This window comes from Cervus elaphus, chromosome 23 (genome assembly GCF_910594005.1).
Source record: "Cervus elaphus chromosome 23, mCerEla1.1, whole genome shotgun sequence".
NCBI lineage: Eukaryota > Metazoa > Chordata > Mammalia > Artiodactyla > Cervidae > Cervus > Cervus elaphus.
Genome location: NC_057837.1, coordinates 23,878,755 through 24,022,933, shown reverse-complemented (window position 1 = coordinate 24,022,933; position 144,179 = coordinate 23,878,755). Strand labels below are relative to the sequence as shown.

The window sequence follows — 144,179 nt, the reverse complement described above, 5'->3', positions numbered from 1 at the left end:
GAATTCTAATTCTGTTTTATCGCACATGACATAAAAGTGTTTGTAATGACTTTGTTTCACCAGACTCCCCACCAGTTGGGAATGTTGTCAGTCTCCTATTCCACGGTTTATAGATGGAGATAACAAAGCATGTGAATGTTAAGCTGCTCTTGTTCACATTATGATAACAGTGATGGGATTAAATCACAGACATTATCTGTAAAGGAAAAATTTGCCTCGATATATGAAACCTGGAGCCCTCCAGTGTTTGGACAGAGAAGAGCTGTAGAAAGGATATCTCCAACCTACAGAGAGTCCACACATAGGTCTCTATTTTATCCCATTGGTTGCATCTTACCCCTTTGTCTTGCTCTGCTGTAAATAACAACAACAAAAGAGTGTGTTGGGTTCCCCTGAGCACAGCGCAGGTGGGAGGGCAATTTCTAAAGAGTGTGAGAAAATGCAAAAGGAAAATCAGAAGGAAACAAATGATTTTCCATTCACCCATGTCTCCCACAGTCCAGTTTCACTGTACCCAGGTTCTCCCTTCTTCCCCCGGATTCCCTTCTACATAGGTTCTTCTGATGTGCCCTCTGGAACTCTTTCTACCACAAACAAACCCCTGCTTTGAGGCTCTCAGGTTGCCTATGCCTACAATGCCTGGGACCTGGTCCTCTGTCCTGCCATCTGTCAACCTTTAGGTCACTCTCCCATATTAACTGAGGACATCTTCACCTGGCCCTTTTTCCATCTCTCCAGCCTCACTGTGGGGCAACCTGAGTTCACACAGGGGGATTGTTCAACACTCTAATTGTGGGTCTGTTTGGCTACAAAGTTTAACATCTTCCTCTGCCTCCTTCAGGAGGCCAAAACATCACAATCACTAAGCCTGGCAGCTTAAATAAAAGATAATACCCAAAGCTTTTTGTCTCAAGCAGCCATTGGAACACCCAAACATAGAATCAGAAATACCTCAATGATGGGGGAAATTGTTCTTAGTCCTAAAATGTATTGTCTGAGGTAAATCCCTTACGATTATACAGTAGAAGTGACAAACAGATTCAAGGGATTATATCTGATAGAGTGCCTGAAGAACTGTGGATGGAAGTTCATGACATTGTACAGGAGGCAGTGATCAAGACCATTCCCAAGAAAAAGAAATGCAAAAAGGAAAAATGGTTGTCTGAGGAGGCCTTAAAAATAGCTGAGAAAAGAAGAGAAGCTAAAGGCAAAGGAGAAAAGAAAAGATATACCCATCTGAATGCAGAGTTTCAAAGAATAGCAAGGAGAGCCATGAAAATCTTCCTAAGTGATCAATGATTAATGCAAAGAAATAGAGGGAAACAATAGAATGGGAAAGACTAGAGATCTCTTCAAGAAAATTAGGGATACCAAGGGAATGTTTCATGCAAAAATGGGCACAATAAAGGACAGAAATGGTATGGACCTGACAGAAGCAGAGGATATTAAGAAGAGGGGGCAAGAATACATAGAAGAACTATAAAAAAAGATCTTCACGACCCAGATAATCATGATAGTGTGATCATTCACCTAAAGCCAGGCATCCTGGAGTCTGAAGTCAAGTGGGCCTTAGGAAGCATCACTATGAACAAAACTAGTGGAAGTGATGGAATTCCAGTTGAGCTGTTTCAAGTCCTAAAAGATGATGCTGTGAAAGTACTGTGCTCAATATGCCAGAAAATTTGGAAAACTCAGCAGTGACCACAGGACTGGAAAAGGTCAATTTTCTTTCCAGTCCAAAAGAAAGGCAATGCCAAAGAATGCTCAGACTACCACACAATTGCACTCATCTCACATGCCAGCAAAGTAATGCTCAAAATTCTCCAAGCGAGGCTTCAACAGTACGTGAACCAAGAACTTCCAGATGTTCAAGCTGGATTTAGAAAAGGCAGAGGAACCAGACAAAATGTGGTCCACTGGAGAAGGGAATGGCAAACCACTTCACTATTCTTGCCTTGAGAACCCCATTAATGGTATGAAAAGGCAAAAAGATAGGACATTGAAGGATGAACTCCCCATGTTGGTAGGTACCCAATATACCACTGGAGATCAGTGGAGAAATAACTACAGAAAGAATTAACAGACGGAGCCAAAGCAAAAACAACACCCTGCTGTGGATATGACAGGTGATGGAAGTAGTCTGTTGCTGTAAAGAGCAATATTGCATAGGAACCTGGAATGTTAGGTCCATGAATCAACGTAAATTGGAAGTGGTCAAACAGGAGAGGCAAGAGTAAATGTCAACATTTTATGAATCAGCAAACTAAAATGGACTGGAATGGGTGAATTTAACTCAGATGACCATTATATCTACTACTGTGGGCAAGAATCACTTAGAAGAAATGGAGTAGCCATCATGGTCAAGAAAAAAGTCCGAAATGCAGTACTTGCATGCAATGTCAAAAACGACAGAATGATCTCTATTCGTTTCCTAGGCAAGCCATTCAATATCACAGTAATTCAAGTCTATGCCTCTATCAGTAATGCTGAAGAAGCTGAAGTTGAACGGTTCTATGAAGACCTACAAGACCTTCTAGAACTAACACCTAAAACCCAAAAAAGATATCCTTTTCATTATATGGGACTGGAATGCAAAGGTGGGAAGTCAACAAACACCTGGAGTAACAGGCAAATTTGGCCTTGGAGTACAGAATGAAGCAGGGCAAAGGATAAAGAGCTCTGCCAAGAGAATGCACTGGTCTTAGCAAACACTATCTTCCAACAACACAAGAGAAGACTCTACACATAGACATCACCAGATGGTCAATACCAAAATCAGATTGATTTTATTCTTTGCAGCCAAAGAAGGAGAAGCTGTATACAGTTAGCAAAAACAAGACTGGAGCTGACTGTGGCTCAGATCATGAACTCCTTATTGGCAAATTCAGACTTAAATTGAAGAAAGTGGGGAAAATCACTAGACCATTCATGTATGACTTAAATCAAATCCCTTACGATTATACAGTGGAAGTGACGTATAGATTCAAGGGATTACGTATGATAGAGAGCCTGATGAACTATGGACGGAGCTTCGTGATATTGTACAGGAGACAGGGATCAAGACCATCCCCAAGAAGAAGAAATGCAAAGGCAAAATGGCTGTCTGAGGAGGCCTTACAAATAGCTGTGAAAAGAAGAGAAGCGAAAAGCAAAGGAGAAAAGGAAAGCTATTCCCATTTGAGTGCAGAGTTCCAAAGAATAGCCAGGAGAGATAAGAAAGCCTTCCTCAGTGGTCAATGCAAAGAAATAGAGGAAAACAATAGAATGGGAAAAACTACAGATCTCTTCAAGAAAATTAGAGATACCAAGGGAACACTTCATGCAAAGATGGGCACAATAAAGGACAGAAATGGTATGGACCTAACAGAAGCAGATGATATTAAGAAGAGGTGGCAAGAATACACAGAAGAATTATACAAAAAAGATCTTCATGACCCAGAGAATCACGAGGGTATGATCACTCACCTAGAGCCAGACATCCTGGAATGCGAAGTCAAATGGGCCTCAGGAAGCATCACTATGAAGAAAAATAGTGGAGGTGATGGAATTCCAGTTGAGCTATTTCAAATCCTAAAAGATGATGCTGTGAAAGTGCTGTGCTCAATATGCCAACAAATTTGGAAAACTCAGCAGTGGCCACAGGACTGGAAAGGTCAGTTTTCATTCCAATCCCAAAGAAAGGCAATGCCAAAGAATGCTCAGACTACCACACAATTGAACTCATCTCACACGCTAGCAAAGTAATGCTCAAAATTCTCCCAGCGAGGCTTCAACAGTACATGAACTGTGAACTTCCAGATGTTCAAGCTGATTTTAGAAAAAGCAGAGGAACCAGAGATCAAATTGCCAACATCTGTTGGGTCATTGAAAAAGCAAGAGAGTTCCAGAAAAACATCTAGTTCTGCTGTATTGACTATGCCAAAGCCTTTGACTGTGTGGATCACAACAAACTCTAGAAAATTCTGAAAGAGATGGGAATACCAGACCACCTGACCTGCCTCTTGAGAAATCTGTATGCAGGTCAGGAAGCAACAGTTAGAACTGGACATGGAACAACAGACTGGTTCCAAATTGGGAAAGGAGTACATCAAGGCTATATATTGAACCCTGCTTGTTTAACTTATATGCAGAGTACAGCATGAGATACACTAGGCTGGAAGAAGCACAAACTGGACTCAAGATTTCTGGGAGAAATATCAATAACCTCAGATATGCAGATAATACCACCCTCATGGCAGAAAGGGAAGAAGAGCTAAAGAGGCTCTTGATGAAAGTGAAAGAGGAGAGTGAAAAAGTTGGCTTAAAACTCAACCTTCAGAAAACTAAGATCATGGCATCTGGTCCCATCACTTCATGGCAAATAGATGGGGAAACAGCAAAAACAACGATAGACTTTATTTTGGGGGGCTCCAAAATCACTGCAGATGGTGATGGCAGCCATGAATTTAAAAGACGCTTGTTCCTTGAAGCAAAGTTATGACCAACCTAGACAGCATATTAAAAAGCAGAGACATTACTTTGCCAGCAAAGGTCCATCTAGTCAAGGGTATGGTTTTTCCAGTAGTCATGTGTGGATGTGAGAGTTGGACTATAAAGAAAACTGAACACCGAAGAATTGATGCTTTTGAACTGGGATGTTGGAGAAGACTGAGTCCCTTGGACAGCAAGGAGATCCAACCAGTCCATCCTAAGGGTAATCAGTCCTGAATATTTATTGGAAGGACTGATGCTGAAGCTGAAACTCCAATACTTTGGCCACCTGATGCGAAGAACTGATTCATTTGAAAAGACCCTGATGCTGGGAAAGATTGAAGATGGGAGGAGAAGGGGATGACAGAAGATGAGATGGTTGGATGGCATCATTGACTCAATGAACATGAGCTTGAGTAAGCTCCTGGGGTTGGTGATGGACAGGGAGGCCTGGCGTGCTGCAGTCCATGGGGTCGCAAAGAGTCAGACATGACTGAGTGACTGAACTGAACTGAACTGAACTGAGGCAAGGCAGATTTTCAAGCTTTTTGTTTGAAGTGCTAGGAAAGAAGGTCCTAAAAATTTATCTTGAGTGCAACATAGTCAATGGGACTTACTAAGAACCTATTCATACTAATTTAATATGTTAACTTAATAAAGTTAATAAGTTAGCGCAGTTAGCATGGTCTTCCCCTGTGGCTTGGCAATAAAGAAATCACCGCAGTGCAGGAGATGTGGGTTAGAGCCCTAGATCAGGAACATCCCCAGATCAGGAAGATCCCCTAGAGAAGGAAATGGCAAACCACTCCAGTATTCTTGCCTGGGGTATCCCATGAACCTAGAAGCCTGTTGGGCTACAGTCCATGAGGTCACAAAGAATCGGATGAGACTTAGTGACTAAAACTAAAGTTTGCATAGACATCACTGTTGATTTTGTGTGCCACTATGCTAACATGATTTAGTGAATATAACGATATTTGTAAGATCTTTTTCCACAAGAAGTGAACTACTCCCGGGCACTATTACACTTGGCCTGGGCATTATTTGCCTTTGTTTTCTAATTGCTCCATCTGTTTTTTGTTTCTTTTTAAATCTCATTTCTTGAATTTTTTTTGGATTGAGATTTTTGGTATTCCACTTCCCCCCTTCTGTTGGCTTTTTTAAGTTTTTTTTTTTCTTTTTTTTTTTTGTTAAAAGCTGTGGTAATTTCATTATGTTAGCTCATGCTTTAAACAATATTTAGATTTAGATATTTTACCTTTTAAGTTATATCTCTTTATTTTTTTTAATGGTCGCCCTGGGGATTACCATATACATCCTTAACTTATCACAGTTCATTATACCATTTTCCAGATAAAAATCTTAAACCATATGCATCCACTTACTACCATCTCACTTTGTGCTGTTGTGTTTATGAATCTTCAGCATACACTATAAACTCCACAGCACATTGTTTTATTTTTGCTTTAAACAATTAACCTGTAAAGAAAATTTTTAAAAACAGCCAAAAAAGATTTTTTTAAGTTGGTCATTTCTGGTTTTCTTCATTCCTTCATGCAGATTTGAGTTTCCAACTGATATTAGTTCCCCCTTTAGCTTGAAGAAAGCAATGGCACCTCACTCCAGTACTCTTGCCTGGAAAATCCCATGGATGGAAGAGCCTGGTAGGCTGCGGTCCATGGGGTCGCTAAGAGTCGGACACGACTGAGCTTTCACTTTAGCTTGAAGAATATCCTTTAGTATTTTTTGTGAAACAGACCTGCTAGCAACAAAGTCTCTGTTTTTAATTTCTTTTTCTCACCTTCATTTTTTTTGAAGAATTAGATTTTTTTATAACAATTTAAAGAATTACTCTATAGTTAATTTTAATGTTTTTTAAGTTTTTTAAGTTTCTGGTGAACAGCAGAGTGATTCAGTTTATATATATATATATGTGTGTGTGTGTGTGTATACACATATATATGTATAGCCTTTTCATATTCTTTTCCATTATAGTTTTTATAAGACGTTGAATATAGCTGCCTGTGCTATATAGTAGGGCCTTATTGTTTATCTCTTTTATATATAGTAATTTGTATCTGCTAGTCCCAAATGTCTAATTGTCCCTGCCCCATTCATCTTCACTTTTAATATATATGTATATATTTATAAGTATATAAAGATAAATAGATATATTTACTTTTGGCTTTGCTGGGTCTTCATTGTTGGGTGCGGGCATTCTCTAGGTGGGTGTGCGGGCTTCTCATTGGGGTGGCTTCTCTTGTTGCAGCGCGCAGGCTCAAGAGTAGCTGTGTCGCACCAGATTAGTTGACCCTGGGCAAGTAGAATCTTCTTGGACCAGGGATCCAACCCATGTCCCCTGCATTGACAGGTGGATTCTTAGCCACTGGACCACCAGGGAGGTCCTCACCTTCAGTTTTGAAAAATATTTCTGCTAGTTAGAGAATTCTAGGTTGACAGACCCTCCCCGTCCCCCAACTAAACACCAGCACATTAAAAATGTCACTCCATGGACTTCTGGCACCACTGTGTCTTAGAAGTCGATGGGGATTTTCAGTCTCCTTCCTCTAATGTGGTTTCCCTGTGCCACAATTTGGAAAGTGCCCTGAGGGAGATTGCAGGGTGGATGTGCCATTTCCTTTCTTTCAGAGATCACAGCCTCGAGCTGCCTTTTTGTTTACTGCCTGAGAACAGTTTTGTAGTTTTTGTTCAGTTTTGTAGTTTTTATGTTGGGAGGGTGAATCTGATTCTTGTTACTTCTTCATGACCAGACCCAAAAGTCAGATCAAGGATTTTTAGAAATATAAACCTTCATGTATTGGGAGAAGGAACACCATATTTTCATTTGTCCATTCGTTTTCCTAAAGTAGTACTGAAAATATATCTGCTGATCTTTAAATTTCTCTTCTTTCCTTTTCTCTATATCCAGTTCTTTCTTTTTTTCGGATTCTCTATAATAGGAGTGCCACAAGGTTTGCTTATATGCAAACTGGAATTTTGGCAGCTACAGAAAAATTTTATATAACAGTAAGTCTGTATATACTAGAGTTTTACCTAAAAAGGAATTGGGGAGGAATTTAGGTATATGCAGCTTATAAACAGCTAGTTTTAGAAAGACCAGGAACACACAGCTGGCAGAAAACTAGTTTGCCTGCTCTTCCTCCCATTCTCCTGTGCAAATGAACACATTCTTATTTCTCACTATTCAAGAGTGGTCTCAAAACCCTGTCTTTTCTTCAGACAAAGCCATGGGAACCCAGTTCAAGCTTCCTAACTTCCCTGAGCCTTTTGATTCATTTTCTAGTCTAGGAAAGTGCCTTGATCCTAAGAGAATAGCAGGACTTTAATACTCTGAGTTTGGTCATGGTTAAAGTGAAGCTCCACCCCAGAAAATCTATCCACACCACCACCAAGCTAGAGAGCAGTCAACCCATTACAGTTCATGAAAAATGTTTTAAAAGGTGCAGTAATCTTAGCATTTACAATTAGGAACTTGAGTATAATACATAGCATAGTAGGAGTTTATCTGCCCAAGATAATGCAAGAATTGTGCATTATATCAGAGTTATGCAAAAATTGTGTTGAATATCAGAGTAGAAGGGTGCTTAGGAGTCATCAGATTCAACCTTTTCATTTGCATTTTAGTCAAATGGGGTCCAGAGAGGATGACGTTTTCCCCAATCTCACACACCTAAAGGATCAGAGGCAGATTGACAGCATGTGTTATCTGACCTACAGTGTAGATTATGTTTTACTGTGCAAATGGAAGATTCATCTCTTCTGGTTCCCTTATCAGAGGTAGATCTGATTTTCAGTAAGTTCTGTTCACTGGTGAACTCTGTAGGCAGCCATGGTGAGACAGAAATGATTAATGATCGTATCTATTTTGCCTTGACTATCTTGATGCATTCTAACCGCCTTAATTCTTGGTTTTACTGCTCTAAAGGCCTATGTTTTAATGAACATATTCATTTCTGTTATAGTGAGTGCATACATTTTATTTAAAGTATCCACTTTACAGCTGAATAAGCAGGCCATTGCAGGTTATTTTCACTATATTTTACCTCGCTTTACTTTCCCAGATCTGTCTGGGCTTTTGAATGACTGAATAACTGAAAAGCAGAACTTCACACACCTTTTCTCTGAAAGCTAAGTTCACACAAATTTGATAATTATCCACACAGGGTGTCATCTATTTTTATGCCTTTGTAAATAATCTTCACTTGAATAAAAATCATTTACTTCTTGATTCTGTAGTATTTATAATTTTCTAGAACTTTATATGTTCACAGTGGAGAAGGAAATGGCAACCCACTCCAGTACTCTTGCCTGGAGAATCCCAGGGATGGAGGAGCCTGGTGGGCTGCCGTCTGTGGGGTCGCGCAGAGTCGGACACGACTGAAGCGACTTAGCAGCAGCAGCAGCATATGTTCACATTATGATACAAGAGACATCGTCTGTAGACACTCAGCACTGTAACTGCTACCTCATTGAAGGACTAAGTCAACAAGTCTTTAGTAAGCACTGATGAAAATTCATAAAATAAAGGACATGATAGTATTTCTGTCTTCATAATGTCTCTAACCAAACTGGGTGGTCAAGATGCACAGCTGCAAGAGCAGAAGCATCCCTGTGGAGAAGCTGGGCAAGTCAGGGATGGTTTTTAAAGTGAGAGTGAAGTAAGTATGGAGAGAAACCCTTGAAATTGGAAGGAAATTATTCAAAGCAAAAGGAGCGCAGCAAACAGACGCAGAGCAAAGAGGAGGCAGGCTGTCTGTGAGAACTGCATTGGTTGAGAACATCAAGAAGAACCAATGCCATCTAGCCTTCCTTGAAATCCAGGTACTCTACCCATTCCAGTACATGCTAATCTTGTTTAACTTCCCGAAGAATGTGGCTTCTATCAGAAATAGATACTATCCCTGCCACTCTTTCGTAGATGAAGAAATTGAAGTTCACAAACGGAAGTGATGTGTCCTAGGCTTCACAGCCAGTGGTAGCGGGGAGGGGTATGGGAATTGGATGGTCCAGTTGCCTGGCTCTACTTTCCGTTCTCTCAACCATCATGCTCTCATGTGGCTTCCACAAGGGGGATCAGATATAACAGGAGTGAAATATCTATTCTTATTAACTGTGGGAGACTATGGGACTGATTCTGATTTAGGATTTTGCAGATAGCACCAACACTAACCCTAAATGCTTTTGCCTGCCTTGCAAACCAGAAGGCTGAGAAGATTTACACCCATTTAATATTATATTTTAGATTCCATTCAATGGGAAGTGACTTAAATTCAGCTTCACCCCATTTTTCAGCCTCAGGTCTGCCCTCTGCCTGACACTATTTTAAGATCACAATTTAGTTGTGGATAAAGTTTTATCATAACTGTGACTATTATAGCTTCCAATTTTGAATTTCTAACTTCCATTTCATAGAAGAGGTGAGACTTGGAAAAGGTCTTGAAGAGGTCAAGTTGAAGAAGTGATTGATAAGCATTAACAGGCATGAAGGAAAATTCTCACCAAATCCAACTGGTTGCAAAAATATTGAATTACTATGTTGTACACCTGAAACTAATATAATACTGTAAATCAATTGTACTTCAATTTTAGAAAGCTTTGGTTGGACCTGCTGCATGAAAAATCTTTTTGCTGGTATTAAATTTTTGTTTTGCTGTACAAATTTACATCCAGGTTAATATATGTTGGAAATCATTCCTTCTGATTAGGTGGTCAGAACTACTTGCAGCCAAAGTTTAATGTGACTTTAGTAGGATTCTACTGTCCTGCTTTACTCTGTTATGATAAAGAATAAAACCTGAGATGTGACCACATCTGAATTTCTACCTATATTTTGCAGATGTGTCACATTATATACCAACAAAGAACACTGAACTCTCAGATCGGGTATCTAAGGATAATAAGATTGCCAACAAATATAATATCATCATACTAGCCAGTATTTAATTAGTCTCCAAAAGACAATGCATTGTTGAATACTTTAATCTACCAAAACTGTGGATATTTACTCATGGATGTAAGATTATCCTAGCACTTAGGAAACAAGTGCATGCAAGAGTAAGAAGACTTTTTCTATAAGGAAGTATAAGGTATGAGTATCCATGTGGACTAATAATGAATCAGCAGCATTTTTGAGGGTACAACACTATGCTGGGAGGTATCTATATATTTCATAGTTGATATGAAATTCTTATATAAACTCTGGTTTGTTAGGCCATCTCTTCAATCGAAAGTTCTGTTCCTTAGTTTTCTAATTAGACTTGAGTCATTGGCCAAACTGTATACGTCAAAGTATTTAACCCACCACCATACACACACACACACACACACACACACAACTAATGAAAAGTTTTAGGCACGTATGCATATTAATTAATTTTGTCCTGAGGAACACTCCTATCAATCCTGACATACTAATGCCAGACAAGTCAAGGTAGTTGAAGGCTGTCTTTTGGCCATGAGGCAATATTTCCCTGTGTCATATGACATGATGCATAAGGAACTTTCTTCTCTAGGTTTAAGAGACAGTGAAAAAGAAAACCATAGCACGTACCTCGTTGATCACTAGTGGAAATCTGAAGATCACATATGTCTCTTTTTCTTCTGTATAGTGAACTTTTTAGGAGTTACTCTTTCTAAGAGAAGTGAAACAGTATTCTAGTTCTTTCCCTGAGGACTTTGATTCTATTCCTTTTTGATCAAGTCAAATATATTCCAGAAGAGGACTTAAGCAAACTCTGCCTTCTTTGTCTGTTTTTTAATTTAACTCTCTCTTTTTCCTCAAGATAATTATTTATAGAACTTGCAGTGCTTGCAATAGACTTGATTCTGATCCCCTCACTGGAGGCTTAACAAGTTAGAGCAAAGGATGCCGAGAGAATACATAAGAATACTTAGCGTGCATTCTCTGGAGTTTGGGGTGTACAAGCACAAGAGAGCTGTTGTCAGTTTTAGGTCAGGGGTGCCCAGTAGAGTACTCTGTACTAGCAAGTCTTGAACCATGATGGTGGCCTGGAAGAAGTAGGGTGCAGCCTCACCCCAACCAACTTCTCTGTGCTTCCTGAGAGAAGGGGGAAAGTAGTCTAGTTATTCCCATGGCTCCACATGAAGGAATATGGAACCTGGAGGAAGGGTAAGAGCTGTGAGGCTTCCCAGGAGGTCCTCAAGCCAAATGATGGGGTGGTCCATTCTGAGAAGGGGTCAGACATGAGGACTGCTAGAGAGGCGGAGAGGGAGCTTAGCTGTTGCTCTGAGGGATCTGCTGTAACAGAGGGGCTGAGATGGAGCTGAACACCATCCATCTAAAGGGGAGAAGCCCCCTGTGAGGAGTTTATCCCATCAGCCCAAGTCACCAACTATCAGACTAAACCAAAGGCAAGTCAGAGAGCTGCCTTTCTGAGTTCTATAAAACAACATGTCAAACCCATCTGTTCATTTGCAACTGGGTGAATATCCAGCTATATATGGGCTTCCTTGATGGCTCAGGTGGTTAAGAATCTGCCTGCATTGTGGGAGACCTCAGTTTGATCCCTGGGCTTGGAAGATCCCCTGGAGGAGGGCATGGCAACCCACTGCAGTATTCTTGCCTGGAGAATCCCCATGGACAGAAGAACACTTGGCAGGCTATAGTTCATGGGGTTGCAAAGAGTCGGACACAACTGAGCGATTGAGCACACAGCACAGCCCCAGCTATCTATAAGGTTATTGCAAGGCATTGAAACTTCAGTCCCTAAAAAACATTTAATTATCACAACAACTGCTGCTTATTAAGTGCTGTGAGCACAGTGCTGCAGTGGTACTTTCCTTATCTTTCCTCCCCTTCCTGCCGGGAAGCAGCTGGACCCAGGAGTGGAGCCACTACTCAAATCCAACTTGCTAGGGTAGGAGAAGGAAAGAATAAGCAAACCATGGTCCAGACCCCACTCCTAGCTCTTGGCCCCCAAACATCTAGCCTGTGTTAGGTACAGGGAGGAGCTTTGAATTTAGCTCTGTTCTAATGACTGAAAGTAACCAACGATGACAGATTCTGCCGAAGGGCATCATTAGAGGGGAAAAGCTCAGTGGATGTAGCACCACTGAAATTGGTGGTTGAGGGGAAAATACTATCCTTATATTAACAAAGAATTGAAATTTCTTTGGTAAATCATTTACACATATACTTCATTTTAGAAAGATTGCCATCCAAGGTGGCAGATTTTTTTTTCTCTAAGTTTGGGATTTTAAAGCAGCAAGATTACTGTATCTAGAAAGTTAATTTATAAGTTATCAATCTTTTTTTTCAGATAAAGTATCAATACAGTTCCTACTTCATCACTTGTCGTAAAAAATAAAATACAGAGAAATTACCGGGATCTGGGATGGATAGTGTCCTATTAATAAGTGAAGTAGATTCTTCAAATAGAAAACATCTTATCTCTTTAAGTATGAAGAAAGTACCACTTACATTCATTCACCTATGGTCAGCGTCTTGAAATGGCAGTTTTCCGTATGGTGATCTCATGGGTGAAATGCACTCATGTATCTTATCAGCTTTGAGCATTGAGCCCCCTCTCACCTGGGGACCTGTCCTCATGTGTCATGAAAAATACAAAGTAGAGCTGATGAAAAATTACAGAACAAGAAATGGATAGCCCCTTCTTCCTTTCTTTTGTGTGAATTCCTTTGCTTTGAGTAAAGAGATTTTATCATCTTAAGTGGTCCAGTCACCACCAACAATGTCAAAGTAAATATAGACAAATTCCCATAATGTTAGCATATTACTTACAAGTTGGAGCCTCTGTTTTTGATGGTCTTTTGGTAAAATTTTCACCTTGGCTTTGTAGCACTTTTCTTATAGTTTGTATTTTATCTCTGGTGTTTGAAAATTTGGGATTAAAAACAATCTTTCATTATATCGAACATTTCACATTAAGCAACTGATGTCACTTCTACATAGCTTTAGGAACAAAGTGTAATGGCTTTTAAAGAATTGAATATACAAAATAAAATTGAATTCCTTGCCAGTGTTCTGTCCTCAATTGTGGATACATGCAGGGGTTTTCTGGGATGTGTCAGGTTCTACTGTGAAGAAAGGATGGTGAGAAAGGATGATGGGGTGAGCTGGGCAAAAAGTAGAAATTGTGACAAATGAACACAGACTGGGTTTCTCAGATTAATCTCTGGCTTGCTGGTGAAGAGATTGAATTTGAGAAGGGCTGTAATATATCAGGCGCTGTTCACAGTTACTGATTACTGAGAGCAAGCCCCCAAAGTAAATCAGCTCTCCAGGATGTAGGCTGGTTTTGAATCCAGAGATGCACCTGTAGATCTCAGGGACCCAGGAGGATGCATGGGAAGGCATGCTTGATCTCATGGCAAGGAAAGCTAAAAGAGTAATAAAACATGATTTTAAAATGCTTTCCCCTTGAACAGCACTAGTGATTTTTGTTTATCCCACCTTAATTCTCATGCCAGCTGTGGAGTGTTTTCCTGCTTTATAAGAGGCAAGTGACTAACCCTAAATCAATTGGAACCACCACTCAGATGCACATCTTATGACATCAGTTCCATTTGTTATTTTCCCTGACAGGCTTGACTGGAAGGGTGAGGTTATTAACCCACCATGACCAGGCCATCTCCCATAGATATGTACTTTCAACCCCCAAATTGGGAAAAAGCCTTCCTTCTGGTGAATTGGTATGCTTTTGTTTGATAGACAATATGAATTTTCCATTAATATTATGGCTGCTGAAAAACTCAGGGCCCAATTTCTGGTCTAGTCTCCAATTTTGGAAATTGCATAAGGCCTTTTGATCATGTCTTTCCATTCTTTCCACGTTGTTCCTCATTCTTTTCATTCACATTTTCTTATTTTAAGGTGGCATGCATATTATAAGCCTCTTCAAATTATTTGTGGAACAAAGTAGGATATAAAATACCAATTAAAAAAGGCAAATTTGTGGCATTTGACAGCTTTAGGTTTCCGGAGGCAGAGCTATTGTTCTGACTCTTAGAAAACAAAATCTACATCTGTCATTTCACCTGTGCTTAGATGAATGTCCAGCTATGTTTAGTGATGTTGCAAAGCACTGGAGTGTCAGTTCCTGGCAAAATTTCATTTTAACAACTGCTTTTTATTGAGTGCTGCTGGGGGTGCCGAGAGATGGGCTCATAGTCTTTGGGTACAGATGGAGAGCATCTTTCCCTTCAGTGTTGAGGAAATTTCTGCTGGGAACAGGTGTAAGTCTGGATTTTGCATGTAATCACCTTATGTGTGGCAGGAACACCAGAGTTGTTTCCTCTGTGGATTTCCATGCTCTTTCATCTCCTGCCCAGTCTGCACCCACGAGAACCCCCAGCTTGGAGCTCCACGCTCTTCCTGAAATCTGACGATTTCCTCTTTCCTCTTCTTCCTTTCAGTTCTGAAGAGCAGGACTCCAGACTTCATGATCTCACTAGACCATGACATACACAGTCTCGAGATTCAAGGAAAACATGGCCATTCCTCTCTAAAAACCCAGTCTCACCATATGAATCAATATAATTGAATATGTAGAACAGTATAATGTGTTTTCCTGTGAAGTAGTTTTTACAGAATTTTTAACAGAGACTGGAACTTACACCTCCACCTGACTTTGGATGTGTTCATTCTGTCATTTTTTTAAAAAAAATGATCCAATCACGAAGTCCCACATAGACATTTATAGGGGTGGCCTTTGGTGTATTGTCACCATCATTAACTGTGACAATGGAAATTATCAATGAATGAACACAGATATGGGCTAAGCTCTTTGCTGAGGTTGGGGGCATCTTCCTGGTGCAAAGGGCTCAGCTAAAGCTGCACCCTGAGCATACAGTTACTCATCACTTACACATATAATTAAGCAATAGCCCCTTTGAATCATCATTCTACAGATCTGCAGGGCTGAAGCCCAGGGAGTGAATGGAGAGTCCTTGTGATGCAGTTATAGGTAGAATTTGCTATCTCTTTTCCAATTTAAAACTCTTGTGCTACAACAGGCAATTTTTTCTCAATGTTTATTTTTTTATTGACATTTATGACAAAGTCTTCAAAAAAGAGTGTGATAACGCTTTAAGTTTTTTTAAAACATTTTATTGAAGTAGAGTTGCTTTACAATGCTGTGTTAGTTTCTGCTGTAGAGCAAAGTGAGTCAGTTATATGAACATATCGCCCCTCTTTTTTGGATTTCCTTCCCGTTTAGGTGACCGCAGCACCGAGTAGAGTTCCCTGAGATAATCAGCAGGAAAATGGGCAACTGAGAATAATAAAGCTAACGAGTGCCTCTGCATCTCTTCCCTTACTTTTGAACTGTTGCATTTAGATCTTAACTCCTTACTTTTCATTCTCAGTCCCAGACATCTGAGAGATTCTGCTGACTTTGAATATATTCAGTGTAAAGAATAGGGGAAAAAATAGTTGAACGTACCTTTTTTTAAAACCTTTTTATTATTTATAATTGGCCTTTGGGGTATAGCGAACTAGCAATGTTGTGATAGTTTCAGGTGAACAGCAGAGGAACTCAGCCATACGTATACATGTATTCACTCTCCCCCAAACTCCCCTCCCATCCAGCCTGCCACATAACATTGAGCTGAGTCCCAGTAGGTTCTTGTTGGTTATCTATTTCAAATACAACAGTGTTGAATGTACCTTTTTTTTTTTTTTTAATTTTTTTGGCCAGGCAGCATATGGGATCTTAGTTCCCCAGCCCGTGATTGAACCCTCTCCCCTGCATTGGCAGTACAAAGTTTTAACCACTGGACCACCAGGGAAATCCCAGTTGAGCTTACTTTTATTCAGCTCAAATGCCCTCAATGTGGTGGGAGCTGTGGCCCATTTCTGAATGTAGTATTTTCCTTGTTTCTAATGACAGTCTTTCCAGGGCATGAAGAAGGCTAAAATGTAGGTCCCTATGGGTTATTAGCAAAGAGACTTTAGAAATTCTCAAAACTGCCTGTATCCTTCAGGTATGAGTCAAAACGGTAGTTAATGTTTCAGAACTGAGTAGTATCTGCTGTTACCATATGCTGGGAAAGAAAGAGCTTAGCTTAAGTGGGAGATATCTTTTAGTTTTAGGTCACTGGTTTCCAAAGGGTAGCTCCAGACCAGCAGAAACAGTTTCTTGTTGCAACCACAGATCCTCTGGTTTTACCCCAAACCTACTAAATGAGGAACTCTGAGAGTGAGGCCCCGTAATCACAAGAGGATATGTGATTCTGATGCTGCTAATGTTTGAGACCACTGCTCTGAGTCTAGTATGAGAACAAGTGCCCAGGATTGAATCCTGGTATGAGAGCAGTGAACTCACTTCCCCTTCTGGTACTGGAGTATGTCCAGGTTTAGTGAATGCAAAGTAGTAGTTAATGAATAGAACATAAAGATTACTTTTCTTTTAAAGTGCCTTGTGGTTTTGGGGCCACAACTCCTTGGCCTAAGTTAATGGCATCTGTAATTACTTAACTGTTTATAGTTAGACAATGATGTCAACAAATTGAGTGATTAGCAGCCAATATTCTGGAGACACGCCTGAACCTGGGCATAGCCCACAGCTGATTCCTCAATCATGACCAAGGGCACGTCAGAGAAAAGTGACCAGATCTTTTTTTTAAGATTGAAGTATAATTGCTGTATAATATTTTATAAATTATAGGTATACTATATAATGATTCATAATATTTTAAGTTTATAGTCCACTTATAATTATTATAAAATATTGGCTATATTCCTTGTACAATATCTATTTGTAGCTTATTTTATACCTAATAGCTTGTACCTCTTAATCCCCTACCCCTATATTGCCCTTCTCCTCTCCCCTCACTTCTCTCCCCACTGGTAATCACTAATTTGTTCTCTGTATCTGTGAGTAAGCTTTTTTTTTTTGTTATATTCTCTAGCTTGTTATTTTTTAGATGCCCCATATAAGTGATAACATATAGTATTTGTCTTTCTTTGTCTGACTTATTTCATTAGCATAATGCCCTCCAAGTCCATCCTTGTTACTACAAATAGTAACATTTCCTTCTTTTTTACTGCTGTGTAGTATTCCTGTGTGTGTGTGTGTGTGTGTGTGTGTGTGTGTTTGTGTTTATCCATTCATTTTTTCTGTTGATGAACACTTAGGTTACTTCCACCTTGGCTGTTGTAAATAGTGCTACTGAAAACACTGGGATGCAGATTTTTTTGAAACGGTGGTTTTGTATCTTTCAGATTTGTACCTGGAAATGGAATTGCTGAGTCTTATGGTAGATCTAGTTTTAATTTTTAAAAAAGCTTCCATACTGTTTTTCACAGTAGTTGCACCAATTTATATTCCCATCAGCAGTGTTGGAGGGTTCTCTTTTCTCCACATCCTTTCCAACACTTCTTTTTGATGACAGGTACTTTGACAGGTAACAAACAACCAGATCTTATAGGGTAAATTCTTTCTTTCTTTCTTTTTAAAAAAAGTATGCATTTTTTTTCCTTGAAAAATTTCTTGAACTGCAGTAAACTCGACACTTCAGACAGTAGTAGTTTAGCACTTGAATCACCCAGTCTCTGACTCCTATCTGTTCTTTCTGACACAGACTCCCTGACCCTCATTTTAAACATGTGTCCATTCCTGCATTTTACAATGGTTCCTATAACATTTTGACAAGATCTTTACATCAAATGTGCAATTGAAAGATAAGTGCTGGCATCAGCATACTTAACAGATCTTCCTGGGCCTTCACCTTTAGGAATAGTCAGAAGAATGTCTAGGGACGTCCCTGGTGGTCCAGTGGTTAAGACTTCTCCTTTCGATATGGAGGGTGCCATTTCAATCCCTGATCAGGGAACTAGAGTCCACATGCTTTGTGGCTCAAAAAAAACCGACAACAAAAAACAGAATGTAAACAACAGAAGCAATATTGCAGCAAATGCAATAAAGACTTTAAAAATGGTCCACATCAAAAAAATCTTAAAGAAAAAATTGTCTATACCCAGTAGAGGGTCTTTCCCGCTCCATGAGCTTTCTCCTATTAATGAAATGGGCAATTGCCAAGGAGAAGGTTGGGGCCAGGATATTCCAGCCCCTGACCACCTGCCCTAGGTTTCTCCCTGTTTCTGCAACAGAGCTGCCACCACCTGGCCCCAATAGCAGCCTCTTCATGTGAGAATTGTTATTCTTTCGCAGGAAATGTCATCTTTCCTCTTAGTTTCCCTGTTGTCACTAAGAGACCCAGGGACCTCAAATCAAATCAATTTGGAAAAGGTAGAAATTAGCATACATCAAGTAAGACTGAGGAGAAATGACTACCTGCATGAATGGGTTAAAAACAATCACACTGGGTCACATATTTATGTCCTGCCATTTGTCAGACACTTTCAAGCCTCTACTAATGTTACTTTAAAAATGTCTAAGTGGAAATACTATTCCCAGCCTGCCCGGAACTTGAGCCTGTAGCTGAGACGAGGTCTTCCCATTCTCCCAGAACAAGCAGACAGTTATTAATGGACAAGCTCACCCAGCTCATGTACATACTAACAGCTGTTAAAATTGCATTTGTACGGGATTGCAGGAATGATTGATATAAGAACATACCCCACTTTGGCTAAACACAGGCTCTTACGATTTCATGACGATGCTTCCCAGAGTTCTAGGTTATGACAACCTGACTTTGAAAGCAGTCTACTCTTATCCTGAGCTGACTGTACAGAAGAGGTTTTCCGTCAAAACACTCTGACATTTAAAGAGAGTGGGGGGTCTCTGGCAGTGGAAGGAGTCAACATTTGTGGCTGGGATTTCTTTGGTGCCTCCTGAGGCAGCTGTAGCCTGAAACACAGGGTATTATACTCAGAAACATTTTCTCTTCTAGTCTGGAAGTGGTTAGTTTTACTGCCTTAGGAGGGCAACTACAGAAAAGCAGGGTATAGAGCAAACCCTGATTGTCCTGCTTGTGCATCTCCCCAAAGAGTACTCTTAATGCTCTTGAACGTCCATTCACCTATCTTGAACTCATGTTCAAATACATAGCAGCAGCTCAAAGTGCCAGAACTGGTTCAAGCATCTGCTATTGTTGAATCTATAGCTCTCCTGCCTTTGCTTTTTCCGGTACCATCTCTGCATCCCTGTTTACTCTATAGTCTGTTTCACTCTGTCTTTTTGTTAGGGAATCTTACTAGGAACTCTCTACAAATTGGGGGGCTTCCCGGGTGGTGCTAGTGGTGAAGAACCTGCCTGTCAATGCAGGAGACACAAGAAATGCAAGTTCAGTCCCTGGGTTGGGAAGATCCCCTGGAGAAGAAAATGGCAACCCACTCCAGTATCCTTGCCTGGAAAATTCCATGGACAGAGGAGCCTGGCGGGCTACAGCTCATGGGGTCGCAGAGAGTTGGACGTGACTGAGGGACTGAGCACACTGGACAAATTGAACACTGTTGTAGAGTGAGGTGACTCTTAACAACTTTCCCTTCTTCTTATCTAGTTAGAAAAATATTTTGGAGAGGGAACAGAGGTTTCCAGAGCTTTGTTGTATTATTGAGACAGAATTATTATTTTGTAAACTTCTTGCTCGTAATCTTCGCTGGTGAGTAAAGGATTATGTCTGTGGAACTTGGTACAAGGAAGAGCCCACTAGAGGGCGCTGAGAGCTTCAGGATACTTCGTCTCTGTGCAGAGAGAAGGCCGGTTGCCAGCCCTGGTGCTGGGAGGCTTAACTCCAGAGGCTCTGGAGCTGCTCCTGGAAGGCCTTCCTTCATCTGTCTGTTAATGGGTTTGACAGAGAAGAGCGCTGCCAGCCCCGAGATGGGAGGGTGAGGACGGTTATTCAGAGAAGGGAAGGGAGGATGGGCAGGAAGGATGATTTTTGTAGCACTGGGCACTCCAGAGACCTTGGGATATGGTATTTTGGTGGACCATATTGGGAAGCGGGGAGGAGATAGGGAAGGAACCAGGTATGAGCTGAATTAGGAGACCAGGATGTGTGTCCCAGATGCAGGAGGTCTCAGGCATTCTATGGGCCTGGCTGTCCAGATCTCTCTAGGGTCCTTTCAGGCCCTTGTGTCAACCTGCAACTTCCCTGATTTTTCTGTTGTTTTAGAGTCACAACTTGCCTTGCTCACCTCCTTCTCCTGGAAAATAACAATGACCATTTTGACTTCCATGCGTGCCCGACAGAAGCAGGACATGAAGATGGAGAAGGGCATTCTTACTGCTTCCAGACCTTGAGAATCACACGTAGTTGTTAATATGATGGACAGTTTTGAGCCACAAGATGAAGAACAAGGAAGGAATTTTATTTTCCTATTTTAAAATGCTTGAAGGACTTCCTTCTTGGTCCAGTGGTTAAGACTCCATGCTTTCATTGCAGGGGGCGTGGGCTAAAAAAAAAAAAAAAAGTTTGAGATTCATAACAATTGCTCTTTCTCTGCTGCAGGAACAGTTGTTAGCATCTATAAAGGATAATACCAGTTAATCCTGGCAGCAACCAGATGAAGGTGTATCGTAGTCATTCGTATTTACAAAAGTAAAATGACTCACCTGGAGTCACACGATTAGCAGGCAGTGGAGCCAAAATTATGACCCCAGATACTTTGACTTTGGAGCCTGCCCTTATGTAAGTTACCAAAAATCAAAGTCAGTTTGGTGATGGAATTTGAATTTGAATTTAGAACTTCTATCTTCAAATCCTGTTGTATCCTATCCACCACCATTCCACAGAAGTTTTTGCCTCAGAACCTCTTTGCACTCTTAATTACTGAAGGTTTTAAATAGTAATTGTTTCTGTAGGTTATATTAGTCACCATTTACTGTGCCAGAAATTACAACTGAAATTCAATTATTTATTGGTTCATTCAAAATAATAGTAACAAACCCATTCATGTGTACAAATGACACATTTTTACCAAAAATATCTAGTTTCTGAAATAATTTTAAATATTAATGATAAATTTCTAACTATGTGAGGTGATGAATGTTAACAAACTTATTGTAGTGATCATTATATATATATGTCTATATTACATTGTACATCTAAAACTAATACAAAATTCCATGCCAGTTATATCTATTTAAAAGTTAGGAGGAAATTTCAATTTTCTATTCAATATAAAGGTAATATTATTGATACAGAAAACTTTTTGATAATAGAAAAGCACAAAGAAAAGAAGAAAAGCAAAAATCCCTTGAAACTCCATTACCTAAAAGTGAACCATGGTGAATATTTTTTGTATATTGTTCCAGTCTCCCTTAAAGACTATAAATTCCAGACATTGTGTCTTCCAGAAACTAAAACAGTAACTTCAGTTCAGTTCAGTTCAGTCGCTCAGTCATGTCCAACTCTGCGACCCCATGAACTGCAGCTCGCCAGGCCTCCCTGTCCATCACCAACTCCCGGAGTCCACCCAAACCCATGTCCATCGAGTCGGTGATGCCATCCAACCATCTCATCCTCTGTTGTTCCCTTCTCCTCCTGCCCTCAATCTTTCCCAGCATCAGGGTCTTTTCCAATGAATCAGCTCTTCGCATCAGGTGGCCAAAGTATTGGAGTTTCAACATCAGTCCTTCCAGTGAACACCCAGGACTGGTCTCCTTTAGGATGGACTGGATCTCTTTGCAGTTCAAGGGACTCTTTAGAGTCTTCTCTAACACCACAGTTAAAAAGCATCAATTCTTTGGCGCTCAGCTTTCTTTATAGTCCAATTGTCACATCCATACATGACCACTGGAAAAACCATAGCCTTGACTAGACGGACCTTTGTTGGCAAAGTAATGTCTCTGCTTTTTAATATGCTGCCTAGGTTGGTCATAACTTTCCTTAAATTGCACCAATTAATAAATTCATACAAAATCACAGTGGGATATCTCATGGCTAAGCTAAGACCTATAGGGGAAAGTGAATGACTTTTGACCACATATTTCTCCATTAAACAGGTCAGAATCACAGACCCATCCTTTACAGTCTAAGTGACCCTGAATTGGACAGGTTATCTAAATTTCCAGCCTCAGGTTTCATTTCTACAGGGAAGATAATAATAGTGCCCTCAAAGAATTGTAACTATAATTAAATGAGGAATGTATACAAATGCCTAGAACAGTATCTGGAATGTAAGTATTCAAAATGTTAGTATTATCACCATGTTAAATGATTCTGACACCCTATATATTCCCTATTAAATCATATGCTCCTTTTGGCTTTAATATCTGCTGTATGTAGGTATTGTTGTTGTTGTTTCTTAGTTGCTAAGTCATGTCCAACTCTTTTTGCAACCCCATGGACTGTAGCCTGCCAGTTTCCTCTTTCCACGAGGTTTCCCAGGCAAGAATGCTGGAGTGAGTTGTCATTTCCTCCTCCAGGGGATCTTCCTGACCTAGGGAATCAAATCCACATCTCCTGTACACATCTCCTGCATCTCAGGCAGTTTCTTTTACCACTGAGCCATGAGGGAAGTATATTGGTATGTTTATTGGTATGCTTAATCTTAAATAATCAGGCAATTCTGGAGACAGAGATAACACCCATCTTGGCATAATATTTAACTCCACAAGATCATGTCTGTTCTAAGCATTATCATTTGCAGTTTTCTTCCCATACCAGAGTCTCTGATGAAGACATAGGTGTTGTGGATCCTCAGGTTGGGCAGAAAAAGATCTGCATTCCTCCTATCATTAACCTGTTATATGGAGGTAAGGACAGAATATGTGATCTGTGTGTGAGGAAGGGACTGACACTTGTTATTACTGCTTGTCCATTAAACATACAGGTCAGGGGAGCACAGTCTAGCTTTTGAAGCAGCCTCCTTCATAGTCTGGACACTGGAAATCCTCCAAGGGTGGACGACCAGAGCAGAGGCCAGGAGGACAGCCCTGTATAGAAGTGGTCTTCTCTTTGTAAGGTATTCACTTAGCAGGGACAGTGCTGGGAGAGTGAGCCACCTTTCATAAACAATTGTACACCTTGGCAGTCCGGTGAAGATTCCCGCTTGTAGCCTGCCAGCAAGATGAAAAAAGCAGAAATGTTTCCCAAAGATCAATTAATCTACCTAGTGGGTCAAGTAACCATGAATTGTTGGCACCAGGGTACAGACAAAAATAATGAATCTAGTATTTAAAATTTTTTTAAAATGTATTTTTAATTGGAGGATAGTTGCTTTACAATGTGGTATTGATTCACCACGTCAATCAGCCATGATGTACATATATCCCCTCCTTCTGGAACTCCCTCCCACTGCCCCCATCCTACCCCTCTAGGTCGTCACAGAGTAGCAGGCTGAGCTCCTGGCGTCACACAGCAACTTTTCACCGGCTGTTTACAAGTGGTACTCTGTCTGTGTCAGTGCTACTCTTTTACCACCCTCTTCTTCCCCCCACTGCATCCACAATTCCATTCTCTACGTCTGCATCTCTATTCCTGCCCCACAAGTAGGTTCATCAGTACCATTTTCTAGATTCCATATATATGTGTTAATGTATGATATTTTTCTGACTTTCTCTTTCTGACTTGTTTTTTCTCTTTCTCTTGTGGATCTAATATTTTTGAAAGAATTCCCAAATTATATTCCATTGTTAGCAAGCCAGTTTCTCCCTTTCCTGCACCATGATAGAGTCTGTCATTGCCCCCAGATCTTTCCCCCTCTCTGTATTCATTCCTTTTGCCCTGTGACTTTGCAGTTTCTCCCACCAATGCGGCAGAGTGTATTTCCCAAACCTATGACCTTGTGTTTAGCCATGTGACTTGCCTTAGCCAAAAGAATAAGGTACAAGTAAGAGGATGCACCTAGGTCTTAAGAAGACTTGTGTTTTCACTTGCTCTCTTGTAATTCAGCCATTTCCATGAGAACATGGCTCAGGCACGCCTTCTGGTCTGAGAAGGGGAGTGAGAGACACATCGATCAGTCAGCTAACTTCCTGCCTGCCCACAAACATGTGAGCTAAATAAATGTTCCCAAGTTTGATGCCCCTAAGATATACAGTTGTTTGCTACACAACAAGAGCTGATGCACTGATCCATCATGAGGCTGCAGTAAGGAAGCAGGCAGATATGATGACAAAAGAAAAGCCTGTTCCCTTCACTGGTTGAACGTGGGGAGTCAGAGAAGTAAGATGGGAAGGTCAATGTCAAGCTACTTACTTTCTCCTTGTTCTTGAGTATGAGGGCTTGGAAGGGTGAGATTTTGGAAAACCTGAGAACGTCAGGACCCAGAGGTCTGTTTTCCTGGGTATGGTACAGAGGAATCTGTCATAGTGGACACCAGGGAGTTGTCATCTGGCTTTGGCAGAGGGAGATGTCTGGGCCACTGGCTGTAGCATGTGGTGCTCCTGGCTCTCCCAGTCTTCATAAGTGTTTGATGAGGGTCTCGAACTTACTGCACACCCCAGCAAGGGGCTGAAGAAGTCCGTGGGCTGACTGAAGACAGAACAGAGAAACCAGAGAGCACAAGAAATTTGTGACCAGAGACAAATAGCTGGGATCATGGTGCCGCCATAATATTCTCTCCCTCCTTAAAGCCAGATGCCAGCAGCTCCCCAGCTGTGGTCCCCTGCAGACCTGTGATCACCCAGGTGTCATCCTGGGGAGAAATGGGGTGGGAGGCAGTGCAGGGGCGAAATTTGCCACCTTGGGCATTTACCTGAAAGATGCTGGATCATCCTAAAAGAAATATCCAACCACAAGTGGCAAACCTTAAATTTTCTCCTTACTACTCTGGATATCATGGGGAATGCACTTAAGAAGAAGTTTAAGCCAGGGAATTCCCTGGCGGTCCAGTGGTTATGGCTCCATGCTTTCACTGCTAAGGGCCCAGGTTCTATCCCATAACTGCAGCATGACAAAGAAAAAAAAAAAGTTTAAGCCATACATCAACTATGTGCATGTTAGTCACTCGGTTATATCCAACTCTGCAACCCCAATGAACTGTAGCCTGCCAGGATTCTCTGTCCATGGAGTTCTTCAGGCAAGAAAACTAAAGTAGATAGGCATTCCCTTCTCCAGGGGATCTTCCTGTCCCAGGGACTATTCAGTCCGGGTCTCCCGCATTGCAGGCAGATTCTTTGCCTTCTGAACCATAGGTGGCTCTCACGTCAACTATATTTCAATGTAAAAACTAAAAAGAAAAATAGTTTAAACCAATTCCTGAGCACAGTTTATTTTTTCTTAGAACTCCCTTCTTGATAATTCTCTGTTTTCTCCAAATGGTAACACATGGAGGGTTTTAGTTTACAAAGCAAGCCTAAAATGCCATAACCCATCCAAGACTTCAGCATACAAACATTTGCTCACCGCTACTAGTTAAAACGTCTTCCTTCAGCTGTTGGCTGTCAGCAGCTCTTTGCAGGCTGGTTTAAGTTGGACAGGACCGATTGTAAGGGAGGGCCGTGTGGTATTACCCATATGCTGTGTAACCGAAATTGCATTTTCACGGTGGAGGGAACAGGAGCGGGATCCCAAGTGGATTTCAGGTCAGTTCCTGATTCTCAGGCCAATGTCCTATATCCAGTTTCCCCTCCCTCGTTTTACATTTCAACAAAAGGCAACAGCGCCTTGCGATACCAGAGTTTATTTGGCCAATGTCATCTGAGTATGCGACAGGGTGATTTGTGGTGGGAGAGATGTGTTAACTGGGCCCAAACTGCTACCCAATACCCCAGACGTAAACCGCTTCCTGTGGGGTTGAAAAAGAGACTGAGGCTTTCAGAAAGTTTACCTTTCATTCTCTGAGGCCTTCCAATTTCTTGGTTGCAGCTGGATGTGCTCTCAGGTCAGAGGAGATACCCTGGGAAAGAACAGGGAAGACCAGCCCAGCTGGGGGCAGTGGGAGCAGGGGCCTGCCTGGCTCCCAGCTCTGGGGCAGGTCATGGGGTGCAGGAGCTCAGCCCTGGATGGGGAGGAATCCTTCCTTCAGGAAGAGCCTTGAACAGCAAAAGGACCTTCCAGTTCCTGTATATTTTATCTCCCCAGCAAGCATCCTTTCACTAGTAGTTATCGCAGACCGCCCATGTGGCAGCCACCAAGTCACACAAGACACTCAGGAGCCTTTTGCATTATTTCCTTGGAATTCATTTTCTAGGCAAAACAGGTTTACATACAGCAGAGTTGCTCTGCTGTGTACCTGAAATTATCACAGCTTTGTTAATCAGCTATACTCCAATGTCAAATAAGAAGTTAAAAAATAAAAAAAAAAAATTAAAAGTCTCCTATAATTAAAAAACAAAGTAAAAGACATCAGCAATATTAATAATTATACCAAATAAAATGAGAAGAAAAAAAAGATCAGACATTGGAGATGAGCAGACTTCCTTCCCCTGTCAGCTCTTATTCTAAAATGCTTAGCTCTGTGACTTTCAAACCAGTGTCCTAGGTTTACTTGTGACGGGTAGAGTCCTTGTGACTTGTTCTGAATCCAGTTGAGAGCTGAAGGGATTTGTGAGAAATGCAGATTCTGCTTTGAAGGATTCCCCTCAGGGATTGGGAAGGTGCCCTCATTGGCAGACAGGACTCCCCCTGATGGGGAGAGCTGCTGGGGGCGGGGGTGTGAGGGAGTTGCACTGGGAAGCATTGGGGTGACTTGCAGGGAGGAAATCCTGATGCCTGCACATTTATCTCTCTGAACTACGGCCTCCCCATCTGTTCCAGCCTCTAATTACAAATGCAAGAAATAGCTAATTTGCAATGGCATCATAAAAAGGGGAAATATAAGTGATTTAAGAGCTGCTCTATGCTATGTTGCTCATGTTTTACACACTCTAGGCAAAGAGAAATTGTGCTCTCCCCATGTTAAGAGAGTTCCCTCACATCAGCCAGTTTCTTATTTGGCTGAACTGTGGGAGAATTTCTATGAAGGTCTCAGGGCAGAGGACCTGGCCCCCACGGCAGGACACGCCCAATGTGATTCTGCCTAGGAGAGGAGGCTGGCCACTGTGGTTACTGTTTAAGGCCAGTCATCTGCCATGATTTCTGGATTATTTGAGCTCCCTGGGGAAATATATAATGTAGACATAGTGCTGTGAGTCTATCCAGGATCACTATAAATTATTTTCTTTTCAACTGTGCCAGTGATGATATAAGGAGGGTTTCTCATGAATCATCTCAGTAAGGAGATGTGGAAAGGTAGACGAAATTCCTTTTTCTTTCCTCCTCCCTCCCCTCCCCCTCATTCCCCTCTATCTTCTGTCTCTGATGTTAGAAGACCTTGGAAGTCACCTAGAGTGGCATCCATGTGGGAAAGAGGGAAGAGCGCATGGTTTGGAGTCAGGGGTTGTTGTGCTCCTGGCTCCCAGTGGTTATGGAAAAAGGGGGCCAGTGACAACCTTGCTGAACCTCACCTTCTCTTAGGTGTGGATGGAATGAGCAGCATCTGCTGTGCTTCCCAGGTCTCTGCAACCATCAGGTGACTCGCTAGGTGACAGAGCTTGATAAACCAGGAAGTACATGCAGGGGTGTGCCCACTGAGCCAGCCCTTTTATTAGGGAAGTGAGGAACTCAGTCTCCTGCAGTGCTCAGATGAGGGTCTCACTCTTGCACTTGGTCCTGATACTCACCCCTCACCCAGAATGCAAAACGCCCAGAATGATGCTGACTCCTGGGGGAGGAGGCTGGGTGTGAGGGCAACAGGCTGTGGTGAAGCCCACCAACAAGAAGGTGCTGCTTCTGAATACAGCATTACTGACACCTGTGTTCAGAGTCAGCATTGCCAAGGACTTAGAAACTGAACAAATCAGTTTGCTTTACTGGTTCTCAGTTGTTCTCTGCTGTCAAATGAGAAGCTTGTACAAGATGCTTTCTAGGAATTCTTCAAGCTTTAAAATTCTATCTTTGTGTTGATACCATATCAATATTATTGAATGCCGTGCACTAGTCTTTGATTTACTAACTGTGAATCTGAAACACACATTTGATCTGGGATCCTTTGATTTCTCTAAGCATATTATGAATGTCATCTCCATCTTTATTGGTGGTATATCTGTAATGAGGAAAATATTGTGAAAAAACTCTTTCTGAAGAAGTGAAAAACAAAATATCCAGTGGATAATTCATATAGTATGTGTCAGTTGCTCAGTCATGTCCTACTCTTTGCGACCCTGTGGACTGTAGCTCACCAGGCTCCTCTGTCCATGGGATTTTCCAGGCAAGAATACTGGAGTGGGTTGCTATTTCCTTCTCCAGGGGATCATCTCAACTCAGGGATCGAACCCAGGTCTCCTGCATTGCAGGCAGACTCTTTACCATCTGAACCACCAGGGACACTAGTTCATATAGGTGTGCTCTAAATAAGAATACTTGGGAGATGGTAGGAAAGAATTATTTTGACATTTGTTAAAGGGGTGAGGAAGACTTTATTTTAAAATTTCTTTAAAAATAATTTTATTTATTTATTTATTTTTGGCTATGCTGGGTCTTTGTGCCTTTTTTCTAGTTGTGATGAGTAGGGGCTGCTCTCTTGTTGCAGAGCTCGGGCTCTAGGTGTGCAGGCTTCAGTTGTTGTGGTTCCCCAGCTCTAGAGCACAGACTCAGTCGTTGTGGTGCACAGGCTCTGTTGCTCCAAGGCATTAAGGGATCCTCCCAGACCAGGGATCAAACTCCTGTCTCCCGCATTGGCAGGCAGATTCTTTACCACTGAGCACCAGGGAAGCCCTAAGGAAAATTTTATTCAGGACTGTTGCAATAGAGGAGAGAGATTGGGCTTAACTGCAAATACCGTAATGGTTGCTGGCTGGTTATAGTTAAGTAGAGTGAGTGAATCAATGGATAGAAAGTCATCAAGAGGAGATAAATCAAGAGAGATTCTCGCTCAATTCAGTTCAGTTCAGTCCCTCAGTCGTCTTTGAATCTTTGCGACCCCATGGACTGTACCACACCAGGCTTCCCTGTCCTTCACCACCTCCCGGAGCTTACTCAAACTCATGTCCATTGAGTTGGTGATGCCATCCAACCATCTCATCCTCTGTCGTCCCTTTCTCCTCCTGCCTTCAATCTTTCCAATGACTCAGTTCTTCACATCAGGTGGCCAGAGTATTGGAGTTTCAGCTTCACCATCAGTCCTTCCTATGAATATTAAGGACTGATTTCCTTTAGGATGGATGGGTTGCATCTCCTTGCAGTCCAGGGGACTCTCAAGAGCCTTCTCCAACACCACAGTTCAAAAGCATCAATTCTTTAGCCCTCAGCTTTCTTTACAGTCCAACTGTTACATCCATACATGACTACTGGAAAAACCATAGCTTTGATTAGATGGACCTTTGTTGGCAAAGTAATGTCTCTGCTTTTTAATATGCTGTCCAGGTTGGTCACAACTTTCCTTCCAAGGAGCAAGTGTCTTTTAATTTCATGGCTGCAGTCACCATCTGCAGTGATTTTGGAGCCCAAAAAATAAAGTCTGTCACTGTTTCCACTGTTTCCCCATCTATTTGCCATGAAGTGATGAAGCCCAGATGCCATGATCTTAGTTTTCTGAATGTTGAGTTTTAAACAAACTTTTTCACTCTCTTTAACTTTCATCTAGAGGCTCGTTAGTTCTTTTTCACTTTCTGCCATAAGGGTGGTATCATCTGCATATCTGAGGTTGTTGATATTTCTCCCAGCAATCTTGATTTCAGTTTGTGCTTCATCCAGTCTAGCATTTCTCATGATGTACTCTGCTATAAGTTAAATAAGCAGGGTGACAATATACAGCCTTGTCGTACTCCTTTCCCTATTTGGAACCAGTCTGTTCCATTTCCAGTTCTAATAGTTGCTTCTTGACCTGCATACAGGTTTCTCAGGAGGCAGGTCAGGTGGTCTGGCATTCCCATCTCTTTCAGAATTTTCCACAGTTTGTTGTGATCCACACAGTCAAAGGCATTGGCATAGTTAATAAAGCAGAAGTAGATGTTTTTCTGGAACTCTCTCACTTTTTTGATGATCCAACAGGTGTTGGCAATTTGATCTCTGGTTCCTATGCCTTTTCTAAATCCAGCTTGACTATCTGGAAGTTCTCGGTTCACGTACTCTTAAAGCTTGGCTTGGAGAATTTTGAGCATTACTTTGCTAGCGTGTGAGATAAGTGCAATTGTGCAGTAGTTTGAGCATTCTTTGGCATTGCCTTTCTTTGGGATTGGAATGAAAACTGACCTTTTTCAGTCCTGTGGCCACTGCTGAGTTTTCCAAATTTTCTGGCATATTGAGTGCAGCACTTTCACAGCATCATCTTTTAGGATTTGAAATAGCTCAACTGGAATTCCATCACCTCCACTAGCTTTGTTCATAGTGATACTTCCTAAGGCCCACTTGACTTTGCACTCCAGGATGTCTGGCTCTAGGTGAGTGATCATACCCTTGTGATTATCTGGGTCATGAAGATCATTTTTGTATAGTTCTTCTGTGTATTCTTGCCACCTCTTCTTAATATCTTCTGCTTCTGTTAGGTCCATACTGTTCTGTCCTTTTTTGTGCCCATTTTTACATGAAATGTTCCCTTCGTATCTCTAATTTTCTTGAAGAGATAGCTAGTCTTTCCCATTCTATTGTTTTCCTCTATTTCTTTGCACTGATCACTGAGGAAGGCTTTCTTATCTGTCCTTGTTATTCTTTGGAACTCTGCATTCAAATAGGTATGTCTTTCCTTTTCTCCTTTGCTTTTCTCTTCTCTTCTTTTCACAGCTATTTGTAAGGCCTCCTCAGACAACCATTTTGCCTTTTTGCATTTCTTTTTCTTGGGGATGGTCTTTATCTCTGTCTTCTGTACAATGTCATGAATCTCCATCCATAGTTCTTCAAGCACTCTGTCTATTAGATCTAATCCCTTGAATCTATTTGTCACTTCCACTGTATAATCATAAGGGATTTGATTAAAGTCATACTTGAATGGTCTAGTGGTTTTCCCTACTGTCTTCAATTTAAGTCTGAATTTGACAATAAGGAATTCATGATCTGAGCCATAGTCAGCTCCCAGTTTTGTTTTTGCTGACTCTATAGAGCTTCTCCATCTTTGGCTGCAAAGAATATAATCAATTTGATTTCGGTATTGACCATCTGGTGATGTCCATGTGTAGAGTCTTCTCTTGTGTTGTTGGAAGATGGTGTTTGCTATGACCAGTGTGTTCTCTTGGCAAAACTCTATTATCCTTTGCCTTGCTTCATTCTGTACTCCAAGGCCAAATTTGCCTGTTACTCCAGGTATTTCTTGACTTCCTATGTTTGCATTCCAGTCCCCTATATAATGAAAAGGGCATCTTTTTTTGGTGTTAGTTCTAGAAGGTCTTGTATGTCTTCATAGAACCATTCAACCTCAGCTTCTTCAGCATTAATGGTAGGGGCATAGACTTGGATTACCATGATATTGAATGGTTTGCTTTGGAAATGAATAGAAATCATTCTGTTGAGATAAATCAAGGGAGATTCTCACTAAACCCACCCAACAGATTTCTTGCTAGAAGCAGGCTGGGTGATGAAATGTCAAAAATGGGGAATGAGGAATTTGATTAGATTTCAAGGGTGAGGGGATTCTTGCTGAACCAACTTAGTAGGATTTTGGCTACAACTAGACAAGGCTAAATTTTGGTTAAGGAAAATAATCTTTGTCAATGGGAAGAAATAATCTAATTTCTGGGCCAGTGTAATCTTTTTTAGGTGACTGTTTCAAATAATTATCCAATAATAAGTTCTCCATAATTGTTTTACAAATAAATAATAGAGGAGGAGATGAGGGTTTAGTGGAAGAATAAATTTCTGTTGGTTAATAAGACACAATCCTCAGATCCCTAGTTTGATGAGCCCTCATATTTGTAAGTGGCTTGGAATCTTGGATTGCAAGACGTGGGTGAAACTGAATCTGAATCAACCCCCAGGACTAGTCCAAACTCTACACTTCTATGTAAATAGTGGCCATTACACAATATTTACTATGCAAAGACAACTGCCAGAATGTTTATTGTCTTGCTCATGTTTCCACCATTTTGTAGAGGAAAAAATTCGAATAACCCTGTATACTCTTGACTGGTGTTCAGAAAGTGCTAAGTCAATATCTCAGTATAGACATATGTCACACAGTCTACACTGCATGTTTCAATACCCTGCCTTCTTCATTACTGATCCATCTCCATGCACACTTAGTTAGGATCCTTGGTTTTGAGAGTTCAATGACACTGCCTATGAAACAGTTCAAAACAGGGAATGTGTTTTCTTAGAACTTAATCGACTATTTTAATTCAAGATTTGAAATGCAGACAATTTTGAGAGACAGATTTTGAACTGGAGGGCATCAGTACCGTGGCTATCTGTTATTGCCTGTGCCCTCCATCCAGGCCTCTAGTTCCAGGAGAGTTGGGTTGGGCTGATTTTGGATCCAGTAAGGATGAGAAGGCAGGCACACTATCCCTGCCTTCTAGGAGTTTCTGGTTAATATGGGAACGCTGCTTTGAGAGGGAATCTCACAAGTCTGTGAAAGAACATTCAGAACAGATGAAAGGTTAGTACCAATGGAGAGAAGTCAGAACATAAATCACCAATGGTCAAAGTCTAAGAAATAGTGCGAAAAACATCCATTTCCCTCCGGCATCCTCAGGGTGGCCAAACCTTCCAGAGGCAAAACAGAAAAATGGTAGAACAAAAGAAACAGCTTCCTCCTGAAAAGGGAAATAATGTCGCCCATCACCTGCAAATATAGAGGAAGGAGAAAAGAAAACCAAAGAGCCTTTTACGTCTCATTTATATGCATGAGTAAAAGTAGGTCCCCCATCTTTCCCTTGTTTTCCTCCAAAGGAAGCAGTTTTCAAATTGTATTCAGAGATTGACTTTGCTGCAGAGATGCAGCTTCATTTTATTCCATCGAAAATAATTCTTTTCGATTATAACCCTATTTGAAGACAATGTCTTTTAAGCTATTGAACAGAGCTTTTGGAGTTGTGGTGGTTCTGTGGCTCTGTGGAGCAGTCTGCCAGTTTTGATGTTTGTATTTTCCTCTATTCGGGGCCTCCTTAAGCTGTAAATGACGGGAAGAAGAATAAGCTGTCTGCTCTGATCCACAATCAGCATAACTCCAAGAGAGCGTTCTCTGCTTAATCCGGACATGATTAATTCAGCTAAAGTGGATTTTTTAAATGACTAAAAATAAATTGTATTCCAGTTGCTTCCTGCTAAACCATCCTCAGTTCCTGCTCTTCTCTGTGGATGCGGACAGCAAAATGGGGGACTTCTAGAATTCTGACCTAGTATTTCCATAACACCTCAGTGAATTGGAGGAGCTTTCTGCGTAATTAGCATGCAAATGTGCATTTCCATGCAGAATGGCAGACAAGCTCTCACTCTCCTGCTGAGGGACTGATTTTGTTAGAGGGCCCAAGAAGGTGTGTTTTTCATTAAGACATGCTTGCGTGACTATGAACACAGGCGTAAATTCCATGTCAGCTATAATTGGGAAGGAACCTTATAAGAAATGAGTTCTGGCCCCACAGCAAGTCAAAATTTCTGTGCCCTGGATTGGTCTAACACAGACTGGCTAAAAGATGCACACTTCCCAAGGAGTGTTCATCTGGGGGCAATTCCTGCTTTTTGTGTATTTAAAATTTTGTCTAAAGGAGTTTTTTTGAGAAGCTTCAGTGATTATCTGCAAAATAACTATATTAGGGGACTTTATTAAATCATGGTATCTCATTTCATTTATTATTTCTAAGTGGCTCCCTTAGGGCAGAGGGAATAGGGCCTTTGTTCTGTCTTCTTTTCGTCCCAGGAAGGAGGTTCCCGGGAGACAGGACTGTCAAGGTTTTCTGTGGCGACCTTCTCTTCTGTAAACAGTTCTGCTTGGAGTTTCTGAAGTATATATCCTTAAGACCAGATGTCTAAGCTTTCTGGTTTTGTTTCTGTTTGTGGGAAGACATTTTTTCTGTTGGGGATGTGGGGACAGTCTGTGGCTGGGGTGATACATTCTGTCATACCTGAATAAGACTGAGTAGGGAGGACTTCCCTGGTGGCTCAGATGGTAAAGAATCTGCCTGCAATGCACGAGAGCTGGGTTCGTTCCCTGGGTTGGGAAGATCCCCTGGAGAAGGAAATGGCCACCCACTCCAGTATTCGTGTCTGGAGAATCCCCATGGACAGAGGAACCTGGCAGGCGACAGTCCAGGAAGTCTCAAAGAGTCAGACACAACTGAGCGACTAAGCACAGCACAGGGAGGACTTAGAGCTCAGGCATCAGGGCAGCTAGAAGCTTCTGGGCAAGAAAGTGGCTGCCTGAAATTGAGTTTTGTGCCTTTTGAGCAAGGGAAAGCTGAGTTGGCTCTGAGATGGGGGTAGGGGTTAGGGGAAAGCTTTGTCCTTGAGAGGGTGTTCTTGGGTGGGAGAGAAGGATAGAAATGTACCACTTCTTAGCATCCAGGATGATGGGTAGCATAATTATTTTTTAAAATCTTTAAGGGGACAAAGGGTTTTCTAGGGGGCACAGTGGTAAAGAAACCACCTGTCAATACAGGAGACACAGGAGATGTGGGTTTGATCCCTGGATCAGGAAGATCCCCTGGAGGAGGAAATGGCAACCCACTCCAGTATTTCTTACCTGGAAAATTTCATGGACCGAAAAGCCTGGTGGGCTACAGTCCATGAGGTTGCAAAGAGTTGGACATGACTGAGTGACTAAGCACACACATAAGGGGACAACAAGCTAACAGTGATTAGTTACCTCTGGTCATGGGACTGTGGGTGACAGTAGCTTCTTTGTATATTGGTCTACATTTTTAAAGTTCTCTACATTCTCTACAGTGAGGATGTATTACTTTCAGAATCTGAAACACTATTTTTAAGGCTCTCAGTCCTGGCAGAGGTCAGGAGGTATGGAGCTGGCAGTTGCAGGAAAGTGCAGAGACAGGAATGCAGAGCTGGAACCCCGCCAGTGACTCCCCACACCCTGGCATTGCAGCATGGCAGGGGTGGGGCCATTTGCTCCCCACCGAGCAAATCTCCCATCCTCTACAAGGTGCTCAGAAAGCCGCCTCTGCTCCCCAGCCAACCCTTGCAGGGCTGTGGGGCCTGCCTTCGCTGAGAGCTGCCCTTGACTGTGGTACCAGCTTCCAGCACATTGATTTATGGAGCTATTTGGTGTCAGGTAATTGCCCATCAATATCCTATTTATCACCCAGCTTGTCACGGGTTGTGGCTGCTATTCCATAAAGCCAAGGCCTCTGAGAAAGGGCCAGTGACTCAGAGCACAGGGAGAGGACATAGGAAATGTAGCACTTTCAAGTTCTTTTCTCCCCACTTTGTTTCTTGCTGCTTAGCCCTTGAACAGGGGGAGGCACAGCGGCTGCACCCAGGGCAGGGAGCTGGGGGTTGTGGGGAGACTTCTGAACGCCCAAGGCTGCCTTCTGCTGGGAGGAGCTCCCTTGTCCCCACCCTTCTCCCCAATATCCTTCCTAAATAAGTGTGCTCTGTGTGGGGGCGGGGTGGGGTGGGGTGGGGAGAGGGGCAGATTAGGAACAAAATCTGCATATTCAGCAGGTCATTGCATTTTTTAAAGTCCAGATTAATAGAATGGAAAGGAATATATCAAAACACAAATACTCTAGTTTGATAGAAAAATGCTTTTCTTCTTTGCAGTCGTTTCCATACTGTGTAGAACGAGCAGGTATCTCTTAAAAACAAAATAATACGTCTTGTATATGTTCACCAATACTTGAAATTCCACAATTCAAGAGTCATTCATTCAGTTTCAAGTTTTTTATGATTTTAAAAATGCAGACTCTCCTAGAAGGTGTCTTTTACAGCCTGGATGAGGAGATCATTATTCTGGGAAGAAGGCTTCGGAATTGACAGGCCCTGGAGAGCAGGCTCTGATGAGGGGTGGGGGTGGAAGGCTGGGAGGGAAGAGTGGAAGGAAAGCAGCTTTCCTACCAGAGGGTTTGCCAGGGGTGCACCTGGAGGCGTCAAGTATGAAGGTGGAGATGCTCCCCACTTTGCAGGCAGTGCTGAATTCCTGGGAAGCCCAACAGTTGTCTGGAGCCCTAGGTCAGGAAACACTGGCCTTTCTGGCTCTTCCCCCGCCCTTGAGTTTCAAGGGTTCTGTCAAGGCTCTTGCCTCCTCCAGTCCTTACTCTGCAGTGGGGGAAGAAAAGGGAACCAGAGTCTCCAGGTGTTTGACAACAGAGTCAGTCCCATCTCCTGACACTGAGTGATTAAAAGTGATTTTTCTTTTAAGAAAAAAGAAACCTTTTATCGTACTCCTGGGGCTGTCAGAAACCACTGGAGGTTTTGCTAGTCTTACTTTTAGATGCAAAAGTGAGAGGGCATGCCTGTCCTCACCCTAGCTCACCCTTACAAGCCTGGGTGAGGAGAGGAAGGAGGTTTTCCGGTTGGTCTGGGAGGTGTTTTGATGGACTGTTCTCATTACATCCAGGGCAGCCCTCACTGAATGAAAGCAGGCTGTGAATTGTTTCTACCTGCAGACTCCGCTTTCTATTGATTATGTCTGAAAATCTGGGTCTCTGGGCACGGCATGAACTGGCCAGAAAGGGCGAACGTTCATCTGGTGCTTTCTCTGTGGCAGGCACTGTTTTCTTTTCTTTCTTACTTGTTTTTTTCCTGCTTTATGATTATTCATCCATATAATTCTCTCTGCACCCCAATGAGAATGGAGCCATTGTCATTGCCATTTTTCAGGCAAAGAAACTCTGGGCCAGGGAGTCGCTTGCCTGAGACCATCCGGTCAGTGGGTAGCAGGGCCAAGCTAAGAACCTGGGTGTTCAGTGATGGCCTTTGGTTATAACCATGACCCACATTGTCTTCCACCATTCTGTCTGCAGATGGTCATTTCAAATTTTGCTTACATCTGTGTGTAAAGTCTTAAAAAATAATTATAATAGAATACCCTTTCCAGGCATTATGCTAATTATAATGTGCCAACAATTTACATCCGTAATTAGGAGACTGGGGAGTGAGTGATTCAGTTGCTTGAGGAGAGGTATAAATATTACTCCCTGTGGAAACCATATTCCCAAATACCAAGAATAAAAATAGCATACCAACAAATACTGGTGCCCACTGGAAACCCATCATCCAAATATTTTCAAGGTCCAAGTATTTTAGTGATTAATTATCCCAGTGGCATAAATCTATAAAGACAAGAAAGTAGGCAAACCCACTCAAGTCGGCCCACCTCAGTGCAAGGGAAGAAAAAGTCTTTTCACACTACCTTCCTGGGTCTCTAGCTCGGTCCCTATAAATTGGACTGACAAATGCAGATTAACAAAAGAAAGACATAGACATTTATTTTTATTTATTTTATTTTTTATTTTTGGTGTGCATGTTTCTTGGGAATACTTTTTTCTGACAGCTCCAGTTATTGTGACAACTGTGTAAATCTTAGTTGATAATTAAATTGAAATACTTGCTAGTATTTTAATTATAATACAATGGAATTATTTTTTAGTATAAAAATAAATATGAACAAATTTTAAAAACTTAAAAGCAGACTACTGATCCTGAATTGAGTGGAGATGGCAAAACTAATATTAAGATCAGAATAGAAAAGAAAAGCAGAGACTGGAAAACAAACATTTTAAACTTCACTGTGAATGGCAATTGCAATTTGCTGCAGAATAAAACAAAGAAGTTTTCTGTTTTATTTTAAAAAAGATAATAGAAAAACAGAGAAATTTATATCAAATATGATAAGTTCCTCTTCAAGTCAAAAAATAATTGACTAAATTTGTCACCTGATATCAGAATTGAACATCAGTCAATAAAAATTTTAAAGATTTTTAATAGAACCTGGCCAGCTATGAAATGGCTCAGATTCTTACACATACATACATAGAACCATTTCTTGATAGATAATAAAAGGAATTATTATTTCACTTATTGAAAATTTAAAGAAACTTGTGAGGAAACTACTAAAAGTGATAATTTACAAAAAGTGGAAGATTTTCAATTACGCTGGAAAACAATTGCCCATAGACTGGAAGACCTTTCTAACAACATCAAAGATCAGTTCATACAAAATTGAAATTTTGCAAGGATTTTTTTTTCAGCTTTTAATGGGTTGGGAAATCTAAGAGACACTTCCCAATAAATATTTGGGTATATGTTGTCTCAAATTTGCAACAAATGTTATCAACCCCTGGCCTAAAGTATGGAACTTGTGGCATAGATAGTTTTTAATCTTTCATATACATTTATTTAATATAAGCCTTACGTTACAAAAGAGCTTTCATAAGGAAATGAAGACACCAAGACAGGTGAAGCCTGAGAGTTTTCATTCTAGGTTTGATGGAGACTAGAATTTGTGGGGAAACACTGATGAGAGAAAAGGATATGAGCTAATTGTAGGAAACTGGAAGTTGTTTAGTCGCTAAGTCATGTCCGACTCTTTTGCGACCCCATGGACTGTGGCCCACCAGGCACCTCTGTCCATGGAATTTCCTAGGCAAGAATACTGGAGTGGGTTGTCATTTCCTTCTCCAGAGGATCTTCCCAACCCAGGGGTTGAACTTGCGTCTCATGCATTACAGGCAGATTCTTTACCACTGAGCCACCAGAGAAGCCTGAGGGTAAGTTATCAAGGTCTGTTTGTTCAGAGTCCTGTGAGTCCCTTGATCTTGGGAGATAAGGACTCTCCTTTCCTCCTGGTATAAGGAGGTTGCCTCTCACACAAGGTTCAGGGTGATGGAGAAGGTCAGGGAGACCTGCCTGTACCTGTCATTTCTCAGGTTCCTTCAGCTAAAAATATTCAGTTTGCCAAGTTGCTGTATTTTGGAATCACATGTTCTCAGCCCTGCTTTCAGCAAACAACAAAGGTGAAATAATAAAACTTTAAAGCTGAAGGCATTCACAACCAAGACATTCTCAAATTTCCTAAACAATTTAGTTCATGTATTTTTAATTGTCTTTTTATAGACATGAACACACATTAAAACAAAAGTTTAGTTCAAATTTTTTAAAAAATTGAGGAACAGTTCCTTTCAAGTCTCCTGCTTGGATTAAGGTCTTAATACCCACACTTAGCCTTGGATGTGAAAACATGAGCTGAAGAAACACTTTGAGGTGCTCATCAAAGACTGACTCTGCCCTTCTCTGTGGAGGTTTAGTTCATAGCTGAGCTCTGTGTGTTTTTGCACCCTTCCTACATGGCCTCTTTGACAGTGGTGCCAACTGTACGTGAAAAATGATACCAGAACATGTCCTTGGAGGAGTCACTTTCCAAGACCTCTGACTCCAAGGGACCTGAAGTTCAGTCAGTGGCAGGCTGAAGGCAGACCTGGCTTCTCTCCCGGGTGATTTATGTTAAGGCTCCAGACTAGGTTCTCAGCCAGATGCCATCCCCCTACCCTCACCCAGCCCAGGCCTCTGGGACTGTGCCAATAACTCAGTGGTAAACCTGAAACTAAGCAGACAGTCTGTATTAAGAGATTTTCCGTGACCCTCTTCATTTCTTCCTTTCTTTTCTGTGGGATTTCACATTCGTGAGCATATCCTCTAAACGTGATGTTGTAACAGCATCAGACTTGGCGATTCTGAGTCCCAGGGCACTCATTTCATAAAGAACATGTGTCAGAAGAGAGCATTTGAGTTATCCTGTAAATGTTTTTAATTCACCAATAATGTTTAGTTAGCAATCATGAATCCTGGGCCTGGAGGGGAGAGGGCTTTCCTGTTGTTAATTTTTGTGCCACTCATTTTTTTTTTTTTAATGTGGATCTTTTTATTTTTTTTTTTATTTATTATTTTTTTTAATGTGGATCTTTTAAAAGAATTCTTATAAGAAAGATTTCAATAAGAAATATAAGAAATATTGAATTTCTTACAATATTACTTCTGTTTTATGTTTCAGTTTTTTGGCCGTGAAGCCTGTGGTATCTTAACTCCCCAACCAGGGACTGAACTCACACCCCTTGCCTTGGAAGGTTAAGTCTTAGCCACTGAACCACCAAGGAAATTCCCCGTGCCACTGCTTAAAGCCAGCTAGGATGCATGTGTGTGTTAAGTCACTTCACTTGTGTCAGAGTCTACGCGACCTTATGGACTGTAGCCCACAGGGTCCTCTGTCCATGGGATTCTCCAGGCAAGAACACTGGATGGGTTGCCATGCCCTTCTCCAGGGCCAGCTAGTATGTGTTCCATATTGTTACTTCTGAGAGGGAGCCTACAGTCCATTTCTAGCAATTCTTAGCTTCCTTTTTATTGATTTTTTAATTCTCCTATTAGCTAGAAAAAGTAAAAAACTGCACAAGGCAAGTCTCCCTATCTCATTCAGCAGTTCATTTTTTTTCCCTTTCATCCTAGTTCTCAAAGAAGTAAATAATTGCATACAAAGAATACAAACCAAGCTTTCTATTCTATAAGCATCTAAAGAACCAGCATATTTATCTTTCTTCCTATCTGTCTCTCTTTTATTTGTATTGATAAAAAGAAATTAATTTTTTTTCTAGAAAGCCAGACAAATGAAATCATACAGCTAGAAAATTCTCTATGCAAGATAATGACTCTCATTGATTTAGCAGATACATGACTTGATAATACAGATATAAGTGCATTCATCTGGATTTTTCAAAGTTTTTCTAAAAGTGAAGACTATGAAATGAAAGGAAAAGATAGGCACTAATTCAGATTTTTCAAAGAAAGGAACCCGTAAATAAACTAATTGGACTATCACTCGATTTGTATGTCAGATATGTAAGTACTTAGGGGACACTGTTTGTTTCAGCTGTTCTCATCACTGTGATTAATGACTACTTAAAAGTGCTCGATTCCATTTGTATGCCAGCTGTTCTTGTGTAAAACAAACTGGGACTTTCTCAAGATAGAGTCGGACTGTCTGCAGAGCTTGGGAGCTGATACCTACCAGTTAGAAAAGGAAGCGGGTGGCTCTTAGCTCATCCTGATGAGATCAGATCCAGATGCTCGTAACTGAAATATATTCCTAAAGTGGATGCTTGTTGCTGGGGACTTGTAAAATCTAGGGCCTGCCCCACGTGTCGGTTCAGCTTAGTGGAAAGGTTGAGCCAATTGGGAGCATTATGCATGGTTAGCAAGTTAAAAAGACACTAAGTAGTCTTAACCATACAAACCAGTAGTATTTTCAGAGGGAAATATGCAAGATGAGTCTTTCAAAATCACAGACAAGCTGGACCAAGCAGCAGTAAGAAGTCATCAAGCCGTGGAAATAATGTTATGTCCTTTCCCAGAGAAGAGGCCACACACAGATCACATCCTGGGGGTAGGCAAGGTGTTGGTGATGGGGGCATGACTTCACAATTAGAAGATTGTATATGTAGGATCATGACCATCAACAATTTAGCAGATAAATGACTTGAGAGTATAGGTATAAGTGGATTCATCTGTGATTTTCGACATTCTTCTCAAAGTAAAGACTATGCAATCAAAAGAAAAGAGAGGCAGGGCTTCCCTTGTGGCTCAGTGGTAAAGAATCAGCCTGCCAATGCAGGAGCGGGAGACGTGGGTTTGATCCCTGGTTTGGGAAGATCCCACATGCCATGGAGCAACTAAGCCCTTGCACCACAACTATTGAGCCTGTGCTCTAGAGCCGGGGAGCCCACACAAAGCAGCTAGTGAAACCTACGAGCTCTAGAGCCTGTGCGCCGCAATGAGAAGCCACTGCAATGAAAAGCCTGAAAACTGCAACTAGAGAGTAGCCCCTACTTGCCGCAACTAGAGAAAAGCCCATGCAGCAAAAAAGACCCAGCACAGCCAAAAATAAATAAAATTACTTTAAAAAAAAAAAAAAGAAGAGAGAGGCATCATGGGGAATGATTTCAACCATGAACTTCAAAGACAGTGAGCAGAAATGCTCACTGCATATTCACTTCCTGTAGAGCAAGTTCAAAAGTAGCTGTGGATCACTGACTGTACCCTCTCCATTGAAACGCAAAAGGGAGTCTGAGATGGGAGTGATTTTCTTTACCACACAATGGCTTTCAAAAGGGTCCATGTGAAAATGAAAACCCTATTGTAGTCTTTAAGGTGAGTTAGTTTAAGACACAAAGACAGTCAGCAAATATTGTTCAGGCTGTCTCTGTGCTGGTCACTCTGCCTGTAAGGTGGATGCCAGACCTAAAATAGCTTTTTATCTTACTGGAAGAGATCAACACTTAATAGCTAACAGTTGTCAAATGCTTACTGTGTTTAGAGCTATACTGAATATGTCCATCCTCTTATTCCTCAGAGCAACCTTATGAGGTCATTATTATAGCTACATCCCCATTTTAGAGACAAGGATGCCAAGATATTTGCTCAACATCTCACTATTAGGAATGGCAAAAGCAGGATTCTTGCACCCAAGTCTCTCTGATTCCAGGTGTGGTCTCAGCTGCTACATGGTAGCCATGTGTATGAGGAAAGTGGCAGTGCCAGGCAGTAAGCATGAGGGAAAATGTTAAGATGAGTGTCAATGGCAGTGTCATGGCAGGTCATCAGAAGAGCAGAGAGCATCTTGAGGATGCTTAGGGAAAAAGGTGAGGCTTAATCTGAATTTGGATTTGAATTTATAGTCCAAAGATTGAAGTGAAGTGAAGTGAAGTGAAGTCGCTCAGTCGTGTCCGACTCTTTGTGACCCCACGGACTGTAGTCTACTAGGATCCTCAGTCCATGGGATTTTCCAGGCAAGAATACTGAAGTGGGTTGCCATTCCCTTCTCCAGGGGATCTTCCTGACCCAGGGATCGAACCCGGGTCTCCCTCATTGTAGGCAGAAGCTTTACCGTCTGAGCTACCAGGGAATTGAGGATGACTACCATACTTTCTCACTAATGTTCCTTTCGTGCTGCCAGAGAAAAGAAAAAGTTGGCTCATGAGTCACTGAGTTGATCTATTGTCACTTTTCTTGAAATAACATAATTATAAATGGAATTGATTTTATACATGTTCATAAAATTTTAAAAATTTTGTATCAAAATGTATCAATATCTCTATTTTATAGATGAGAAATTCCATAAAGCCTCACATACTCGAAGAAGTGATGTAGCTATTGGGAGATAATTCTCCCTGGATCTCTCTTTTCTGTCTTATGAAAAGAGGCTTCCTGACTGCCCTTTGCTCTAGACCCTGTCTTCAAGGATGCTAGTGAACAAGCCTGGGGAAGATAGTGAAAAGGGTAGATGCTTCCTGCCCACATAAAAATTAGGTTCTCTGAACTCAGGGTTCCTCTCCTGGGACACAACCCATCGTACTTGCAGGCATCCACCTGGGTCTGTCCATGAGACTTGAGAGCAAGGGCACCTGATATGATATGCTGTCTCATGCTGCTTGCTGAGCAATGAAGAATAAACTTTTGTCTCTGACCTGGGTATCTCATGTTTATGCCAACAAAAATGGCGGCACTTAGCTTGCAACTGGGGTGAAACCTCAGACCCTTCACACATCAAAGATAGGGGAATTTATTTACTTTTTTAGATAGGTCAAATTTATCCTCACCTTATTTTTTTCTGTTTTTTTTTTTTTTTTCCTTCATTGCACGGCATGTGGGATCTTCATTTCGGACTAGGGGTTGAACCCATGCCCCCTGCAGTGGAAGCATGATTTCTTACCCACTGGACTGCTAGGGAAGTCGCTGTCCTCATCCTTATTGAGAAATAAGGCAGCTGCTTTGGCATCCGTCAGATTACTATCAAGTAGATCCATCTTAGAAGCCAGAGAAACCAAAGAAGATGAAATGCCCTTGTGAGCATCTCTAACACTTATTCAAGGTGCGCAGTGCTTAGTCACTTGGTTGTGTCCGACTCTTTGCTCCTCTGTCCATGGGGATTCTCCAGGCAAGAATACTGGAGTGGGTGGCCATGCCCTCCTCCAGGGGATCGTCCCCACCCAGGGATCAAACCCAGGTCTCTGGCATTGCAGGCGGATTCTTTACCATCTGAGCCACTGGGGAAGCCCAGGGACTAGGTTAAATACAGTTCTCTCCATGTCCTTACCCTCAAAGTGCTCACCATCTAAAGCAAGGGTTGACAAGCTGGCCTGTGAGCCAAGTCTGGCCCACATCTGTTTTATTAAATAAGATTTATTGTCTAGGTATGATCGACCAGCTGCTTCTGTGCCACAATAGTGGAGTTGAGTTGTAATAGAAACTGTATGGCTTGCAAAGCCTAAAATATTTACTGTGTGACTCTTTAAGGAAAATATTTGCTAGCCTCTAATCTAAGAGATACATGAAGAATAAAGAATGCCTTCAAATCATGCTAAAGACAGAGGTGTGAACAGAACATTGTGAGAAGAGAATACAAAGCTATAAGCACCTACATGTACTCACATGACCTCCCCATTCCTCCATGCACACACACACACATACATGTCATTTACATGCATGGTCTTACTTCATCCTTGCAGTAGCTTTATTAGACATATAGATCTGGAGCGTCTCTACAGACAAACTAGGTTCAGATTTAAAGCTTTGCCCATTACTACCTGAGTGAACTAGAGGTAAGTTACTTCTCTGTGCCCCACTTGCCAAACATGGGTAATATCACCTATACATCAAAGGGTTCCTGGGAGGATTCAATGAAGGCTTAGAAGAGCCTCTGGTACATAGGAAACAATATGTAACTGTTCATTATCATTTATCTCCATTTTCCAGATGAGTAAATTGAGAGACAGAGAGGTTGAGTCATTTTTTCAAAACCACATAAGTAGAAAAAGGTAGATGCAGAACTTATCCCCAACTCTAACTCACAAACCTGGGCTTTTTGCCACCATTATTATATTGCTTCTCAATAAATAAAGGCTTATTAAATTTATAAGGAAAATCACCACAGTAACATTTCTTTACCTTTTCCAACAGTGCCATTTTTCAAATTGTAATTTTTGGTTTATTGGCGTATCCTACAGGCCCTTTGTACTGTGTGAGTTCTACCAGGGCCTTACCTGAATTTGCTATATTAACATATTCATTCCTGACACTTCAATGGCTGTCCTTTGAAGTCAAGTCTACTTTTATTATTAAAATAATTATGTTTCTGGCTTTAAAAGTATAAGTCTAAGCAAAGCTTTTGCCAGTGGTCTATCTAAAAATATTCAGGTAATTTTAGATTAAGAACAGTACTTTTAAATACTAAAACTCAAGTAATTTGATACTATTGTATTGCTCTAAAAAATATTCCCCCAAAATATGCCCAATGGTGATATTCTCCATATAGTTTTCATATTGTCAGTTTATCTGACCCGTATTATTCAACTGGGTTAAAACAAAAAAGCAAACAAACCACCAGTGAGTGGTTTATAGCCTTTCTGGGAATGGTTCTAAAGGGTAATGTATTTCCTGAAACTCCTTACCTCTTATCTTCAGATATCTTCAGATTACTGCCTTTGGCAGACAAATAGTATGTGGAAATCTTGCTGAGAAATATGGTACTATTTAAATAATTTTATGTCAATAAAAAGCCAATATCCATTTGATTTGACACATCATTTTGAGCTTCTAGAAAATATTTTCCATCATTGACAGTGCTGCTTCTTTGACACGGAAATGATATACTGAAACTTACTTACTAAAAGTGGAGGACAGTTATTACCTAGAACCTAAGTGAGAGAGATAGTATACCAAAATTATCTCTAAGATGAAAAAAAAGAATGTGTTTGCTCTGTACCAGACTAAAAAATGTCGTGTCTACCTGAACAACATCACAGTGGCTCAGCATGGAACTTTTCCCTCATTCCATTTTGATGTTTGGCCATTGGCTTATGAAAACTCTTTCCAGAACTTGCCGGGAGGTTGTTTTTCAAAGATGTTATTTTCTATATTACATTTGTCATCTGTATGAAGCTCCCAAAGAATTCTCCTGGTCTTTGTTCCCCTTGAGAAGCTGCTCTGTGCTTTTATCTAGTGGACCCTGTCATCAGTCATGTAACTGACAGCATTCCCCTCTGCACTGGCTGCTAGACAGCCGAGTCAGATTTTCACTTACCTCTAACAAGTATGCAGGATTTTCACAGAATGCGTTTTGAATTCTGAACTTAGTCAGCCTTGTCGAACTTTCTTTTATATACTTATGCCTGTTGCTCATTTGTTTTTCACCTTGTTACATCTTATATATCTTTGTAATCCATCAAGAGAGACTTGGAAATGCTTTGATGGGTATGTATCCTATAATCTGTGCTCTGGTTCATGAAATTGGGTGATAAATATAATTACCATACCATTTTAATGTAAGCAACTTTATTTTGAAATAAAGAATTACACATTCTTTGAAATTACACATTGGTTCACGCAGAATAATCTTCACCTTAATTTCTAAAATCAAACTCACTTTTAAAAGCCTTCTGGTAAAATGATTAGACGGTTAGCTTTAGACTTCAGGCATGATAAGGAAAATGTTTATACTATATCAGATCCATTTTCTCTTGCTGTTTGGAATGCGTGCTTGCTCCCCATTTTGTGCTCAGTACTGACAAAACAATCTCTCCCCAAAGATTTACCCTATTCTTATATTTCAAAACTTTTCAGAAAAGAATTTTTTAAGTTACGTGACTTTAATTTTTAAGTCACGTGAATTTGAAATCATATTTTTTTAACCCAGCATGAAAATGTGCAAAAAGAAAATCAGAATTTTTAACTGAAGGTATGTTTCCAAGTCAACACAGACAAGTACCGTGTATGATAATAGTTTTTAGGAATATTTTCAGTTCAGTGAAGTATATGAAACAGTGTTCTTAATGATAAATTTGGAAAAATATAAACCAAAAATTTTAGAAAGGAATTTATGATACTAAAATAGATCTACAAATGTTCAAAATATTAATACTCTTACTTTATGGTAGTGAGAGGAAGTGACTGAAGACATGAAAGACCACTGACTTTATTTAACCAGGTCTTCCTGGAGTGTCCTGAACATGAAGCATGGCAGTCACAGGGCACTCACTTTCTGTGAACGGTAACTGTGGGCTTTTTACACAGGATTACCAAAGGGCAGAGATGCTCCTCAGGTAATGGGAAGGGTGGGGTGGGTTAATTTCAAGAATAAAAAGCTTTCCTTGAGCATAATATGATCTCATCAGACTGCTTGCCAAAAGCCTGAAATCAGAAGCACAACTGAGTCCAATCCAAGTGACCTCATTTCTACACAAGGAGAGCATTTCTAAGATTTTTATTTAAAGAAATAAAATCCACTGGTGAACTTCATAGAAAGATATATATAATGCATTTCTTGTTTGAACCCCTTCTGTGTTCATTTGGAAATTTAGAGAAATCTGTAATGATCCGCCTCGCGACTTCTTAACTTTATCAGGGACCCCGGATGGAACATGAGGTCAACTATGTAAACTTCCAGGGGAGGGAGTGCCCCCATCACTCCCTTTCGGGATTCGTTCATCAGCTTAACTTCATTCCAGGCTCTGCCGTACTCCCCACGAACAAGAGAGCAGCCCACGCCAATTTTATCAGCCAGAGCCTGTGGGAGAAAACATGAGATCAACCAAGAGTGAGGAGGGGAGGGGCAGAGAAAAATCCTTGGTTGAAAGACCCACCTTGCTTGAAGGTGAAATATACATTCTTGCAAAGGAAAAAAAAAAAAGTGCTTAGAAAGGAGGCTGGAAAAATGTACAGGGTTGTGACAGGAATCAGTAAAATGCGTTGTTTCCTTGTACCTCAGGATTCTGTGGAGTTGAAATTTGTGTATAGGTCCTGCTGGGAAGGGACATTTTTCAGGCAGGTATGCTGCATTGTATCAGCACAAGATTGATAATGTAATTGGAGAAAAGCTGTTCCACAGGCTTTCAGCACGACTGTGTCTATCAATCTTTCCATGCTCCTGGGCTGTTCTTTGGGTGTGATATGCAGTGGGATTGAAGAGAGGGATCAGATTGGGGTGGGGTGGGAGGGACCTGTTTGTTCTGTGTAGTGTAGACTGGCGGAACCAGACCAGCAGAACTGTGAGCAACTGGTCCTTGGGCTGCCTGCTGCCCAGTCCTCAGGAGTCACTTATGTTCCTTAGAAGCTGTCTCTTCCTTCAATTTGTCCTGATTTTAAAAGCACTTTTTGAATAATCTGGAAAGTTCCTAGTCCCATTATAGGGGATAAGAGAGCTGGCTGGGTTTGAATTTCAGTTCAGCCACTGACTAGTGTCACCTTAAGGAAATGAATGACTCACTTTGTGCTTCTGCGTCTCCATCTGTGGGATGGTAACAATGGTGTAACCACCTTCCTTGTCAGGTGGATGTAAAGATCAAGTGAACTCATGCTGTGAATGCTGGCACACAGTAAGGGCTCAAAAAACGTTCCTAGTACTAGAAGGCAACACTTGGGTTGACTCCATCATCTCTATATGTCTACATTCATGTCATTATTGATTGCTTACTATGTAAACTGCTACCAGGGAGTCTTGGGTGAACCAAGATGATGGAGGTATAGTTGTTATTTTTAGGGCCTTACATTCCAAATAGTCTGATCAACAGTCAATGGTAGCATAACAGTATCTGGATGTTTGGTACTCCTGTGATATGTAATAAGAAATATATATTTGGTTTTTGTCCAGCTCCTGGCAGAGAGCTCCTAAAACTCTTGGAATTTCCTAAGTAATCCATAAGGTGTCTTTTGTTATGTGAGTGAGGTGACTTTTGGACCCTACCTAAGGATGGGAGCTGGTTGCCAGGAGAATCAATTGTGTGAGTGGAGGGTTGGAACTTTCATTCCTGCCCCTGACCTCTAGGGAGGGGAGAGGGGCTGGAAGTTGAATCAGTAGCCAATGGCCAATGATTTAGGTAATCACACCTATGCTATACATCATTCATTAAAACCCCCAAACTCTTGGAGAGCTTCTGGGTTGATGAGCAGTGTCTTCAGAGAGCATGGAAGCCCAGAGCTCTTTTCTCACAGCCTGCCCTATGTGTCTCTCCTACCTGCCTGTCCCTGACTTATACTCTTTTATAATAAAGAGTTATACTCTTTTATAATAATCCACTGCTCTAATAAAATAATAATAATAATATATTTCTCTGCTTTCTTTGAGCCACTCTAGCAAATTAATTGAACCAAAGGAGGAGGTTACTGGGACCTTCAGTCTACAGCCTGGTCATTCAGATGCACAGGTGACAACTTGGGCTTGTGACTGTCACCTGAAGTAGGCAGTGGTGAGGGGGGAAGCAGTCTTTTAGGACTGAGCCCTTAACCTGTGGAGTCTGGGTAAAGAGTATCCAAATTGAGTTGAATTGTAGGACACCCAGCTGGTAGCAAATAATTGCTTGGATGTGTGGAACAAGCCCCTGATCCCCTTGAAATTGGTCCTAGAATCATTTTACACTCACAATAGGGTAGACACTCAAACACACACACACACAAATATAATCATCTTTTCCAAAATAGTATTTAGTGATCTCTTATTCCATATCAAGCCACTTTAAATCACCAAAACACCCCTGTGGAATACTGTCATATTCCCCATCTTTCAGAGAGTAAGACTGAGGTCAGACAATTTTCCCAAGGTCACTGTAAGTGTTAACCTAACATGAAAGCCATGGAATCTATCTCGAGAGTCTGAGTCCTTGTAGGACCTTAGTTCTCCAACCAGGGATCGAAACCGGGGCCCCAGCAGTGAGTGCACCAAGTCCTAGCCACTGAACTGCCAGGAAATTCCCAGAGTCTTGAGTTCTTATCCTCAGCTGAGTTGAACCTGGAAGTTTCTGTTTACTTCATAAAATGGGAAAAAAGATCATTTATTCATACGAAGATGTGAAGATGGAAAGGCTTAGGAAGGAGGTCAGATGTGGAGACATGGCTGCTGAGGAAAATAAGAAAAGTCCATGGCTAGGAGCTAGAAAAGGTGGCCAGGCAGCATGCAAACCACCATCTTGAATCCTGAATTGGCTGTGGCAAACCCCATGGTCACATTCTACAGCCTGAGTGTCATCGTGGAAAGGGCAGGCAGTTGGATAGGTCCAGGGTGGGCAGGCAAGGCAGAGAAGTGGAAGGATGGGGGGCATGAAGATGAGGGAAATCAGGGAGCAGGTTATAAGGTCTGTGGACAGTTTATCTAGGCTGCCATGGAGGAAAGGAGCTGGAAGAAAATGTGTATTCCCCCTACAGTATGTGTAGGGGGAATGAACGATTTAGGAGGAATAGAAGGATGAGACATTTTACCAGTGAAAAATGTAAGAACCTTGAGTTCTGGGTCAGGACCCCAACATTAAGACAAGGGTGGAGGAAAAGAAGTCTCCAAAGGAGACTGAGATGAAATGACGAGAGGACAGAAGTTACTGAAGAAAGTGGTGCTGAAGAAAGGGAAGGATCAGTGACAAATTCTCTGACATAACAAACAAGACACACTAGATCATTATGATCCTTGTCAGGAGGGAGCAAGGGCCAGACTGCAGAGAGCTGAGGATAAAAGTGAGATCAAGGTGTTGAGATTACTCAGAATTTTTGACCAGGAATGAGAATTATCTTCAGACAGAAGCAGTGTAGTAGGTTTTGGCTCAGATAGGCATGGGTTCAAATTCCAGCTGTATCTCTGGGTAAATTCCTTATCTAAGTACCAATTTTCTTGTCTTTAAAACAAAGGTAGTAGTTCCAGCCTTTGGCCTATTTGAGACTGTTCATAATTATGTTTATCAAATGCCTGGTACATAAACTCAAGATGACAACTGTCATGTGATGGGACTGTATACAGGAGTGGTTGTAGAGATAATGAAAAAAGATTTACATTTTCTCTTTAGATAGAGTGGACTTAAGTTTAGATTTTAAAGGAGAAACAGCTGGCAGAGTGAAAGAGATTTAATATGGGAGAGAAGAACTGATAGAGGAAGAAATCCCAGGAAATAGCAAAGACTGGCATTTTGGGCTACAAATAGGATTAGCTTGAAACTGGAGGCAAAATGCAATGAAGTTTGTAGGTATTCAGGAGAAGACTGGAATTTTATACATTTAAATCTATGGTTCAGAAACCATTTTCTCAGCCCCTATTATATTTCAGACACTGAATACAATGCAGGGGGAAAAAAGATCACCCCCTCCCTTTAACCTCTTTTGGCTCTAGTGTCCTCATCCCCGTGAATGATGCCATCATTTCCAGTTGCCCTAACCAGAGTCTGGAAATCATTTTCTTCTTCTCATGCACTCTCTCATACAACTGTTAGGCAATCAGCAGCTTCTTTCAGTTTTATCTCCTGCATCTCCCTCTAAACTCACCGCTTGTTTGCAGCCTCCTGCATGGCTTTTGTGTCTGTCACCCAGACTTCTTGCTCCAGGAACCTTCCAGCTGGTCTTCCTGTCTCCAGTCTTAGCCACATTCTAATTCATTCCCTGTTCTGTAGCCTAAATGGTCTTTCAAAATCACGTTACCATGCTCCCCTTAACTTTCAGTGGCCACTCACAGATTTTAGAATCAAGTGTAAACTCACGTGGTGCTTTATTGTCTGGTCCTTTAGCCCATCCAACCCTTCCCTGCTTTTCTGAATCCAGACCTACTCTCCATCCCTCAAGTGGATCACTGACTCTCATACCTGTTATTTTGAATAGAATGTTTAGAACATCCTTGTCTTTCCTTCTTTCCTGCTGGAGTCCTATGCAGCCTTTAATGCTGAGGCCACATATCACTTCCTCCCCTGAAACTTTCCCTGAAGTCACCTGAGAACCCACAAGTCTGGCTTCAGACCCTCTTGAGTACAGGGATTATCACTTTATTATCCCTATACTCCCGACCTTGGAAGAGGCCCTGATCTAGAGTTCAGTTCAGTTCAGTTCAGTTGCTCATTCGTGTACAACTCTTTGTGACCCCATGGACTGCAGCACATCAGGCTTCCCTGTCTATCACCAACTCCTGGGACCATGCTCAAACTCATGTCCATTGAGTTGGTGATGCCATCCAACCATCTCATCCTCTGTCGTCCCCTGGTCTAGAGTAGGTGTGTCACAAATATAGAATGAGTATGCTTCTAACAGTCTGGTGAACTTACATGTGTGTATGTTTATACACATACATATATATGCCAAATATAAGTACATCTAAATGATAGTATTAGTATTACATAGTTAATTGTTAGCAACTGGCTCACTCCACAATGATGAAGACAAAACATTTTTACCTAATTGGAAATGAGGCAAAACATCTTAAATACCTTGAAAAGCAAAGCTCGATGGTAGAAGATTCCTTTTTTGATCAGTCCAATTGGTACAACATTGGATTTAAGTTGAAATTTTAGTTCACTTATATGAAGCTCCCAGCTGAAATCCTGTAGTTTTTCTTTTGGAATCTTACCACCCATTTTTTCAGCCACATACCTGCGTCAATTGCAGTGAGTTTGAATCAGTCAAGTTTAATATTTCACTGTCTTCTGTGTAATTATACTTGTAAAACATGTTTTCCCTCGGATTTTTGTTTTACTTTATGTATTTACTATAAGTTAAGATTATACTTGGGTTTCCCTGACAGCTCAGTGGTAAAGAATCTGCCTGTAAAGCAGGAGACACAGGAGATGTGGGTTCGATCCTTGGGTCAGGAAGGGAGGGCATGGAGGGCATGGCAACCCACTCCAGTATTCTTGCCTGGAGAATCCCATGGACAGAGGAGCCTGGTGGGCCACAGTCCGTGGGGCTGCACAGAGTCAGACACGACTGAAGGGACTGAGTGTGCACACGTGCACACACACAGTATTATGATGACTCTCCTCAAACTGTCACATATGAGCTGAGATTCTAACAGTTTCATTCAGCAGGAAAAAAGAAATGAATGCTCATTTTCCTAATGTTTCTAGCAAGATACAGGTCAATATCACATTACATTTGTATCAATGCAGTTTTTGAATGTTATCTTACTGTTGGAAAGTATTTTCAAGTGTTTGAATCTGAATTGTCCAGACATATGGTCCTTCTTTTAAGGAATTTAGCCTCATCCAAACACATAGGACCACTGCGTACCATTAGGTTCACAATTATTTTCAAGTTTTATTCTCTTCTTCTTTTAAATTTTATCATTATTATTTTTTTAATTTAGAGAAAGACATATAGCATTCACGTAACACTGAAGTTAGAGGAGGGAGGAAGATGCACAAAGGAAAAAATAAGTAACAATTACATGAAGAGGTGAGTTGGGGGGGTTGTGCTTTGCCTGAGAGTTTCTCCTAAAAGTAGGCTCTCACTGAAGATGTCACTCAGCATACCTGCAAAAATCCTCTGTCAACTGAAGCTGCTACATCGTGGAGTAAAGGCAGAATTGCACATCATTAAGAAAGAATTTCCTCTTGCTGTTTGTGGAACCAACAAAGAAGATCAGTGGTGAAAGCCAAGAGAAAGGATTGGGCAGAACACTGACCTGTGTTGTCAGCCAGCCAGGTATCCCACTAGGAGCCAAATGCATGGGGACACAGCTCTGTATCACTCTCTTGGTGTGGGCTCAGATTAAAAAGAAATAGGGAATGATGAAAACGGTTTCTGATAGGAACAAAGTGTGAGGAAATTTGACAAATGTTGAAGTGAGGTAAGTCAGAATTCTGCTTGAGTCATCACTTCTCAAGGACACCAGGAAAACTTCAGTAGCCAAAAAAAAACATTCCCTTCCAGAGCCAGCTGACAAGGAGTCAGTGATCTGGCGGCTGTGTTTCTTGCAGTTGTCACATCCAGGTTTGGTGCCTGCAACTCACTTCTATTTGGAGAAGGTACAAGCTCTCACAGAGACTGCAGCTGTTGCACAAGTCAGGAGCTCACGACTGGCTGGTGTCAGTCAAGAAAGTGAGCCTCCATTTCTAGTTAAGTCTTAATCCCTTCAGCTATAAGGTCAAGTTCTCAGTCTTCTCTTAGTGGAATCAGAGTAAACGCTCTCATTTAGGAGGCAACCTCACTGGATTATACAGAGCGCTGAACCATCTCTTAGAATACCCAGAATCCCACTTTAGAGCAATGTGAGACACAAAATATCGGACATACAACATAAAAATAGCAGATGTCTATTTGTATTAGGAACCAACTTGTGAGTTTACAAATAATTCACAATAGGATTCCTTCATTTATAACATCTTTAGAATCACCCTGAAAGATGCTTTTCATGGTTTAGCAGGAGAAAATGACAGAAACATTTTTCTTTAAGTAATTTCTAGCTCCTAGTTCTGATTCTTGGCAGAAATATTATCCAAAATAGAAATGGAGGCTTTCTTTCCAAATCTTTGGGTTTCTGCTTCAGAGTCAGAGTGCTGTTAAAGTTCCATTTTATTATGGTGTAGTTGTCTGAAAACGGCTAGAACAATGCAAATCACTAACATCAAAAACATTTTTCAGAAACTGAAAATGAGTATGTATACACAGACAGCTTACTTTGCAAGAACCTCAATCTGTTCCTTTATATTGGTGATGGGAAGTATGGATTTGGTTACTTCATACACATAAACACAGAAGTCAGGATCAGAGGGAGGGAACCATTCTTTCTCAAGGCTTCCTTCTCCAGTCAGTTTGGGTGCTACTGCCACCTCTTCCTCCTCCTTCACTTTTTCCTCTTCTTTTTTCCCTCTGCCTTTCCTTAGAGAATAAACAACAGCAAACAAAATAACAGAGTGAATAAGCACTAACTGTGCTCTGAGTTAATCTGAAGAGCATCATGGAAATATAGTATTTGCTATATACATCAATAACCATACCCTACATATTTTTCAAATTTTCCATGACAAGGATAGGAGTTTTACAGTCTCTATATTTGTGGGAGAAAAGAGAATACTACATGATTGATACATATTAAGAAAATCAGATATTGCTTTTATGCACCATTTCTTATCAAGATATTTGGTACACTGTAGGTATGCAATAAATATTTATTGAATTGGGAGAAAAATAGGTTGCCTCCTCAGGGAGTCTGTGCCAGTCTTTTATTATCTCTTGCTTCAGCTGAGACTTTCCGCAAGAACAATTTGGATCCCAATTTTCACAACAATTATCCAACACATGGGGGCTTCCCAGGTGGCACTAGTGGCAAAGAACCTGTCTAAGAACCTACCTGTCAATGCAAGAGACGTAAGAGATGCAGGTTTGATCCCTGGGTTAGGAAGATCCCCTGGAGGAGGACATGGCAACCCACTCCAATATTCTTGCCTGGGGAATCCCATGGACAGAGGAGCCTGGAGGGCTGTCCATAGGGTCACAAAGAGTCAGACATGACTTAAGCGACTTAGCATGCACACCTATCCAAAACGTGGTAACAGGCAAAAACAAAATAAGGATGGCAGGGAATTTTCATGTCATGCAGGGACAAAGACCTCATGCAAAGTTTATCTAGCAAAATGTACTTAGTTCTGTACTTAGGGAAAATAGAATATACTTAGTAAACAGTAAGGATACTATTTACTCTCAATGAAAAGCTCCAGACTTAGAGAAGTTACTAGTTAACATAGAAATTTTTGTTTAGTACAGATGCAAATTATTTCTGTTCAATGGAAAAGATACTCCCAAAGGTTACAGTTTATTGTCCTGTAAGATGTTAGTCATCCTACAAGTGTTTACAATGTAGCTCAGCAATCTTTTTCTAATATTCTTTAATTAAATTGGATATAAATATATATATTCTCAAGTGATCTTTGAACCAGTATTAACATCTCATTAATTCTCTCATTATTAATGAGTTGAGCAAACAATGACTGGCGTTCTCATTCCCGGTAACAGGGAGTAAGTACACTTCACCCTGTCTCTCTTACTGAATATAGTCCTAAAACCTGGACAGGGTACATGCAATAGCTATTTGAAAACTCTGAAAAGTAATTCATAGCAGAAAGATCAGAAAAGACCAACATTTTAATGACTACTGAACTGATGGTGAGCTTATCTTTTAGTTTTCCTCCACTATTCTCCAAGCTGAAGTAAACATCGCCCCAAGTCTGGAAGTGGGCATCAGCACGTAGAGACAGCTCAAGGAGAAGTCTACTTGAGAAACAGGAAAGAAAGAGAATGGAGGAAAGCCCTGACTTTGAGTGTTTTTTCTTATTTTTATCCATCCTCTTGTGAATCTTGTGATGGTGGTGGGAGTGCTGGCATGAAGGTCCCTGAGAGTCTAAAGCCACCTTATTCATGCTCAGCCCTCCTGCTGTTTGGCTGTGGGTATGGATGCTGTCATGCCAAGAGTGTTGCAACACAGGGTAAATAATTTTTTTTGGCTTAAGGACCAAAAGGGAAGCTCCAAGGAACCAGAACAGACAAGTGAGGTCATGGAGAAGGTGGAGCTCAGGAAAGCAACCCTATAAAAGTGTTTGTGAATTCCTAGGCTTATTCCAAGCTATGTGTGTGTAGTCCTGACATACACATATTTTGAAGATGGAACTATGGTATAGACCACCACCCAAGTCCCAAATGGATCTTAGTTGGCACACATGCAGGGCTGATCCAAATAGCACTGCAGAGCCTTTGAAAATGGGACAAACAGTAGAATGACGACTGGTTGGAATTTGAAGACTGAAAGCAACTGGGGCAATTGACTGCTAAAACACACACACAAAAGAAACATTCTTAGAATGTGTCTGAGACCCATAAATAAGAACTGTAGGACTTATAACATATTACAATCTAATTACTCAACATATGAAGAGCCAGGAAAACCTCACCTCATATGGGAAAAGGCCATCAATACACATCAATGCTGAGATGATACAGATGTAAAATGTCCCAACAAGTAAGGTCAAACACTCTTGAAATGAGCAGGAAGTCAGAAAGTCTTAGAAAAAGAAGATATAAAAATAGAATTTGGAGCTGAAAAATACAATAACCAAAACTTAAAAATCACAACTCTCTGAATAGATTTCATAGCAAAATGGAGACAACAGAGAAAATAATCTATGAACTTGAAGATACGTCAATAAAAATTATGGGATATGGATAACACAGAGAACAAAAGATTGAAAAAGCAATTGACAAAGTCTCAGGGACTTATGGTGCAATAAAAAGAGCTAATATTAGTATCATCATAGAGTCAGAAGAAGAGGAAAAAGAAGGCAGTACAGGAAAAAAAAATTGAATAAATTAGGGCTAAAATGGTTTCCTCAACTTGGTTAAAGACATAAATCTACATAGTCAAGAATTTCAGTGAATGTGAATAAAGTACACCCAAAGAAATCTACTCCAGACACATTGAAATCAAACTACTGAAAACTAAAGACAAAGCGGATGATATAATTGCCCACATAGGAAATCCCAAAGAATCTCCTAAAGAAACTCCAAGAACTAAGAAGTGAGTTCATCAAAATCTGAAGATATAAGAACAACACACAAATCCATCATGTTTCTATATAGTGAAAACAAACATGTAGAAACCAAAATTTTAAAAAAATTTGCAGCACTCAAAATTATGCCAAGAAAATGAAATCCTTAGGTATAAACTTCTCAAAATATGTACAGGATTTGTGTGCTGAATATTAAAAAGTGTTATCAAAAGCAATCAAAGAAGATCTAATACATGATGAGACGTCCTGTGTCCATAGATTTAAAGATTCAACATATTAAGATATAATTCTCCTCAAATGATCTCAAGGTTTAATGGAATTCCTGTTAAGATGCAAGCAAAGTTTTTTGTAGAATAGAAAATCTTATTCTAAGATGTATATGGAAAGGCATAGGCCCTAGAATAGCTATATCAAATGTGATGAAGAAAAATAATGTGGGAACAATAAAAAATGATTGATAAAAAGTCTTACTATATAGCTACAGTAATCCAGATAGAGTGATTCTAGTCAAGGGACAGACACCCAGATTAACATAACAGAAGCTCCAACCCCCCACAGATACACTCAACTGTTTTGACAAAGTGAAAGTGAAAGCCGCTCAGTTGTGTCCGACTCTTTGCAACCCCAAGGACTATACAGTCCATGCAATTCTCCAGGCCAGAATACTGGAGTGAGTAGCTGTTTCCTTCTGCAGGGGATCTTCCCAACCCAAAGATGGAACCCAGGTCTCCCACATTGCAGGCAGATTCTTTACCAACTGAGCCACGAAGGAAGCCCAAACATGTTGTAAGTTTCTTTTCTTATAATGTCATTGTCTGGTATTGGCATTAGAATAATGCTGGTATCATGAGTTGGGAAACATTCTATTTTCTGGGAAAGATTGTGTAGAGTTGGTGTTAATTCTTGAAATGTTCGGCAGAATTCACTAATGAAACCATCTGGGTCAGGAGATTTCTCTTTTGAGTTTTATGAAATCAACTTTTTAAATAATTACATGATTATTTAGTATCTATTTCATCTTTAGTAAGTTGTGATAGTCTGTAGTTTTTGATGAACTGGTCCATTCCATCTAAGTTGCTGATTACAATTCTCATAGTAGGATTGACATAGTTAATGACATTTTTTAAAAAGCCAGCTTTGATTTCATTGACTTTCTCTGCTGTTTCTCTGTTTAAATTTCATTGATTTCTGTTCTTTATTATTTCCTTCCTTCTAATTGTATTGAGTTTATTTTTCTAGATTCTTGAAGTGAGAATTTAGATTATTGATTTACAACCCTCTCTAATACATGTTAGTGAAGTAAATTTCCCTATCAGCTTTGCTTTGGCTGTATTTTCATTCAACTCTTTGTATTTTTAAAACCTTTTGAGACTTCCTTTTGTCCCAGAGATTATTTAGAAGTGTATCACATGTTTAAAGGTTTTCTTCTTGTCTTTCTGTCATTAATTTCTAGTTTGATTCTATTATGATCAGAGAGCATATTCTGTATGATTTAAACTACTTTAAAATTTTTTTTGCTATGCTTTATGACCCAGAGTATTTATTATAAATGTTCCAAATGCAGCTGAAAAAAATGTGTTGGTGATGAAATGTTCCATAATATGTCAATTAAATCCTATTTATTTTGCTGTTGTTCAAATCCTTTATTTCCTTGGTGATTTTAGGTCAAGTAGTTCTATCAGTTGCTCAGAGGGGTATGTTGCAGTCCTCAACTACAATTCTGGATTTATCTATTTCTCCTTTCTGCTCTATCAGTTTTTGCCTCATGTATTTTGAGGCTCTGTTGTTTGGTGCATATATATTAGATTATTATGCCTCCTTCATAGATTAATTTTACTATACATAATGTCCCTCTTTCTCTCTAGAATTTTTCTTTACTCTGCTGTCTACTTTAATACATATTTGAAAAGCCATTTCTGCTTCTTAAAAAATTAATGTTGACATGGCATCTTCTTCCATCCTTTCACTTTCAATCCATCTAGATGGATAAATTTGAAGTGAGTTTTTTAAAACAGCATGTAGTTGAATCATAACTTTTAAATACACTCTGCCAAAATCTGCCTTTTGATTTGTTCTTTTCCTTTGTTTTTCTTTTCTTGCCTTCCTGTGGGTTACTTGAACATTTTAAAATTATCTGTCTTGATTTATTTATACTGTTTGTGAGTGTAGCTCTTTGTATTTGTTTGTTGTTGTTATGGTAAGTAATATAATAGACATATTATATATTACTCATCACAGTCTGCTGGTATCCATATTTTATCACTTTGAGGGAAATATGGAAATGTCACATCCTTGGAGGTCTCTTTACTTTCTCCACTTTTAAATATAATTTTCTTGAGTATCAACAATTTTTGTTTCAATCATCAAATATAATGTATAAAAATAAAATTCATGAGGAAATAGTATATTGTATATATCCATATTTCAGTTCCTTCTTTCTTCCTAATCCTTCCAGATTCTTTCAGCATTTTCTTCTCTTTGGAAGAACTTCCTTTAGTTAGCCAATCTGTAAGGGTAGGCCAGCTAGCAATAAATTGTTTTCCTTCATCTGGAAGTGTCTTTATTTCCCCCTCTTTATTGCTGAAGGTTAGAGAACACATGGTTGATTCCTTTAGTGCTTGAAAAATGTACTGTTTCCTTCTGAGAGAAATCTGTGCATGCCTGTTCAGTTGCTCAGTTGTGTCTGACTCTTTGCAAGTCCTATAGCCTGCTAGGCTCCTCTGTCCATGGGGTTATCCCAGCAGGGAATACTGGATTCAGTTGCCATTTCCTCCTCCAGTGGATCTTCCCAACCCAGGGATCGAACCCACATCTCCTGCAGCTCCTACTTGGCAGGCAGATTCTTTACCACTGAGCCACCTGGGAAGCCAGTCATTCAAACAGGTGTTCCCTATAGGTAATTGGAATTTGCACCTTTATGAAGTCTGGATTCCATGACTCAGGTGGGCTTTCCTGGGTGGAGCTATGTCACATGAGAAAATTGCCTCCTATGCTATGCTAGCAGATAGGGAGGAAGGACTGGGAAGCCTCTGTGTGACTTCTCTTAGCCTTTGTTTATGTGTACCTTTTTCCTGCTGATCTTGCATTGTATCTTTTGCTATAGTAAATTTTAGCCATGATTATATATTTGAAAGTCCTCAAATGGAGCTAGGCTAGTGTAGACAGGTAGATCTCCTAAATTATGTATTCATAAATATGGAGTATTCTGTTCCACTAGCAGTAAATTAGGGGTGGGAATTACCTTTAAGTATTACTTGAAGCATGGGGTGCGAGGGAGATCAACTCAAGACCATTTGAGTTTTCTCTTTAATTTGGAGGGGAAAAAAAATACAAAAATAATCCAGTCAGCTGCTGTTGGAGAATTACACAAAACTCTAATTATAACAAATACTAAAAAAAGTTTTATATTTTCTAATTCAATATTTTGATGATTAGTGACATTGAACATCTTTTTACATGCCTATTGGCCATTTGCATCTCCTTTTTGGAAAAAGTGTCTACTCAAATCCTCTGCTTTCTTAAAGTCAAATTGTTTTACTTATTTGTTTTTATTACTGAGTTTTATTAATTCTTTTTATATTTTGGATATTAACCTTTTATTGGACATACAATTTGCGTGTGTTTTCCTCCATTTAGTAGGTTACCTTTTCATTTTGTTGATGGTTTCCTTTGCTATGCAGAAACTTTTTAGTTTGGTGTAGTCCCAGTTGTTTATTTTTGCTTTTTTTGCCTTTGCTTTTTAAGTTAGATCCAAAAATTTATTGCGAAGGCTGAAGTAAATAGCTTATCATCTAAGTCTTTTTCTAGGTGTTTTATGGCTTCAGGTCTTACATTCTGAGTTAATTTCTGTTTATGGTATAAGATAGGCGTCTAGTTTCATTCTTAAGCAAGTGGCTGTCCAGTTTTCTAAGGGAAATTATTTTAGAGCAAAAATGTTTTAGGAAGTCACTGTGATGGGAATCAAAATGATTTAAGTACCAGAAATGTTAAAGTTTATATGCTCTAAAGACCTAAAAGCTGCCAAAGATGAACAGACTGGAAGGATATGTATTTCATATCCTTCTATTTGGAGACAGAAAAACATGCTTTTAAGTTTGTATAATAAACTCATGTGCAATCAAATTAAATATTTATGAAAACCAGTCTGAATAAAAAATATACTATAGATAGAACTTATAATTCCTTTCATGAATAGGTAGAGTAATTATTTATTGTAAGGAGAATGATCTTTACAAGGAAAAGCTTTGGAGGGCATTAGACATGTTGGTTTCAGTGAAACCTAGGTAAGTATCAAGAGGGTGTATGAATAAACAAGAAATAAATTAGTCACCTCTCCTAGGAGTGTTGCGCCATAAAAGACAGTGCAATTCTGTTTCTGAAAACAGAAATAAGATGGTGGCTGGTCACCGAATGAGAATCTCTTGCTCAATGATTTTAATTTATATGATAATAATATTCATCAGGAAAAGGAAATCCAGATTTTCACTTTCACTTTCCTTGTCTGGCACCTCACACACAGTTGTCTCCCATCTCATCTTTCCTCTCCCTTTCAAAAATTCAGCCAGTTTGTGAGTCTATGTGTTTCATGATTCTTCTCCAGTATTGCTCAGTCTTTTTTGTCAATGTGACAATATTCTCTGTGACATTTTCAGATGAGTAGAGTTAAAATATTTTACTCTATATCTAGGGGTCCAAAGTTTTAACAGTCACAAGATGAGAAACAAAAAAGATAAACAACAAAATAAATCATGAAAGATAAACAACAAGATTATAACCAGTCTATCCCCTAGTGGACCAAGGGCTAAGAAGGGGTAAAGAGCCTGAACACATGCTGCTCACTTAAATAAGCCAGGTGGATTCTTCCCTAGGACCGCAGTTGGGGAGACCATAGGGAGACACCTGCCTCAGAGCCAGTCAATGTCCTGTCAAGCATGTGACGTTAAGACGGTCTCCCTCACAAATACACATAAGAGATACAGACCGTACCTGATCATTGTTATGCTTTAGAATTAAAAGATGGTCTTGGAACTGGGGCCGGTTTGGTCCCATGACAAATTAGAGTCACATACAAGCTACAGTTATGGGTGAGGTGGTAATCAAAAGAAAGTCAAGGTAGATAACAAAGCAATTGTAAAAAGGTACTGTGTAGGTGGAGAGAGAAAGAGGGAGAGAGAGATGAGCAGACCCTATGGTTATTGACTTGACTCCCAGCTTCTTTCATGTGCTGGATTTTGGGGGTTCTTCTTACCCCTACAAGGCTGCAGTGGGTTTGGGCTCCTTGCAACTGGTTCATCTGGTAGTACTAACATTTGTTGAGTGTCTACTCTGGGCTGGGCTCTGCTCTAAGCCCTTTACATTATGTTTCTTAACTTATTTAATCTTCTCAACATACTATGAGGAACAGACTACAGGGGTTTTTTTCCTCCATTTTACTGATGAGTGAATTCAGCCAGAGAGAAGGTAACCTATGTGTTCAAGAGACACAGTTTAAGTGTGGACCTTTTCCTGAAAAAGTTCAGATTTATAGTCTCTTGAATAAACACGAATACCTTAGGTATGCTAACCAAGCACTGTATTAAATGCTGGGGATGGAAAGAGAAATTATTTGAGTTAGAACATGTTCTTGTCCTCAAGGTGCTCTCAGTCCAGTGGAGGAGAAGCAAGAGAAGTCAAGAGAGGAGAGAAAGGAAACGGAAGAGGTGGGGAGGTGATGGGCAGGCAAAAACGATGAGGGCTGGGACAGCAGGAGCAGATCAGAAGCAGAGATCAGAACAGTGAGCCACAGAGACTGACAGGAGAAAATAAAGTCAGAAATTGAAAACACAAGGCTCTGAGGTCTGCGGAAGAAGGCAGACAATTCCTTAGGAGACCTTAGGAGACAGTCTCGGTTTAGAAGGTAGATGCTCAAGTGTTTATGTGTGCACCAAATAGCCTCCAGCACCCCAGTGGTTCTCAAGGGCTTAAGCCAACTCTAATTGAAGGGTCATGGAGTGGGGCAGGAGGTCTGAGTGGTTTTCTGAAGAATCCAGGAAAGAGCTCACATGAGAAAGAATAGACATAAAAAGATGTCAACATGTCAGTCAGTCAGTTCAGTCGCTCAGTCATGTCCAGCTCTTTGCAACCCCATGGATTAGCAGCACTCCAGGCCTCCCTATTCATCACCAACTCCCAGAATCTCAAATTTATGTCCATTGAGTTGGTGATGCCATCCAACCAGCTCATCCTCTGTCATCCCCTTCTCCTCCTGCCTTCAATATTTCCCAGCATCAGGATCTTTTCAAATGAATCAGTTCTTTGCATCAGGTGGCCAAAGTATTGGAGTTTCAGCTTCAGCATCAGTCCTTCCAATGAGTATTCAGGACTGATTTCCTTTAGGATGGACTGGTTGGATCTCCTTACGGTCCAAGGGACTCTCAAGAATCTTCTCCAACACCACAGTTCAAAAGCATCAATTCTTCGGTGCTCACCTTTCTCTATAGTCCAACTTTCACATCCATACATGACTACTGGAAAAACCATAGCTTTGACTAGATGGACCTTTGTTGGCAAAGTAACGTCTCTGCTTTTTAATATGCTGTCTAGGTTGGTCACAACTTTCCTTCCAAGGAGTAAGCATCTTTTAATTTCATGGCTGCCATCACCATCTGCAGTGATTTTGGAGCCCAAAAAAATTTCTGTCACTGTATCCCCATCTATTTGCCATGAAGTGATGGGCCCAGATGCCATGATCTTAGTTTTCTGAATGTTGAGTTTTAAACCAACTTTTTCACTTTCCTCTTTTACTTTCATCAAGAGACTCTTTAGTTCTTCTTCACTTTCTGCCATAAGGGTGGTGTCATCTGCATATCTGAGGTTATTGATATTTCTCCTGGCAATCTTGATTCCAGCTTGTGCTTCATCCAGCTCAGCATTTCTCATGATGTACTCTGCATATAAGTTAAATAAGCAGGGTGACAATATACAGCCTTGTCATACTCCTTTCTCTATTTGGAACCAGTCTGTTGGTCCATGTCCAGTTCTAACTGTTGCTTCCTGACCTGCATACAGATTTCTCAGGAGGCAGGTCAGGTGGTCCCATCACTTCCCACTCTTGAAGAATTTTCCACAGTTCGTTGTGATCCACACAGTCAAAGGCTTTGGCATAATCAATAAAGCAGAAATAAATGTTTTACTAGAACCTCTTGCTTTTTTTGATGATCCAACGGATGTTGGCAATTTGATCTCTGTTTCCTCTACCTTTTCTAAATCCAGCTTGAACATCTGGAATTTCACAGTTCATGTACTGTTGAAGCCTGGCCTGGAGAATATTGAGCATTACTTTACTAGCATGTGAGATGAGTGGAATTGTGTGGTGGTTTGAGCATTCTTTGGCATTGCCTTTCTTGGGATTGGAATGAAGACTGATCTTTTCCAGTCCTGTGGCCACTGCTGAGTTTTCCAAATTTGCTGGCATATTGAGTGCAGCACTTTCACAGCATCATCTTTTAGGATGTGAAATAGCTCAGCTGGAATTCCACCACCACCATTAGCTTTGTTCATAGACAGCATTTAAAAATACATGGAACCATATTATAATGGTTCCAACCAAGTCAAGAATGTGATCCTGTTTCCTTTCCTTCTTCTCATTGCTTCTTGAAGGGTCACAGGTTTCTGTGAGCAAGATGGGAAGGGGACATGGAAGTAAGAGGCAGGGGTAAGGAAAGGCTTACACTCCAGTCATTGCAGCTCACTACCTGCAAAGGCATCCACCAGGGGAGGGTGGAAATGTTCATTTTACGTTGCTTCCTACGCATGGCTAGACTTTTAAAGGGCTGACTGGATACTGCTATTTGCATTGTCATTTCTGAATTAAAGTGACTGTAGGACTTTACAGTGGTCAAAGTGCCCTGAGTTCTCACCCAGAGGCAGGAGAAGAAACTCCCTTTGGGTAAGTTTTAAAGAGACAACAAGAGGCACAAATAAAGGTAATTTTAATTAGACTTTGTGAGTCCTGCTTAGTTCTATATCTTATCCCATGAGAAGAGCTTCCTAGTTAAAAGCCACCTTTCCCTTTCCCCAACTCTGTCTGTAATTAAAACTTGATGGGATTACAGTTAGAAGACTACAGTAAGGTGTTTCCTACCTTGATCCTTTCTCTTTAGTGGTGCTTTTGCTAACAGCCGTATTGCGTCCCGAAGTAGGTTCGGATTTCTCTTCAGTGGGAGATCCAAATCCAGCACTAAAATGAAAACTATTTTCTTTTGTCATTTGAAAAAACCACAACCAATGTCAATCATATGAAAAGAACAATATGCTACATTTGCAAGACATTTTTAAGGTTATAAGGCATTTTCACTTCCATTTTATGTTTGATTCCAATCAATGAGAAGAAACAGGGCACCAGGCATTATTCCATCTACAGATAAGGATGTGAAGCTTGATCACAGACCATGAGTCATGGGCTCAAGATCTTACTCTAGGTTCACAGCAGACAGAATGTCAAGCCAAGTTTCTTGGTTTTCATCCTGAAACTGTATGACTGTGAGAAGAATAAAATTAAGCTGCCAAAACCTAAAATCTAAATTTCCTTTTTACTCCCAAATTAAGGGAGAGAATTATTTGAGTGTAGACAAAACATCATTTTCTTACTTGGTCTTTTCTTTACTTGCTCTTCTTAAAGAAGATGAAGAAGAAATACTTCGTCCATAACCAACGTCTGATGACTTATCTTCCGTAGATGGAGGTGGAGAACTAAAATTTTACATATTTGAAATTATGTATAAATTAAAATAATTTGTCAATATTAACTTTGTCCTACAAAATAGATTTTTTTTCTGAAAAAACATATTTGGAGCTGACTTTTAACAGTGACACATTATTTTAATAGCAGAAAGGAGAGGTAAAGAAAAGATAAAATGAATACTATAAAGCTTTTCATGACCTAGAACTGGAAATAGTTTTTAAGATGTGTCACATAAAATATATAGCTTCTACTACTTTTTATTTTATTAGAAAAATTGGGCATCAGTGGTATTCTTGCATCTAGTTCTGGAGATTTGTAAACATAATTCATCTTGGTTTGCTCCTCTCTGTTTCTACTTTCTTCAGTTACTTGATGTTGCCAGAAGGGTAAGAATCCCTGACTGCAGAAATACATGTGGAGTTGAGTGGTAATGTAGAGTCATAGGAAAAACTACGGTGGTGAATATTCCGTGGTCTTTACTATGTTAGGCTATGAATTTACAGACCAGTATTTACATTCATGGTGGTGCTAGACACAGGAAGGAATAAAAGATACCATACTGGGCACCTTTATGTATTCACATGATGATAGACAAAAATTTTGCTTCCCCATATCCCTGCTCCCCATAAAGACTCACACATCAGAAGATCTACTGTTAATTAAGAGTATAGCACGTTGGTCACTTGGTTCTTGTAAGCAGAGATCCTTCAAAGGCAAAAGTTTGGTGCCAGGATTTATCTGTGGTAGTTTAAGAATTGAAAAGTAATATCTGCACGGGTTATATATTTTTAAAAAGTATACTGATACAATAGGTTCTCAATTATTTCACACACACACACACACACACACACACACACACACACACACACACACACACACACACACAGAAATAGGAATCTGAAGCTTGTGGATGTCTTGTCTTGTCTTTGGGCAAGATATACTCTCCAGTACCCCCAGCTCCTACCCCAACCCTGCAAGTCTCTGTAGCTTGATACTCAGCTGTTTCACACCATAATGATCAGACTGGCTCGTGGAAGTATTTGAGTTTGAAAATCCATCCACATATATAAGGGAGAGTTTGTTGTCTGTAACAGTAACTAATTATTCGACAGATCACCAAAAATGTAAGGATGACTAAAAGCAAGCTAGATGAAGCCCTATACTAGCAATTTTATCAGCCTGGTGAAAAGGTTTAGACCAGATCATCTTGTGAGGTCCTTTTCTAATCAAGTAATAGATACCCCTCTTAGTCATGATTCTTTTAAAGTAAGACAGAGCATGTCATTCTTCTGCCCAGAACTCTGTCGTATTTACCCTGAATTCATTCAGAGTGAAGGCCCACATCTTTGCAGTGGTCTACAAGCCCATCATGAGCTCCTACCTCTGTGATTTTGTCTATTATTCCACCCCTGGTTGACCCAGCTTTAGCTATACTGACTTTGCTGTTTCCTTAAATGTGCCAACTGTGTTTACTCCTCATGCTTTCTGCACCTCCACCTATAAAACTCCTTCTCCATAACTAAGTCCCTCACCTTCAAGTTTTTGCTCGGATGTTACCCTTTCAGTGGGGCTACCTGACTTCAGTACCAAGTTATGACTGTCAACCCCAGGATCCTCAGCGTGATAGAGCCCCTTGTCCTTCTTTGCTCTCCTCCCCAGCAACTGTAGTGGTTCTCATTTCCATCATGTGATACAATTTGTGAGATATACCGTTTGTCATCTGTTTCCTCTCACTGGTACCACGGGAGAAAAGATCTTTGTCTCATTTGTTCACTGACATATTTAAAGACTAAAATATCAGAAACTTAATATTTAGAATTAATCAGAGCAGGGGTCCCCAACCTCCTGGGCTGTGGACCAGTATCCCCTGTCTGATCAGTGGTGGCATTAGATTAGAAATAAAGTGCACAATAATTGTCATACACTTGAATCATCCACAAACCATCCTCCCCTATCCCTGGTCTGTGGAAAAATTGTCTTCCGAGAAATTGGTCCCTGATACCAAAAAGGGTGGGAACCGCTGAATCAGAGAGTTCTCCCTCATAAAGAAACTGTCTCATTAAGTTTTGTTCTTTGTTGTTGTTGTTGTTTTAACTCATGAACACATATATTTGCCACAGTTTTTGACCTGTTCCATGGCAACATTTTTCCAACAAGTGCTCTTTGGTGGTTTTTCTGCTCTTTCCCTCATTTTTCTTAAAGCATCTTTGTACTAATAATGTGGCATCTGTTCTTTTAAAATTGCTCATCATTGAATGAGAGCAGTAATTTCTCGGTGGTTTGTATGTGTTCTGGAGGGTATGGTGGTGGCAGTGCTGGGAGAAGCAGAAGGAAGAGATAAAGTGTTAGGCTAGCTGTTCTGATTACTCAAAATGTCTCTAATTCTGTTACCACGATATAGCATTTCTTGCAAATATGGCTTAATTAGCTGTGATTCTTTTACGACCCTGTGTCCTCTGCTTCTTTGAAACCAAATTGGTCCAAGAAGGTTGCTGCCACCAGCCCTGCTCACCCCAGTTCCCCAGGGCCTGTCCACCCAGGCACACGGCTTTTGACCGTCTGAGTTGTCCATCCCCTCAGGAAGCACTGGTTTTGGATGGTGCTCTCTGAGACCGGCTACCACTCCTGTCTGTCTCGGTGCTTTTCCCCTTTCTCATTCTTCCTTCCATATAGCTTCTGCTTGATCCCAGGGACTTTTAAATGTTTGAAGTCTGCAGATCATACTTGTTTCCTACTTCTGCCTAAAATGGGATTTGTAGGTTTTTAAAAATTTCTCCATTTTCCTTACTGCTTTTGGTTTCCAGAAATAGAAAATGCTGATTTAGACAGTAATGTCAAAAAGTCTTCAAGATTCTAATGTTTAGCTTCCCATTTCTTTCAACATTAACACTGAACTACACTATAAGTTGTTTTAAAATCATAATAATAAATGCAGCTAAGTAAAAAATAATATTATTCTGCATTACATGTTATAATTCAGTATTCCAATATGGCTCATTTCAGTGAGATTATAATTAATAAAATGAAGACTTATATTTCTATTGTTAACATTATAATTAACACGGAGCCCCAGAAGCAATATAAAAGAAGCTGATTCTTTTTTATTTTCTCTGAAACTTGAGATTAGCATTAGCAAGCTAATTTAAGTACAAATAATTAAAATCTAGTTAAAACTGTACACAAATGCAAAATCTTATAGCCAGACAAAGTTTAAGGATGAAGTTCTGATTCCCAAGTTTCTGTCTATAAAAATAAAAATTATGTTAGGTGGCTATAAAATTGCAATGTAATGGCATCATGATGAAAGAACTGATCACTATATACTAAAATACAAATTAGTGCTGCCACTTACCCGACCATAATCATAGAATCCATCACTAATTATGTTACTTGATGACAAATACCCAGTCTGGCTGTATTTCAGAGACAGGTAGTTGTTGAGCAGTTTGTTATAAGCTGCCTCACTGAATTTATTTTTTCGACTTACTGATACATTAATTTCTTCAAGGATATCTAAAGCCCTGTCAATAAAAGCAAAAATAACATTATTTGCCTTATATAAGCAAGCCAACATTAAGTTCCCATTTATGTACCTCACACTAGGATCCTGAATTGAAGAACTAAGATGGAAAGGTTAAAACCATCCCACCCATTTAGATAAACTAATCCTGACAGAGTTATAAAGACAAATCTGCCCTTTTTGAGAACATATATGCCATGTAGTAACTTACATTCAAACAGTTTGAAAAAGACACTTTCAGAAGAAAAACACTGTTCATTTAAAGCAAAAATTAGTATTGGACTCCAATTTTTTTCAGCTAACCAGTTGATATATGCAAAGAATAAAAATGGTTAGAAATAGTGTAAACTTGTCTGTGGAACCTTAAAACCCTATTGACTGTGATGCTAAAGGCCAAGTGACTCATAGGCTGTTGATAAGGAGAACCAATGCAGTGAAGCTGCTTAAAGGCATAATTGTAGTGGATAAGTTTGGGGGGACAGAAAAAGATAGATGACAGCCATAGCTTGACTTGTTTAAATTCAGTCTTGAAAGTTGAGAGAGCAAACCAGGGGAAAGTGAAAGAGGAGCATTTATCAAGATGAAAAAGTGGAAAAGGAAACATTGAAGATGATTTTGCAGAGGTGGTGAGGGAGGTCTAGGACCCCACTTCTGCAGACAGTCCCTTCAGAGGGACTGTGACCCACAGAGCTTCTGAATGACACCCAGCAGCCTGAGCATGGGCCTGGAAACTCTGCTGGACCCTCCTCCAGCCTGAAGAAAGTGTGTGTCCTTGATCTGAGCCAGACCCTCCAGGCTGTGCCACCCACCCGAGCCTGCACAACTCCACGGCCATGGGCTCGTCCCCGGCGCAGACCATCACGGCCCAGCTGGCATTCCTCCGGACCTCCTCATTCTTGGAACGCAGGAGTTCTACCAGCGGCTCCAGCCCACCTGCATTTCTCAACTAGAAGTAGAAACCAGAATTTTACACATTAAGAGTATAGAACATAAACATTTATGCTTAAAAAAAAAATCTCATTATTTGATTGTTGAAAGGGTGTTGAGTATGTAGGATGTGTCCATGTTTAGACTTATTAAATTCAGGGGGAAATAATCGATTGCAAAAACCTTAAGAGCCCAGTTTTCTGTTCAAAATCAACAAGAGGCCACAGTAAAGTAATTGAGGGAGGGACTTTCCTGGTCCAGTGGCTAAGATTTTGTGCTCCCAATGCAGGGGGACTGGGTTTGATCCCTGGTCAGGGAACTAGAACCCACATGCTGCAACTAAAGTGAAAGTGAAGGTGAAGTCGCTCAGTCGTGTCTGACTCTTTGCGACCCTGTGGACCGTAGCCTACCACTCTCTTCCATCCGTGGGATTTTCCAGGCAAGGGTACTAGAGTGGGTTGCCATTTCCTTCTCCAGAGGATCTTCTTGACCCAGGGATCAAACCTGAGTCTCCCACATCGTAGGCAGACGCTTTACTGTCTGAGCCACCAGGGAAGTCCAAAGCCAACTAAATAAATAATTTAAAAATGGATATTAAAAGATATTTTATTTGGAGAAAAATTATAATACTGTGATGGCTTTTGCCATACAACAACATGAATCAGCCACAGGTATACATGTGTCCCCCCCACCGTGAGAGAGGTCATTGTGATTTTACACAGGGCAGAGATAGGGCAAAGAACCTGTTCTCCTTCCCCTAAAGTGCAGTGTCCCATGTTCATTCACTCTGCTTCTCACCACTGCTGGTGCATTTGGTCCTGCGGTGGACAGAACCATGGGCTCCCAGAGATGCCTTTGTACCCTGGAGGATTCTGGCAGATGTGGTTAAGTTAGGGATTTGAAGATGGGAAGATTGTTCTGAATTATCAAGTGGACCCAATTTAATTACAAGGGTTCTTTTAAGAAGAGGGAGATAAGAGTGTGTGGAGTAGGGAAAGGAAATTTGTAGAAACAGATATTGCAGTAATCTGCTTGGAAGATAGAGGAAAGGGCCACAGTCAAGAAATGGAGATGGATGGTCAAAGCTAGAAAGGGTCAGGAAACAGTCCCGTCAAGTCTCCAGAAGGATCGCAGCTCTGTTAATATCCTAACGTTAACCCATAAGACCCATTTTCAGACTTCTGACCTCCCAAATGTGAGATAACAGAATCGTATCTGGCCACCTGATATGAACAGCCGACTCATTGGAAAAGACCCTGATGCTGGGAAAGATTGAAGGCAAAAGGAGAAGAAGGCAGCAGAGGATGCGATGGTTAGATAGCATCACTGACTCAATGGACATGAATTCAAGCAAACTCCGGGAAATAGTGAAATACAGGGGAGCCTGGCATGCTGCAGTCCACAGGGTCGCAAGGAGTCAGACACGACTTAGTGACTGAACAACAACAATTGCTTTAAGCTACTGAGTTGTGGTCATTTGTTACGGCAGCAGTAGAAAACAGACATGGTCTCCAAAGCTGGGCAGGAGTAACCAATGCAGGTAAGTGGCACCCGTGTCACCAGACACTGTGACCAAGCCAGCCGTGTGGCCAAGGCAATGCTGAAGCAGTTCTCCAGAGGACGATCCATTCTATCATTCATATTTCTTCAAGGAGTGAAAAAGAAAAAGAACAAGAAGAGAATCAGGGGGAACTACACTAATTACCCTATTAAAAGAAATCACTCATGTATAAAATTATTCAGATGGGGGGGCGGGGAGAAAGATTTGACAGAGTGCTTGTCTCCCTGTCTGAAATGTAATACTGTGCTATCTAAGCCTGGAGGACAAAGGAATATTCTACAGGTGTCTCTGTGTAGTATTTGAAAACAGGAGCCCTTATGAGACATGATCCACTTCCAATCATGTTCTTCTCAAACACAGGGGCTCTGATGGAAATTACACATTAGCACAAGTAACTTGGGCAGCTTTGTAAAGTTTACTTGAAGCATCTCATGTTTAGCAAGCCAAATTTCTGGACATCTTTATTTCTGAGTATAATACAAGATAGCAATCTGACTCCATGTGCTCTTTTGGCAAATATCTAACTCGTTTATGAATTTCTCCAATCATTCCTCCATTCATTTATTCATCCACTCATTCATTCAACAACTGCTTATCAAGCCTACACTGTGTGCCAGATATGTATCAATGACATGAACACAGGGAAAGGAAACTTCGGTTCCCTTCCTTAAAGCCTCAGGGAGTTTATGGTCTTACGTACAAAAGCTAACGCAAGACTGAGTTCAGGGAAGGCATGCACAGGGAGTGGTGGGGCCACAAGAGCAGGACGTTTGAGTCCCTGTTTGAGGACTGAAGGCAGGCCTCATGCAGGATGGAATGGCTGAGCTGCATGTTGAAGGAGAAACAGGCATTTATCAGGTGGACAAATGTGAGACTAGCTTTCTGAGCAGACACATCAAGGAAGTATAAATAAGAAAACTGAGCATGCTGACAATTACAAATCGTATGGTATTTCTAGAGTGTAGCGTTACACCTGGGAGGTGAGTTCAGGCTGAGGCAGCACAGGTGGATCGTCTCAAGCCTTCACATAACTGTTCCCGTGGGGGAGTGGCACACCACCGGGGACTTGCAGTGATGTGATGAGGCTCATATATTGAAAGGTCAGTTTAGGGACTTCCCTGGTGGTCCAGTGGCTAAGACTTCACTCTCCCAATGCAGAGGGCAAGGGTTCAATCCCTGGCCAGGGAACTAGATCCCACATGCTGCATCTAAGAGTTCACATGCTGCAACTAAGACCCAGGACAGCCAAAGAAATATATGCCAGTGCCAAGTCACTCAGTCGTGTCTGACTCTTTGTGACCCAGTGGACTGTAGCCCACCAGGCTTCTCTGTCCATGGAATTCTACAGGAAAGAATACTGGAGTGGGTAGCAATTCCCTTCTCCAAGGGATCTTCCTGACCTGGGATCAAACCTGGGTCTCCCGGATTGCAGGCAAATTTTTTACCGTCTGAGATGAATACAAATGAATTGAGTCAATAGGAACTAAGAAGCGGGGGGTAGGAAAAACATCTAAGAGACAGAGGAGGAGATTTGTCCGTTGTCTGAGCAGACAGCACTGTGTGAGGGCAGGGGCTCTGGGCTGAGAAAGATGTTTTCTCACAAGCCTGACTTCCCGACCAATCAGCTCTGCTTTACACACATTAATTCTTTTTAGACCCATTTCCTCCTCTGTAAAATGGGGATGACAAATGTACCTATTCCTTTTTTAAAAACTGAAGTATAATTGGTTTACATACTACATGCATTACATATAGGTGGTTATTTACATTAGTTTTAGGCGTACAACATAGCAATTCAATATTTTTATAGACCATACTCCATTTACGTGAGTGCTCAGTCACTCACTTTCTTGGCTGCATGAGGTCAGTTTGTTTCCCAACATCTTGCATCTTGAGGGATGGATGCGGTGAAACACTTGAAAATGTTTCAAATGAACGCAGGGTAGGCATCGACCAGGAGAAGGAAAGTGACGCAAACGCTCACCTCTGTGCGGGCGTCCGCGTCACACGCGGCTGCAGCAACGGTGAGGGCGGCTTTGCTCTGCACGGTGGTGTTGGCCGACTGCAGCGGGCTGAGCAGGGCGTGCATGACGTCATGGCTCTGGGTGCTCAGGCGGAGGGGCTCCTGCATGGCCATGTTCGTCAGCACCGTGGCTGCGTTGGCGATGGCTCCGTCTCGTTTGCTGGACAGGGTGTTGATTAATGCGTCTATACCATCACCTTCCGCAGCAGCTCTGGGTCAACGAAGGAGAAATGAATGCTGTTCACCCCACTTCAAGAACTGATCTTTGGAGCCTACAGCTAAGCTTATAAAACAAACGAGTGCATAAAGACAATTTTAGAAAGAAATTAATTTACGCGGGCGATATGAACCTGACATTGAAGCGCTGGGGATTTAAATGGCGTCTGGGGGAGGGCGGGGGAGGGGGGGGTAATGTCAAGTTATGAATGAATTTAAATAATCCTTTCCCTACATCTGCAGCTTTGGGTTATAGAAAAATGCATGATTGCTTCTTAGAAACTCTACTACAGCTGTTCATTTTTTAACTCGGTAATACTTATACGATCCGGAAATTCCAATTCAATAGTTACTGAATTCTATTAAAATATTTCTAACCAGTAAGAAAACAAAGCTTAAATAGGAGGAATGAGTAAACATGGAAATTTAAGATAAAATTCTTCAGTTTGTCTTCTTTTTAAATGAAACTGTTAACTGTAGGTAGATGTTAACACCTTTGAAGGCAGCAAATCATTTTGATGGGCGAATGTTGCTTTTACAAATTAAACATCAAGATCAAAGTCATGATATTGACAAAAAATAATTTTAGTAATGTAGGCATATCCAGTTGTTAAATTTCCTATTTCTAGTATAAAAATACTACCATCATCCATTAATATATTATTAACATTTTCTCACAATTAGAAATCCTAAACCTTCTTATAAAAACACTATACTTTCTATAGTCCTTGCTTTGTAATCACTCAAAAAGCTCATAAAAGAGTATAAATTTAAAAGACATAATTTTAACAGGTGAAAGATTATTTAATTATGTTCTTTAATGTTTGGAGTTGCTTCACGTATGATGTTTCAAGCAATAAGATGTATAGAGCATCCTGGTTTTAAAGGAAGACCCCAAATTGTATTAAAAATCTGTTTAAATCATCATGGTAATAGAAGTAATCAAGACAATAAAAGTACACTTAAGACTCCAATAATACTAACATCTCTTTCAGGTTATATTTGACACTTTAAAAATTTAGGATCATATTAATAACCAAAATTGAAGAAAAAAAAAAAAAACAACCCTGAGGCTATATAGTTTAGCTCATCACCCTGCATTCTGATGAGTTCAATTTAATTTGGTTTTGTCACCTAAATTTGCTGATAGTGAAGGAGAATTGATATGTCAAAACAGAAGTCATCACAATTATTCATCAGAGAGCAGAATACACATATGACCTCAATAAGGAGACTGGTAGCTCTAGGTAAAAGGAAGCTGTGATTAGGCACAAACTAGCCCTGAAGGAGACTCAACTGCAGCCATTGGGCAGGAACGGAATGACATCATTCTGGAGAATGAAGGGTTCCTTGGTGTTTGCCTTGAAGGCAGCTCCCACCCTGGTTTATATAAATCCATCCAGAAAACACACCATGTTGATTGTCACCAAGGTGGAGTGAGCACTCAGCTCCGTGTTTCCCCTCTTCCAGTCCCTGGTGTCTGTTTAACCCTCTGTGTCACCTCCCAGTCTTTCTCTTGGAAAGCATCCTTTACAATTTGGTTTGATGACAGGTGACCAAAATTTGGGAGGAAGCCCAAGAAAAATATTGAGAGGAAGGCCCTGCATCTCATTATGACAGACTGAGGGAGAGCATTTAATTACCTTTCCTCAAGTATAAAATAAACACTCTTAAGATTATTTCACATTACACCTCTCTCCTATTATTGACATGGTGGTCATTTGATTTTATGAAGAAGGGAAAATTTGAGGCTCTAATATAGTCTAAATTTGGTGGAACTTCTCATATTCAACTTATAGTAAAAATTGACATAAAAACTACCAGCAGTAATTTTAAATTATGCATATCTTCTAATTAGTATATGCTTCTTGTTGTTTAGTCGCTAAGTTGTGTCTGACTTTTTGTTACCCTGTGGACTGCAGCACACTAGGCCTCCCAGTGCTTCACCAACTCCAGGAGCTTGCTGAAACTCATGTCGATTGAGTCAGTGATGCCATCCAACTATCTCATCCTCTGTCACCCCCTTCTCCTCTTGCCCTGAATCTTTCCCAGCATTGGGGTCTTTTCCAGTGAGTCAATTCTTTGAATCAGGTGGCCAAAGTATTGGAGCTTCAGCTTTAGCATCAGTTCTTCCAATGCTTAAACCTCAAAATATTTTGTTTCCTTTGACTTGTTTTTCATGTACTTAATGTAATCCGTTCCTTAAAGCAAATACTTTGTGATTCTTAATCATTGTAAACACACCTTGGTTAAAATGTACTTAGTGGTTTTAGATGTTCTCTTTTTAACACATCTTGGAGTGTAAAGAAAGAGCACACAATGGTATCCATGAGAGAAGCCAGAAGTATTTTAAGTAAATGCATTTCAGTAAATTCTCAAAGGTTTTGTCTTTTGTGTGTATCAGGGAGTTTATAGAAAATTTAAGTAAGTACATAGGATCATACTCCATCATTTTAGTTTCTCCTGGGTCATGGAGACACAGGGATTTTCATCAGGCGTGCCTCTGCTCTCAGTCTTTCTGCCTGGATTCTGCTTCTCTCTTTCTCCTGTACAAAAGCATGTCTGGCCCTGGTTCATTTATACTCTACCTTCTGCTCTTTCTTTGCTCTTTATGGAGGCAGTAAAGGGAAGTGCATTTTTATGTACTAGCTGTTCAAAAAGCTCGAAGATTCTAGACACAGTGGAATATAGCTTTTACTAAATTGAACATAACTGCCAGCACCAAATCATACATGCACAGCTGGGAGAGCAATGTAACAGAATGTATACATATCTGCCCATAATTTGCTATGGGCAGCTCTAAGTGCAAAATGCATAAATGAGATTAAATTATGATATGGAAAATCAAGCTATTAGTCTTACTTAAAAAAACTAATTTCAGTTATAGAAATGGAGTGCAGAATTTGTACTTTAAAAAAAAAAGAATTGCATTAATTTTGTATCTTTCAAACCCAAGACACTATGTCTTATTTCCCCCATGTCTAACATATACACAAGCCAAATCCTATCCTATTCTAAAACACAATTTTAGTTTCCTAGATGGAACAGTATTCAAATGGATAGGACAAAAGTCAAACTACTTTGTTACAAAATACAGAATTACAGGGTCATATGTCATTGCGACAATCTGAACCTATTTTCTGATATTTACTCTCATTAGTCTCCATCCGGTTGGACTTTAATCAAATAAGAGTTTAAAATGTAAATTGAAAAGTTTAACCAAACTAAAAACCAAATATGGGGATGTATGAAAACATGTTTATATCATATATGTAAATAGAAGTGAAGTTTGACATGTCATGTCTGTCAATTTATTACCAAGTCCTGACTATTTCCCTCCTCTGTATTTCTCAAATCCCTCCCTTTCCTCTATCTCCATCTCTCCCTCTGAATCCAATCCAATATCCTTTCTTATGGATTGATGTAAGTTCTCTCCTAACACACTTTCCCCCTCATCCACTCCAAACTTTTCTCCATCTTACAGTTAGTGATTTAAAAAATATATATATACACACACATATTTATACATATATATGTATATATACATATATGTATTTGGCTGCACTGAGTCTTACTTGCCACACGTGGGATCTTCTTTCTAAACCTTAGTTGCAGCACATGGGATCTAGTTCCCTGACTAGGGATCAAACCCACGCCCCCTGCATGGGGAGCACAGAGTGCTAGCCACTAGACCACCGGAGAAGTTACTAAAGTGATTTAAACTTCTTTCACTTTTATATTTTTATTGGAGTATAATTGGTTTACAATGTTGTGTTAATTTCTGCTGTATGATGAAGTAAACCAGCTATATGTATACATATATCCTCTCCTTCTTGAGCCTCCCTCTCACCCCTCCCTTCCCATCCATCTAGGTCATCACAGCACGGAGCTGAGCTCCCTGTGCTATACTGAAGATTCCCACTATCTATTTGCTTTGGCACAATGGTAAAGAATCCACCTGTCAACGCAGGAGATGCAAGAGAAGCAGGTTTGATCCCTGGGTTGGGAAGATCCCTTGGAGTAGGAAATAACAGCCCACTCCAGCATTCTTGCCTGAAAAATTCCATGGACAGAGGAGCCTGGTGGGCTACAGTCCATGGGGTCACAAAAGAGTCAGACACAACTGACTGACTGAGAACGCAGCCAAGTATATTTATGTCAAACCTCATCTCCCAGTTCATCCCACCCTCCCTACCCCACCTCGTGTCCACACATCTATTCTGTCTGTGTCTCTATTCCGGCCCTGGAACTAGGTTCATTTGTGCCATTTTCCTAAATTCTGCATACATGTGTTAAATATATGGTATTTGTTTTTCTCTTTCTTAGCCATAAAAGGGAATGAAATTGGGTCATTTGAAAAGATGTGGGTGGACCTGGAGTCTGTCAAAACAGAATGAACTAAAGTTACTTTTTAAATAATAAATATAATATTTCCCCTCTACTTAAAGCTTCCACCATTCCCCACTGCTCAGGATAAAGCCCTGGATGTCTCATGTGTCCTCTGGGGCTGAGCATGAGTTCTCGGGGGCTGAGCATGAGCTGACCCTGTCCCCTTCACCCCCACGCTCCCTGCCAGCACTCCCTGTTGCTGCATCCCAGGCCTTTCTGGCAACCTTGCCAGGCTCCGTGTCACCTCAGGCTGTCCTCACACTCTGGTCTCCCTGACTGGACATTTCTTCCCCCGATAATTCCCATTCATCTTTCAAAGTTCAGCACTAATATCTCCTCCTCAAGGAAGCATTTCTTGACCCCCAAACTAGGTTAGGTCTCTTTTTCACATGAGCTCAGAGCATGCATTTGCTAAACATAAAAGTTTCTTTTTGTTTTAAAAAATGAGATTTTGGTACAAACGTTCACAGTCAGAGAATAGTAACCATCTCAAAATATTATTTCATGGCACATGTTATGGAAAGGAATTCAACACAAAAGTTTTTTTATATTAAGTCCCCAAGCCCCACAGTGAAAAAGCACTTACAGCAGGGGCACTAAGAATACTAAGGAAAATTTCAGTTGCAAAAGAGCGTCTACTTTAGGCCTCCCTGTATTCACTATGCTGTTTCATGTCTGTGTGCCTTTGCACTCATGCTCTCTTTGCCCCAAACGCCTTGCCCTATTTCTCCCACACTCTGCCTGAGGACCACTAGCTCACCCTGCAAAACCGCTCACTCGCCCCTTCCTAGGTGAAGTTATCCGCATCCATTACTGCCCCTCCTTATTAATCACCCCTCCTCTGTGTCTAAGCCTGGTACCTACTTCTCAGGCAGTCTTTTTATATCCCCAGTGCTGAGAAGATCAATATATTTTAATTGACTTGAATCACCTCAAGGGGAGTGATGAGAACCTCTGCAGGTGTTGAGAAACAGAGGGAAAAGTACTCAGCTCAGTTTTAAGTTCGCAAGAAGGGAGCGGACTCAACAGTATGGGGATCTCCACTTGTATCACTTAAACAGCTGCTCTTGAAAGCAGGTTATTTCCTCCTCACCCCTGGGCTTCTCTAATTATACAGTGAAGTCATTTTTATAGGGAGTGTAATAGACGAATCTTGCACTTCACACAGTGTCTTTGGGATCTACTCCTTTCGGGTATCAAGGGATGTGGATATTCTGTCTTTGCGGACACGGTGGAATGTTTATTTGGGCTCTGTCTTCGGAGGACATGATTTGGTACCTCTCGGATGTTGATTCTTGCTGCTGTTGGGAGACTCACATTTAACCCATCTGCAAAGGCTGGTTACATGAATCAAGGGTGACCTTGGGCCGCACAGAAAATCTGTTTAACAGAGCCCACATACCGGGGAATATGTGGAACCCGATGGAACAGATGGTAATATTGGCAATCAGAACCTTGTTTGTTAACAGTGATTACAACCATTCCCACCAGCACGGCTTTTCATATGTCTCCGTGAAGTTTGTCACACCAAAGAAAGACATATTGGTGGCAGACACGCTGCGAGTGGGGCGGGGAGGTACATGTGCAGCAATGACTGGGGGCTGGCGAGTTTAATTGCGGGTTCCCGCGAGTCTATACAGGTGCAAGGGGGGTGGGGCGCGGGCCGCTAAGATAAACAGATCTCCTGGTTATCACAGCCAGATTTGGAATGCTGTGAACAGGATTCCTGACTCTCATTCCAGCCAGCTTTTCAAAGGTAATGACCCGAGAAGTCGAGGGTGTTCGTTAAATTGATCGATTTCTGAGTCCCAAACAGCCGTCACCCCGAGGCAGCCCCACAGCTGCAAAAGACAAAGAAATGTGCCCCCCAACTCTGGCTGAACCCCAGGATTGACAAAAGTAGCCAAGAGATTGTCTCTTTTTAAAGAAATATTTAAAGACGTTTATCCTGTAGTAAGGGACTGAATCATGATTAAACTGCAGGCAAAAATCTTAAAGAATGTAAAGTAATATTATTATTAAAGTGAAACCCATCCATGAAAACAAACGGAGGAAGCTTTGCCTCCTATAGCAAAATAAGAAAAAAAAAATGCAAAAAAATTTTTTTAAGTATGTGAAATCAAATTGTTTCCATCATACCGAGGTGCCCTAGCAAGTACGATTTGGGGGCTTCCAGAATATGCTTTTAACTACAGTTGCTGCGACATCAGGATTTTTCAAGAGAAAACTGCTAGTTGCGAGGAGTCGAGTACACCCTAACCTGCCCCCTCCACAGAGAACACACAGGGTTTTTTTGTTGTTGTTTTGTTTGCTTTTACCAATTACGAGGCAGTCAGTCAAGGTGCAGGGAAATCAAATGTAATTTTCTTACAAGTGACAAGGAATCTTTATTGACCTATCTGTTCAATCAGGATACCTCACTTCCATACATGCCACCTTCTGTCTCAAAAAACTGGAATGCCTGCCAATAATAAACTAGATGCCATCAGGAAAGAACAACTGTCTTCATTTAACATGGCTGACTTGTCTCCTGATAAAATAGGGATAATGGTCAAGGTGTTAGAACATTCATAATCAGTCCCTTCTGCAGCTATCAAATGTTTCTGTTTAGCCTGGAAGTCAGTCTGTTTACATATCTGGATGTGACAGGGGCCACAATCCCAAAGTAATTAGGGATACCACGTTGTTGATTTTCTTAACTAAATAATAAGGATGCTGAAATCTCTAGTGTGACTGCACATAAAAAAAGAAAAAAGAAAAAAACCACTGGCCATTGCCAGGATTATCCTCAGCTCATCAGCTCTAACGTCGCTTCTTCGGAGAGACCCTCTTTGATGAGCTGTGTCATTCCTGTGACTCCTTTCACAACCCTGGTGTCATGCATGCCCCTCTCTATGATATCATGCTGTTTTATTTAATCCATACTGTTATTGCCTCTGAAATTACCTTAAAATTACTCATGTGTTGTCTGTCTTCCTGTCCAACCTGTAAGCTCTATGAAAGCAGTTTCATGGAACCATTGTCATGTTCCCTACAGTACCCCTACAGCCGAGAACAGTGCCTGGCACAAAAAGAACACCCAAGTGACAGTGAAATAATTTACACAAGAAACCAAAATTCACAGATAATAACTTCCTTAGCCTTTGGGATAAAATGATAAAAGTGGTAAAGAGTGATCCCATCTATTCCTAGTGGAAATTTGTGTTGCAGGCTCCCTGGATCAAGGGTAATCACTTGGACGTGCAAAATAGAATCCAGATTCCATTTTTATTTTGTTTTTGTTTTATAGTTAAGAAAGATAAAATTTAGTGAGAGAATTACTCAGGGAGCAAGTCAATCAACAGACACAAAATTAAAACCATGGTGATCTGACTTTTAGTTCACTATGGGTTTTTTCCAATTATTAATATCTTAAGCTTTAAACAAATATTGTATTTTCTGGGGGTGGGGGGCGGGGCGGGAAGCCAGCATCCATTTGGTTTACTTCATCATTCCTTAGGAAATGAGAAATAAGGGAGACCATTTTGACGCACAGCATTTTGGGAAATTCTTACTAACCTTTGAATACATTTTTTTTTCTTGTTTCTTATTCTCTTATAAAGAGAAAACAAGGATGAGGAGGAAGTTAAGTGATAACGGGGAAAGAAACCTGGGGGAAAGGTGGAAGGAGGGAGGAAGGAGAGGAGGGGATGGAAACTCACTTCTCCAAAGGTGCCTCCAGTCTGGTGGAATCCAAAGAGACCAAGAAGGCAGAGGGAAACATTTTGGTGGGAAGATTTGGAGAAGCTCAAACTCAGGGAGATAGTGAGCAGGAGGCAGAGAAAGAAAAATCATGAGCTTTCTCTGGAGGTAGGTAGCTGACTGGCTTGGCGTATAGTATCCATCCCACCTCTGTGACCTTGAACAAGGACTGTGCTTCTGTTTCCTCATCTGCAGAATGGACGTGATGATAAGACTCGATACATCATAGGGAACGCTTCGAGTATTTACTGATACATTCCATTTCAAGTACTTAGCTCAGTGCCTGGCCACACATTCCAACTATCATCATCATTTCATCATTGCTATCAACATCATTGTCACCACATCAGCAACATTATCACATCATTACCCACACCTACTCAGTGAGCCACAAGGGCAGAGATTTTCCTATAATCCTGTCTCTATTTCTGGATCATGGGAAAATAGCATCCTATTTACAAATTTGCATCTATGTATGAACTTTTCATTTTCAGACAACTTTTCAGCTAGACAGTCAAATCTCCAACCCCTGCAGGGCTGGAGCTGAAGCAGTTTCCTCAAGCATCACTCCTAAGTCTTTGTTTAGGCAACAAATGAGCAATGAAGGCTGTTTTCAGAGGGATGGAAAATCATGGGAAAAGATTAATATAAAAGTCAAGGACGAGTAAAAGTGGAATTTATGTAAGTATAAGCATGGCTTCAAATTGAGAGAGAAAAGGATCATACAATATAAAGTTATCCAAACTGTTTGATAATTTCCTCTTAAAATAAGTTACATTGGAAATTAAGCCTGAAAGAGGTACTAGCAAATTTAAAATAAGGTTATGCAAATGTCAGTCTTTGCTTTCCAGGTAATAAAAGCAGGATAGATAATTTTCTAATTGAACATTTTGTGGGATTCATCTAGCCTCAACTGGTAGCTAATAAAATTCAAACTGTGAAGGTCGACTAGGGATCAACTGACGCAAAATGGGGATATGGAATTGACTTGTTTCATTGCAAAATCCAGCTTTTCATTCTATATATTCCTTAAAATCAGAGGTGTTTATCAATATACAGTTAGCAGAGAAGGAATCTAGGTACTAAGGTGAGTAGAAATAGAAAGTATCCACTCAGTAAACTTGGATGGAAATAAGGAAAGAATACTACTTAAGTTTACCATGAAGGTGCCTCCCATGTATTTTATCTGTTAATTTCAGAAGGCTTTCAAGATAGTGAATAACACTTTAAATAAGTTTTTTGAGGTATCATCCTGAATACAAAAGTTTGATACATCCTTACTACAAAATTGAACTTTGTAAAAGGAACTAATTCAAGTTATCTTGGAGGATTCTCATCTTATGAGCATTTTAATTTGAAGGAGGTAGCATCTGACAATAAAGTGATATAAGTAAGAATTTTAAAACCAAATAATTTCTATTATACAAAGTCAAGAGCAAAAAATTCAGCTCTAGAGTAAGTACCATAACAACAAGATTAATTTATGTCGGTTAAGCGTATTATATTTATCCTATATGGTTATGTAGCACAGGTGATATTCAGCCACCAGGACAATGAATGTGTCAAAATATTTTGAAATGACTTCACCTTAAAAGGAGACAAAGACAAGCATCTATTAACACACAGCAGTAGAATATTATCTGTTTAAAAGCACCACAATGGAATGATTTCCAGATCACAGTCTTTCAGTAATGTTTTTAAATATTATTTTAAACACACTGAAGAATATTTCAGATTAAGTCGGTGTGCATTTTCACTAAAATACAGAGCAAATCTCCCATTACCTTTTCTGCCCCTCCCCCAACATCTTCCTAAACTGCCACTAGGGGTCAGTATGAAGACACAGTTACTCCACTGTTAGAGGAAAACGGACTGCTGAAAACATTTTCCCCTGTGAAAAGCCCTAACAAAGACCATAACTGCACAGCTTTAGCATTACCAAGTCCAGCCCATACATCACGTCTGTAACATGAGTTTGCATTTTTCCTGAGGCTGCATTTTAATGTTGTAAATCACAGTGGATTATTACTATGGTCAATATTTCTTTGATTAAAAAAAAAAAGTACTGTAAATGACAAGATTACTTATTCCTAAGTGAATCTGTGTGGACTGGTCAAGAAGTATGATCTAGAACAGATGTTAAAGTTTATTTTCAAAGGGTGATGGTTTGCATCTCTAGCCATCTGGGAGATAAATATATATATCTTCCTGGAGGGGAATGGCAATGTGGAAGTGAATCTTGTGATGTTTTGCCAACTTTAAGAGAGGTGTTTTGTCCCCTCCTTTGAAATGACCATCATCATTCACTGCACTACAGCCTCAAGTGCACAAGAAAATACAGTACATCCCCTACATAGGAACCTTCAAGTTGTGAACTTTCAAAGATGTACATGTACCCAGAGAAAGGAGGAAGAAGACGTAATTAAAGAGCCAAAGAGATTCACGATGCAGGAAATGGCAAGAGGGTTTTCTTTATTTGAGGAGACACTGTTAGCTTTTGAGACACAGGACCCAAATGTGGAACGGTACACAAAGCTTGCAGCAGCCATTAGGAATGCAATCCAGTACATCAAAGACAAGAGAAAAAGCTACTACCCAGACATCGCTGGATTCTTTTTTCAAGAGGGTAGATAGAACTGAATCCAGCAAGGAACCAAAACCTGGGCTATCAATGTCAGGCATGAATGAAACTGCAGCTTGCCCTCCGTCTCCTAGTGCTGGTGATCCTTCAGCTCTACCATCTCCCACCTCCCCTTCCTCCTCCAGTCAGTCTTCTTGCCTGTTCACTTGATGCCAGTCCCTGTGTGCCAGCCGTTGTAATGTACTGTACTTTTCAAGGTGCTGTACTGTGCGATTAAAATTGTTTTACTTTTTGTTTTTTACCTACTATTTGTGTGAAAAGCATTATAAACCTATTACCATATTGAACTATATAGCCAATTGTTAGTTGGGTACCTAGGCTAACTTTGTTGGATTTATCAGCAAAATGAACTTATAAACAAATTGGACTTACAAATAAGCTCTCGGAACAGAACTTGTTTGTATGTAGGAGACTTACTAAAGACTAGCACTAGTCTATACTTAAATCTGCAGAATAAAAGAAAGTAAAAGAAATATTTGTAGAAATAAATACATAAGTACACTACCTTCCACTAACCCTATTTATTGGGGGGGAGGATTTTTAAAAAAGCTTTGAAAAGTGGTTTTCAAACACAAGAGAGATTTAACATTATAAGAAACTATTCAAGGTCAGGTCCTTCCCTGAAAATACTGAATGGATAGAGAGTTGGGTCATTGTGAATAAATGAAGTGCTGTGTTTTCTTGATGTTTTATATGTGGCACATCTTTAAAAGATTTTCTCTACACATTACATGACTTTCTTAGGCATGTTCATGCGTGCTTGGTCACTTCAGTCATGTCCTACTCTTTGTGACCCTACGGACTGTAGCCCACCAGGCTCCTCTGTCCATGGGATCTTCCAGGCAAGAATACTGGAGTGGGTTGCCTTGCCCTCCTCCAGGGGATCCTTCCAACCCAGGGATCAAACCCAAGTCCCTTCTCCTTCACTGGCAGGTAGGTTCTTTACCACTAGCATGACCTGAGAGGCCCGTCTTAGGCCTAGCACCCTGATAAATCATTCTACTAGATATTAAAATGATTCAGTCACTGCTTTATTTCTGTGTTAGTAAAGAGAAATATGAACACTGGTAATACAGAATGACAGGTCATCCATATAGAATGAGGACATTGAAAAGTTCCCAAAGCACTCAACATGCACATCTGTATAATTCGGGGGCATTCTGTCTCTTCCTGGAGTCTCTTTGGGGTGTTCTCCCTACTCATCCCCTCATTTCCTTTGTTGTGGTCCTGACCACAGGTCACATGATAGCAGGATGGTCCCTAGAGAAGAGTTGTCTCTGGTAGTGTGGAAGCAGCAGTGGCCCAGCAGTCCAATAAAAAAAAAAAAAAATTTTTTTTTAAAGTAACCACTATATATGCTGCCTTGAGTCACTGCTGTTGTGGGAAGGGCTATTAAAAACAAAAAAATAGGGCTTCCTTGGTGGTCCAGTGATGAAGAATTCATCCTGCAGTGCAGGGAACAGCAGTTCAGTCCTTGATCTGGGAAGAACCACATGCTGGGGTACAACTAGGCTGTGGACCACGACTACTGTGCCAGTGCTCTGGAGCCCGTGTTCTGTGACATGAGAAGCCACCGAAATGAGAAGCCTGTGCACTGCAACTAGAGAGTAGCCCCCACTCCTCACAACGAGAGAACCCACTCATAGCAATGAAGACCCAGTGCAGCCATAAATAAATTAATTAAAAAGTTTTAAAAAATTTAAAAACATTAAAAATAAGGAAATGGAGATAACAAGTTCTGCAAGATTTAAGGAAATCACCTAGTTTTTATGGAGATACTATGAAGTAAATATGAAGAATCAAGACTGAATTAGTATGATCTATATATATATACAACAGCGACTTGACTGAGCATTTTCTATAGCAAAACCATAGCTTCAGCTGACCTCTCTATAAACATTAAAGTAACTGTAGTTATTACTTTTTACACTTTAATCTTATTCATGTTTTATTTCTTAAAAAAAGTGTATCTTTTGAAAAATATCTAGTTAGCAATCACATTATTTTCTAATCTTTTCATTGTTTACCAGTATCCAAAATTTACTTACTGTTGGCATTGGGAAATGAAAAGCGCTGAACAGTTCTCATTCTTGGAATGACTGAAAAACTCTAATTCTGATCAGATCCAACAGATGGCAGTGATGCTATAAATTAATAGTTTAAACTATTCTAATATAGAGAATCTGCCCCTCAGGAAATGTCAACCAAGAACAAATGCTCTCGGTAGTTATGTAAATAATATAAAACTTTGATATGACTAATTGGATTTAAGAAGTACAATGTAAATATGTAGTTTAGCTGAAATAGTACTTCTTTCAAAAATAAACAACTTTCTCCTTTCTAAAAGGTATTATAAATTGAGAATTGTCAAAAAGATCAACAATGAACCAAAAAAGGATAATGGTGTCCAAATTAACTAACTGGATTACATTTTTAATGCTTTTTTAAACAATTATTTATTTATTTGGCTGCACCGGGTCTTAGTTGTGGCATGTAGGACCTAGTTCCCCAACCAGGAATTGAACTCAGGTCTCCTGTATTGGGAGCTCAGAATCTTAGCCACTGGAACATCAAGTCCCCTGGATTGCATATTTATATAAAATTCATTGTTGTTTCTCTGTTTTCATTTCCACCTATTTCTTTCTATGGTGGTTGTTTTAACCTCACTTGTTACTTATTCACTTAAAAATGATTTTACTTTTTTCCCTCCTATCACTTTAAATAAGTGACTCTGGCTCTTCTGGTCCTCTTTTCCTGTACCCTCAAGCTTATTCTTATTCATTGCCTTTTGTCCACTTTGAGTGACTTTATTCTGCAGATAATACAGAATGAAAAGTATGGCTAGAAGACTCTTAGAACTAAGTTGCTTTCCACTTTGTGAATGAAATTCTGTGAAAACAAACAACACAATACAGATGATCACTTTCTATTTTAAGTTATCGGCATCTTCTTTCACTGTCATTTTCCTTTTGATTGTGTTGTTGGCGTGCGCCCACTCCCCCACCCCACCCCCAAAATGCTATTATGGGATGGGAACTACTCTAGATGCTTGTTGTGTGTCAGTGAATTAAACAAAGGTGCTGGGAGCTGGTCAGAGAACAGAATGAATGAGCTGTGTGTTGCTAAGAAAATGCTAAGAGCTCTGAGGAAAGGGCAGCAGGAAAGGAGGCTGGAGAAGGTATGTGGGTGGTGTGCTGTGACCACAGTGGCCACCGTCGGCCTTCTTGGGGTGGCATTTGTGCAGATTGAGGGGGTGGGGAACTGCGTGGTAGGCATTCATGGAGTAGAAGAACATTCCATACAGAAAGGATGGTCATGCAAAAGGCCTAAAGCAAAACACTCCTGGGAGGTGAACGGACTTCCAGAATAACTTTATTGTCTATTTTACTCTTCACCATTTTACTCCCTGACAGTAGCTTGTTTGTTTATAAGTAAAAGGGTTTGTGTTTCTTGAATTATTTTTAAATCACACTTTACTTATCCATAACTCAAAAATACCTGGAGACTTCACATATCCAGAACACACATGAGAACTATCAGAAAATGAAAGAAAAGAAAGAAATGGCCTGTGAGGACCAAAACACCACTTAGAGACGTGGCCTCAGGTCCTCCATTATTATCTTTTATATAAAATTTGATAAAGCTAGGTTACCTGGTAGCCAAGCTTTACACCGACTGAAAAGAAGGGATTTCAAGAGAACGTTGTCAGCGTTGGCCCTACCCATCAATTCTAGAGATGGCAGTGAACATTAACACTGCCAGCCTGTGTAAGGAGTCAATAAAATGTATCAGCCCAAAGGCGCTCCACCTGGAGGCTATCCTCAGCAGCTAGGCAAGCATGCACCTTCCCTAAGGGGCCTGAGTACACTACCATGCGTGTATGATAGCCACTTACTCAAAATGATAACCACAGTGCATCCCCTCTCCCCTCCCAAGTTTAATGACCATACAATCAGAAATTTGGAAGGGGAGGATTTTAGAAGATTTTTATTCAAATTCATTATATATTTTAGAAACCCTTTATTGATTATAGAATTAAAATTTCAAGTGTCCAGAAGACTTTATCTAGGAAGCCACATTCACAGACAAAAACAACTAGGTGAGATCTTTTGGTACCAATTAAAGTCATACTTATAATTAAAGTTGAAAATCTTCCACAAAGAGGTGTGGGTGGTCTGGTGGTTTGTCACTGCTACCAGATTTCTCATCATCATATTTTTATTTGTCTCTGTTTTTGGTTCTTAGAACTTTGACATTCATTCATTGTCATATTATTTTATTACATTTCAATGTGTTTTCTTTTGGAAGAAAGCAAGAGGTGTGCAAATCTGAATTCATGTATTTTATAAAGTTTTATGCATATTATAAAAATGTTTTTAGATTATAAAAATACTTTGACTTAAAAGCATTTGTCGATTTTTCAAGGAAAAAAAAAGTCATCACAAAGTATGCTCCTCCTTCCTCCAGTTGGTTTTCTTTTTTTACTTTAGAAAATATTGATTTACCCTCAACATACATAAAGGAAATTATACTAGGATCATATGTTGTTATAACAAGCCAGTGATCATCTAATTCATGAGGTGAGTCTCCAACTCCAGAAGGTGCCCTGAGTTTAAGAACCAGAAATCCATTTTAGGCACCTTGAAATATGAGTGTAGGGGAAGGGGTTACATTTTAATAACAAAACTGGAATTCTCAGCCCTTCACTGCATTTTTTTTAAAAAAAATTAGGCTACCAAATATCAAGTATCCCAACAGCTACTAAACATACCTGGAAGACATCAGCTCTGGGTTTTTGCTTTATTCTCTTACTATTAATACTTAGATGTGGTGGAAAAGCGACTTTCTAACTATTTCAATTCCAGTTACCCAGCAGCAGAGCCAGGGACTCAGCCTTCGATCCTACAGTACATTGCTAGGAAAGGGGATGAAATGGACTGTTTCCAAAAACTGATATTGGAAACACTCACCCATGCCGAGTTTGATATAATTTTTTAAAGGTCATTTGAGTAGGTACTACAAATAACCAATCATTGTTGTGGTCTCTTCTGTTGTAGTTAGCTTAGGAGACCCTAGGAGACTGACTGGAAGGATTGACAATGGGGCTTGATTGTTTTCATTCCTTTTGATTGATGAAAGAATCTTTTTCAACCCCAGTTCTTAGAGTTTGGCACAAACAGGTCAAATCTGACTCTGTATTTTTCTCAAAACCATTAACTTTCAGTATCTTTTAGCTTAAAAAGTCCAAAGTAAAAGCTACACAGACCTCAAAAAAACCATAAAACCACTTTCAATCAGGTCCCATTTCCCTTAGCAGACATAAGTTGGAAAAAGAAATCAGAATGTACAGTATATGATAGGTTAAAGAAATAACAGCAATTAAAATTGATAAGAAAAATTAAGTAACAAAAGTAAAGTTGATTATCATAGAAGAAAAGTCAGGCACCATCTAGTCCTAATTGATCTCTCTGTGGACAAAATGGAACTATATCGGCAGATAACAAAAATTTGATAAATGGAAAATTGAGAGAAAATCTGAAGGCAGCTTCTTTGAGTATTACTTATCATCCTGATTGTCTAGGATGTTATATAAAACTGTGAAACGAGGTAAGCCAGGCAGTCTCACATCAAATCAAGACAGCTATACACTCTAGAGGCCTTTTAGAGTATTTTAGATAATATATAAATCTAAATGCACTGGAGATTGAAGCGTTTTAGTGTCACTGATAAGATTTTTGCACTGGTGGGACTATACTGGAGAAATCATTGAGTATGCTGTTTTCAAATTGCTACTTACTATGCCCTGATATTCTAGACATGTGTGTGCTTTCATGCACATGATGATGCACACTGAATTTAGGAAATTATTGTGTCAAAGATTGTAGCTCTTAAAGGAACACAGTTCTGTTTTGATGCTTATGCATTTTGGCCACAAATAGGGCATTGTTAGATTTTTAGTCTTTCCATCAAGATCTTATCAAATATTTGTGTGTGAGTAGAGAAAAAGAAAGAAAGGGTAAGAGATAGATGAAACATATGATGGCATGGAGGAGGATTTATTTCAAGTAAGGAAGGGATAATTTTAGCAGCAATGCCAGAAAACCATAATATGTGAATGTTAAAAACTGACAAAATGACATGGTTAATTTTATGGGTCAACTTGACTGGGTTAAGGGGTGCCCAGATAGCTGGTGAAACATTGTTTCTGAGAGTGTCTGTGAGAATGTTTCTGGAAGAGGTCAGCATTTGAATGAATCAGTAGACTGAATAAAGATTCCTCTTTTCAATGTGGGTGGGCGTCATCCAATTCATTGAGGAACTATACAGAACATAGTGGGGGCTTCCAAGGTGGCTCAGTGGTAAAGAATCTGCCTGCCTATGTAGGAAACGCAGGAGACACAGGTTTGATATCTGAGATGGGAAGATCCCCTAGAGGAGGAAATGGCAACCCATTCCATATTTTTGCCTGGAAAATCCCATGGACAGAGGAGCCTGGCAGGCTACAGTCCATGGAGTCATAAAGAATTGAATCATGACTGAGTACACATGCACAGAACAAAGAAGGAGGAAGGGTGAATTTCTTGAGATGGGGCAACCATCATCTGCTTTTCTTGGACATCAGTGCTCCTGGTTCTCACACTGGGACTGACCATCACCACCATCTTTCCTGGTTCTCCAGGTCACAGATGGCAGATCCTGAGACTTCTCAGTCATCATAAGCTCATGAGCCAATTCCTATAATAAATCTCATTATACACACACACACACACACACACATCTTCCATTGGTTCTGTTTCTCTAGAGAACCCTAATACTCATACCATATTTAGGGAGGGTAAATAATTGTTTTTTACTCTTCTTTATTTATTTAGATTATTCATTGAGGTTACATTGGTTTGTAACATTATACAAGTTTCATATGTACATTATATTTCTACTTCTGTATACACTATGGTGTGCTCACCACTAAAAATTTACTTTCCATCTTCACTGTACAGTTGATCCCCTTTACCTGTTTTGCAGTCCTCCTGCCCCTTTCTCTCTGGTAACTGCTGCTCTTTTTTTTTTTTTTGTATCTTCAAGTTTGTTTCTGTTTGGTTGGGCTCTTCATTAATTTTGCTGGCTAGTTTTTTATATTCCCATAAGAGTGAAATCAGATAATATTTGTCTTTCTCCATCTGTTTTATTTCACTCAGCATGGTATCTTCAAGGCCCATCCATCTTATTGCAAATGGCATTAATCACTTTATTTATGAAAGTTTATTTATGTATTTCCTCTACAGATGATAAGGTTGCTTCTAGAAATTCTTACTGTTTTGTAAGCAACCTTATCATCTGTAGAGGAAATAGCAAGCCTTTGGAGTCCAGTAGATCAGAATTTCCAGCTCCTCTATTTGAATGAATATGTGTACCCAGGAAAATTAGGGAAACCTGCAGAGCCTCTGTTTCCTCAATTAGTAGATGGATTATCTCGACAATTAAAATTTTAAATGAATATAAATTACATGCCACGGTGTTTGGAATACAGAGGACATTCCTTTTCAACCTTTTTCCATAGGTATTTACTGACGATACATTGTTTTCAATGGACTTTTAAAGTGTTTCTCGATTTTATCTACTGTTTGTCCCTTTAAAAACTGATTCTTTAAAATTTTTTTCTTGATTTACCAATATTTGTAGAATGTTGTCTTTAGCATTTCCCAGCATTATCCAATTTTCTTTGTTCTGGACCCTTCTACAAGGCTTAGCCTCTTACTTACATCAAATGTCCCACCCGTTTTCCCAACAAGCCCAGAAACCCTCAAGATTTCGTGATGTTTTTGGAAAACAGGCCTATCTGCCGACTCTTATTTTCATAAGGGTTCCTAAGGAATAACCCAACATAGAAGCATCTGAAAGGACATGTAAACTGCCTTGAAAGGCAGGCGATTACAATGAGCTCATCTTGGCCTGTTAAATATCCTGCAAGTTGTGTTGAATGAGTCGTTTTGTACTCACTTCGCATTAGCAGGATTGGAGGTGGTCAGATTTGCCAAGGCAAGGGCAGTAGCTTCCCTCACTTCTTCACTGTCACTTTTTAGCAACTGAATTAACTGAGGGATTCCTACAGAAAAAGAAAAGTAAAATGTGACTGTACAGATATCCATGTGAACTAGAATATGGCAGCCTAAACATGTTCAATGGAGAAGGAAATAGCAACCCACCCCAGTATTCTTTTTTTTTTTTTTTTTTTCTTTTTTCTTTTCGCCACCCCAGTATTCTTGCCTGGGAAATCCCATGGATAGAGAGGAGCCTGGTGGGCTACAGTCCATGTGGTTGCAAAAGAGTTGGACACAACTTAGAGACTAAATAACAAAAACAACATCTTCAAAGTGGCTTCTCCCAGTGTGCTTACCTTGATTATTGAAAAATTCTTTGGTGCCTGAATTCTCACACATTGCTGAAATAGCTTGGGAAGCGGCAATTTTAGTTCCATCGTTTTCAGAACCCAAAAGGCTTACAAGACATTTTTCGACTTCCAGTTCGTGAAAAAGTTTTCTATTTTCAGCTTTCATAAACCAAAAGGGGTAAAAAATATCAGAATTTTGTTACAAAAACTGTTCAAATATAAAGACTTCTCCATCCAAAAATGATGGGAATTCAAACTATTTGTTAGCTTTAATCAAAGTCTAAGCTAAACAAAATATATACCTATTTAATCTTTAGAACATAGTGAATGTGCCAAATGAATTATGGGTATTGCACTTTTTTCTTATATGGTATGAATACTATGGTAGAGAAAATTCTATAATAAGAAAGAGGCAAGTTTCAGACTTAGTAAGAACTTACTTTCACTAGTCATGTGCTGTATTCACACACGCTGTCTTCTCACTGAGCACAAAACCTGTTTATTTTAAATACAAAGCCCAATATTTGAAGAATACCTAAGATGTACAAACCTGTAAGCTAGATGCTCAAGAGAAGAGCAGAGAAAGTAAAAATGAGTAATAAAGTGTGATTCCAAGTCTTAAGGAATTTATAATCATCTTTTTTCTTGTTACAATACATGCTGACATAGCAAAAATGAAAATAACTGCTAAGTTGCCATAAATATAATATAAACATAGTACAACTCTGTCTGAAAACAAATAAAGTACCTACCATGATAGTCACCCCACTATAAAACACTAAATTGAAAACCAAGGTATTCTTAATGTTCTTTTTGTTCCTGATGTTTTTCTGTCAATTTAGTTTGATTTTCTAATAAGTGACAGCCTCATTACTATACAAAAGCAAATACTACATTGAATTAAATTCAATGCAGTATTTAGAGTATATAGACTATTAAACAATTTTTTGTTTTGTATTCTGTATTTAATCCTAAGTAAATTATTATTTATTAAAAGCATATACTAGGCAATATTTACATTAAATGAAACTCATTTTTAATGCTATAATAGAAAAACACAAGTTGGAAAAGAAACAGTTTACAAATAATTTCTTGCTAATTACAGTTTCTTAGAAAATTTTGTCTTAAGTTTGATTCTTATTAATAGATTGCCAGGAGAAATACCAACAATCTCACATATCAGATGATACAACTCTAATGGCAGAAAGTGAAGAAGAACTAAAGAGCCTCTTGATAAGGGTGAAAGATGACAGTTGAAAAAGCTGACTTAAAATTTAACATTCAAAAAACTAAGATCATGTCATCCAGTCCCATCAGTTCATGGCAAATAGAAGAGGAGAAAGTGGAAACAGTGATAGATTTTATTTTCTTGGACTTCAAAACCACTGCAGATGGTGACTGTAGCTATGACAAACCTAGACAGCATATTAAAAAGCAGAGGCAGCACTTGGCCGATAAAGGTCCATATAGTCAAAGCTATGGTTTTTTCAGTAGGCATTGTGAGCATTGGACAATTAAGAAGGCTGAGCACCAAAGAATTGATGCTTTTGAATTTTGGTGCTGGAGGAGACTCTTGAGAGTCCCTTGGACTGCAAATCAATCCCAAAGGAATCAATCAATCAATCAAGTCAAACCAGTGAATCCTAAAGGAAATCAACCCTGAATATTCATTGGAAGGACTTATGCTAAAGCTGAAGCTCCAGTCCTTTGGCCACTTGATGTGAAGAATTGGGAAAGAATCTGATGCTGAGAAAGACAGAAGGCAAAAGGAGAAGCGGGCAGCAGAGGATGAGGTGGTTAGATAGCATCACCAACTCAATGGACATGAATTTGAACAAACTCCGGGAGATAGGGAGGAGAGGGGAGCCTGGTGTGCCTGGGGAGCCTGGTGTGCCTAGGGGAGCCTGGGGTCACAAAGAATCACACACGACTTAGCAGCTGAACAACGACAACAAGTCTTTAATAAAGTCAATGTAAATGATTAAAATAGAAGGATGTGTGATATATGCTCTTAGAATGTTAATGTACAAAAAAAGAATCAGTCGGTCACTTCAGTCACTCAGTCATGTCCAGCTCTTTGTGACCCTGTGGACTGCAGCACCCAGGCCTCCCTGTCCATCTCCAACTCCAGGAGTTTACCCAAACTCATGTCCATTCAGTTGATGATGCCATCCAACCATCTCATCCTCTGTTGTCCCCTTCTCCTCCTGCCTTCAATCTTTCCCAGCATCAGGGTCTTTTCAGATGAGTCAGTTCTTCACATCAGGTGGCCCAAGTATTGGAGTTTCAGCTACAGCATCATTCCTTCCAATGAATATTCAGGACTGATTTCCTTTAGGATGGACTGGTTGGATCTCCTTGCAATCCAAGGGACTCCCAAGAGTCTTCTCCAACACCACAGTTCAAAAGCATCAATTCTTCGGCACTCAGCTTTCTTTATAGTTCAACTCTCACATCCATACATGACTACTGGGAAAACCATAGCCTGGACTAGATAGACCTTTGTTGACAAAGTAATGTCTCTGCTTTTTAATATGCTGTCCAGGTTGGTCATAACTTTTCTTCCAAGGAGCAAGCATCTTTTAATTTCATGGCTGCAATCACCATCTGCAGTGATTTTGGAGTCCCCAAAAAATAAAGTCTGTCATTTTTTCCACTGTTTCCCCGTGTTTGCCATGAAGTGAGGGGACCAGAGGCCATGATCTTAAGCTTTCTGAATGTTGAGCTTTCAGCCAACTTTTTCACTCTCCTCTTTCACTTTCATCAAGAGGCTCTTTAGTTCTTCGCTTTCTGCCATAAGGGTGGTGTCATCTGTATATCTGAGGTTATTGCTATTTCTCCCGGCAATCTTGATTCCAGCTTCTGCTTCTTCCAGTTCAGCGTTTCTCATGATGTACTCTCCATGTAAGTTAAATAAGCAGGGTGACAATATACAGACAATATACCGAAAAAAGAGAATATTTTGGTAGAAAAAAAATGTTGATATTAACTTAGATTACATCGACATGTGGAATTAATTACTTGTGCATAATTTTAATTAACGTTTTTTTCCCAGAGATATCTTCAGAAATTATAGCAACTAGGTTTCCACTTTTAGGTTAATACATGATTTGTCTTCTTTCAACAATGGTTTTTTAAAATTGCCCTTTTTCACAGAAGCAGTGTCATGGTCAGATGTCACTATCTTTGCAAATACTCTTTTGGTCTTTGTTCGTCTGATACACAGATATATGCCGAGCAATCTGGCCATCACTGGCACAAGGGAAGTCACTAACACTTCTGTTCATTTGTCTTAAACCAATCATGAACCATGTCCTGTAATCCTATCATTTTAATCCTTTGCTCCTTTTATTTAAAATTGGAATTCAGTCAGGCCATAACTGTTTCATTAAAAAACTGTGATTAATACTTAAATCTCAAGTATGTGGCCCTTAAAATGTTTTAAAATATATGTAGTCCTTATTAGTTTTCCCTGAATAACTAAGATCTCAAACTTTTCCAGAATCTCTAACTTAAAATGTCAGATGTATAATTAAGACTTCCATTATGGCACTAAATCAGCTTTGCTAAACAGAACCTCTGAGTGGACTCCATCAGGAAAACTGACCAAAAGAATTAATTTGAAAAGCTTACTTTGGAGTATGTGGTTGTTGCAATAAAAAAACCCACAACAACAGTCTATATGCAATTATAGGAACAATTTTTTAAAAATAATTTAAATACTGTGGGCAATTAGTTTCTCAACCCTGCTGGGAGTGTTCTCAAAATCCAGCTGTGCTCACCAAACCTCAAAAGTGCTAACTGCAGTGTGGCTATAATAGATTTAAAAGATGAATTAACATATTAACCAACTACCTTCTTTGAATTGCTACACTGAGAAGTGTTTACATTTTAATTACACTGATAATAAAGATGGCAAGGTAATTATATTACTAACAGAACCATGTCCTTTAAAAATACCGTTGGTTCAGTGTCACTGAGACAAAAAGCACGAGGTTTTGCGTCTGAGGATGGATCTGTGTGGTGACGCTTTTCTTCCCTGTCCTCAGACGCTGCTGGTGGCCGCCTGTGCTCTTGCTGAGGTGTCAATGCCCGTTCATAAACCCCGTGGCGACATGGTGATTAGCGCCTTCCTCCTCCTGGTGCCAGGTCAAAGGCACGCTGATTTAGGGTGCATGTTAGAACTTTACTCAGCAAACAAAACTTAAAGAGTGGTATTATGTGTTTTTGTTTGAACTGTGTTTTTGACATCCAGTGATGATTCTAATCCTAACTCCTAGTCTATAAAAATTTTTTGATGATGATGGAAAGTAAAAAAAGAATGTTATAAATGAATACTGATCATTACATTGTTCTTAAAAACAGTATAAGGAGCAAAATTTGTAAAAACCTACTTATGAATGGAGTTAAGAAAATATAAACTGGACTACATCAAAATTTAAAACTTCTATGCATCAAAAGATACAATTAATAGAGGTAAAAGGCAACCCACAGAATGGGAGAAAATATTTGCAAGTCCTATTTCTGATAAGGAGTTAATATCTAGAGTATATAAAAAACTCCTACAATTCAATAACAAAAAATTTTAAACACGTTTAAAAATGGGCAAAGGATTTGAATCGACACGTCTCCAAGATGTTTTAAGTGGCCGTTAAGCACATGAAAAAGATGCTCAAAATCATTAATTATCAAGGAAATGCAAATCAAGACAGAGAGCTACTACTTCACACCTGTTAATATTAGTATATACATTTTTAAAGACAGAAAATACCAAGTATTGGCGAGAATGTGAAGAAATTGGAAACTTTGTGCCCCATTGACAAGACTGTAAAATGGTGTAGCTGCTATAGAAAGCAGTATGGCAGTTCCACAAAATAGTAAACATAGAATTACCATGTGACTCAGCAATTCCACTTCTGGGTATGTACCCCCAAGAATCCAAAGTGGGAACTCAGAGAGGTATTTGTGCATCTACGTTCATAGCAGCATTATTCAGTGCACCCAAAAGGTGGAACCAATCCAGTATCGATTAGTGGATGAATGGATCAACAAATGTGGTATAAGCATACAGTGGCGTATTTTTCAGAGTTAAAAAGGGAAGGACATCCTGACACATGCTGCAACATGAATGAACCTTTGTTAGAGGAAACGCTGACTGAAAGCGCCCATCCTGCAGGCACCATAGTAACTGCTTCCGTGAGTTATTTTACAACAGGAGGTTCTCATAAGGAACATGGAACTAACAAGCCACCACCAACTGGAAGAATTCGGGAAATGTCAAAAGGAGACACCACATGTCCTACTAACCTCCCAGAATCCTTCTTGCTGGCATCCATCTTGACTGAGCAATGTGTAAGCCACCAGGAAGGACCCGAGTCAGAATGATTGGCCAGAGACAACCCAGAAACTAATCCCATCACCATAAAACCCGAGCTATGTGGCAGAATTCTCTTGGGGTCCCTTACCCTGTTGCTCTCCACTGGGGTGCCCCTTCCCAATAAAGTCTCTTGCTTTGTCAGCATGCATGTTTCCTTGGATACTCCATTTCCAGGTATTAGACAAGAGCCCATTCTTGGGCCCTGGAAGGGTTCCCCCCTTCTGCAACACCTTGAGGACATTATGCTGAGTGAAGTAAGCCGGTCACAAAAGGACAAATATTGTATGATTCCACTTATAGAAAGTACTTACAGTCATAACTCACAGAGACAGAAAGAATGATGGATTCCAGGGATGACAGGGAGGGAGAAGTGGGGGGCAGTTATTGATTCATGGGTACAGAGGGTCAGTCTTGTGAGATGAAGAGCCCCTGTGGTTGGATGATGGATGGTAGCACAACAGTGCGGAGGAATTTAATATCATTGGACTGTACTCTTAAAACTAGAGGTAAAGAACCCGCCTACCCATGCAGGAGACAAAAGAGATGCAGGTTTGATCCCTGGGTTGGGAAGATCCCCTGGAGGAAGACATGGCAACCCACTCCAGTATTCTTGCCTGGAGGAACCCCATGGACAGAGGAGTCTGGCAGCCTACAGTCCATAGGGTCAAAAAGAGTCAGACACGACTGAAGCGACTTAGCATGCATGTACACTTAAAGATGGTGCAGATGGAGAAATTTATACTACGTGTATTTCATAGTTTTTCAAAAAGGAAACGCTTTCCTCTCCTTTTCTTCAAACCTGCTCTTCTTCTCCAGTTCCCCATTTCTGTGAGTGGCACCATTCCATGTCCAGCTGTCCAAGCCAGAAACCTGGCCTTGTCCTTGGCACCACTTTCCTTTCCCCCCACCCCACACAGTCATTTCAACAAACCCATACAGACACTCCCAGGGTGTCGTGGGATCTCACAGCAAATGCCTCCAAGTCCATCTTGACCCCCATGGCTCTATTTCAGGATCCCTTCTCCTCTCACCTAGGTCATCGCAGCAGTGCCCTTTCCCGATCTTTCCGTGAATGGTCGCACACACATCTAATCTCTTCTTCACTTTGTAGCAAGAGTGCTCATTCTTTAAAAAGTGAAAAACTGCAGTGTTCCCTCCCTTCTCTAAGTCATTTGAGTGGCACTTCGTTGCTATGAAAATAAAGTCCAAAGCCCTTCAACTTGGTTCGGGATGCCCATTAGCATTTGATGCCTCATTACAACTCCAGCCTTATCTCTCAGTTTCCTGCTGCATTCTATTCACTGGCCATTCTGAAAACTTCCAGTTCTGAAACTTACCACATTCTGTCCCTCCCTGACCTTTACACACTGTTCCTTCTCCTCAGAGCACTGCCAAGCCTCCCCAACCCCACCAGGACCTTCTTTGCACAGCCAGTTCCCATCGTCCCTTCTACATCCTACCTAGCCAAATCACCTCTTCCAAGAAGGCTTGTCTGATCCGAGTCTGTGTTAGGTGACCCTCCTAGGGGATCTTCTTTGCCCACCATCAAGCACATTTAACACAGCATTATGATTGTCTGCTTACTTGCCTGCCTTGGATTTGTTGACACAAGCTGGGGGCTTAATGAATCATTAATAAACAAATTTATCAACAGCTCCAGAGAGGCTGTAGCTCACTCACAGACACATCCCTAGGTCACTGCAGCGCCAGGAGTGTTAATTAGTAGTAGAACTCAAACATAAGAGCTCTCCATCCGGTCTCTTGTCACAACTGTATCACATGAAGGGTAATAAACCCACTAAACTCACTATCACAAGAGAGACTGCAACCCAAAGAGACCTTATATAAAAGCTGTAGATTTGACACTGCCCGTCTCTTTCCACTGCCCTCTCGTCTGGTCTCAAGTAACTAAGAAGGCCTGGGATAGACAGAGAACAGAGCTGACCAGGTATGACAGGGCCCAAGTTCCTTTTGGGAGAATTCTGAACTAAGCAATTTTGCCAGCATTAATTTTATGGTCTGTCTTTAGAGTAGGCCTTTATGATACAACTCATGAGGTCACTCTCTCTATTGACTTTGTACTGAGCAGTGAACTTCAGCATACTGCATTAAAACTGGGCTTTGAAGAAATCCAGTATGGGTGGAAAAGGAAATGTTCTTCATAATACACACATGGACATATATACAGATGTGAGTATATATGTTTAGAATATAAATCACTAAAACCAGTCAAAGCTGTCATCATTTATAAGAGGAGTGATGTGGAAGGGGAAAATAAAATCACATTCTTTATTAAATAAAATATGCCAAATATACATAAATTGAAACTATAATTTCATCTTTGGTGCTCATGATGTAATTAATCTCTCATATTTTACAGGTTTATGTCAACATAGCTTGCCAGTGAAATGAAAAGTGTATTTTGTATATAGTATGAGCATATTATTTTTCATAGCTATATTACATGGCACAGCCAGACTCCAGCTGCAACTCAAAATTACTGTATAGATATCATTCCAAATGTGGATTTATTGAAATGACATTTTCAGGATCACAAACAGTGCATGCATTCTGTAAAATTTCAAAATCAGGAGAAATCAAGGCTTAAAACTTAATTTAGGAAAGAGCTATTTTTTTTAAAGGTATAATTAAATCACATTGAGTTTATTATATCCTTGGTGAAGCAACCTCTATCTTCACTTATGGGCATTGTGATGAATTTCAGCCTTCAATATTAAGTATAGCACTATCCTCAAATGCCCATTTAAAAGCAGACAAATACTCTAGCATTTTTTAGTACTAATCGGAATCAATAATACAGGAGGAAATAGGTATACTTAGTTTATATAAAATGAGACATACGGTCATAAGCAGCTTTAGCAATTGCTCTTGCTGCGTTCTTCTGAATTTCAGGAATTGTAGAGTTTTCTGCAAATGACAGGAGCTTCTTTAGACCCCCTGTTTGCTGAATCAGCACCATGGTATCCATATCTTCAATGCAATTGGCCACCACGGAAAGAGCTTCTATGTGAAGGTCATTCAATTCCTAATGATAAAAACAAACACAACTTTAGAAAACTGTAGTAAAAGCAATTCACACTTGCCAAATTTTACAACAAGAGGGAGCTCCGATCAGTCAGAATATAATAAAATTAATTTTGTTGTGACAGAGGCCCAAGGAAACAGTTCTGTTTATTAACATAACATCACTCTCCCTAGCCACTTGTCCCATCTCTTCTCATTTCCCCTAGTTTAAAATATTTCATAGATAAAAAATAATTGCTGGAAACTCCCAGTAGTGGTATCCCAGTGAAGTTGCTCAAACAGCCTTTCATCGACAACAGCTTTATTTTTTTAGTTTTTTTTTTTTAATTGGAGTGTAATTGCTTTACAATGCTGTGTTCGTTTCTGCTGTACAATGTCAAGAATCAGCTATATGCACACATATATCCTGGACAGTAACTTTAAAATCTAAAAAAAAACAAAATGGTTTTTGAAAAAGCAAACAGAAGCTGAAGGGAAGTATATTCCTTAAAACCTCCAGTTGGTAGAAGGAGTTATGGTGAGTGTGCAACTTTCTTGCCTGAGGAACCTCCAGAGTCCCCACAGCAGTGGAAAATTGCAACCTTATATCTGAACAGTTAGAAATGTAAGGTAGAAATCCTTAAAGTAAAAGAAACACAGCAAGGATGCTCCACCACCATGGTATTCTGTACAGCATTGCTTCTGATCAAGGAACTCACTTCACAGCAAGAGAAGTGGAGCAGCGAGCACATGGGCACAGAGGTCACTGGCCTTCCCAGGGCCCCACCATCCTGAAGTAGCTGGCTTGGTACGGGGGCCTCTGGGAGACTCCGCTTCAACAGGGCTGTGTGTGCTCTGAAATAGCATCCAGTATATGGTGCTGTTGCTCCCATAGCCACCGTTCATGGGCCCAGGAACCAAGGAGTGGACATTTAGTGGCTCCACTCACTGTTACCCATAGTGATTCAGTAGCAAAATTTCTCTTTCCTGTACCCACAAACATAGGCTCTGCTGATCTAGAAATCTTAGATCCAAAGTGATGGATGCTTCCACCCAGAGACACAGCAGTGAGTCCAGTCCACTGAAATGAAATGAAATGACAGCCACCTGGTCTCTTTGGGGGCCTCATGCCTCTGAATCAATAGGTGAAGAAGAGAGTTACTGTGTGGGTTGGGGTGACTGATCCCAACAATCCAAGGGAAATTGGACTGCTACTCCACAATAGGAGTGAGGAAGAGTATGCCTGCAATACAGGGAGTCCCTTATATCATCTCTTTGGTAATACTATACCCTGTGATTAAGGCTGATGGAAAACTATAATGACCCAATGCAGGCACAACTACAAATGGTCCAGGCTGTTCAGGAATAAAGGTTTGGGTCACCACATCAGGTAAAGAATCAAGACGAGCTGGGCTACTTGCGGAGGGCAAAGGGAATATGGAATGGGTATTGAAAGAAGGTAGTTGTTATTTATACCAACCACAGCCATGTGATTAGTTACAGAAAAGAGGACTGTAATTGTCATGAGTATTTCCTTATTTTGTTATGAATGTGTGTGTGTGTGTGTGTGTGTGTGTGTATGAAATATCTTTTCCTTCTCTCATCCCCTCAGGTAACATGAGATGTACTGACTTTATAATATAGTATTTTTTAAGGTATTTTATTTTTAAAAATATTTATTTCTTTAGTTGGCGGTGCCGGGTCTGAGCGGCGGCACTCGGGATCTTTGTTACAGCATGTGAGATCTTTATTTGCGGCATGTGGGATCTAGTTCCTTGATCAGGGATCGAACCTGGCAGTGTGGGGTCTTAGCCACTGAACCAAAAGAGAAGTCCCTGTAATACAGTATTTAAGTAGGGGTAGTTTTATATCTTAGTATTTAAATTATGGGATGTGAAGGAGAAGAGTAAACATCACCCAAGGACTTTATACCTTTTCCTCTGGGGAAGGGAACAGTGTGTTTTTGGTTGTACACAGGAAAGTTGTATCATGTTAAGTGGAAGCATGATCTTTCATTGTTCTTATTTGGAGATTAATGATTTAGGAGCTCTGTATGGATGCCAAATTGACTAGTGATGGATTTATGAAAACAAATTGTTTGTAAAACAAACAATTTTTTGTTTTAACTTAGCTAGGACACAATAGCCAGATATTTAGTCAAATGTTATTCTAGGTGTTTCCATGAATGTATTTTTTAGATGAGATTAATATTTAAATCAGTAAACTCAATAAAGCAGATTACTCTACATCATATGTAGAAAATGACTCTTCTTCCTTTACCCTAGAGAAAACTAGAGCAGACAAAGGGTAGAAGACCAATTGCAGGTGTTTCAAGATAAGACCATACACAAAAATTTAAAAATCTTAAATCTTCTAAATCAGAAGATAAAAAAAAAATATTTTAGAATGGCCACTAGCATTAGTCTGATTTAATTATGCTAATATATAAGCAGATTAGTCCATTATACTTAATATTATGCTTAAATATAATAAAATTTCAATTAAAAAAATATTCCATAATATGCATTTATAACAACACTTAGGAGAGATACATCTTCTTATAGAGCATTCAATAAAGGTTACAGGTACCTTAGTTTCTAGGATCTTAATAAGCTGATCCACTCCTTGATTTTCTCTTAGCATGGCCCGGGACTCCTTATCATTTGTAATAACACCTAAGGTTTTGAGAGCCAACAACTGAATAATTGGATATTCTGACTTCAAGAGATCTAATATAGGAGGGATGGCATTTAGTTCTTGAAGTGTTGCTCGGCACTGAAAATCCTGACAGGAAAGACAAATGTTTAAATAAGTGATTTTTAAAGCAAAATATAGTCTCAAGAATAGAGACACTCTATTTTCTAACAAAGAACATAAGTTGTGTTCCCATCTTTTACTTCAGATTCATTTCCAAAATAGCTCACAAACAAATATAAGCAAACCTTCAACTGACAGCACCAAAATATTCATATTAGCCCTACAGACATTGTCAGTAATAGGAAATACACATGATCCATGACTTCTCAGAAGCTACTGTTTCTTTGTTTTTGTCCTTGTTCAGTTGCCAAGTTGTGTCCAATTCTTTGCACCCCCATGGACTGCAGCACCCCAGGCTCCTCTGTCCTCAACTATCTCCATTTCCAGCTTTGCTCTCCTCTATCCATCCCGCAACTGGCCCCTAATATTAAGCTTTCTTCGGACATAAAAATTGTAGGTTGTTGCTTATTATGGGTTGAATAGTATCCCCTCCAAACGTGTTGAAGTCCTAGCGCCCAGAACCTCAAAATGTGACTTTATTTGGAAATAGGATTGTTGCAGATATAATTAGTTAGGATAAGGTCATAGTGGAGTAGTGGGTATTTAGTGGTGTCCTTATAAGACCAGTGTCTTTATGAGAGGAGGAGAGAGAGCCAACAGAGGGAAGGATTGCAATGATGAGGCTGCAAACCAGGGACCGTCAAGGATTCAGAGCTGCTGTCAGAAGCTAGGGAGAGAAAAGGAAGGATTCCACCCAGAGTCTGGGACAGCACAGCCCTGCTGACACCTTAAAGTCAGAAATTCAGCCTCTACAACTGGGAGGGAATAGATTCCTGGTGTTTTAAGCCAGTCTGTAGTACTTTACAGCAGTCCTAGGAAATGAATACACTGTTATTAACTAGTACTTCTGATACGAAGAAAAGGGGAGCTAAGTCTTAATAAGGAGATTTAGGATGAAACACACAAACACATCTGCAGGATTATTTAGGCCCATAGGATGAAGAACAGTCACCAGAGGAGGGACACTGTTGCACTTGCTCTTCAGTAAGGGTAGAGGTAACACCAGTGGGTATCCAGCCACATGGCAAGGACACGCAGGGGCCAGGAATTCATGCTTTTGGGTGCCTTTTGTGATGAGTCCCTTTGTCATCTTTTGCTGTTAATATATATTTTCTCTAGATATCTGTCTCTCAATGAACCTTCCCTCACCTTTGCTTCGATATCTCTTCTTTCACATTCTATTGATGGCTATTTAAAATGGTGTCTTATACTTGCAGTTGATCTAAGGCTTATCAAATGTGTGTCGGAATTGTTCAGAAACCTGAGCAGGAAAAGCAGCAGAGAAGGCTGTGCAAAGTGGCGGGGAGCTGACCTGCTGGTGATGTGAGGGTGTGCCTGTTGGGTTGGGGAGTGAGAGGTTGTGGGGGAGTGGCCAGAGGACAGGACAGGTGCAGGCGACGGGGTGGGGGGCGGGGGTAAAGGAAGCCAGCATGCTACAAAGGAAAGTAGCATCTTGCAAATGTGAGCAATGAGTTTTGTTCAGCAAAACTCAACTCACTAGGTTTTCACCAACAAATAAGCCTAATCCAAAATCTTAGTAAACTGCATAGGGTGCAGTAGGGTACAACCCGTTGGACCACCAGGATTAGATCAGTAGGTAAGCCCAGGTCAAAACTAGTTCAACACTAATGATTCCCTGTTTTGGAAGAAACACATCTTACCTAGCATAAACCCATCATAGTCTGCAAGCCATTCTGTTCTTTTAAAATTAGGTTATGATTCTAAAATGCCCTTTCACGGAGGACAATTATTTTGTGGAAACTGAAAGTATCAACACTGAACTTCGTTTTATTTTATTCTCTAAATGACAGCTACTAAATAGTACTGAGATGAACTGATGAATCAAAACTGGAGCCTTTTAATAAGCTTTTTCCTTTTTTAATGGGAAAATAAATTCTATAACCAGTTTTTATCAAAACATTTTTAGAAGTTAATCTCACCTGGACCAAGTTGTAAATGCACTCGATAGAATTTTTCTTCACATCTGGGTCTGGGCTACTTAGCAGTCTGATGAGAGGCTCTAATCCACCTTGTTCAAATATTTGCACTTTGCTGGTATACTCTACAGACATGTTTGCTAGGCAAAGACTAGCAAATTCGTGGATAACGACTTCTTCTGTGTATCAAAAACAAATAACACAAGTATGTAAAGGCTTATTCAACTATTATTTTAAAGCACACTTTGAAAACCAAAGCTCCACAAATCTTACTTTGGTTGGAACCCATCTTAGTTTGAGAGATTTTAATGATAATTCACAATTGGTGTTTCATAAACTATTTTCAATAGACACTTTAATCAGAAGTGGATAAGAAACCATTCCCCATTTTTTAAATAGATGTAGGTTGCAGAGTTACCTTCTGGAGCCAGCCGAGCAATCACAGAATTCATGACATCTAACTCTCTTAACAGTTTTTTAACATCATCTACAAAAGAAGAAACAGAATATTAAAGTTTAATAATAACAATAATGGCAATGTCTGTGGAATAGTTCTTTATGAGATAGGTTCTAATACTACCTAATTTTACAGATAAGAAAGCTGAAGCTCCAAATCACATAGCAAGTAGGTCTGTCTGACTCCAGACAGACTCTAGCCCATGTTCCTTGATTGCTCAGTTGTCCTACTTTCCAAAACACTAGGAAAGATGACCATAAATGTGCAAAAGTGCCTAGAATACCATCAGTAGAGTTATTGTGCCCTACACTTGCTTATTATGTAACAGTAATTCTTTTTTTGTTTTTTTTTTGGGGGGGAAGATACTAAAAATATTTTAAAATTTAGATTTTTAATAAAGCTAGTACAGAATGCCAATAAGAATTAACCTCAGCCTTTTTTCATAAGTACATCTTATATTCATCCCATTTGATTGTCACAAATGCCAAAAGTGTTTAGTTATATTGACTTTTTAAAGTTCACTTTTGTCCTATTTATAGGAGCCTAATTAAAACTAGACAATTATGCCTCTATTTCTTTCTTGCTCTCCTTAACCCCCTTTTTCTTAGAAATAGACACGGCTGTTACTTCAGTTTTGCAATTTCTCTTCTTGGTTGATTATCTCTTCTGTCAGTCAAAATTAGCACTACCAGAAGTTTGGAAAAGTTCACTTTGCAGCAGCTGAAGCATATGGTCTAGGGGACTCACCACTGGATATATATGCCTTTTCTTAGACACCTTTTCCTGTGGGACTCAGGGATATAGCTGTTTCTCAACCAGTCAAAACTTCTTTCTCTCTGTTCTGTTCAAAATGACTCAAAGAAGGCTAGTGAACTTATGTACATGAATATGCTTTCAGGACATAAGAATAATTGAGTTTTGGGGAAGTGTAGGAAAGACATTCTATGCTCTTGGATTAATTCTTAGTCACAATTTTTTGGTTGCATAATATTCACCATCTAATTTACTCTTGATCATACATACTCTTTTACATCAACCTTTTTCCTAAGACAGTGAGCTCTTCTGATTGCCTTAAGTAATGTAGAGTCTGGGCTTACAAGGCTACTTCTCACAAGGATCCTGATGAAAGCTCCCTCTTCAGCTGACTTAATTAAATGAATCTCGGTTGCATTAAACTAAATACAGGGCTAAGACTTCGCCTTCCAGCGCAGTGGGGTTTGGGTTTGCTTCCTGGTTGGGCAGCTAAGGTCCCACATGCCTGCGGCCAAAAAACCAAAACGTAAAACAGAAGCAATACTGTAGCAAATTCAATAAAGACTTTAAAAATGGTCCACATTAAAAAAAAAAAAAAACTTAAAAAAATAAATACTAGCTGGAAGGTAAAAGAAGATAGAAGCTCCTGTTTGATAAAAAGGTTTAACAAAGTAATTTGAGTGCCTATCTTTGATGGCCCAGGCATGGCACAGGCACATAGCTCAATGACTCTAGCCAAAAAAAAAAAAGAATTTATTTGAAACTGCCAAAGGGGAAGACGGTTTTCATAGCAAGCCTTTAGCACCTGAAATGTTGGAACATTCTGTTGGTTCATCCCCTATAAGCATGTGGAAAAGTGTATGAAGATACAAATTTCTGAAGAATCATCAGTTATTTTAAGACTGTCCAAAGATGATGATTTAACCATGCAGCTTCAGAGGTGTATTTATTTATATATTAGTCTGGAAACATGACTTCATTTTAGGTCAAATGACCAGTTGCTCATTTTTTTTTTATTCCAAGTCTCCTTAGACACATATGAAAAGTGAAGCAACAGTTATTAATATAATATATAATAGTGTTGGCTCTCTTAGCAAAAAAGGAGGTTCACGAGCAGTTGAGGATGCGGTGTGTTTTATCCATATCACCAGATAGTTCAAATAGAAAATCAGCTAAACTGAAACTGTTAGTTGCTCATTCATGTCTGACTCTTTGCGACCCCATGGACTGTACCCTGCCAGGCTCCTCTGTCCACAGAATTCTCCAGGCAAGAACATTGGAGTAGATTGCCATTCCCTTCTCCAGGGGATCTTCCCGACCCTGGAATTGAACCTGGGTTTCCTGCATTGCAAGCCGATTCTTTATTGTCTGAGCGTTAACCCCAATAATTGTTTGATTTTTTCGCCTACTTCATAGAATCATAGAATTCAGTATACTTGAGACTCAAGCACTCAGTGGAGACCTTGAAGACAGCCAAGCTCTTTCCATTTAAGCTTTGCAGTTGCAGACTGCATTGGTCCTAGCACTGGTTACAGCCTAGTCAGCCAGCTTACAGATTGTGGTTTGACAGTTCTAAAAGAGCCATCTCATTTAGCATCCAAATGTAAGAGTATTTGTAACATTTGGGGGCCACAGACTCCTTTAGAAACTCATGAAATTCAATGTAAAAACCTGCTCAGAAAAACCTGCAAACAAATTGTAGGGTTTCACAGATGATAAACTCCTCATATAATGGAAAGATAAGAATACTAAATAACATCAATAATAGAAACTAAGAACATAAAGAGGAAAAAAAGTCACAGAAACCTAGATATTACATTAGAAAATGTAAGTGTAAACAGGAATTTATAACTCTCCCTTTCTTCCACAAAATCATTTAGAAGGAGAACCTGACTTAGCATGGACACTAATGTTAAAAATCATAAGAGATTTAGTGAATAGAAAGTCTACTGAACTATTAGAGAGTAAAGTTGTAATTTTAGCTCTCGTCTCAGTTCTGCTACTAGCCATCTGCATGACTTTGGGTAAAGAACCCAATCCTTCAAGGGACCCTTCTGTGTTTAAAATGAGTTGCATAGGAGGCATTATGAAGCACCTTTGGTGTATAAACTCTGTGGTGTGTACACAGAATAAAACAGGAGAAATTTAAATATTTGCCCTTTTTTGTTGTTTATAAATAATGTAATATGCCACATTCAATATGGCAGAGTTAGTCTACTGAACCCCCAGAGATGGATTTATAAAATAAAATTAAAACGAATCCCTTAAGGTTAAATTTAAACAAGGATAATGCATCAAGTGAGACTACTTGATTATGATTTTAAAAGCAGATACTTACTATTAGAAGCCATAATTCCAAATATCATAGTAGCATTTCTTCTCACAATTTTGTCTTCATGGGTGAGTAGCTTAGTTAAAGGTTCCACAGCTCCAAGTTCAAGGAGGGTGGCTTTATTCTCCTCACCTACCATCACAGGTAAAAATAAAATCAGAAATGGATAGCAATCTTATCAAAATTCTTCCTTGTGTCATTCCAGTTAATTTGCCATTTGCCTTTCACATTCCTCTGCTTCTACACATACTTCTCTAGGATAAACTTTAGAGCAAAGGTATACTGGATGCTTGTTGCTGTCCTTTCCCTGGATGTTTACAAAACTGGCTTCCTCCCTTGGTTCTCTTAGCTCATACTTAACCATCTGAGGGGTCTCCTCTGACCATCCTACCTTCTGTCATCACTACATACCAGTCGTTCTGATTGCTCTTTTCCTGCTTTATTTTCTTCATACCACTTAATGATCTCTGTGATTGTTTGCTTCCTCTCCTGTAACTTGACTTTCCATGAAGACAGATACCCTTTTTGTTCTATTCTTTCATAACTGCAATGGCTAGCACAGTGCCAGGCATGTAATGGGCACTCAGTAATACTGGCGTAATTGACACAGAGAATCTCCACCTCAAGTTCAAGTGTGTGTGGTGGAGTTTAGGGTGTTTATTTTTCACCCAACAGGCTTGCCTGCAGTCATCATGGCTACAGCAAGAAGCCCCAGAATCAGAAGGTCACTGAAGGCCAGCATCGAGCCCAATTGTAGAAGCAGATTATCCATACCCCATAAGTGGGATATCATTCTGCAAAGTCTGGAATAATGTTTAGGTCCTGATTAATTTCAACTTTGCAATTTCTCCAGCTATGAAGACACATATTTCATTTTCAAAATTAAAGAGGAAAATATTTCTTTACCTCAGTCTTTTCAGAAAATGAAGATATTTTGTACCTGAAGTTACAGGTTCATTCTGATAACACTGTTCTCAAAACACAGACTGTATCTTCCTATAGTCTATGGACTTGCCTTGTGTCTAAATACTTAAATTTGTCACTTGAAAAAAATGTTTAAATATGCATGGTTGATTACTACAAAAATCTTTCTCAAATTTTCCATAATTTTGCATTTTATTGAGGTTCTAAAAATCCATAATTTTGCATTTTATTGAGGTTCTAAAAATTAATTTTTTAGATGAAAATATTTTGTAAAAAAAAAAAAATTTTTTTTTTTCCGCTGTGCCACACAGCATGTGGGATCTTCTCTCTCACTAGGGATCAAACCTGAGCATCCTACATCAGAAGCATGGAGTCTTAACCAATGGACGGCCAGGGAAGTCCCAAAGAAATTTTAATTTAAGGATAAACTTTAGAATACTTAAATAAATGGTGGCTTCATAGAATCAATGGAGAAATACCCCATCTTTTACAATTTTCTAACAGAATTTTTGTATAATTGGTATTATTTTTTCCATAAGTGTTTGGTAGAGTTCAGCAGTGAAAACCTCTGGACCTAAGTTTTCTTTGTGAGATATTTAACTACAAATTTCCATTTCTATAATAGATAAGGGGCTATTCAGGCTATCTATTTTTCTTTAGTGGGCTTTGAGCATTTATGTCTTAAAATGAATTTGTCCAATCCATCTGAGTTGTAGAATTTATTGGTTTTATATTGTTCTATATTGTTCATAATATTTAATTATCCTTATATGTCAGAGCTGTAGTGATGTCTCCTCCCTCATTCTTCATATCAATAATTTGTCTTATATTTTTTATTATCAATCTGAATAGACATTTTTATTATTCTTACTCATCTCAAAAAACAGTTTTTCATTTTATTGCTTCTGTCCATTGTTTTTCTGTTTTCTATTGCTATTTCATTGATTTCTGTTCACATGTATATTATATTCTTAACACTAATGCCTGGGTTTCATTAGCTCTTGTTTTTCTATTTTCTTAAAGTGGAAGCTGAAGTCATAAATTTGAGAGACCTTCTTGTTTTCTAACAGTCATTTGGTACAATAAATTTCTAAGTACATTTTTTAGTAGCATCCTACAACTTTTTATATGCTGTGTTTTCATTTTCAATTTGGATTTTCCTTTTGATTTCCACTTTCATTCTTAGGTTATTTAGAAGTATGTTATTATTTTCTAGCTATTGGGTGATTGTCCAGACTTCTTTGTGTTACTGATTTTTAATTAAATTCTAATATGGAATAGCATGGATTTTATATGATTGGAATTTTAAATTTATTAAGGCTTGTTTGATGGCCCAGAATATAATCTATTTTGATAAATGTTCTTCTGTATGCACTTGAAGAGAGTGTATACTCTGATGTTCTTAAGTTCAGTTCAGTCGCTCAGTCGTGTCCAACTCTGCGACCCCGTGAATCGCCGGACGCCAGGCCTCCCCATCCATCACCAACTCCCAGAGTTTACTCAAACTCATGTCCATCGAGTCAGTGATGCCATCCAGCCATCTCATCCTCTGTTGTCCCCTTCTCCTCCTGCTCCCAATCCCTACCAGCATCAGGGTCTTTTCCAATAAAGCAACCCTTTGCATGAGGTGGCCAAAGTATTGGAGTTTCAGCCTCAGCATCAGTCCTTCCAATGAACACCCAGGACTGATCTCCTTTAGGATGGACTGGTTGGATCTCCTTGCAGTCCAAGGGACTCTCAAGAGTCTTTTCCAACACCACAGTTCAAAAGCATCAATTTTTCAGCACTCAGCTTTCTTCACAGTCCAACTCTCACATCCATACATGACCACTGGAAAAACCATAGCCTTGACTAGATGAACGTTTGTTGGCAAAGTAATGTCTCTGCTTTTTAATATGCTATCTAGGTTGGTCATAACTTTCCTCCCACGGAGTAAGTGTCTTTTAATTTCATGCCTGCACTCACCATCTGCAGTGATTTTAGAGCCCCCAAAATAAAGTCTGTCATTGTTTCCACTGTTTCCCCATCTATTTCCCATGAGGTGATGGGACCAGATGCCATGGTCTTAGTTTTCTGAATGTTTAGTTTTAAGCCAACTTTTTCACTCTTCTCTTTCACTTTCATCAAGAGGCTCTTTAGTTCTTCTTTGCTTTCTGCCATGAGGGTAGTGTCATCTGCATATCTGAGGTTATTGATATTTCTCCCAGCAATCTTGATTCTAGCATGTGCTTCATCCAGCCAGGCTTTTCTCATGATGTACTCTGCATATAAGTTAAATAAACAGGGTGACAACATACAGCCTTGACATACTCCTTTCCCTATTTGGAACCAGTCTGTTGTTCCATGTCAAGTTCTACCTGTTGCTTCCTGACCTGCATACAGATTTCTCAGGAGGCAGGTCAGGTGGTCTGGTATTCCCATCTCTTGAGGAATTTTCCACAATTTGTTGTGGTCCACACAGTCAAAGGCTTTTGCATAGTCAATAAAGCAGAAATAGATATTTTTCTGGAACTCTCTTGCTTTTTTGATGATCCAGCAGGGCAGTTTGATATGCCTTTTCTAAATCCAGCTTGAACATCTGGAAGTTCACAGTTCATGTATTGCTGAAGCCTGGCTTGGAGAATTTTGAGCATTACTTTACTAGTGTGTGAGATGAGTGCAATTGTGTGGTAGTTTGAGCATTCTTTGGGATTGCCTTTCTTTGGGATTGGAATGAAAACTGACCTTTTCCAGTCCTGTGGCCACTGCTGAGTTTTCCAAATTTGCTGGCATATTGATGTTCTTAGAGTGTTCTAAAAATATAAACTAGGTTAAATTCATTTGTATTGCTGTTCAAATCTCTTATATCTATATAGATTTACCATCTACCGGTTCTTTCAGTTATTGAGGGAAGAGTATCAAAATCCTCAGCTATAATTGTGGATGTCTAGTTCTCTTTGCATTTCTAGCTTTGTATAATTTGAAAATCTGATATTAAGTACTTAACACAACTGTTTAGGATTTTTCATAGCATATTGATTAATTGGTCCCTTTATTATTATTACAAAATGGTCATCTTTATCTCTGATACCATTCCATTTTTGTGATAGTAACATAGCTACTTCAGCTTTCTATTGATTAGTGCTAGCATAGGTTATCATTTTGGAGAAGGCAATGGCAGGCTACTCTGGTACTCTTGCCTGGAAAATCCCATGGACGGAGGAGCCTGGTAGGCTGAAGTCCATGGGGTCACTAAGAGTCGGGCACGACTGAGTGACTTCACTTTCACTTTTCACTTTAATGCGTTGGAGAAGGAAATGGCAACCCACTCCAGTGTTCTTGCCTGGAGAATCCCAGGGACGGGGGAGCCTGGTGGGCTGGCGTCTATGGGGTCGCACAGAGTCAGACACAACTGAAGCGACGCAGCAGCAGCAGCAGGGTATCATTTTTCCTCCCTTACTTTCAAATTATTTGTTTCATTATATTCTAAGTGCGTTTTTTGAAGGCAGAATGTAGTTTAATCTTGCTTATATCCAATAAAACACCCTGTCCTTGTTAATGTATGCAGACCATTTACGTTTAATTTGATTATTGATATGGTTAGGTTTAAATATACCATCTTGTAACTTATCTCCTATGTTTCATTGTTGTTTTTCTTTTCTTCATTTCTGCCTTCTTCGTATGAATTGAAATTTTTATGATTCCATTTTATTCCTTTGTTGGCTTATTTGATATCATTGTTTTGTTATTTTCATGGTTGCATTAGGGTCTGTAGTATATATCCTAGCACAGTCTTCTTTCAAGTGGTAGTATATATTACTTCACATGCAGTACACTTATATAGTACTTCCACTTTTTTTTTTACCTTTCTACCTTGGTTCTGTTGTCCTTTATCTTACTTTTACACATGGTTCAGACTGCTTAATATATGATTATTTTGTTTAAAATAACTAATTTGTTTTTTAAGTGATTCAAATAATAAGCAATAAACCTTATATGTTACAATTTCTAGTGTTCTATCTTTATTCTTCTTCCATATTTCCATCTGGTATCATTTTCCTCCTGCCCAAAGGACCTACTTAATATAGTTAGTAGTGTGGGTCTCCTTGCAAAGAGCTATTTCAGTTTTTGAATGTTTGAAAAAGACTTTATTTCACTTATGATTTTGAAAGATATTTTTTCAGGGTGTAGAAATCTAGGTTGAAAGTTTTAATTTTTTTTAGTACTTTAAAGATGTTGCTCCACTGACTTTTTTTAATTAAAAAATTTACTTATTTGTTTATTTGGCTGTGCCAGGTCCTAGTTGTGGCATACAGGATCTTTTAGATGCAGCGTTCAAACTCTTAGTTGTGGCATGTGGGATCTAGTTCCCTAACCAGGGATCTAACCCAGGTCCCCTGCATTGGGAGCACAGAGTCTTAGCGACTGGACCACCAGGGAAGTCCCGAGACTTTCCTTGTTTTTGATAATTGGAGAATGTCCCTGAATTGGAGTTTGATTTAAAAAATCATATTTAGACTGAGTCTCTAGGTTGGGGGCAAATAACAGAAATGAAGTACTCTTTTCATTATGTCAAGGGCACATGTTGTCTCTGTTGATGCTGACTTTGATCACCGGGCAGACGTGGGGCTTGTTGGGTTTCTGCACTACACACTTTCCCCCGTGTGTCCACTGTGTGCTCTTTGGAAAGATGTCCATGCACAGCCCCTCATGAGTGGGAAGCTGTGTCCCACCTCCTCGAGGGCAGAATATCTGCATAAATTGGGATTCTTCTGCATTGGAGATTTGTCTTTTCTCTCCTGTTTATTTACTTATTCCATCATTTTTTAATCTGTATGGTATTTATTTTTCTTCTTTGGGCTATAAATCTAGTATTGCATGTGTGCTCAGTTGTGTCCAACTCTTTGCAAATCCATGAACTGTAGCCCATCAGGCTCTGCTGTCCATGGCATTTCCCAGGCAAGAGTACTGAAGTGGGTTGCCATTTCCTTCTCCAGGGTATCTTCCCTACCCAGGGATTGAGCCTGCATCTCCTGCATTGGCAGGTGGATTCTTTACCACTGAGCCACACAATTGTTCCAGCTTTGATCCTCAGGAGCTCTTTCAGCGCCTGTGACATTTACAATTTTTTAAACTGCAATAAAGCCTTCGAAATGACTGTTCTACCCTGACTAAATTGCTCTTTAAGACTAGGGTAGGAACATAGGGATATACATTATTTTCAGGTGATGAATTAAATGATATTCTGGTTGTCTGAAAGAACTCATGAGACAAGAAGTAAGTTAAAGACTAGGGAGAAAAGTGCCCATTATGTAGTAAATATTTTAAGAAGCTAATGAAATAGAAAGATAAATTGAAAAAATCCAAACCTTTTAAAGCAAATCTATAAATGGCTTCACATGCTTTAGCCAAAATTTCTTCTTCAGGAGAATTAAGCATTAGTACCACGGTTGCGACTTTTTTGCTTTCAACTGTTAATGGATCAAACTGAAAGGCAGAGAGAAAAATATCATAGCCACATATGAGTTTTAAAAAGACATAAAACATGAATGGTGTCTTGAAACTTAAGGAGAACATAATCTTATAAAAAGGTTGCAGTCACTGCCCACAAAGTGCATTGCAAAATTTTTATTTAAAAAATGTCACTGATGGAGAGTTGTCAACATTGCTGGCTTTGATATTCCTGGAGGGAAAAGAAAAGTATTTTGGAACCTGGAAGGTGTAGTCTCTCAATTTAGCCATGGGAAATCAAAAAAGTTACCTAAGCTGTTAGAATTCCAGTTTCCTTCTCTGAATAATGGGTATAATAATACCTATTGTGAAGGATTAAGGAGCAGATTAGAGATCATCTATGTAAAGATTTAGCAAGTTGTCTGGCACATAATAGGTGCTCATTAAATAACATATCTTAGTATAATTCTTCATCAATACACAAGAATCCTTGATAACCTGCTCTATTGGATACTCTGGCAGTCTCGGGGATCAGTACCTACTTTCTAACCACTACACCATTTCTTGAAAAGCAGGAACTACATTTATGTGAAACAACTAAAAATTTAAAGAAAGCAGATCACCAAAGGTAAAACTGGATAAAATCTGGAGCAAGGAAAAGGTAATATAGTATAAATAAAAAGTATAGGACTGTGAGAAGTCCTGTACCCTGCTGTGAGATCCTGAGAATTCATGTTTAGCTGAAATGAACAATAAAAAACTCATGACCCCTATGGATTTTCTTTGGTCAAGGAGAAAACAAATTATACTGTTTTCTTCTGTTTCCAGAGACCATGGAGGAGGAAGTTCTGTTTATGTTAAATTTTTTAAAAATTTGAATTTCAAAGCTTTAGCTGCTTCTTTGTGTTGACCCCTTCTAAATGGACATCTTAATGTGTTTTCAGTTTAGTTCAGTTCAGTCACTCAGTCATGTCTGACTGTTTGCGACCCCATGGACTAGAGCACGCCAGGCCTCCCTGTCCATCACCAACTCCCGGAGTCCACCCAAACTCATGTCCATCAAGTTGGTGATGTCATCCAACCATCTCATCCTCTGTCATCCCCTTCTCCTCCCACCTTCAATCTTTCCCAGCATCAGGGTCTTTTCAAATGAGTCAGCTCTTTGCATCAGGTGGCCAAAGTATTGGAGTTTCAGCTTCAACATTAGACCTTCCAATGAACATTCAGGACTGATTTCCTTTATGATGGACTGGTTAGATCTCCTTGCAGTCCAAGGGACTCTCAAAAGTCTTCTCCAACACCACAGTTCAAAAGCATCAATTCTTCGGTGCTCAGCTTTCTTTAGAGTCCAACTCTCACATCCATACACGACTACTGGAAAAACCATAGCCCTGACTAGATGGACGTTTGTTGGCAAAGTAATGTCTCTGCTTTTTAATATGCTGTTTAGGCTGCTTATAACTTTCCTGCCACGGAGTAAGTGTCTTTTAATTTCATGGCTGCAGTCACCATCTGGTGTGATTTTGGAGCTCCCGCCCCCGCAAAAAAAAAGTCTGCCAATGTTTCCCCATCTATTTGCCATGAAGTGATGGGAAGGGATGTCATGATCTTATTTTTCTGAATATTGAGCTTTCAGCCAACTTTTCACTCTCCTCTTTCACTTTCATCAAGAAGCTCTTTAGTTCTTCACTTTCTGCCATGAGAGTGGTGTCATCTGCATATCTGAGGTTATTGATATCTCTCCTGGCAATCTTGATTCCAGCTTGTGTTTCATCCAGCCCAGCATTTCTCATGATGTACTCTGCATATAAGTTAAATAAGCAGGGTGACAATTTGTAGCCTTGATGTACTCCTTTCCCTATTTGGAACCAGTCTGTTGTTCTATGTCCAGTTCTATCTGTTGCTTCCTCACTGCATACAGATTTCTCAAGAGGCAGATCAAGTGGTCTGGTGTCCATCTCTTTCAGAATTTTCCAGTTTGTTGTGATCCACACAATCAAAGACTTTGGCATAGTCAATAAAGCAGAAATAGATGTTTTTCTGGAACTCTCTTGTTTTTTCCGATGATCTAGCAGATGTTGGCAATTTGATCTCTGGTTCCTCTACCTTTTCTAAAACCAGCGTGAACATCTGGAAGTTCACGGTTCAGGTGTTATTGAAGCCCGGCTTGGAGAATTTTGAGCATTAATGTGTTTTGGGATGTAACAAAAATTGATGTTCGGTTTTGAGTAGAAGATGGAGAGAGAGATTACTCTGAATAAGGAGACATAATTGTGTGAGGTTAGAAGAGTAGAGAAGACAGAGAAGATGGCAGAAAAAATGACCTGAAAGGACGTGACTAGGATAAAAATACCTCTTGGAGGGAAAATAGTTGTTGGATTTTAGGGCAACATTATCTAAAATATGAATTGAAGCTGTTACACATTTAACTTAAATGTGAAATTTAAGTTAAAATGCAGAGATCAAACACTGGGAAATTAGGAAAGCCAAATAGAAAATGCATTACTGTTTTGGTTTATTTTAATTAGGGTCTTCTATCAAGTGAGATGACAGTATAACACTGTAAAGATCATGTAGTCTTTTCAAAACAATTATATATTACTCAATACTCGCTTAGAATAACAATGATACTTCTAGCTTTTATTTAAAAAACTAATTATCCCTAATAAAAAATTATTAAATCTTCTAAATATTAAAACAAAATGAAGCTGAAGCTGTTGTTTGCACATGTCTAACTCTGTGCTAGAGCTGAAACAGTTATCAAAGTCTCAAGCCTCTTAGATTCTTTCTGGAAGACAGATCTTCAGTAAATATCTGCTATGTGCACCAGGCTTACAGGTCCTTATGGATTCCAGTGACATGAACCATTGAGAAAAAATGGCCTCTAGGAAAGCCTAGAGCCATGGCTAGTATGCTGTCTGCAGCACTGACCATGAATATAAGGGCCTGGAAATTCACAGAAATTTTAAGGAAGAACTTCTAAAAGTACCTGGAGATTGAGACTTGAGAATTATCTTAGTTAGGTATTTAAAGGGTAACCCCAGAATTTCTGAGCACTTGGGGTCATCACTTGCTCACTAACATTTCTTTTCTTCATATTTTTTTGGCTGCACCTAATCTTAGTTGCAACATGAGGGATATTTTGGTTGTGGCATGTGAAATCAAACTCAGGCCCCCTGAATTGGGAACATGAACTCTTAGCCACTAGACCACCAAGGAAATCCCTAACTACATATGTTTTAATCTGAAAATTTGGGAGTTGGATTATTATCTCTCAGAGTTCTTCTAAATATATAATTCTAGGATTATATGAAGTACAAAAACATGGCAAGACAATAAATGTTGCTTTGGGCAAGGGAGAATTCATTTGAACTGGGGTAGATGGAGAAAGGTCTGTAGAGGTGGTGGAATTTTACATGTGATTTGAAGAATGGACACAACAGGCTGAGATAAGGTAGGCTGAGATAAGGAGAAAGGACATTCTGTTGGGGGAAACAACACCAGGAAGGTTTAAAATGGAAATGAATGTTGCATTTACAGTAGGTAAAATAGGAGCTTGACTAAGTAGAAAATATGTAATAGGAAGCAGAAATATTATTGAAAGATAAGGACATATAAGGCCTCAGCAATGACCTAGATCTTCCTCCCCACCACCCCCGCCCCTGCCCCAACACTCTAATGGGAATAATCAGCAGTTCAGAGGAAAGGCTTGTGACTCAAGAAATTTCGGTTCAGTTCAGCTCAGTCGCTCAGTCGTGTCTAACCCTTGGCGACCCCAGGGACTGCAGCACCCAGGCCTCCGGGTCCGTCTCCAACTCCCAGATTTACTCAAACTCATGTCCATCGAGTCGGTGATGCCATCCAGCCATCTCGTCCTGTGTCGTCCTCTTCTCCTCCTGCCTTCATTTTTTCCCAGCATCAGGGTCTTTTCAAATGAGTCAGTTCTTCACATCAGGTGGCCAAAGTATTGGAGTTTAAGCTTCAGCATCAGTCCTTCCAATGAATATTCAGGATTGATTTCCTTTAGGATGGACTGACTGAATCACCTTGCAGTTCAAGGGACTCTCAAGAGTCTTCTCCAACACCACAGTTCAAAAGCATCAATTCTTCAGCACTCAGCATTCTTTAGAGTCCAACTCTCACATCCATACATGACCACTGGAAAAACCATAGCTTTGACTAGACGGATCTTTGTTGGTAAAGTAATGTCTCTGCTTTTAAATATGCTGTCCAGGTTGGTCATAACTTTTTCTTCCAAGGAGCAAGCGTCTTTTAATTTCATGCCTGCAGTCACCATCTGCAGCAATTTTGGAGCCCCCCAAAATAAAGTCTGTCATTGTTTCCACTGTTTCCCCATCTATTTCCCATGAGGTGATGGGACCAGATGCCATGGTCTTAGTTTTCTGAGTGTTTAGTTTTAAGCCAACTTTTTCACTCTTCTCTTTCACTTTCATCAAGAGGCTCTTTAGTTCTTCTTCGCTTTCTGCCATGAGGGTAGTGTCATCTGCATATCTGAGGTTATTGATATTTCTCCCAGCAATCTTGATTCTAGCATGTGCTTCATCCAGCCAGGCTTTTCTCATGATGTACTCTGCATATAAGTTAAATAAACAGGGTGACAACATACAGTCTTGACGTACTCCTTTCCCTATTTGGAACCAGTCTGTTGTTCCATGTCAAGTTCTACCTGTTGCTTCCTGACCTGCATACAGATTTCTCAGGAGGCAGGTCAGGTGGTCTGGTATTCCCATCCCCTTCAGAATTTTCCACAATTTGTTGTGGTCCACACAATCGAAGGCTTTGGCATAGTCAATAAAGCAGAAGTAGATATTTTTCTGGAACTCTCTTGCTTTTTTGATGATCCAGCGGGGCAGTTTGATATGCCTTTTCTAAATCCAGCTTGAACATCTGGAAGTTCACAGTTCATGTATTGCTGAAGCCTGGCTTGGAGAATTTTGAGCATTACTTTACTAGTGTGTGAGATGAGTGCAATTGTGTGGTAGTCTGAGCATTCTTTGGGATTGCCTTTCTTTGGGATTGGAATGAAAACTGACCTTTTCCAGTCCTGTGGCCACTGCTGAGTTTTCCAAATTTGCTGGCATATTGAGTGCAGCACTTTCACAACATCATCTTTTAGAATTTGAAATAGCTCAACTGAAATTCCATCACCTCCACTAGCTTTGTTCATATTGATGCTTCCTAAAGCCCACTTGATTTTGCATTCCAGGATGTCTAGCTCTAGGTTGGTGATCACACCATCGTGACTATCTGTCTCATGAAGATCATTTTTGTATAGTTCTTCTGTGTATTCTTGCCACCTCTTCTTAATATCTTCTGCTTCTGTTAGGTCCATACAATTTCTGTCCTTTTTTGTGCCCATCTTTGCATGAAATGTTTCCTTGGTATCTCTAATTTTCTTGAAGAGATCTGTAGTCTTTCCCATTCTATTATTTTCTTCTATTTCTTTGCATTGATTGCTGAGGAAGGCGTTCTTATCTCTCCTTGTTATTCTTTGGAACTCTGCATTCAAATGGGTTTATCTTTCCTTTTCTCCTTTGGCTTTCACTTCTCTTCTATTCACAGTTATTTGTAAGGCCTCCTCAGACAACCATTTTGCCTTTTTGCATTTCTTTTCCTTAGGGTTGGATCCCAGGGTCTTGATCCCTGCCTCCCGTACAATGTCAGGAACCTCCATCCATAGTTCTTCAGGCACTCTGTCTATCAGATCTAATCCCTTGAATCTATTTCTCACTTCCACTGTATAATTGTAAGGGATTTGATTCAGGTCATACCTGGGTGGTCTAGTGGTTTTCCCTACTTTCTTCAGTTTAAGTCTGAATTTGGCAATAAGGAGTTCATGATCTGAGCCACATCAGCTCCTGGTCTTGTTTCTGCTGACTGTATAGAACTTCTCCATCTTTGGCTGCAGAGAATATAATCAGTCTGATTATGGTGTTGACCATCTGGTGATGTCCATGTGTAGAGTCTTCTCTTGTGTTGTTGGAAGAGGGTGTTTGCTATGACCAGTGCGTTCTCTTGGCAAAACTCTGTTAGCCTTTGCCCTGCTTCATTCTGTACTCCAAGGCCAAATTTTCTGTTATTCCAGGTATTTCTTGGCTCCCTATGTTTGCATTTCAGTCCCGTATAATGAAAGGACATCTTTTTTGGGTGTTAGTAAGAAGGTCTTGTAGGTCTTCATAGAACCGTTCAGCTTCAGCTTCTTCAGCATTATGGGTTGGGTCACAGACTTGGATTACTGTGATATTGAATGGTTTGCCTTGGAAATGAACAGAGATCAGTCTGTCATTTTTGAGATTGCATTCAAAGTACTGCATTTCGGACTCTCTTGTTGACTACAATGGCTACTCCATTTCTTCTAAGGGATTCCTGCCCATAGTAGTAGATATAATGGTCATCCGAGTTAAATTCACCCATTCCAGTCCATTTCAGTTTGCTGATTCCTAAAATGTCGATGTTCACTCTTGCCATCTCCTGTTTGACCACCTCCAATTTGCCTTGATCCATGCACCTAACATTCCAGGTTCCTATGCAATATTCCTCTTTACAGCATCGGACTTTACTTCCATCACCAGTCACATCCACAACCAAGTGTTGTTTTTGCTTTGGCTCCATCTTTCTTTCTGGGGTTATTTCTCCACTGATCTCCAGTAGCATATGGGTACCTACCGACCTGGGGAGGTCATCTTTCAGTATCCTGTCTTTTTGCCTTTTCATAGTGTTCATGGGGTTCTCAAGGCAAGAATACTGAAGTGGTTTGCCATTCCCTTCTCCAGTGGACCACATTTTGTCAGAACTCTCCACCATGACCTGTCCATCTTGGGTGGCCCCACATGGCATGGCTCATAGTTTCATTGAGTTAGACTAGGCTGTGGTCCATGTGATCAGATTGGTTTGTTTTCTGTGGTTGTGGTTTTCAGTCTGTCTGCCCTCTGATGGAGAAGGGTAAGAGGCTTATGGAAGCTTCCTGATGGGTGAGACTGACTGAGGGGGAAATTGGGTCTTGTTCTGATGGCTGGGGCCATGATCAGTAAATCTTTAATCCAATTTTCTGTTGATGGGTTCAAGAAATTTAAACTTTGCTAATTTATCATTCAGATGTGAAAAGGATAGGTTCAGGCATTTTCAAACTCAAGTATATCAACTGTAATTTCAAACAAATTACTCAGCAAATATTCCAGTCAAGGTTGGGGAGGACAAAATAGAAACAGAATAGTGGCATATCATAAATTGATAAAATCAATAAACTGAATATAACAGTGGTCTGAATCACAGCATAACTCTGAAGAAAGGATTTCTAAAGTAATGATGGCATGATAAGAAAGAAAAAGTTAACAATGATTGCAGTTAAAATTCAAGATTTTTTTTGTAAAATTTCATGGATTTTATCCTGGAATTTTAATGTTTTTTGTCAATTGACTGTTTTCCCATTTGAATGTATTAATAAGTTGCCTTGAGGCCTGATCTATATGCCCAGGATGTAGAGGAATACTTGACTTGTCTATGGTATGTACTCAATATTTGTCTGATAAATGAATGACTTTCTTCAGGCAAAGGGTTATATTATTTCTCTATCCCTATTACCTAGAACAGTACCCTGGATATAGAAATACTCTGTAAATGCCTATAAAGGAATGTATTAAAGTGCCTCTGGAAACTTCTTTTTTATGCTTGTGGCCTTGAAGTGCCTTCCTTGAGTGTTGTACTGTCTATTGAAGCCAGAAAAGAAGATTTCAGATCTGAGATTCAGGAAGCCATCAGTGGGCTCCAGGGACAGTTTGTCTCTCTGAAATTGTGGGCAGAACTTTTGGTGTGCTTTCTTCAGGGAGAGAGTCCATAATCACCATTCTATCCTCTTGAGGCCCCCTGACCCTGCACTGAACCCTTGAGACTCACAACCTCAGATCACCTTTTACCTAAGACAGTGCCCCTGGCATCCTGGATGGTTACCTTCCCTTACATTTTTGAACTTCCACTTCAGAGACTTCTGATATTTCAATATTTTTAAATTTAATTTTGCAAGCATGTGAATGAACAGACTGTGCTAAACTGTGGATCTGTCATGATCTCCACGGAATGACTACAGCTCTCAAAGGAGCAGGGTATGTGGAAATGCATTTAAACATCTTTTAATTCTCCTTCCATGGTTCAGAAAACACTTTAGTATTTTGCCATATCTTCTGGTTATCCTTAAGAAAAAGGTGATGGGGGTACAAGAAGCTTAAAAGGAAGTTTGAGACTGTGAGAATTACCATCGTAAGAGCTGTCAAAGAAGAAATATCAGTGTTTGGCAGAGAGTGGAGAAACTTGGCATGAGATGCATTTCTCCTACAGAGCCTGCAGCGCTATAGTAATCTTTTATTAGAAAAGGCGCCGAGAATAAGATGATAGCTGTAACAGAATGCCACATGACTAAATAAATAATCCTGTGCTGTAATTACAGATTCCATCTGCTTTCCCGTGAGGAACTCATAGCGAGTCACCAACAAGCTGGTTGTGAAATCATAATTTCGCGCTCTGTATGGAATAAATGATGAACCAAAATTATTTACAAAGAGGATGAGAGAAAGGGGAACCGTTTTGGCTAAGCTTTGAATTTTAAGTCCAGTCAATTAGAGAAGCCATGGACTGGTAGAGATGCTTTTCTATCTCTATGAAGGAAACAAGACCATTTAGGATGAGACTGCCCAACAGAAGAACAGTGATGGAAAGATCCCAACCCTGTGTTGTCTATGTGGCTCTTGAGCACTTGAGCTAATGTGACTGAGGTACTGAATTTTTCATTTTATATTGTTGATTTTCACTAATACAATTTCAGTTATTTAAATGTAAATAACCATATGTGGCCACTAGCTTCCATGATTAGACAGCACATGTCTAAAAGAACATACAATTATAAAACTGGACTCAGTGAAAAGAGATAAATCATGACAGTTGAGTGATTTTTATGGCGCCAGCAAGTGCAAATAAAAGGCTTTTTTGATTCTTTCGGAATGTGTTTACGGAGTCGGTGGTCTCCAATCATGAGGAGCCAACTGCCCAGGGAAAGGGAGACAGATAAACAGAAGGAAGCCGACTGCACCACCCTGGCACAAGCTTTTAGTACAGGCTCTTTAAACATCAGTTAAAATCTGCCAAAGGGTAAAGGTTAAAATGAAAACCGCTAAAATAGCCTCTCATTTGCTTTACAACCTGAGTCATTCTGAGGCTGGTGGAAAGGGTCCAGAAAAACAAGCCCCAGGAGACATCTCTTCTTCCATGGAACTGGATTTGGTTGCCCAGGTAGGAGAGCAGGTTCTGCCAGTGCCTCTGATTCAACACCCACCACACTTGGTTCCCACATGCACTTAACCAGAAGAGAAGGCATTGACCCATTAACATAAATGTCTACTTGACACTTAACTACTAATATTCTAGAGCCAGATCACAGTCTGTGAGTTTAGACCTGTGGATTCAGTTGTCACTGAAATGTAAGAGAATAAAATTTCCATGCTCTTAAACTCAAAGAGACCTGACCATAAATCATAATGGCCATGCTCTGGGCGTCTGGGAACATTAGCGGCTGGCTGGTCTTTCAAAACTGACAACCCTGCCTCTTCAGACAGGTTCAAGCAAACTTTAACAGTTTTGTAGGGTGATGGACAGCACCCTCAGCCACATCATGAATAATTACATGTACCGAGTTCTTATCTAATGCCTGGCACTGTTTTAAGTATCTTTTACTTATCTAACCTTGCCCCACTGCTGTAAGTGGTTATGAAGTGGGTATCCCATGAAGTGGACATCATCACATCCTCACTGGGGAATACAGAGGTCAGGAGATTTGCCCCAGATCACAGTTGGTGGGTGATGAAGCAAGGATTCAGACTTTGACAGTATCTTAGTTACAGAATATCACTGTTGTTATTGTTCAGTCACTAAGTCAGATATGACTCTTTGTGATCCCATGGACTGCAGCATGTCAGGCTTCCCTGTCTTTCACTATCTCCTGGAGTTTACTCAAACTCATGTCCATTGAGTCAGTGATGTCATCCAACCATCCCATCCTCTGTTGTCCCCTTCTCCTCCTGCCTTCAATCTTTTCCAGCATCAGGGTCTTTTCAAATGAGTCAGCTCTTCACATCAGGTGGCCGAAGTATTGGAGTTTCAGCTTCAGCATCAGTCCTTCCAATGAATATTCAGGACTGATTTCCTTTAGGATTGATTGGTTTGATCTCTCTGCTGTCCAAGGGACTCTCAAGAGTCTTCTCCAGAATCACGATTTGAAAGCATCAATTCTTCAGCACTCAGCCTTCTTTATGGTCCAACTCTCACATCCATACATGACCACTGATGCCCTACCAAATATTGCCTACTATGGTCATTTTTGCTAATAACTCTTTCATGCACTCAATCCACAGAAAGTCTGCTTTTTATTAAAGCATCAAAAGCAAACTTTCAGCCAGACTTGGAAATGATTTGTAAAAGCAGAATATAGTTGTATTTGTTATGCAAGCCATATCCTCCCAACATCAAGGCATCTTCTCAGCTAGTACTCTCCTTTAGGAGAAGAAATGGAAAGCAATAAACCATAAATGCACATGTCAGTTATGCTTCAACAATGAAAATACTAACAAAAGCAAAGGGAGCTTTTTGTTTTAACCTTATCACTGAACATCCTTTTTTTCCATCCCCATTTGCCCATCTTAACCAGTAGATGAAAGATTAGTAAAAATAAAAATCTTTGGAAACAGTGTTTTAGAAGATATAAAAGAAGCAAACTGCCATGGCCTGACAGGGAAAAGTTTATTTTCTCAAGCAGTTATATATCCCTCTTTTAAATCTGATTTTTCATCTATAATTTATACAACAAACCCTTCACAGACTTTGAAGAGGTATACCTTGGAACAAATTCCAAGTTCAGATAGTTTAAGCTGTGCTATAGCGTTTTGAAATAGCCATGAAATTAAAAGACGCTTGCTCCTTGGAAGGAAAGTTATAACCAACCTAGACAGCTTATTAAAAAGCAGAGACATTACTTTGCCAACAAAGGTCCATCTAGTCAAAGCTATGGTTTTTCCAGTAATCATGTATGGATGTGAGAGTTGGACTCTAAAGAAAGCTAAGCGCCAAAGAATTGATGCTTTTGAACTGTGGTGTTGGAGAAGACTCTTGAGAGTCCCTTGGACTGCAAGGAGATCCAGCCAGTTCATCCCAAAGGAAATCAATCCTGAATATTCATTGGAAGGACTGATGCTGAAGCTGAAACTCCAATACTTTGGCCACCTGATGCGAAGAGCTGACTCATTTGAAAAGACCCTGATGCTGGAAAAAATTGGAGGCAGGAGGAGAAGGGGACAACAGAGGATGAGATGGTTGGATGGCATCACCGACTCAATGGACATGAGTTTGAGTAAACTCCAGGAGTTGGTGATGGACAAGGAGGCCTGGCATGCTTCAGTACATGGGATTGCAAAGAGTCGGACACGACTGAGTGACTGAACTGAACTGATAGTGTTTTGAAGCATTAGAATTTATAATATAGAAAAGCAATTAGGTATTTAATACTGCTCTATCAGCTTTATTAACATAAAGTCAGTGTAGGGGAAGGATGGAAGGACCCTCAGGATAGTCAGGGACCACTGATCACTGTTCCACATGCCTTCAGCAGCCCTCAAGGCTACAGTGACCCAAGGAAACAAGAGCTGGATTTTTGTTAACTTGAGGATTGGAATTGTTTCTCAGTCCTTGACTGTGCTCCTCAAGGATTGGAATAGAGGGGACAATACCAGCAAGACATTATAAAATTATGAAACATATATTAGTCAAATATGTCTATTGTTTAATAGTCCCTTAATTCTAATTTTAATCAGAAAGTGTTTGTCCTCAAGTTCTGTGTTCATTACTCCACTTTCTGGTAACAGGATGTCAATAATGCTATTTTGCAGTAAAAATAAGAGTAATTCAAACTAGATGCAATGATTAAAATAAGAGAATTTAGAACATTTGAGCATTATGTCCAAAGGAGAGCAGCCAGACCAATGAAATTTATCAGGAGACCACACTGACCATCTCTGCAAAACTTTCCTAGACAGCTACATTGAGGTATCATGCATAAAAAGTTACATAGGAGTGTGTGTGTGTGTGTGTGTGTGTGTGAGAGAGAGAGAGAGAGAAAGAGAGAGAGAGAGAGAATCTAAAGGATTTTCGGGATAACAGATCTTATTTACTGAGAGTTTACTAGGCACTGTGAACTTCATGTATTCTATTTCATTGTAATTAATAGAGCAACCAAAATAATTTGGACGTGACAATTCTCATTTAAGAAATTAAAAAAAAATAAGACTGAAATAACTTGGCCAGACTTAGCAACTTCACCAGAATAACAGAGTTTATGAGAGGCAGACCTGGGACAGAGTTCACATTTGTAACTGCAGTGTCCCAGTGTTGTCTGGAAGACTCCTGCATTAACATCAGGTTCCTTCAGGCTGTAAATCTTGTGAGTCTGTTGACTATACATACTTTTCTCCCCATTCACCTTTTATTTGAAGAAAACCACACCAAATGTCTGTTCCAAATAAGATTTTAAATTGAAAATTGTCCTAGGACATTTTAAACACAATCTTTCAGTAGTTCATAAACTTTAAAGAGAAATGATAGAACCCTGCTTTAATTTTTTTTTATTATGGCCTTTTTTCCTTTTTTTTTTTAACTGTGCCTGGTCTTAGTTGTGGCATGTGGTTAGATGCAGCATGTGACTCTCAGTTGCAGCATGTGGGATCTAGTTACCTAACCAGGCATGAAACCCAGGGTCCTGTGCACTGGGAGCATGGAGTCTTAGCCACTAAACCAAAGGCAGTCCCTATTATAACTTTTTAATTTAAATATTGTGATCACATTCCCATGCTATCAAACATTAAGTGACATCATTTTATCAAAATGGAATAATTTATTTAAGTTTTTATTTTAAAACAATTTTGTCACTTCTAATTGTTTACTTCTGTGATATCTACTGCTATGGAAATAATTTTTTGTGTAATACATGCTTATTTACCATGACCACTTTAAACCATCTTACATCTTCTAAGATCACCTCATCCCAATTGCCAACCTGTTGGACATTGTTTGTTGAACGTTGCTTTTGAAAGGGAGAGACAAAGGTTTGGTTTTGAGGAATGCGTTATTCGAGCACTTGAAAGAGAAAAAGGTGATGAACACAGACTTTTTTCTCCATAGGACTGGAAAACACAAGACTTCTATCCAAATGGTCATCTAAAGACAACCTTATATACATACCTAGTAGCTATAGCATTACCTTCATTCATTTTTTAAAAATCCACTTAGATAATTAACATCAATGAGAGACTGGCAAATGTAAATTTAAAGTATTTGAAAAAACAAACCAAAACTATTTGTTCATTAACTAGGCTTATAAACATGCCATCCACATGCTGGAAAAGCTAATAATTACTCTCTAATTGTGCTAATTATGTAATGACAATGTTGTAAATGTTTGTTTACATAATGTTAGATTTCTCTGACTAATCTTATCATTAGTCAGACTTTGGACTTCTGCCACTGTGCACTCATGTATATACTGGTACATGCCAAACTGTTTCAACAATTTATTTTTAAAACTAGTTAACATGCTGCTAGTATTCAAATCAGAAACTTACCACATCCTTGGGAGGGGGCTCTGCTTCCTTCTTTACCTTTTTACCCATTCTGGAAAAAATACCACAAATGGTTAAAATGTCATCTGTACATTGTACATGCACAAATCTGTTACCTACATACCTAGGAGGAAATGTACTTCTTCTAAATTTTACCTAAAAAGAGACTATGCAATACACGTAGAAATGACTGCACATATACAAATATGTTTCCTACATCCCAAGTTTCACAATTTTAAAGAAAATTATTGCTAAGATTGTTGGACATTAGTCCTGGCTTCTGGTTTAGAAAGAAGAGTACATTAATGACATAAATTTTACTTACATAACCGGTAATGATTTACTACGCTTATAGCTCACTTGGTAGGGTTTGGGAGATTAAATGCAAATTAATTTTGAGACCTGCAGGGATGTTCTGTCACAAAGGAAGGGATTTTTGTCTGCTTTCTTGCACTGATCTATCCCAAGCACCTAGAACAATGTCTGGTGCATACTGACCAACTGACATAAAAATCATTAACTCTGTGACTAATTATTTTCTGAATGGTATCTGAGCTCTACCAGGTCCAAGTGAACATTTGTGTCATTTTCCTAGATAACAAAATGTTTTCTATAATATATTCTATATCTCAATTTTAAAAAGTAATTGAGAATCTGAAAAGATGAATTCTAGGGAAATTGGGGTTACTCCTTGCAAAGAACCTTTCCCACCTGCCCTTTTATGTCCAGTCTTGTGAAGGAAAAAATTAATGGAACAGTATACATACTTGATAGAGAAAGCAATGGCACCCCACTCCAGTACTCTTGCCTGGAAAATCCCATGGACAGAGGAGCCTGGTAGGCTGAAGTCCATGGGGTCACTAAGAGTAGGACATGACTGAGTGACTTCACTTTCACTTTTCACTTTCATGCATTGGAGAAGGAAATGGCAACCCACTCCAGTGTTCTTGCCTGGAGAATCCCAGGGACGGGGGAGCCTGGTGGGCTGTCATCTATGGGGTTGCACAGAGTTGGACACGACTGAAGCGACTTAGCAGCAGCAGCAGCATACATACTTGATATACCACAGAGGAGTAACTCCACCTGGGTACAGAAAACTTTCCAAGATGCTGGTGACTGTTAAAGTAACCCATTTCTCCAATGAGAGTTTGTGGGGTTATGCTTGCTATTAGGACAATTTCAGACAGTGTATTCTAGTCCAGTGGTCTCCAACCTCTGGGATCTAATGCCTGATGATCTGAGATGGAGCTGATGTAATAATAATAGAAATAAAGTACACAATAAATGTTAACACACTTGAATCATCCCGAAACTGTTCCCCCTACCCTGTCCTGGCTTCCATAAAACTTGTCCCTGGTGCCAAAAAGGTTGGGGACCACTGTAATATAGTCTCAAGGAAATTACTATAGTCTCAAGAGAAATTCTGGGAAGTAGGATATCTTTGGAGAGAATCTACAATGTCAGGGTTAGTTCAGATGGCTCACCAAGGGATAAAAGCAACTCCAAGCACTAAAGACACGGAACATGATTGATCACACACGTTTTAAAGTCAAATGTTCATAGAAATTCATAGCGACTTCTGAAAGACAACTATTCCAGGTCCCTACCTTCCAGTCACATTCATTTCAAGATCTTTGAGGCCCTGGGGAAGCCTATGCTGGGATGCACTACCTCACACTATATCTAATATGTTAAAACATTAAAATACACCCATATCCCTCACTGAATATAATTTTCATCATTAAAAGTTTTGAAAACTTGCATATGAAATGACTCATCTGTTTGTACACCTGAAAATTGTTGCAAAATGAGAAAATTATTTTATTTTCAAATCTAATATTAATAAAATACAATATTAACTTTTGAATTTTCTTTTCATATCTTAGGACCAGTAGTTTTTTTCAGATCTCTGACATCTTTCTCAGATACTTGAAAACCACACAGATCCTAGACTTCTGCTTATAATGTTTCAGGCAGGCACATAGACTGTTCTGGACAGATGAAAATCTTTCCTATGATTTCTTTAGGAAAAAGAGTTCCCATAGCTCTTTATAACCAATTCCAACATATAGCAGTCTTTGCTTTACAAAAGAATTCCTTGTGAATAACATTCAAGAAGCAATTAAATTACACCTGTAGAAAGTTACTTGATGTCATCTGATTTTTCACTTGGGAACTTATGTTTCCCATCTCAGGAGAGTGAATTTGAGTAACTGCATACTGAAAAATACAGAGGCTGTAATAGCCTAAACATATAGGATTACAGAGATAGAACTTGTCCTCAGCAGCATGGTTAAGTAGGAAGCATTTCTTTTCTTTTTAAACCATTTTGGGTATAATAGTTATAGGGGAGAAAATACACAGCTGACAGAGTCCAGGGCAGTGAACCCAAAAGATGACTTTCAGGTTTTGTGTTTTTTTTTTTAATTTGTAAATTAAACATTTCACTTCAAATCAACATGATGCAACTAAATTACCTTGTTTTATTCTTAAAGCTACAGAGATGTCAAATTAAGAAAATAAATCCCTTTGATTTTTGAAGCAACTTAAACCTGTTTTTCCTGACTATTTTACCACTTCCCCATTGATTTTTATTGTGCTAAAATACATAACACATAAAACTTATCCTTTTAACTCCTTTTAAGCTCATAATTCCGTGTCTACAGTTTACTTATACAGGTGTCACATTTCATCACAGAGAATTTGGAAAACAAGGAAGGGCAAATGGAATTTTTTTAAAAATCACTCAGAAATAAGCTCAGGAAGATCAGCACTATTTGGATATGGCTCATTTTGGTGTGTATTTTCTATAGTGATTTTACTTTCCTACTTGGATTTCTATCTGCAATTCTCAACTTAGCTTCCTGGGGGCATTTTCTTTCTAAATTCTCAAACTAACAGACAAGTTCTTGAAATCTCAGTCTCCATTTATTGCTCCAGTCATCATCACTGGATCAGCATGCCATTTAAGACAATATTTTAATGCCCATCATCCAGCCAGTCCCTAATTGTTGAGCATTTGTTTTCAACTTTTTGAAATTATGTGCAGACTGCAAATGAACATTTTTAGAGGTAAAATTTTCATCCTCACCTAAAATTGTTTTATTTTAAATCCCTAGCATAAAATAACAGGGCTAAAAGGTATGAACTTCACGGCATTGGACATGAAAACAAATGTTTTGAATGTTCATAGTCTTGATTATTGGAATCATTTTTCCACGAATTTACTGATCTTCTTAGAGAACTTTCAGCCTTATGCTATCTTAAACGTTTTCTAACGAGATTTTTTTTTTTTTTTTTAAGAAGGTGTAGAACAACAGAGGACCCACTTTTTGAGTTGCTCAGAATCAGGTAACGGAATCTTAGACCCTCAGATACCCGCTCTGGACCTCAGTTTTGTCACCTGTTGAATAGGACGCTGTTGGCAGGCTTATGAAATCCACTGGGACCCCAGTCTAATTCTGCGGGCATAGGGCAGGGACCCAGGGGTCCTCCCAAGGTCTTCCCTTAGTTGCCCCGGATGCTCCTACACGCGGGGCACTTTCTCTTTCCCCAACTCTTGCCCTGGGCCTCTCCAAACCCCCAGGATAGCGGTGCAGCAGCCCAATCGCCTTTACCTGCAGGGAGATTCAGCCGGGCAACGGCTCCTCTGATCTGACGAACAGTACCAACCGCAGCCAGCGCGCGCCTGCTAGTCCGCTGTTGTGACTGGTTGCTAGGCGACAGGGAGCCGCACCTGCGCAGTCAGCGCCCGCGTGCGCCTGGGCAGTGGAAACTCCAGCTTGGCTTCCCCATAGCCCAACCGCGTTGAGAGGTAGGTACCTGAGAAGCCATGTGCATCCTCGGTGTTTGACTCCCAGGCTTTGCAGGCAGGATAGACATTGGGCATCTTCCCCTTCTAGTTGTTGAGAGCCAGCCCCAGTGACAACGAAATCAGGAAGCAGAGCCAACTCCGCTTCTGTCCAGAGAACTGGCTATGGATTCTCACACTCCTAGGTTCAGGTGCGTTCTCCCAGTGAAGCGCCTCGGCCAGAGTCTCTGCGAGGTGACTTCCAAATGCCGTCTTCATAAAATGCCCTTTGATTGACCTTAGCAAAAAAATCTCTCCCATCATCATCCCAAATTTCCTTCATGCTCCTTAAAAGTCAAATCTCTTTCTCCATCCCACTTCCCTGTTTTATCTTCCTTTAATTTGCATTTTTATAAACATCTTATATATGGAACCACACAAAGCACTACCATTTCGGTCTGGCTTCTTTAACTAAGCAAATGCTTTGGAGATTTGTCCATGGTGTTGCATGTATCCGCAGTTTGTTTCTGTTACTGAGTAGTATTGCACTGCATGGATGGACCACATCCATTTGCTGACTGATGGACGTTTGGGTTCTTTCCAGTTTTGGACTATTATAAATAAATATGCTCTAAACAGTTATACACAGGTTCTTGTGTGAACATATGTTTCTTCTTCCTTGGGAAAATACCCAAGAGTATAATTTCTGGGTCTTATGCCATGTGTATGTTTGATGTTACCAAAACTTGCCAAACTGTTTTTTAAAGGAACTATACTATATTTGTATTTCCATCAGCAGTGAGTCAGAGATCCATTTGCTTTATGCCCTAAAACACTTGGTATTGTCAAGCCTTTTAGTTTTAGTCTTCCGTTTGGTTATGTAGTATTATCTCCTTCTGGTTTTAATTTGCATTTCCTTTATGACTAATCATGATGAGCTGATTCTCCATACTTGTTAACCATTTCAGTATCTTCTTTTGTGAAGTTATCTGTCCGAATATTTTTCTACTTTTAACTGGGCTGTTTGTCTTATTATTGAGTGGTAAGAATAAACTATATATTCTGGATGTTGCTGTTGTTTAGTTACTAAGTCATATCTGACTCTTTTGTGACCCCATGGGCTGTAGCTCGTCAGGCTTCTCCGTCCATGGGATTTCCCAGGCAAGAATACTAGAGTGGGTTGCCATTTCCTTCTCAAGGGGATCTTCCTGACCCAGAGATTGAACCTTTGTGTCCAGCATTGCAGGCAGATTCTTTTACCACTGAGCCACCAGGGAAGCCCATATATTCTAGATACAAGTTATTTATCATATGTGTAGTTTGAAAATATTTTCTGGCCTGGTGAACCAAGAAAATGAAATTTAGAGACCATAATCTAAACATTAGGGTTGCTCACTGCTACTGAGTTGGTCATTCCTTCTAGGCCTTCTCAGAAGCCTAGTGAGGCTCTGAATTCAGCACATTCATAAACCGGAATCCAGACAATGGTTGTAAGACAGAAAATATCATTGTGTGTCTGTCGTAAGCACTCTTTGGTTCTCTAGCCATGGCTTCTACTGGGATCTTAAAATTGTCATTTTCTGTCTCAGAATCACTGAATATATTTAGAAGTAATTCACCCACTCCACATCCCTTGCATCCCTTTTGTCAACCACACTGTTCTATAGCAGTAGCCCCTTGGTCTGTCAAAACTGTCTCCAATAGGTACTTTTTTCTAGGCTACCACAAGTGACTCCCAATAAGACGTCCTCTCAAAATAAGCAAATCTGCCATTTTCAAATTCAGTCAAGTCAAGCAACCAGTTCAAGATTTATATCTTTGAGCTTCTAAGATCAATAATCACTTCTGGTTTCAATTACATTGTCATTTGAAGTTCCATTTCAGACAACAAAATCTATTCTAGTTAGGGAATTAGAGATTTAGAGAATTAGTGCTAAGACTGGACAAACAGGTTCTAGGCATAACATTGAGAGATGACTTTCAAAGCAATACTGCGGGGCATAATTCACAGTAACTATGACATGAAAACAACTGAAGTGTCCACTGACAGACAAACAGATAAAGAACATGTGTATCTATGCACAATGGAAGATTATTCAGCCATAAAAAAAAAAGGACTCCTGCCATTTATGCCAAAATGGATGGACGTTGAGGGCGTTAAGTGAAATGTCAAAGACAAATATGATATTCTCTCACTTATAAGTGCAACCTGAAAGCATTAGAACTCATAGAAACAGAGTAGAATGATGATTTCCAGGGGCTGAAGGACCCTGGAAAATGGGAGGCTGTTGGCCAAAAGGTATAAATTTTCAGTTATCAGTAAGTTCTGGAGATGTGATGTACAGTATGATGATTATAGTTACCCACACTGTATTGTACCCTTGAAAGTTGCCAGAAGAGTAAAGTTTAATATTCTCACCAAGAGTTTCTGAGCTAAAAGAAGAATTGAAATTTTGGGTGTAAGTGCGGGTATAAAATAATTCTTTCTGTGTAAATTTGAAGGTTGGCTTGTTAGCTTAAGAAATATATTAACCAAATGTTGACCATCTTAATGAGCCTGGTCCAAGATTGGAAGGACCACAAGAAATATTGTAATGTACACTGCCAACAGTAATGAATTCAAAGGAAAAAATGATCACTCACTGATGTTTAGCAAGTGTTAGAATTGGAATCCTAAAAAATTAGTGAGATGAGTAGAGCAGTATCTTTATTCTAGAAGAAAAACTTCATTAAAATTTTGAAATAATATGAAAACATTTTAAAGGATTAAATATCTATTCATTATTGTAAATTATTTCAATGTTACATTTGTCAAAGAAAGTTGAGAGTTTTAATGCTTAAAAATTATAAACCTATGAAGTAAAATTTTGAAATATTAAAGATCAGATTATCTGATTACGAGCGAAAAAGCAGTTTTCATTCATTAAAGAAAAAGTATCATCTATTATTTGCTGCCTTTTCTTATGTAAACATAGTTGCTGACCAAGGTATGAAGAATATGAAAGATTTAGATCAGGAATTACATATAGCAGTTTCCAGCTGCAAATCAGAAGTATATGTGTGTGTGTGTGTGTGTGTGTGTGTGTGTGTGTGTGTGTAAAATATTTACAGAAACAGATGCAACTTTTCATTTAAAAGTTATACTAATATTTCAACTAATTTTTTCTTATTGTAAATATGCAATATATATATAATTTGATAATTTTTCTTCACCAAGCCCCATATTGACTCTCTAGAGTCCCTTCCAGTTCACATCAGTGTGGCTTACATGTATTACCATTTTCCAAACATGCCATGTTGTGGAAAGGTTTGAGAACCACTGATCTAAAGTCTTCTGATCAGCCCCATGTTGGACTTTACAGGACTTTGTCCCCAACAGTCTGGGTCCAGTAACTTGACATTATCCATATATGGAGAACTCATCAAATAAGTTTGTTAAACAGTTTATCAATATAATAAGAGCTAATCCCACCTCCCCTAAATCAGTGAACTTTCTTTCCTGGTATTAAGGTACTTGAGCAACAAATTAACTATCAGAACGTTGTAGGTGAATAAAAATGAGGACTAGGGAAGATGAGAGATCTTGATGGATTTTTCCTACCCTGTCAGAGTCAACAATCCTTTTGCATCTGGATTATTACTGATCTTCAGACTAAAGCATTTTTCTCCCGTGGGCTCTGTTACGGTTGACATAGCTATTTCCATGGCTACTAGACATTTTGTCTCCTCATATTATGTATGTTTAAAAATCAGTGTCTTGGAAATTCCTTGGAGGTCCCATGATTAGAACTTGGGCTTTCCCTGCCAGAGTCCCAGGTTCGATCCTTAGTTGAGAAACTAAGATCCCACAAGCCACGTGGCCAAAACAAACAAAAAAATATAATGAAAATCTGTGTATTGTGATTGTCATGCTTCATCCATAAGTACTGTGATTTTGGAAATTAATTAAACCTCATAACACCATTGAATTTCCCATGTTAATGACTTGAGAATCTTGGCATAACAAACTGCATTTGACTCAATAGAAATGTTCCAAAAAACATGTTTTTTAAAGGAATTTTTGAAATCTAATTATACTTTGAGAACATTGAGAATTCACTATTTAGAGAAATCTGAGGATGAATCATTTTTTATAGAAAAAGAAGAGACCTTCAGTAAAAGAAAGCAATTATCTGTTATTTATCTCTTAAAGTGAAAGGTGTAGTACATCTATAAAATATTAGGTAATTTATCATAATATGTTCCTTTTAATGTATTCTTTGAATTCCTTTCCATTCAAGTTGAATTAGATAGTTGATTGTTGTAAATCAATTGAACGTGGTTAAGGATAAACACTAAAAGTATAAACTTCTATTTGTAACATTCAGTTCGGTGTTAGCAGTGTAAGGAAACCCAGAAACAGTATGGTAACCCTTCACCTTTTCTAGGGCTTATACATAGATAGTTTGCCAACATGTACTGTAAATAGTTGCTATTTTTCTCCACAGTAGACTGCCACACGGCAGTTTCTTCCATCACATTGTGCTGTTTAAAAGTTATCTGCTTTTTTGGCTGCTGTTCAAGGGAGTTCTTTGCCTGTAAATCCGCTTTATCTCGTGCTAGGGTTGAAGAGAAATCTTGGCACAATTTCAGTGCATTTGTCTTGTTGTACCAGAGGAGAAAAACATGAAGGGCCCCAGAGACTGACACTGTTCTGCAAATGGTTGTGAAACAGTGGGGAACCCTGTTGGCCATTCAGAAGGGTAATGCTACTAAGCACCCACTGCGACAAATAAGATCCCCTCATGGGAAAGGCAGCCACACCATAAAAAGATCACTGAAAAGCTCAAAAGATAGAGTTTCAAAGTAAACATCACTCATTGTGTACTTGAGTTGAAGCCTTTAAAATCAGCTTAACTTCGTGGACTGTTCCATATGTAGTAGTCATCTAGTTCTTATTCTAGTTTTTACATTCTTGGACTCTGAACTCAAGTTTCTATAATTTGCACTATGGTGATATCTGCCTATTAGAGGTTTAAGAGAAAAAAATAGGATGCATCCCACTTAAAGAAAGTCTGAGACAACTTATCCATTGAGATAACATCTCATTCTGTGAAGGATGCCCCAGAACGGTTCCTCCACCACTGGTCAGCGCTTTACATGGAATGTGTAACCTGTGCTTGTGTATACACAGTTAGAACTGCTGTCAGAGCAGCCGCTGGACATGAAGACATTTCCCCTAGTTGGCTTCTGGCACTCAGCTTTTATTTTAAAAGAAGTTGAACAATTGTGTCTGTTTAAGGAAGCATGCCTTGAACTGAGAATAAGTGGGTTGATCTAAAATACAACCCATATCAAGCTCGCCAGAATAAACTACGTTGAATATAATGTGGTTTGGGGGCTTCCCAAGAAAACCAGTGCATTAGTAGGAGAAGCTCTCTGAGCTCGCCTCTTAGCCTGTTGTGGTCAGCTGTAAAGTTAGTACTTTTGAGACCAGGCTGTTGGGTCTGATCCTTCCTTGGCTTTCTTAACCAAAGTAGCCAGAGATTTTATTTATTTATTTCATTTATTTTTATTAGTTGGGGGCTAATTACTTTACAATATTGTAGTGGTTTTTGCCATACATTGACATGAATCAGTCATGGATTTACATGTGTTCCCCATCCTGAACCCCCCTCCCACCTCCCTCCCCACCCCATCACTCTGGGTCTTCCCAGTGCACCAGCCCTGAGCACTTGTCTCATGCATCCAACCTGGGCTGGTGATCTGTTTCACCCTTGATAATATACATGTTTCAATGCTATTCTCTCAGATCATCCCACCCTCGCCTTCTCCCATAGAGTCCAAAAGTCTGTTCTATACATCTGTGTCTCTTTTTCTGTCTTGCATATAGCATTATCGTTACCATCTTTCTAAATTCCATATATATGCATTAGTATACTGTATTGGTGTTTATCTTTCTTAGCCAGAGGTTTTAGCTAGATCATGATGGTAAAGAAGACAGAACACCACAGAATTGATGCCTTCAAACTGTGGTGCTGGAGAAGACTCCTGAAAGTCCTTTGGACAGCAAGGAGATCAAACCAGTCAATCTTAAGAGAAATCAAGCCTGAGTTTTCACCGGAAGTTCTGAAGGTGAAGTTCCGGTATTTGGTCACCTGATGCAAACAGACAACTCATTGGAAAAGTCCCTGATGCTAGGAAAGATTTAGGGCAGAAGGAAAAGAGGGCAGAGGATCCATTCAGAGGATGAAATGGCTGGACAGCATCATCGATGCAAGGAACATGAACTTGGGCAAACTCCAGGAGTTGGTGAAGGACAGGGAGGCCTGGTGTGCTGCAGTCCATGGGGTCACAAAGAGTCGGACACGACTGAGCAACTGATCAGCAACATGACTGATACATGATTACTGTGAGAAAAGGAGATCTAGCTCAGGCTTTTCCAATGGCAGCTGGTAACTGTGATCTTGACCCAAGAAGTGTTCTGGGCCTGAATTTGGGAGGCCTTCCTGATTTGAAGGGCTGAGCCACCTGCATGGATCTGGCTCCAAGGCAGGAGAGATAATAACTTTATAGAGACCATAGCTTCACAGAGCTTCACAGAGAACAGAACTAGCCCCCACAATTGGGCAAATGGGTAAACCAATTTCTTGAAATAAATCTCTTTGTACATAGGGATATAGATATCTCCACTACTGGTCCTGCTTCTCTGCTTCCCTAACTGATACGCTGGAATACTTCTATCAGTTCATAAATGGTCTTTTATAGCAGTTCTTTCATTTCCGGCCATGGTTTTAAAATTTTGGACCTGTCTGCTTTCCATACTTTAGAAGAACCTCATAGCTTTTGTTCTTCAACTGTTACTCTTATCTTCTACAGTAGTTATGAATTTACTGGTTTATTATATTTATCTTGCCTTATTTCTAGGGTTTGTGAGGCATGGAATAAGGCTTAGGTGTGAGCTCAATCTGTTATAACCAGATCCTTTCTTAGTTATTTTTTTCTAAATAAAGTGTCTGGTTTTTTTTTTTAAGATTTAGAAAAATATTGTCTTTATAGTTAAGCCTCCTTAGTTTGGTCAATATGAATTTGTGAAAAGTTTAAATATAGAAATTTTGAAGGAAAAGAGTGAGGACATAACTTTGTGCATCTGAAAATGACTGAGAGGTAGGTTGATGTAATACTTAAAGAACCTTCACTACATTCTCAAAAATAGACTTGAATTTCTCCCTATTTAGAGAATATTCTGCTTAAATAGCAAATATCTTCCTATCAGAAAATTTTATTATCTGATTTATCTTAATTCTTTCATGTCACACTAACATAAGTTTGGTTTATAGGAGAAAAAACACTGGAAAATCTATTGTATGAAATTCTGAACTTTCAAACTAACAAAATATCTTGAACTATATTAACAGGATTGCCACAGAATAGACTTCCTGGAGTAATCTAAATTAGCATATCAATTGTTAGAAAAATGAGCTAGAAAAATGAATTTAGCCCAACTTAATTCTTAAATGAATTAAACTGAATAATCTTTTTTCTTTACTAATTATCATTCAACTTTTGAATTAATTTTTATATTCTTTTTACACCATGACTAACATCCAAGGATAAGGTATATGAAGCACTTTAAACTGTAAATCAGCAGAAAGAGGTAAGGCAAAATTATTGTAATCTCTTGTTTAACCAAGCCATACTATAGTGGTCATTGTTTGAGAGTATATCTGGTAATATTAAATCTTCCTTGTCTATACCATGAAGTTTTAGCAACTGAAGATGAAATAAAGTGTGCTGATGGCATTTATAGACTAAAATCTCCCTAAGCCCTGATTTGCTTTTTCTTGGCCTTTCATGTCTTATAGTTAGAAAAAGAATGAAACCTGTTTGTTCTGGGCACCAACCTACCAGATCTAAGATGCAGTGCAGTGATGAAACTACGTTTGCTTCATTGACTACACTAAAGCCTTTGACTATGTGGATCACAACAAACAGTGGAAAATTCTTAAAGAGATGGGAATACCTGACTACCTTATTTGAGAAACGTGTATGCAGGTCAAGAAGCAACAGTTAGAACTGGACATGGAACAGCAGATTGGTTCCAAATTGGGAAAGGAGTATGTCAAGGCTGTATATTGTCACTCTGCTTGTTTAACTCATATGCAGAGTGCATCATGTGAAACACTAGACTGGATGAAGCACAAGCCGAAATCAAGAATACCAGGAGAATTATCAATAACCTCAGATAGGCAGATGACATCGCCCTTATGGCAGAAAGTGAAGAGGAACTAAAGGGCCTCTTTATGAAGATGAAAGAGGAGAGTGAAAAAGTTGGCTTAAAACTCAATGATCAAAAAACAAAGATCAGGGCTTCTGGTCCCATCACTTTATGGCAAATATACCGGGTAAAAATAGAAAGTGACAAATTTTATTTTCTTGGGCTCAAAAATCACTGCAGATGATGACTGCAGCCATGAAATTAAAAGATGTTTGCTCCCTGGAAGAAAAACTATGACAAACGTAGACAGCGTATTAAAAAGCAGAGACATCACTTTACTGACAAAGGTTTGTATAGTCAAAGCTATGATATTTCCAATAGTCATTTATGGATGTGAGGGTTGGACCATAAAGAAAGCTGAACACTGAAGAATTGATGCTTTCGAACTGTGATGCTGGAGAAGACTTTTGAGAGTCCCTTGGATAGCAGGGAGATCAAACCAGTCAACAGGAGACAAGTCTGGCTTTTGTCCTTGCTCTTAGGAGCTAACTTTTATACCCTTGGAATGTCCCAAGTAATAGGAATGTGTGACCCCTCAAACCACATCTAACAGTTTATGCTAATAAATGACTCATGGTGGGCATTCTGATAGGTTACGCAAAGAGATGACTCAGTGTGGGGGTACTTAATACATCAAAAGTCTTGAAGTGAGGACTGGCCACCCCAGAGGAACCAGTCATATGATTAGAGGGTTGGGACTTTGAGCCATGTGATAACTCGTCTGACTCCAAGAAGGGGAGAGGGCTGGAGATTGAGTTTAACCCTGTGTGCCACAACTCAATCAACTTGCTTGCTTACTGCAGCCTCAGTAAAATCTCTGGGCACAAATATGGACATGGAGGCTTGAGTCTGGAGCCCTCTCAGTCCCAGATTCTGCCACATGCACCTCTTACTTTGGCTGGCTCTTTGCTATAATAGAATTGTATAATTGTAATTGTGCGTATAGTACTTTCTTGAGTTCTGCTGAATCATTCTACCAATTTATCAAACCTGAGGGAGTCTGTGGGGACCCCTGTATTTGTAGGCAGCTCGAAGTGAAGGACTTCCATGGTGGCTCAGATGGTAAAGAATCTTCCTGCAATGTGGGAGACCTGGGTTTGATCCCTGGTTGGAAAGATCCCCTGGAGAAGGAAATGGCAACTGACTCCAATAGTCTTGCCTGGAGAATTATACGAAGAGAGAAGCCTGGTGGATTACAGTCCATGTGGTCGCAAAGAGTCAGACACAACTGAGCAACTAACATATATATGTATATATATGTCTGAAGTGAGGGTAGCTCTAAGAACCCCCAAACTTCCAGCTGATGTCAGACGTCTTGGACAGACTTGATAGTCTGGAGGACTGTGCTCTTCACCTTGAGCTGAAGTGGATGGACTTAAAGATTTGCAGGAGCTAGGATCCAAAGGATTTGGTGATTGATTGGAAGTTGGACTATGGACGTGGGAGGTGTCATGGATGACTCCCAGGTGTCAGACTTGGGCAACCAGGTGCCATTCGCTGAGTCAGAGAACTCTGGAAGAGAATAGTTTTGTCAGGGAAATGGCCCAGGCACAACTGGACTTGCTGCTTTTGCAGTACCTATAAACCATGTGTTTGGAGGTGTTTACTATGAAGCTGTATTTATGCATCTGAAGCTCAGAGGAAAAATCTGTGCCATGGGTATATAGATATAGGAGTTGTTGGTAGAAGGTATCCGAATTCATGAGAATGATAAGCTTACCTAGGAAAGAATGTGTGCAAGAAAAGTTTTAG

At 39.7% G+C, this 144,179-nt stretch overlaps 1 protein-coding gene across 2 annotated transcripts; it reads right to left on the bottom strand.

The window, feature by feature from the left end:
* Positions 1-47,304: 47,304 nt before the first annotated feature.
* ARMC3 (armadillo repeat containing 3) lies at positions 47,305-134,060 on the bottom strand. Of its 2 annotated transcripts, XM_043884151.1 has the most exons (18): positions 130,384-130,431; positions 116,629-116,746; positions 110,363-110,488; positions 107,233-107,301; positions 106,818-106,993; positions 104,650-104,844; positions 101,899-102,082; positions 93,666-93,818; positions 93,269-93,374; positions 74,245-74,494; positions 70,582-70,718; positions 69,605-69,773; positions 66,890-66,990; positions 66,159-66,260; positions 65,653-65,748; positions 54,649-54,849; positions 52,461-52,623; positions 47,305-47,800 (listed from the first exon to the last, which is right to left on the bottom strand). In XM_043884151.1, exons 1-18 carry the CDS (start codon positions 130,429-130,431, stop codon positions 47,591-47,593), a joined length of 2,604 nt encoding a protein of 867 aa, XP_043740086.1. In that variant the 3' UTR covers positions 47,305-47,590. The 2 variants fall into 2 exon arrangements, with proteins under 2 accessions (XP_043740086.1, XP_043740088.1); XM_043884153.1 differs by lacking the exons at positions 47,305-47,800; positions 52,461-52,623; positions 54,649-54,849; ... (1 more) ...; positions 66,159-66,260; positions 66,890-66,990 and adding exons at positions 69,336-69,495; positions 133,998-134,060 and having other exon boundaries at positions 130,384-130,432.
* Between the last annotated feature and the right edge of the window lie 10,119 nt (positions 134,061-144,179).

Bases quoted from the DNA above. Each gene is read 5' to 3' on its own strand.
- ARMC3 (XM_043884151.1), bottom strand. From the start codon at position 130,431: ATGGGTAAAAAGGTAAAGAAGGAAGCAGAGCCCCCTCCCAAGGATGTG. The intron at 93,819-101,898 runs GTATGTCTCATT...GGTTTATGAAAG, and splicing joins TGCTAAAGCTGCTTATGACC to CTGAAAATAGAAAACTTTTT. The intron at 74,495-93,268 runs GTGAGTACAAAA...TCGTTGACCCAG, and splicing joins TCCAATCCTGCTAATGCGAA to AGCTGCTGCGGAAGGTGATG.